Genomic DNA, 140,446 nt, shown 5'->3' with positions numbered 1-140,446 from the left:
GGTGAGAACATCAGTTTCTGCAACGCCACTGTCTTCTGTGAGGAAAATGACCCAGAATAGTTCATTTTGAGTAAAGTGATGCTAAATCCACACCCGGAAGATGCCAGGAGCTAGACCAAGGTTCAGAGGGTTGGGGACCTGCTTGTGCCAGTGTCGGGGACAGCACTGATCCAAGTTAGGGCCAGATCAGTGACTCACAGCCAGGATTGTAATACAAATGAGACTCCTGAAGCAATGGCATGTAGGCCCTTGCTGGAGGACTGGGATGGCGAGGGGCTGCAAGGGGCTCAGGAGAGGAGACACAGCTCCAGGCAGATTGCCCAAAAAAGCAGGACAGGGGTACAGGCAGGGAGTTCGCATGCAGGCAGCCCCATCGTTTCCACACTGGAGCCCTCCAGCCCAGTTAAGCATCCTTTGCCACCCTTGGGAGGACGGTGATACTGGAGCTGCCATCACCCACTGTGACCAGGGACATGCATGTCCCCAGGCATATCCCTGGTGCATGTCCCCAGGCAGAGGCTGGCTCTAGGGCAGGGAGAGGGTCCCCAGCGGGTGCGGGGTGGCACTGGGCCAGGCGAGGTGTTCTGGCTCCCACCTGCCCCTGTCTGGGCTGAACTTCCCCCTCCAGGCTTCTGCTCTGTTTTCAGCTCAGCTAGAAAACAAACCCTTTGGGGTTGTTGTTTTTTTCTTCCTTTCCTAATTTAGATGGTCCCAAGGCCCCACAGGCAGATAAAGGCGAGTTTATTCCTTCCCTGTGTTTATGGTGCTGCTGGAACATGCTGCTCTCACAAATATTACATCAAGCAAGCACGCAGAAGGCTCAGCTTCCCCAGAAGAGCTTAACTCTCACCCACATCTGCCCATCGCCGCACACCAGCTCCTCCTGCGCCCTGGCATCACACCTCAGCCAGGCTGCTGCCGTCTCTGACTTGGCTCGGTGGCTGGTGGCTTTGGCCGTGCCAATCCCTGTGTCACCACTCCTGGGGCAGCCGGTGCCCTCGACTCCTGCTCTGAATTGTGCTGGTGCCTTGGCTCTCCATGAGCCGGGAGAGTCCCAGTGCCCGGTGCCACATGGACCCCACAGCTTCGTTTCAGCCTCAGCCCCTTCTCACGTGCCTGGCGTATCCCCAGGGACAGCAGGGGCAGCACAGAAATGCCCCCGGGGGATCAGCTAATGCCCCGCTGTGTCCCCGACAGCCCTGCTGTGCCGCAGGGGGCCGGGGAGGGGACAGGGCAGAGCGGGCGCAGAGCCGGGCAGGGATGCAGAGACACCGTGGGACCTGGCCGGGCTCAGCATGGGGCTCAGCACGGGCCAGTGGGGCGGGGACAGTTTGGGATGCAGGTCCCTTGCATCCCGGGCTGCGGTGGGAGATCTGGGAGAGCTCAGCCCTCCCTTGCCTGTCTCGCTGGCTGGCCCCAGCCCTGCCAGAAAGCAGCCCCAGGGGGATGCCGGGACGGCTCTTGCACCAGAGGAGCCGCCGCGGCCGGAGCCCTGGCTGCTGCTGGACGCCGGCCCGGGCTGCCCCGGCTGTGAGTGCCGAGGCCGTGCAGGCTGTCGCAACGCAGCACAAGGCTCCGAGCTGTGTTTGCTTGGCTGGGACAGCGTGTCACCGCCAATGGAGTCTGGGTTGCATCACGCCCGTGGAGAGGGGAGAGCGGTGCCCAGCCTCCGTCCGCTCCCCTGGCCGGAGGGAGCCGCCAGCTTGGCAGGACGCAAGGGCAGGGGACAGGCAAGCAAGGGGCGAGGACGGCTGTGGAGGGCTGGGGGGAGACGGCAGTAAAGATGGAGGATTTGTTGCCTGCGGGAAGGAAGCTAGGGGCGAGGAGCACCCCAAGGCACTCGAGGGAAGGGCTCAGGGCTGAGGGCTGGAGGTTTTAGTGACTGTTCATTAATACAGCCCAACTTACCACATGGCACTGATGGGAGAGGGATGCCGGTGAGACCCTCCCAGCCACAAAAGCCCAGAGGAAATGGCATCAGCGGTGTCAATGTCTCGCAGGGCAGAGGTGCGAGGAGCCCCTCGCTCCCAGGCTGCCCCGGGATGCCGCCAGGTTCTGGCAGAAAAGTGATCTAAAAAATGCCCTTCGCGGGATGGCCAGACAGCCGGCGGTCTCCAGCCGGAGGCGGTTGACGGGGACAGTTCACACTGTGGCGTGAAGCCAGTGGGGCCGGTTCCCCTGTGGTGGCCGGCACCTGGCGCCCACCCCGCTGCTCACCACCAAGATTTGACTGAAGTGCAAACACCGGCTTGCCTGGCCTGGCTTTTCAAAGAGTCCGAAACCCCAGGCCAGTCTCCCCACCTCTTCCTGGGCAAGGGTGAGTCACCGGCCCGGCGCTGCCTTCCCCAAGCTGGCGGTGGTGCTGGGCAGAGCACTGACCCCCGGCCCCACGCGTGGCCATGGAGGTGTCCACGGGCAGGGTACCAGGCAGCGCCTGGGATGAATTTGGGGTTGTCCAACACCACCAGCAGGACAGGGAACTCTGTCCCCCCGCAGCGCTCCAGCTCCATGCGAAGGGACGTCACCATACTCCAAAATCAGCCCGGAGGCTGGGGAACGAGCCGGTCCCCAGGCAGCAGTGGGGTCAGGGATACCTGGAGAGGAACTGGGCCTTGGGGAGGTGTAGCGTGAGGATAGCGAAGGAAATCAGAGATAGGAGGCAGGAAATAACAAATGTGAGTCAGCTGAGACGCATGTGGGCAAGGCCAGCTTCGGAGAGCTAATCTGCAGAAGATAACGCTGCCGGGATGGAGGAGCCCCAGAGGCAAGCTCACGGGAAGGGAGAATCAGGGCATGGAGGTGTCTGAAACTCCAGCGGCCTACACGGTCCTTTGCATCAGGCTTGGCTACATCACCCTTGGGTGCCGGGGGGGAGCGTGGGGCTGGGCACCCAGCCTTGGGTGCTCCGGACAGCATGCACACTTTGGGATGCGTTTGGTAGCCTCCAAAGCTTTCCCTGAAATGCTGCACTGGGTGTTGATCCCCCGGCAGACAGCACTGGCTGCGGTGCAGCCTGTCTGCTTTTAGTCTGGTGGAGATTAAGCTCTCCAGGGCCTAATGGCAATTCTTTTGGCAAGCGTTCAGCAGGCCTTAATCCATCTTATCTCCGCTCTGAGAGGATGAATTAGGCGCCTCTCCAAGTGCTCCGTGGGGAGCAGGAGCAGCAGGAGCTCTGGCGAAGCGCAAGCTGCTGCGGGCACCCCGGGGATGCCCTACATACGGCGAAGGCGCCGCAGAGCCGCTGGCTGGCTGGCGGGCAGGAGCCGGAGCGATCTGTGGGCTGGGGAAGGGGCAGCATGGCAGGCCGGCTGGCATGCTTTCCTCCGCACAGCAGGACCCTCTCACCTTTCCTCCCCTGAACATCCAGATGTTGGGATCACCAGGAGTCTTGGCCCGAATATCAAAGGTCCCGATTCCCTCGGGATTTGCCTGCGTATGAGCCAAGGGCAGCTACTTGGCTCATTGGGGAAGACTGGAGACAATGTGGTGCTGCTCATCCCCACGCAAAGGCTCCCATGCCAGCACCAGTGCCTGTCCAGCCTGTCCAACCTATTTGGCACCCAGGGATGTCCCTGGTCCCACCGTCCAGGTGCCGTCAGGCCTCCTCTGAGTGACACAGAGGACATCCCAGTCCTGCGGGATGGTCCCACCGTCCCACTCGCTGCCCTGTCAGGCACAGGGACTCTGAACTTGCCTTTTGCAAACCTGTCCTGACATGGCTAATAATAACTGTGTTAATTAGAGATATCTCCCAGCCCTGCATGATTTGTTTGGTCAGTTATGGGGGATATTGTCAGGGTAATGTAAATGATGGGTGGCACTCACATCCCCAGCAGCCGTCTGGAGTGCTGGAGCTGTGTCTGAGACCCGAGGCACTTGCTGCACGTCAGGGCGACCTGGTCGGTACAGGCACTACAGGCAAGGACGCCGCTCAGCTCAGCCCCATGTAGACATTTGGCCTGAGGAATCACGGCTCAGACACCCGCTGAGCACAACGGCTGCTCGCACCCGTCTCCACCACAGGCACCCAAAGGCGAAGGGCTGCGTCCCAGCCAGGCTGTCTACCCTGAGCCCGCCAGCTGTCACTGGCTTTTTGATGACTGCCTGTCACCGTGGCATCTTGCATTCTCCAAGCCCCTTCCACATGAAATCAGAGAGGGCAGTGAAACCTTCATGGACTTTTCAAAGCCTGAAATTTCCCACTTTTCTGCATCAAAGCCCTGCTGGCATGGGCGGCTGGGGGCTTAATTTCTTTTTGGCTGTCGTATCCCTCAGGTGACAGATGGCCTAGTGGCTCGCCAGCTCGCACACTCGCCCGGCCGGGGTCGGGGCCATGGTGTGGCACTGGGACAGGGTCTCTCTGCATCTGCCAGAGGGGACGGGATTGCCCTGAGGTCAGTCAGAGCCAGTCTGCAGGATGGCGGCAGAGCCCCTGCGGCACCACCCAGCCCCGTCCCAGGGTGCAAACACCCCTCAGCTGGGAAATGGCTTTAGGGGGAAGATTTCCTTCTTTGCTGCAACTTGGCAAAGGTGGTGATGGGCTCACTGTGGGGCTTCTGCGGGCCGGCACCCATGGGTGCTGCTGAGGGGCCTGTCACCACTAGATTGCACTCCTGGGGGAGGCGAGGGGCGGCTGGTGCCATGACTCAGCATCGCTGCCCGCTGCCATCCTTGCTCCTGACCTCAGGCCACTTTGCTCTGTGTCGAGCTATGCCGCCCGTGTGTCTGAGGTGGGTCAGAAAGGCCGTGGAAGCTCTCTGGGTGCTGCTGGGGTGCCGGCCTGACCAACCTGTCCTGCCGCAGCCTGCATCTGCGCTGCGTCACGGCGGGTCTGCGGGGACTCCAGACGTCCCTCCTTAGCTGGTGGGGCTTGGGGGTCTCTGCTGGAAGATTAAAGCTGTGTCTTGTTTCTCTCCTTGGCCCCCAAAGCTCCTTTTTTCCTCTGGAAGAGGAAAAGAATTAACTGAGCAAGAACTAATTGAGAAGCAGAAAACATAGCTGCCAATTTTCAAATGAGTTGTTGAGTACTTCAGGACCTGCCCATTGCTTTCTGCTCTAAGCATGTACTTTGGTTCCAACCCAGTCTCATCCCCGCTCCGGCCACCGGCCACCAGCGCGTCTGTTCCTGGCCTGAAGAGCCCCGCGCCGGCAGAACCCCCATCTGGGTGTTGCATCACCAGTTGAACTCTGGCGCATGCCGTATCCAAGAAACAAGCGGCTAAAATTGGTAGAAAGTTTGATCTGAGCCTGAGCCAAGCTTAATTTTTAATTGCTTCTAATTTCATTCTCTGGGCTGGGTTTGCCAAGCCGGGCAGAAAGGTCATGGCGGCAGGTGCAGGCGCGGTTACCCGCGGGCAGCGCTCCGGCCCTTCCCGGGTTGGAACCTGGCGGGGCCCGGCAGCGCCCGGCCGCCGGCAGCAGCTCTCCGCAGGGGCTCGGTGTCCCCGCCGCGGCCAGGGGTCCCGGCTCAGCCAGCCGCCTCGTTCCCAGCTCTCCGGGCCCCCGGCCAGGCTCTTGGCTCCCCTGGGAGCCCCGTCTGTCGCCCTGTGGCAGAAGAGATTGAGCACCTTCCTCGAGCCCCTGAAGGCAGGGGGGCAATTTTTCAGCTTTTCCTCTTGTGGGTTTAAAAGGCCAGCATGGTGTGAGGATTTGCCTTTAAATTCCAAACAGCTTGTGGCATTCCCGAGTCCATTCCCACCCCTGCAGCCTCCCCCACCCCATCCCATCCCATCCCTGCAGCGTACCCCTTGCCTTCCCCTCCCTTCCTTTCCCTTCCACCTTCGCCTTCACATCCCACAGTCAGGCAACCAGACAGGGGAGCGTTTCTGGCATGCAGACGCACAGGGAAGCTGAGGGTCTCCACTCGCACTTCCTGGAAGGCATCTCCTCTCCTCTGCACCGGGATCAGGAGCCTGCATTCCTGGTGTGGTTCGTGGCTGCTGCCAGAGCGCGAAAATTGTCTGGTCCTGGCCCAGAGCCGCTGGAACCTTCCACAAAATCCCCAAACACACTGCGCTTGCGCTGACGAAGCAAACGGTTATTCAAATGACAAAGGTCACCTCTCCCCTTTTTGACAGCTATTTTTGCACCACGTACTGAAGTCCAAGGGTAAAAGAGCTGCAGAGCCAGGCACAACTCCATCCCTTGCACCAGCTCAGGGTATTAGAGGGATTTGGGAGTGAGGAAGGAACCATCCTGGGGCAGAGCCAGGAGCACAGGGTCCCTCCCACCTGGTTTCCCACTGCCGTCCCCCAGAATCCCCCGACAAGCTCCAAGCGGGGGCTGCAAACAGTGACAGGACGCAGTCGCTGAGGGGTTACGCGAATGAGCAGCACCGGGCTCCCTGCGAGGTGGCGGCACAGCCCCGCTGGCTGCGCGGCCGGGTTTCACCAAAGCCCTGAGGCTGCGGTGATGGTCTCCCCCATGAAGTGTGGGGAGCACCTCAGCGAGACGCAGCATCATCTGGAAAGCAGCGGGTCAGTGCCAGCGGCTCCCAGCCCCGCACCGCTGCCGCGTGTCACCAGTGGCTGCAAACACCCACATGCTGCACCCAGGTGTGGCTGGGGACTTGCCAGGACACTGAAAGAGGTGGAAGAAACCGTCGTGAGGCCTGAGCCCGGTGTTGGTGGTGCTGCAGCTGCCTGGCACAACCCATAAGCTGCCCCAACACAAGGGCAAACCCTCTTCCTTAGCACAGTTGTGCTTGGGGCATCCCCGAGGCCCAGGAAGGTGTCTGGCCCCACTACAAGACCACGTTCCTGATGATATTCAGATTTTCTGCAGAGTCCTGGGTGAGGCTCGTGACAGAGTGTCCCTGGGGAGCCATGCTCCAGGAGGAGGAATACGCACCAGGAACTGCCGGTGGGCTTTCTTTTGTTGGTCCAGAGAAACTCCTGATGAGAGCAGAGCTCCGCAGCAATGAGGTCTCCCTGCCCTGCCCGTCTGTGCCACTTACCACTCCTTCTTGCAGCGTTAAACAGAAATCCCCCCAAATATGTCACACGTTGCTGTTACATACGTGTAAGGCTGGCCACTGGCCCGGGGCCAGCCCCATCCCTGTCCTTGCCCGGGGTGCGGGTGCTGTGCAAGGCTGGGACACCCCCCGCCGCTCCCCTCTGCACCCTGACCTTGCCTTCCCCGGAGGGGTTCTCCCAAAGAAAGGTATTGCCTGACCAAGGGTATAGATTTGGGTGATTTTGGAAATGGCCAGGTAGCAGAAAGGAACCCCAAACCTGCAGTTTTAAAGTGACACTTGCCAACACAAACTCTAGTTTTCGGCTGAAATGGAGGAGTTGCGGTGCTCCATGGTCTTGGGGGGTCATCTCCAGCCGCAATGATTATGGCCTCAGCCACTGTGTTTGATGGGAAACATCCCATTTTGGATTCCTTTTTTTGGGGTGGGGGAATTTTCTTGGGCCGTGCACAGGATTTACCTTTTCTCTGCACTTTGCAGTGAGGAAGCAATTTCCAGGTGCCCCTGAGCCACATAGGCAGGTTCTTGGGGTCAGGATTTTTTCCTCAAGGAATCTAGTAACTCTTGCAGTGAGAGGATCACCAGATCCCAAACCCGGGCTCCAAGGGCACAGGCTCAGTGCCGGGCAGGTGAGGTGGTCCGACACGAGCATCTGAGCTCAAAGCTCAGACACAGACTTGGACCCACTTCAGCTTTGTTACTGTCTGCCGAGCAAAGTCCTGCAAATTGAAACATCCATCTGCGCCAGGTAAAAACCCCACAACATTTGTTTTTCTAAGAAATTCAAACTCTACAGAGGTTGCTCTGTCCCAGCCCTGCGCCAGCAGAACCACTTCACGCCCTTCTCTGAGCTGTGCGAGAGGACATAAGGCAAAGCCGGGTGCAGGATGCCCCAGACGAGATGCCTGTCGATGCCGTGTGCTGGGTTCTGGGTGCGGGGTGACCCAGGCAAGGTACCTTGTGGGTGCTGTGTGCTGGCAGCTCCCACTGGGGAAAGCAAGCCCCGCAGCAGGGATGGGGCTGCTGTGCTCTGGGGACAGCTCAGATCTGCCCTGCAGGCAGCGAAATGCTCCTTGTACGGCTAAGGAAACTGAGAAGCAGCCGAGGTCGCTGTCACAGCACAGGAGAGTGTCACGGCTAGAAATCGGGCCAGCTCCCACCTCCTAGCCCCCCGGGGATCTGGAGTCCCCCCCACAGCCCACTGCACTCCCAGCCGCTGCTGCCATTTCACCTGCGAGGTGGCTGGGAAAGGGGCTGCTGGAGCTTTTGGGGCTTTGGGGTATTTTCATCCGTTTCTTTTCAGGTTTTCATCACTGTAAACAGAAAGCAGTGGGGTTTTTTTATCACCTAGTGCCTGCATGCCCTGTGGGGTGTGAAAATCTGGAAAAAAACAGCATCTGAGCGTGACAATACAGAAAATCCCTAGCTAAAGATTAATATATAGCATATATATACCATATTGGAAAACACTCATAACAGAGAAAACCTTTTATTCATCACTTCTTTTCAGATCCCACCCCAGCAGAGCCTGTGCCACCTCTTCCCTTCCCCGTACCTTCTCGATGTAACCTTCTGCAGCAGTAGGAAATATTGCGACTTCCCAGATGCATCCTGAGGCTGCTATTCCCAGACACCCTGTTAATGTAGCTGAGTACACAGCTGAGGACAGTTTGGATTCAGCTGGCTGCGTGGGCTGAGAAGGGTCACCGCTACCTCCCCTGGTCCCTTGAGGCATGGCCATGCCACTGCTGTGCTTCGGCCACCGGAGCCGGACGGGAAGCCTGAGCATCACCACTGCCTTAGTAATGAACCGAGCAGGAAGGCTCTGGGGAGAGGTTTGATCCTCAGCTGGGGTTTTCAGGACGGTGCCCAAAAGCCTTTGTGCTTTTCCCCTGCATTGGCTGGATGAGGAGTGTCTCCCCCAGCATTCCCCCTTCTAAAACTCCAGCCCTCTCCTATGGACGTTGGGAGCCAGCAGGTCCCTTCCTGGGGGGAAAAGCAGCCGTGGCCCCGTGGGGATGCAGGCACAGGCAGGGACCCAGCAGAGCCCTCAACAGACGTGGCTGTTACTGGACGTGGGTGCAGCACAGCCGGACCTGGCGGCCGCATCGCCCTGGCCCTGGGGCCAGCCCTGCGCTGCCAGCCCTGCTCCGAGCAGCTCATGCTGTCCTGCGCTGCGGGAGTATCCTGGTGGGATGGGGACCTGCCCGGTGCCAGGGGACAAGGGGACAGTAGGAAACAACCTCCTGAGCAAAGCGAGAGATGAACGTAGCATGCGGGCGAGCTCAGGAGGCCAAGCAGCACTTACTCAGCACTCACCCAGCAAGGTGTTGGACAGGATTGCAAGTCCCTGAGGGCCAGTGCGGCCACCTGTCCTGCCTGTCCTGGGCTGGCTAAAAACCTTCGTGGGCAGCAGAAGTGACCCTGAGGTTTATCACACGGCGCAGCCAAAAAAGCCATTTGTGCTTCGTCAGGAGATCCAGCCCGCGAGGGGTTGTGCCAGCAGGATGGAGGTCACGGCCACTGGCAGATGCCGATTGTTAAGTCCAAGCGCTACCGGAACAGCCTCCATCCCCATCGCTGAGGGGGAGGCAGCCGGGAGTGATGAAGGGACTGCAGATGCACTCACTGTGGGCTCCGTTCATGCTCGGTGCAGTGGCTCTCTCCTTCCAGAGGCTCTGGGCATCTCCTTCCAGAAACAGTGAAGGAAATGAAAGGATGTTCAGAAAACATCTGGAGAAATCCCCTGTCACCTCCATGCCCATTAAAGGCTCTTTCAAAGCCACTGTCTCTGTCACTAGCCACAGGTTGCTAACAAAAGGGAAGCCACTGTTGTCTCATTGGGAAAGCAGAGCCCAGCCCTGGTTTTGGTGGTCCGGCCCTTCTCGCACAGGCTCGGGAGCAAACCGAACGTGCCAAGGGGCAGCCTCATCCCCTGGGGACCTGCAGCTCCCTGTGCTGATGAGCTGCGAGCCCACGCAGAGAGAGCCCCTAATTCAAAACTCATGTTGTTTGAATCGAGAGGTGACTGTAAAAATAAGGGTCAGATTTCTCCGGCTGCCAAGCCTCCCACGTTAACCCAAGCCCTCTGGTTTCCTGCCTTCTGGCATGTGTGACCTTCCGCACAGTAACCCTGGACTCCCTGAGGAGCGCTGGGATGCCAGGAAGAATAAAGGGTAGCGAAGACTTGCATAACTTTCATCGAGCTCCGCCAGGAAAATAAAGAGGCTGCTTGGACCGAGAGTCTCGTGGGCCTTTTATGTTGGCTTTTCAAGTGTGAAAATGGGCTTCCGTGCTCTGGGCTAACAGTGCCTGGGGTCTTCCCCGGGTCAGAGGAACTCCAGGGTGGCTGCGACCCTCACCCCATCCTCTGGAGCCCATAGGGGACATTGCAGCCCGGGTACCAATGTCTTTTCCCCTCACTTGGGCTGCCAGCAGTTTACCCAGGGCTGCCCTGCACTGGCAGGGAAAGCCAGAGGAGAGAGGATGGGAATGGAGCCTGGGCAACATGGCTGAGCTCCTCAGGCAGCTGGTCCTTGTCAGGGGTGGACGGCTGCAACCAATTTTCCATGTTTCTGACTCATCCTGCTTGGAAGCGTCTCTGCTCAAGAAGCAGCACCACCAAGAGCAGAAGCTTTTGCGAACTCGCTGATGGGGATGGGGGTGTCCTCGGCCCTGAGGAAGGACGAGGCTGGTGCTCGGGCAGCTGGTGCCACTCCGCTGTCACCCGTCCCCTCGGGGCAGTGAAGGTCGGTACGACCAACCTGGCTGTCAGGCAGGTCTGGGCAGGTGGCAGGAGCCAGGCTGGTCCCTCGCTGCCGTGTGCCGAGGCCAGGAGCCGCACGGCCCCCTTCAGGGCAGGAAGTGATGGGGTTTCTCGTCAGGCAAAGCTTGTGCTGGAATAAGTGACCTCAGCATGTGGCGGTTTTAGCAGGCAGAACTGTTTTGCTAGCAGGGCCAGGACCAGGTTTGAGCGAAGACCAAGGCGGATGGAGTGCCTGCTCCGGCTGGGAATGCTGCCAGTGCCTGACTGGGTGAGACGTGCTGCTGCACTCAGCCAGGGGCTGGTAGGAAATCCTTGTTGGATGTCTCCCGACCTCCGCTGAATCAGAATAACCGTTCCTCTTGGAAAACCTAAATTTATCCCTGAAGCGGTGACAGCGTAATTCACATATGCCCTATTCCCCTCTCATTGGAGTCTCCCTTATGTTTGTCATTTCCAACAATAAAACAAAGCTGTGAGCAACCTTTCTGTAAATCGGCATCTCTCCCATCCCTCCCGGTGACGTGAGCCCGGGGCTGAGCAGCTGCAGGAACTCATACGAGTTCAAACCGGGCTGAACTTTCACACAGTGACCCGCTGGGTCAGCCCGGGAAGGAGTGAGGAGGAGAAGGCAGAGAACAAAGACACCCATTGCAGCCTGCTGTGCATGGGACAGCGGGATGGGGATGGGGACGGGGATGGGGACAGGGACAGGGATGGGGATGGGGACAGGGACAGGGATGGGGATGGGGACAGGGATGGGGACGGGGATGGGGACAGGGACAGGGATGGGGATGGGGATGGGGACGGGGATGGGGACGGGGATGGGGACGGGGACAGGGACGGGGACGGAGACGGGGATGGGGATGGGGAGGGGGATGGGGACAGGGATGGGGACAGGGACAGGGATGGGGATGGGGAGGGGGATGGGGACAGGGACAGGGACGGGGACAGGGATGGCAATGGGGATGGGGTCAGGGACAGGGACAGGGATGGGGATGGGGATGGTGATGGGGACGGGGACGGGGAGGGGGATGGGGATGACGATGGGGATGCGGTTGGTGATGGCGATGGGGACGGGGATGGGGATGGTGATGGGGACGGGGACGGGGAGGGGGATGGGGATGACGATGGGGATGCGGTTGGTGATGGCGATGGGGACGGGGTTGGGGATGGGGACAGATTGCCGGATGCATGGGGACTGTTTGGAGGAGCTACCTGCGGTGCGTGCTGGGGATACTGCCTTTTGTGGCCGGCTGGGCTGGGGGAATTGCATGGAAGAGGGGATGGGCATGGGGTTGGCGATGGGGATGGCAATGGGAATGGGTGTAGTGATTGGGATAAGGACAGGGATGGGGATGGGAGTGACCCCTGTTCCCGCAGAGAGACCCCTATAAAAAAGAACTTCCTCTGGAGTCCACTGTTCCCTCAGCAGGGGTGACCCCAGCCGGGGGGACCCTGATGAAGTATGCAGAGACCCGGGGGCCACTATGTCCTGCTGCTCCCTGGGCTGCTCCAGTCTCCCAAGGGCCGCAGGGTCTGCTGGGCTGGGGCAGGGTCCTTGTGGGGTTCCTCTTGGGGGTGCACTCTCCTGTGCAGAATAAAAGGTCCTTCATCCCCCCAGGAGCAAACCCTGACCCTTCCCCAGCCCCAAACTGAGCTGGGTGGTCGGGACCCTACAGGGATTTTGACCGCAGCCCTTTTCCACGGAGGGCAGACCAGGGCTCCCTCTTGGCACAGAGAAATGCCCTGAGAGATCAGTCCCTGCTGGCCAGGCCATTTTAAGCTCTATTTAAACTCGAGTGCAGCCGGCTCTGCGGACAGCACTTTCCCATTGACCCATAGTCATTCACAGCCCGGGGTAGCTCAGGTCCTCAGGGGACTTTTCATTTGTGTACGTTAAGAATTCATATTTCTCAGGGCAAATTGGAGATGTCCCAATAGGAAAACACAGCCAAAGGAAAATGCATAAATCATGTGGCTTCTCAACAGGCCTTGGCTTCTTACATTACCTCTCTCCTGCCTCAGCACAAACACTGCAAATGCAGAAAATAACCAGTGGGAACACGTCTGCTTCGGCGCTCGGCATAACCCCATCATTTCCCAGGACAAGCTCCAGTGTTGGGTAATGGCAGGGCAGGGAGTGGAGCTGCACACAGGATTCATTTTGCCTGATGTTGTTAACCTGGAGCAATAGTCAACACATGAAAATGTGTTTCCCTATTTGTCCCAGTGACTCAGGGCAGGGGTTGGTGTTTCCCGGTTCGGAGGGCTCTCGAAATGCTGGGTGCTCCAACCTCGGGCTCCATGTGCAGAGTTTCTGCCAGCTCGCTCCCTCCTGGGATGCCAAAACCTGGCAAGACCAAGATGAAAAGAAGAATTTTCATGTTTTCTTGTGGGAGACAACGTCATCTGGGAATTTTTGGTAGAGCTGAGGCTGCCCCTCCAGCACTCAGGGGTGGTAGTGGGTACAGCAGCAGATCTGTCCCTTGTGGGGGGCAGATGTACAACATCTGGCATGACCTGGGGGTGCAGGGGGCACGGGCCAGCCAGGTGCACCCCAAGGTGCCATGCAGAGACCCTAGGCCCCACAGAGAAGCCTGATGCTCTCGCCCTGCTGGGGAGTGACCTCCCCCCCCATTATCACCCCTCCTGCCCAACATGTCCCCAGGTCCCCCTCCAGCAACCACAGCAGGGTGAGCACAGAGGGGCCCTCAAACCTCAAAGGTTTGGAAAAAGCAATGACCACATTTTTTGGTGTTTCTTTTTCCCCTGCAGCATTTCCTATCTGTTGGGTTTTTTCCTTCTTTTCCTTTTTCCTCATTCAAAAAATTCCTTCTGACCATGAAATAAATGAGGAAGCACCTGCTGGTGGAGGAGGCTGGGGGCTCCCTGGACTCTGTGCCTGCTGAAATTTCCCAAATTCCTCCTTCCCCAGCTCCTACCTCTGTGGCTCCTCCCTGTGCTGTCACTGCTGGGTGCTTGCCCTGAGGCCTCTCACTCACCCTTTCCCGAGCTGCAGCCTGGGAAATGCTTGGAGATGGCTCAGGGCCGAAGAAGAAGAAACTGGCGGCTGATATTTATTCCTGCAGGAGCCTCCTACGCTTTTGCACAAAAACACACCTACACCGAAGAGATGCCTCACACCCGACAACCGGGAGTTTTTCCCGTCAAAGGAGAAAGATGGGAAGCCCTGAATATTAGTTGCCTACTTGGGCACAGGAAAGTAAGTTTGGCTGCTGGAAGTATTGGGTGTGCACGTCATCACTTCAGCAAGGCTGAGTGCCACAGGAGAGGCTGCGCTCTGCAAAATCAGCTCTGCAAAACTGCAGTTGAATAGAGTGGCAGATCTCAAATGCAGACTCTTGGCAGAAAATCCTCAGAGAGCTGTGCAGGGTGGGAAAGCTGCTCCCAATGGCCACTGGCCTTGGGAGGCTCCTGTGTCACCACCCTGCCTGCACCCCCAGATGACACAGGGACTCCTGGAAGGGTAAATCCTGCTGCCAGGCGTTTTCAGACAAGGTGAAAACGTTTCTCCCCCGGGGCAGGCGGGACATGCCCACCGCAGGGCTGGGAGTGGCAACAGTGGGATGAGTCAGAACTTCTGTGAGCTTCTGTGGGGCTGAGCAGAGGTGAGCTCAGCGCAAGCCGCCGCTGCAGCCCTGGTCCCACGGGGGCTCACCGTCAGCCAGGCATGCAGGCAGGGCCCAGCAAGTGGTGCGAAGCGGGGATTTAGCCCGTAAGAACAGTGCAGATGGGAACGCAGCACCCTGCTCCAGGATGCGCTTTGTAGAGGAGGGACTGAGCGCTGGGGTGGCAGGAGGAAACACCCAGTGGAGAGGGAGCAGAAGGGCTCCATCTTCCCTGATCTGAAAAGAGCCGAGAGTGGCTCCATCACGGTGTGTGAATTCCTTCATTGGGGAGAAAAAACAGAGACTGAAAATCCCTTTAAGTCGGTGGAAAAAGGCAGGACAAGAGGGAAGAGCTGGTAATTGGAGTCCAAGACACTTGCAAATGAAATGAGATGCACATTTTTCACAGGGGGGGATGACTGAAGCCTTTGAGGGGGGAGCAATTCATCCTTGGCACTCTCGGAGACAGGAAGCGTTTAGAGAAGTGAACGTCCTGCTCCCCCCAGGTGCATAGAGGAGCTGACCCCAAGTATGCACCTTCCCCAGGGCTGGCAGCACCCTGCGGGACATCTCCCGGGAGCCCTGCGGCCGCAGCGTGCAAGCGTGCCAGGGCCGGGGCCACCCACCACGGCGGGCACCCACTCCAGGGCCCCCAGCACCCGTTAGGGCATGGCCTGGGAGTCCTGCGCCTGCGGCGTACACCCACCCCAAGGCCAGCGTCTCCCCGCGGGGCGCGGCCTGGGGAGACGACACGGGTGCAGGTGTGTGGTGGGGCAGCAACCATGGCTGGGGGCTCCACGGGCGGGACCAAGCGGCAGGGCTTGGCGGGGATGAGGGTCCCCAGAGAAGGGTGAGGGGCGGGGCGGTCAGCGGGGACGGGACGGGACAGGGTGCGGGGACGGGCGCGGGCAGCGCTCAGCGGCGGGGGACCGCGGCGGCCCCGGGCGGGGGCGGCCGGGGCTCGGAACCGGGGCGGCGGGGGCGGCGGGCGCGGGGCGGCCGAGCCCGGGGCCGGCGGGGGAGGGCGAACAAAGCGGCGGGGCCGGGCAGGCGGGGAGGGGCCGGTCCCGGGGCCCTCCCCGCTCGGTGCGCGGGCGGCGATAAAAGCCGGGGCGCGGCAGTGGGGTGCGCACTGGGGGCGGCCGGTCAGCCATGCAGCTCGCCGGGGCAGCGCTGCTGCTGTGCGCCGCCGCCGCCGCCGCGGCGGGACCGGCTCCGGGGCCCGCGGCGGGGCGGCCTGGGGCCGAGCGGCGGGCGGCGGCCGGCAAGGAGCGGCGAGCGCAGTTCGCCTCCTGGGACGAGGTGAACGTGATCGCCCACGGGCTGCTGCAGCTCGGCCACGGCCTGAAGGAGCACGTGGACCGCACCAAGGGGCAGATGCGGGAGCTCGGCAGCCGCCTCAGCGCCCACAACAGCTCCATGGGGCGGCTGCTGCGCCAGGCGCGGGAGGCGCAGGAGCGGGGCGACCGGCTGCGGGCCAGCGTGCGGGAGCTGGAGGGCCGCGGCCGGCAGCTCCTCAACCTCTCCGAGGCTCTGCGGCAGCGCCTGGAGGAGGTGTCGGCCGACAAAGCCGAGATCCAGGGACGGCTGGAGCAGCTGGAGGGCCGGGTGCGGCAGGCGCTGCAGGCGCGGCCGGCCGATAACCAGAGCGGCAAGGACCTGGGAGCGCTGCAGGTGAGCGGCGACCGGGGGCAGCCGCCCCGCCCCGGGGCACCGGTGGCGGCTGGAAGAAGGGGCAGCTGTGGGGTGCAGCCCTCCCGGGACACGCGGGACCGCCCGGACGGGGGGGAACCCGACCCTCCCGGGGCACGGGGAGCAGCGGGTGGGGATCGGCCTCAGCAGAGCGGGGGCGGGGGGCCCGGGGAAGGGCCCGGGGAGCAACCGTGGAGACCAGGCCCGCCGGGGGACTGGCCCACCTCGCTACGTGCGGCACAGCCGGATCTCCCTGGAGCTGCGAGGTTCACCTGCCTCTTCCCCCCACAGTCCCTGATGGATGCGCAGAACTTGCGAATCGAGGAACTCTTGCAGAAGATCAAGCAGCAGCAGTACAAGCTGGACAAGCAGAATCTGCAGATCAAAAGCCTGCAGAGCAAGGTGAGCTCCTGTGGCTGGGGGACTGCAGCCTGGTCCACGCTGCGGGGACCCCAGCATGAACTGCCCTGGCAGCTTGGCTGGCACAGTGTTCTGGTGACAGGAGAACCAGCTGTGCTGCTGCTCCCCAGCTTTGGGCACCCCACAAAGGCCATGGCCCTGGTCCTGGTGCTGCAGCGTTGGCGCAAAAATAGCAAACTGCAAGCTTCCCGAGTATTTGCACAGAGCAATAGGAGGAATAGGTGTGTGGGAGCAGAGCCTCTCTGGGTTTTTCCTTTCAGTTTATCTGCAGAATAAACTTGTTGGCACGGGTGTGAAAAACCACAATCATATGTGGCTTGGGTATCTCCCATTCCTTGAGGTTTCTGGGCAAGTTCAGCGCCATCTCTGGTCATGGGGAAGCAGCTGGCGCCTTGGCTGATCAGCTTCCCCGAGTACCAGTGTTGAAAATGAGCCGAGAGAAAATCGTTCTGACTTGTGCCTTTTCTAGGTCAATCTACTGATCCCCTTACACCTGAAGGACAACAAAACACAGTCTCCAAAGTGGAAGATAAACCTGAAGAAGAGCCTCAGTCTCACCAACCAGAGCCAGAACGCTAGTGGGGAACCTGTGCTGATGCAGAGTGAGTACCTGCCTGTGCCACCACACTCCTCTGGCCAGAGCAAACCTGCAGCAGTTGCAACTGTTTGGAAACAAAAGGTTCAGTTGTTCTGAGTCAGGATGTGAGATTTGCTTGCAAAACCAGAGCTTGGGAGTTTAGCCAGACTGGGGGGATCTGGAGCACGGGCAGGATCCTAGCCTCTTGGTCCAGCAGGAATTTAACTATTTAGAAGAGGAATTTTTCTGCCTGATACCAAGAATGCAGTGGGGAGTGGAGAAATGCTGCTAGGAGGTATTTGTCAAAGAGGATTGGCAGGTGGGGGGGTCAGTGCAGGTAGAGAGGAGGATCTCTGCTACTTGGAGTTAACTCTTGTTCACCCGCTCTCACTTTCCTGGGCAGGGTCTGCTGCTCAGTCTGTCTGGCAGAGGGGAGGGTTAGGGAGCCCTGGACCATGAGAGGAGAGCTAGATCCTTGTGTGTTGGTCTCCCTTAGCTCATATTTAGGGCTCATACATGAAAGGCAAGTTCCTCAGCTTGCACTATCCTTAGTGGAAGGTGCTGAGCTGCAGCAAATGCCCGGGCAGTGAAGGCACCGGATGCTCCTGGGAAATGCGCACCAGAGCAGGAGAGTGGATGCTGCATCTGGAGCTCCTGGCTCTGCCTGGAGCATCCTCTCTGCCAGCAAGGGGGCTGGAGGAGCTCCCACAGAGCAAGAGCAGTAGAGTGGGTGTCCCTGGTTGCGCTGTGTCCTGCAGCCTCCCTCCCAGGCAGGAACTGGTGTCCCCGCAGGGTTTGCTGGCTGGGAGCAGCTGCTCTCATGTCAGCTAAATCATGGTGCTGGCTCAGTCTGTGCAGCTGTCTGGGGATGTCCAGTGTGAGCCAAACAAGCCAGGCAGGGTGAAGATGCATGGGGGAACCCTGCCCAGAGCTGAGCGCAGGGATAGCTGTGGGAAAACACGTGGTAATTTGTATGTGGAGCCTGGAGCTGTCACTGGTGCACCTGAAAGCTGGGTGGGCAGAACAAAGAGCTGCAGAATTGACGCGGACAAGGAAGGAGATGGGGGGTGTGGCTCCAAACTCCGGGTGCTTGGCTCAGTGGGGCTGCCCAGTCTGCAGCAGGGCTACATGAGGTGTCCCTTGGTCAGAGCAGTGCTAGTGAGCCAGAAAACTTTCAAAACCTCTTTCCCTCCCATTTTTTCCCAGCTCTGCTTTGTGACTTGCCTTCAGTCGTGAACCCTACAATCCTAGAATCCTAGAAGTGTGTTTGGGTTGGAAGGGACCTTTAAAGGTAATGCAGTCCAACCAACTAGTCCACCTCTCCGCTCCACTCTGAGGTTATGCTGAAAATGGGGTGCAGGGAGATGCGTTCAGGTCTTTGGTACTTGCTGGTGGCAGATGTAGGATGTGCTGTCAGCTCTGCACTAGCTGATGGGTGCTGGGTGCAGCAACCCATGTGAAGTATGGTGGGAGACAGCAAGGGCCCCCAGCCCTTGGGGATGCTGTGAAGGTGGGGTGTGTGAGAGCTTAGCACCTTCTTGTGCTGCACTGTCTGTGATGGGGAGACCCTGAGCATCCCCTGTGCCCTGGGCATCCTGATTCCCTCCCACCTGGCCAAGCTGTGAGCTCCCCCTTCTCTCGCCTAATCCCCGATGCTGATATTGCTGACAGAAAACAAATTGGCTTCCTCTCATTAGCAAGTTGAGTGAGTTTTCTGGCAAATCTTAAAGCACGCTGGCAGGCCAGCCCCATGCCCTCTGCCTGGGGAGGCTTGTGGCTGCTTTTAGAGCAGGCAAGTGCCGGGAAGGCTTGTGCCGGCGGCTCCCTGCCTATTGTCAGGCAGAGCCGCAGTGCCGGCATGGCCCTGGGGAGCAGTGATGAACTCCTCCAGGAGCCCTTTCAGAAAGACGCTTTTATTTGCATCCAGTGAACACAAGTTTTTTCAGGCCAGAGATGGCACGGGGCCAAGCGTGTGAAAGTTGAAGGCTTGAGGCAGCCTGGAGAGTGAAAGGTTTAATTGCTTGCAGAAAGAGGATCACGTCTTTAGGCAGAGCTTGTGCTCTCTGGCAGCCGGCCGAGTAGGGGAGAGGTAGAGCTCTCTCCCTGTGGCGTTGGGACTCCAAAATAACTGGGTTGAGGAGGGTGAGGGGGAGGCGATGCAGACAGCTCCAGGCATGCCCTGCTATTGGCAAGAAAGTATGTTTATGCCAGGTTGGTGACCTCCTGTCATGCCTGGAGATCCTGTTGGGTAAATAGGGTGCCATGCCTGGGGCAGCTCCAACCAGCCTTGTTGATTCTTTCATCTTGTTTGGCTAAATAAAGGGGGAGGGAAAGAAAAACATCCAGAGCAGCCAGGAGGTCTCGTTGTTCTGCTGGTGCCATACGGATGTGCAACATGAACTGGAACTAACAAGCGTGTTCCTCAAACAAAAAGATTGAGCTGAGGAACAGCAGCTGCATCTCATTCAGCTGCTTGAAAGTCCCTGTTGCACCAGGAAAACAGAAGAGATCTGGGTGCAGCAAGTGTGGCCAGGACTCAAAAAAACAAAAACAAAACAGGGATGGGGTTGACTTCTGCACACTGGGGCCACTGAGCATCTGCCTCGGCACTGTTCTGCCAGTGCTGGGAGTTACGGTGGAGAGGAGGCGAGGAGCTCTGCGAGGCCGGGCGAGCCCAGCAGCCTCCCTGCTGCTGTGCTTGTGAGCCGGGGTCGCTGCAGCTGTGGGTGTGAGGTCAGGCTGTGGGTTTCCCTTCCCCTAAGCTCATTTGTCCCGTGGGTGCACTGATGGGCTTGGTGGCACCAGTCCTGTGCTGGCATCGGCCAGGGGGTGTGAGGGATGCTAATGGCAGTGTGAGTCCAGCCGTGCTGGCTGCGGGGCTGTCCTGCTGCGGGTGGTGGGAGAGCCGTTGCCCGTGCCAAGGAGGGGAGAGTTAACTGGGGGGGAAATGGGTGAGAGGTGGTGGCAAGGGTCACATTGCAGTCCCCTGGGTCTCCCCCACACTGACCTTTCCTCCATTTGTGGCTTCAGTCTTCGCCCTGATGCAGCACTGGGGTTCCCCAGGCACACAGGGACGGGGGTCAGTGCCCCGCGGGGGGCTGCACTTGCCCTCAGCAGCTCAAAGGCCCCATTTTCCCCCCTTCTGCCCCACACGAAGCCCTGTGGCTGTGGGGGAGGCCCCTGTCCATGCTGCTGCTCCAGAGCACGGGGCCAGCCCCCCCCAGGGGCAGCTAAGGCCAGGGCAGCCCCAGGGGGAGGCTGTGAGGGCGGCCAGCGGCTTGTCTTCAGGTTTCTTTACCCCTCTGTCTTGGGGTCGTGCTGGCAGCAGCTGTGAGCCACCAAAAATCCATCCCACCCTCGTGCGGGGAGAACAGACCCCCTTTGTCTGGGGGTGACGGGGGCACCTGTCCTGGCTGACAAAGAGCCCCTTGACTGTGCCGACACCCTGGGGACTGAAGTCCCTGCACATCCTCCTGTGGCCTTTTGACTTGGGTTTTGTAACAGGTTTCCCCCCAACCCTCTCACCGCGTGCTGCGGGTGGTGGTTCCTGGGTGGACTTTTATCAGCACTGTTGAAATGGTGCTTTGCTGGCAGCTCTGGGCAAAGTCCCCGCAGGGGCGGAAGGAGAGGTGGGAGCCGGGGCGGCACGGGGATGCAGAGGGGCAAGCTGGGGGGTGGCCTCACCTCGGGCAATCCACTCGTGCAATGAGCTGGGGCTGCCTGGGGTCCACCCACCCCTTCCCTGCCCGGGTTGGTGTGTCTTGGGCAAAAGGGTGACCCCACCCTGGCCCCATGCCTGCTGGTGGCCGGCTGCCCAGCAGGATGTCTGGCTGGGGCCACCACAGTTGCCGGGAGCCAGAGGTCGTGTGCTGGATGCTCGGGCGCCTTCCTGACGTCAGGACTTGGGGTTTCTTTCTGCCCCCGAGGCCCTTTGACACTGCTTCAGCCTTGGGATGGGGTGGGCATGCTTGGCCCTGGTGTTACCCCAGCCCAAATGGGCTGCTCCTGCCTGCTGCAGGCACAGAGGGATCTGGGAAGCTCTTTGGGTCTCTTGTCACTGCGGAGCCATGCTCTCCAGCCTAGGTCACCCCAGCTTGGCCTGATGCCTGGCTTCTGCCTTGGATGGAAGCCCAAGGAGCTGTGTTTGGATAAATGGGAAGATATGCGGTCACAGTGTTTAAAGATGCTGGAGTCAGGGGCTGTCATCTCTAGCACGTGTCCAGAGCCTCGGCCACCACTGTGCACAGCTGGCCAGGCTTTTGGCCAAGGCTGCAAGTGCCGGGGCTGTGATGGGAGCAACCTGCTGAGAAAGTGGGACTCTGGGCCATCGTCTCAGTCACTGTTTCCTTCCCCTGCAGAGCTCCCAGAGGATTGCCACCAGCTCTTCCTGGCTGGGCAGCAAAGCAGCGGCATTTTCCAGGTGCATCCTGCAGGGTCTCAGCCCTTCAAAGTCTACTGTGACATGACCACAGGTAAAGTGGTGGAGATGTCCTGCAGCACTTTGCAAGGTGGTCTTGCAGCTGGTACCCCAAACTGACAGTGTTTTCCCTCCCTGCAGAAGGTGGCTGGACAGTGATCCAGAGGCGCACAGATGGCTCTGTGGATTTTGACCGGCTTTGGGATGCCTACAAGAATGGTTTTGGAGACCTTCATGGTAGGTGGATGATGGTGTCTATCATACCATAGGATAAGTGATATCTTAGCACAAGCTATTCTCTGTTGCTGGCCCCTGGAGATCTCTGTGTGCCAGAGCACAGTGTTGTGCTGAGGAGGGGGAGGACACTGCTTGCAGAGCAAGAGTCCTTGGTCTTTCTGACTTGTCCTGCACATGCCAGATGGTGGCAATTCAAATGCTGCAGTGCCCTGTGTTGTCCCTGTTTGTCTCTGGAGCCTGTTCACGTCTGCTTTGCACAGCATGTTTGTGTCCCAGCAGCCAATGCAATGTGTCTTGTTTCAGGTGACTTCTGGCTAGGCCTGGAGAAGATACATCACCTTGTCCAAGAGGGAAGATACAGTCTTCTGATTGAGCTGGAAGACTGGGAGGGAAATTCCCAGGTGGTTCAGTTTGTCTTCAGCCTTGGTGGCGAGAGCACAGCCTACATGCTCAACCTGCTGGGACCTCTGTCTGGAGAGCTGGAAAACGCCATCGGGGACTTCAGGCAGCTGCCCTTCTCCACTCGAGACCGTGACCATGATCTCAAAGCTGACACAAACTGTGCCAAACACCTCTCAGGTTGGTATGAGCTCTTCCTTTCCTCCTTTGCAGTGGTGTGTGCCTTCCCTTCAGCCTTCTGTTGTCTGGTGATGGCTGTGAGTGGGACAGTGACCTGGCAAGATTAGAGCCCTTTGGTGTTGAGGCCGGTTTGTCCCCTGCTTCCTCAGGAAAGCTGCATCCTTGGGAGGAGCAGTGCAGGGAATGGGGAGAGAAGCTGAAACCAGGAGGGGTTCATGATTTGGGTCTTGACCCAAGCATCTGTCTTCCTTAATGGCTTTGCTGGCTGCCACCTTGCTTGGAAACCCTTCAACCGAAGCAGAGGCCAGTCCCCAGGCCTGAGATGCAGCTGCTGAAGGGGCCTGGGGGGATTTACATGCCAGAAAGAGCAGCAGGGATTTGCAGATGCATCCTGAAGCCATAGTGTCTGTGCAGAGGCTTCCCAGTACATGGGACTCCTCAGGTGTATACAAGGTGGTCTAGTAAGGTCCAAAAGCCCTGGAAAAGTGGGGAGAATAGGCGCAGTGGCTGCCTTGAACCTGGGTTTGAGAAGTGCTGTGGGTTACACCTGCCTCTGTGTTGCCTTGGTAGGTGGCTGGTGGTTCAGCACCTGTGGCCATGCCAACCTCAATGGGAAGTACTTCCGCTCCATCCCCCGCCAGAGGCATGAGCGCAAGCAGGGCATCTTCTGGAAGACATGGAAAGGGAGGTATTACCCGCTGAAGTCAACCACCATGAAAATCCAACCCGCAGCACTGGAATCGGAGCCCTAAAGCTGCCACTTGAGACTTGACCTTCTCTGCAGAGCACAGACATGAGCTTTGTCACTTGGTGTTTACAGAAAACAAAACCACCCTCCCCGGGAAGTCCCCCGAGGAGTGTTTCTCTTGGTTAGCAGCCCTTTAGTGGCCTGACACAGCTCCTAGCTATAAGTAAAACAGCTCCATGTTGCTGAAACCCCTGGATGGGAGCTCCTAAACTAGAAGAGGAGCCACCAGCAGGGAGATCCACCTCCAGAGCATGCACAAAGGTCTTCCAGCTTGCCATGTGCTTCTCTGGCAAGTTCAAGTTGTCTGGTGCTTTCTGTCCTGTCTGAACACTTCCGTGCTGGTTTTGATGAACTGAGGGGGAAGGGGAGCATGTGTAGTGTTTTGCTACCCTGGACCCAAGTGTTGGGTATGGAGCACCACTGTGTCCTGTCTCACTGTTCTCAAATGATGTCCTCTATACCCTCCTGTGAAAGGCCCTGGAACTTCCTTCCCCTGCTGGTGCTGTGGGGCCGTGAGCCTTGGGCAGCTCCATCTGCGCAGCCCCTGCTCCGGTGATTTCAGCCTGCTGAGAATATGGGTTTTGGTGGGAAGGCTGAAGGACACCCTGTACAGAAGGGGACCTCAGGCTCACTTGGCTTCCCTGGTCCCCACATCTTTGAAGCCCCGTACTTACTAGCTGTGCTGGCATTTGCTGGGAGCTGGGGAAACTGCTTCCAGCTCTAGGAGATGATGGGTGGGATCCTCCAGCCGGTTGCACAAGGGCTGGATCCTGGTGGGCCGAGTCTTAAGCTCTGCCTGGAGCCTACCAGTGTTGCTGGGGGTGGTTAGGACAAGCAGTAGGACAGCAGGTTCAGAGCAGTCATGGTCCCTGGGCAGGACCAACCCTGCTGTCAGCTGTAAATCCCTCTGAAGCCTGGAGGGCTGACTTCTCCTGACAGACCCCCTGTACTTTGCAAGACTGAATAGCACTGTCCTGCATGCATGCCCCAAAACTTGCTCTAAAAGGCCAGGGGACAACAGGGTTTCTTTGCAAGAGCCTCACAGCCTTGTTAGGTGTGTATCCTGACATACAGCATTGCCTCTGCCTTTGCGTTGGGTGTTGGAGGGAGGTGGGCAAAACAGGTCCCCAAAAACTGTTACGAGCCAAGCTGCCGTCTTGGGACTTCCCAAGCATCCTGCCCTATTGAAGTCATATTGACTACTGTGCTAGAGCTCCTAGCTGCTAAATATTGTAAATAGTCATTTGTAGGATGTTGGATCTTGTTGATGAATTTCCTGTTTTAATTTGTTTCTGTATTTAAATGCAGTGTTAATAACAATGTGGTGTAATTTATAAATGTTGATGCTGGGGGGAAAAAAGCAACTGTAGTTTGTGTATTTTAAGCTTTTTTTTGTACTAAAATCTTTTCTGAAGATGTCTTTTAATAAAAACAAGCCTGTAACTGTCCTGCCTGGATTATTTGCCTAATGGTTTACTGATAGCAAATGTGTGGGAGCTATGTGAGGACTCTGGATTCTGAAACTGCACTTGCTTCCTTCTGGCCTCAATTTTCAGCTGTAGCCTTATGGACCTCAGAGAAATCCCTGCTGTAGCCCCCAGCAGTAGTTTTTAGTCTCTTTGAAGTTTATGGGCTTCAAAATATCTTTTCCCTCTAGAAATTGGGCCCTGGGGCAGCAAGTTTACAAGTGATGATGAACTGGCTTTTCTTATTCCCTGACATTTGCACCAGGGAGATATTCCTTGTAGCTGGCTGGAAAACCCTGTGCCAACTCCTTGAACAAGAGCAGAGCCTGTGGTCTGAATTATCTGGATGGATTAAAGTCAGAGCTGTTCAGGACAAACCCCAACAAATAGTGGCCTTTTACTTGCTCATAGCATACATGCGTCTCCAAAAGCATTTATTGCAACTTTTGGGGAACGATTACATATGTAGGAGTGAAATGAGCTGGGGATGGAGCAGGAGCCTTAAAGGTGGTGGAGGTAAACTCCAGCTGTGCTCATGATCCCAGGTGTGTGGCTTGGTACTGGAGCTGAAGAAAATAGTGAGTGCTGCTTTAGCTGGTCAAGGAAGTGGGACAAAAATTGCTAATTGCAGAAGGAAGAGGCAAGAGTAAACATGGCAGTGCCCTGGAACAGCTGTGTGAATACCTGATGTACCTAAATGTGTCCCCAGCTCCTGTGTCTGTCCTCCTTCCCTGGGGAAAAACCTGGGATTAATGATAGCCCCAAGCACAATTACACAAACAGCCCGTTATATCTGGCTCTGTGCTACCTATCTGCTCCCTTTCGCATTCAGAAATCCATTTTTAATGTTCCATTTGCTTAATTCAAAGCTTGTTTAGTCCCTGGGTGCATCAGCAGATACTGGAGCGCTGTGTTTTAGTCTGGATGCTAAAGTGATTACAGTAAGGTGTTTTTTATGCATCAAATAGAAACTGGTGAATGAGCTATGCCCCATGCCACATGTGTTCATTGCTGGGGCTCTTTTTTTGGCAGATCTGGGGCTTGCCCCCCGGTGGTGCATTTGGTCTTCAGCACAGGAGGTGCCCGGGGGGACACCACCAGCCAGTACCAGTGTGAGCCGGTACCAAACACCAGCCAAGGGAAGGGTAAATGCCCCAAACCTTGCCTAGCTCAGGAACTACAGCTGCTGCTTTCTCCTGCGTTTTAGTCTTGCCCTGTTCTGCTGTCCAAGTCTCCAGGTCCCATCGATGTCAATGTTACGCCGTGCCCCCAGGCCACAGGTCCCACGCTGGACCCCGGGGTCCTTCCAAGTCCCTCAGCAGAAGAAGCCAGTTCTGGGTCTCTGTTTTCGTCTGAAATCCCTCTTCAATCCTCCAGCTCCTTCATTTCTACCAACCAACCGAGCTGCGGCCTGCCCTGAGGCCGGGCGGGCCGGTGGAGGGTGGGGCAGCTCCCTCCAGCGACAGCCGGAGCGGCGGCACCGCGCGCTGCCGAAAGCGCCCTTCGGGTGGCGGAATGACGCTGCTCCCAGAAACAGGCCCCTGCTCCCGTACGGGCCGTGACGTGCTGTGCCAGCCCGTGGCCCCACAGCAGGTCCTGCCAGGATGGTCCACCCCGGGCTTCGAGTCCTCCCAGCAAAACCTCACGGAGCAGCTGGAAGGACGGGCTGCGGCTGGTTTCGCATCTTTGAGGAGCTGTGCCGGCGGCCATACGGGGGTCCGAGCTCAGCACGTGTCAGGCAGATAAAGGCTGCGGGGTCTGGACGTGGTGGCACGAGGCTTTTCAGGGCCTGAAGTGCTGTGGGGCTGGTGGTCCAGCGGGGTGACACAGTGCTGGCACATACCTCAGTGCGGAGCTCGGACTCATCAGCAGAAGCGGGTTGAACCGCAGCTGCTTTGGACCCGGGGTTCCCTCAAAGCATCGTTAGATCAAGAAGATAGTGCACATCAGGTACCAACATCCGAATCCAGACATGTTTGGTGGCCCCAGAAAGCAAGGAGAGCCCCAACCCGCTGTACAGAGGCCCCTCCAAATCCAGCCTGCATCTGAATGGCAGAAGCAACTGTTGGGAGATCCGACAGTGGGACCTCGGGCCCTTTTTTGTATGACAGCGAGTCCAAATTACTCTTTGCAAAGATTGGAGAAAAGGGAGGGTATTTGTGCATACTCAGAGCTGCACCAGCTTGGGTGGACAGGCTGAGGCCCCTGCACTGGTGGCACCAAGATGCTGGAGGGGGGAAGCCAGAGGCATCATCCCAAGCCCCCCGCTGCCAGCACGGCTGTTGCAGAGCACCACAACAAAACACAAAAAGTAAATCCCCAACTGAATCTGAAACCTGGTGCGAAGCCAAGAAAACAGCAAATTAATAGCAAGAGATGAGTTCTCTGTGGCTCTTCACCCACCAACACTCCTCAGGCACCCCCCAGCCTGACCCCCAGCCCCTGGCCTCACCAGCACCAGCAAGAGTCACACTTTCAAATGCTCCAAATGCCTCAGGGTGCCTGGCAGACACACTGGGCCATCAGGACTCTCCAGTCCTCCCAGTAACTTCAGCTCTTCTGCTGGAGCTCAGCAGCATCAAGCACAAATCAAGTTTCCCATGGACGTGTCTGTCACAGCTTTGCAAGCACCTGCACACCCTTACCAGGGACAGGTCCCAAGCAGAGCATTTTAGGGTGGCTCCCTAAAGGGAGCCAGACACCCAGAGGACCAGACCCCAGTAAGAAGGTGGAAAAGGGATCTCCTGGCTTAAGCATTCCAGACAGGCAGCTATGCCCTGGGGCACCACAGGGGCTGAGGCACCCAGGACAAGAGGCAGCATCTTGAGTTATCATTTCGAGCAAATTTTTATCATGTAAAAAAAGAAGCAGATGTCATAGGCCTGTCTGCTTTTAAGGGTGTGTGACCCAGCATAGTTTAAGAAAATATTTGGGTCTTGTAGGACTGCGGCTCCCTGCAGCTTGATGGCCTGCGACCAATTCGAGGACACTTGTGGGATTTCCAGAAAGGATCTGCAAATGCGGTGCCTCATCAGCAACATGTGGCTGGTTTTCGCGACATGACGCTGATTCTCCAATGCAAAATATACCACGAGCCTGGGGGACTCCTGAGGGTGAAGAATGCGGGGACTCTGGGCTCACGCTTCACTCCATGTCGCCCTGGGGCAGCAGCCCCTCCTCTAACACCACGTCACCATCTTCACTCCCTGCAGCCCTCCTTAAAACTCTGCCCCAGGGGATTTCGGAGCTGGACGAACTGACGAGGATAGCTCCATTGTATATCACTCTTTAAAACTTATGGCAACAATTCCCAGACCTTGGAAGAAGAAAGCGATTTCCATCCAAACCAATAAAAAATAGCTTTGGGTTTTTTTTTTTACTCCCTCCATGCACAACCAATATTTAGTTCAGAGCCAATTAAGCTAGTTGTGATAACAAAAATAAGATGTTTTACCTCTGCTGTGCCCATTTTGACCAAAACAAAGCGAGGGAAGTTAAGGCCTCATTTGCAAGACCAGCAAGGAGCCACCCTTCTCTCCCTCCTTTCAGCCATCCACTCACTGGATGCAGCATTACCAAGCGTGGGAAACTCCCCTTCCCAGAGGAGTGGGGTAATTCCCCTTCCCAGGAGATTCTGCATCCAACATGTTCCAGCTTTGCTCCTCCTGATGCTACTCATCGGTTGAATGCTCAGCACCCCTGGGTATGCTCTAGCCTTTACTCAACAGAGCCGTTTTCTGTGGTCCTGCAGGAATATGAACAGCATCAGCGGGAGAAAGTGATAATGCCCTCCCATAGATTCTGGTTGCTAAATCGTCCTTCAGCATGGGAAGAGTTAAAAGCCCAATGCCCCATGCTGTATGTGAGCACGAAAACTGCAAAGAAAAGGTGAAAATAAAGATTTCCTTCCCCACTTCTTCAGCAATCCCTGTCTGCCAGAGAGGAGCAACTGGCCTGACCCATTGCTGGTTGGAGTTAGCATCTTCCCTAAACCCTGGTTCTATGAATTTTTGGCTTTCCTTCCCAGCTGCTTCCATTGCCTGCAATGGGGATGCCTAGATGGCTTCCCAGCAGGGCAGTGAGATTGCAATGTGTTTGCAGCACGCTCTGTTTCTCACCCCATTTTCAGAGGCTGGTTCATAAAAAGGATGATTTTCACTGAGCAGGAGCTGGATACCCCCGCTGATAAATAGCTGTTAGTTTGCGTGCTGCCTCTTTCCATACTCCCACACATTTATTTGCACTTATATTTGGGAAATGGGACCCCTTAGGAACCACGTTCCTGCCTGCCCAGGGTGTTCAGGTGTCTGGGGGAAGTCAAAGGCAGATCAGCACTCAGACCTGGAGGGTCTGACCTGCCAACCCCCCCTTCCCAGACCCCATTCATGCATTGAGTATCTTGCAAGGCTCGCAGAGGTAAGTCCAAAGCCATCGTTTTCCTCCCCACTGTCTCAGCCTTGCTGCATATGATACTGGAGACCCACTAATCCTTTAGCTGGCTAAAGACTCCTCCGGGGAAAGTAGGGCAGATGAGCCGTGATGAACACAGCCCAGGAAAGCGAGAAATCCATTTAATGAGCAGAGCGCGTTTCCCTGCACATGGCAGAGAGAAGAGAGGGAGCCATCCTCTTCCCCATGAGGGTTTGTTGCAACCACAAATCAAACACATTAAACCAGCAGATGCAACGCCAGTGTGCATATGATGCGTGGGGGCACGTTGTGTAGGGCGAACACTTGAAGGGAGGTCACCAAGGCAGCGGGGACATCCCTGGGCTTTCCGAACAGCTCTTTGAGGCTGGCCCTGCCACTTGGGCTGTGCTCGTAGGGTGAATGGCCACAGCTCTGCCATTGGGAAGGCGAAGAGTGTCCTGCTCCAAGCCAACGCAGTGGCCAGCGCTCCCCAAGTGGCGAAACGGCCTTTTACTGTTATCACTGATTCGTTCAGGAAATTGCCTCAAGCCATGCCAGAAAAAAAGAAGGGGAAATGTTTTCCTAGAACAATTTGTGTCACCGTGCGGGGCTTTTTTACTGGAACAGCTTTTTCAGTTGGTATTTAGTGTAGGAAGGTGAGATCCTGAGCACTGTGTGGGGCAGGATCTGTCCCAGCCCGGGGAACAGCCTGAAGAGAAAAGCAAAGCACAGGCGTGCAGGGCACCGTGGCTTTGAACTGCCGCCGAGCATCGCTTGGGGGTGCTTTTAAGGGACACACGCAACCCCCTCTATGCCTTCTACCCCTTGGCTTCCGTGCTGCGCTGACGCCCGGGCCAGCCGGGTCCCGGCCATCGGGGGCGACCGTCCCCACGTCCCGGCGGTGCTCGGCGCTGCGCAACCCCGCCAAGACCCCGCCCACAAACACCGCCCCCCCGACCCCAGGCCCCGCCCCAACCCGAGCCCCGGCACCGCCTCAACTCGCAGGGTCCCTGCTCGGGCACCCAAGCACCGCCCCTCCCCAGCTGCCCTCCTTCGACTGGACAGCGCCGTCCGCCAGTCAGAGGCGCGCCCGTCATTTACTGGGCACCGTTGATGGGTCTGGCGCGCCGCCCGCCTCCTGCGGGCTCTGGCGGCCGCTGATAGGTCGCGGCAGGAGCAGCTCCCTCCTCCCCTCCCCCCCCCCCGGCTGGGCCGCGGTCGGTGCCTGGCAGGCAGAGGGTCGGCGCCGCCATCGCCATGGGCACCCGCGACGACGAGTACGACTACCTCTTCAAAGGTATCGCTGCCGCCCGCGGGCCGCACCGCGCCGCGGCGGCCGCGCCCCTCGGCGGGCCCGCGGCGGCGCTTGGCCCGGCCCTCCCCGCCAGGCCGCGCTGCGTTGGGCCCGGGGCGGCCGCCGCGGCCTTTGTGCGTGGGGCGGCCTTGCGGGCAGCGTCCGCCGCCCCCGGCCGTGGCGGGGCCGGGCCTGGTGTCGGGCTCGCTGCCGGGCTGCGGCGGGGGAGCAGCGGCGCGGGGAGAGCGGGGGAGCGCCGCGGGCCTGCCCCGCACCGCCGCGACGGGGGCTGCGCGCTGGCAGTCGGGCGGCTGTGATCCCCCGTGGCCGTGCTGGGAGTGCGGCCCAGGGCGGGCTGGGGTGGGGGAGAGGTTCAAGGCTTGAGTCGCGGGCTGGAGGAGAGAGGGGCTCCGAGCAGAGGGTTGCGCCCGACGGCATGGGCCGTTCGTATGGGCCGCCCGAGGAATCTTCCCCCGGCGTCGAGCCGGAGCTGAGAAAACTTCGGTGGCGGGCTACTGACTGAACGCGGAGACGTGAAGCTAGGAAGCGTCATGGTTAATTTGGCTTTGCCTGGGCTTATTTTAATCGTTCCCCATACTTGTGCGGGCAGTGGTTGTGTGAGAAAGTAGATAACTGCTGGGTGGATTTAGTGCTGCTGTTCTTGTGCTGGCTCAGGTGGCTTTTGTTGTCGTTGATGTTCTGTGTAAATGTTGCTGCAGGTGGTGTCCCGCATGTGTAAAGATGCTCAGGCTGACCTTTTCCCCGGGACGTCCCACCGCTCTGCCTTTGAGGCCTAAGGAATAATGTGCGCTGGTGTGAAATGTCCAGCCTCGTGTTTCCCAGCCTGTTTTATGTGTGGTCTTCTGTGGTAGCATGGCTGCAATCCGTAGATTCATCCAAGGAGTTTGCCCTTACAAAAGGCAAGGCTATCGTTGCGGTCTGTGGGCAGGGTGGTCTGGCAGGGGTGTGGGTGTGTGCTTGCTGCCATGAAAATCCCCCAGGAGTTGGATGTCAGGGCATGCTGTACATGCCTGGCCTCTAACAAGGGCAGCAGCAGTTCCACACTTGCTTGTTGATGAAAAGAAAGGGCAATTACTCATCTGTTGGAAATAATTTATGGATGTATTTGCCTGTCTGGTGTATTGTCTTCAAGGTAGTGGCGGGGGGGAAAGCTCTTATTTCTTCTCTGCCTATAAAGCAGAAGACTATGCTCCAAAAATATGTGAAACTGTCTGGGTCTAAACTACTTTCCTTCTGAAGTCGTTCCACTGTCTATTTCCCAAGTGGTTTAATAGCCAGGAACTTGAAAGCCTAAAAATTTTATTTCCTTTTTTCTTTCTGTGAACAATTTGGTAGGCAAAACTGCATTCATCTTTAAAAATACTTATGTTGCTTTGAAATGCATTTTTAATTTTATCTGGAGTGAAACTTAACCTAAAGCTATTTGGTCAGGAACCATGCTGTTGTGTTGATACTGCAAAGTAACTTGGCATACTTTGTAGCACTTAATGAAAACTGGGGGCGAGAATTGTCCATTTCTGTGTATCCTTTTGGGTAGGGGTAGTTGTGTGAATGGTTTTTAAAAAACAAACCAACCAACCCACAAAAACCTCCTTCCCTTTCTTCTAAGCGTTTTGGGACTAGGCAAGAAATAATGAATATAAATGGGACCAAGTGGGATGAGGTCTCTGCTTGTAGGACCAACTCCCCTTCCTTTCCCATCTGCCCCCTACGATAATGGGGGGAACTGACATAATGAAAGAAATAATGTCCAGGGTTTGATTTCGTGTTTCGCCCCTTCTTAGCTACACAAACTGCTTTTGAACTCACTTCTGTAAGGCATGTGTAGTGGTCAGAGGTAGAAATAATGGTGGAGGAGGGTTGCAATCTGTGAAGGATTATTTTTATTAAATTTAAGGTTTGACCATTTCCCCTACCATGTATTTCCAAAGGAAATTTGGTTGGACACTGATTTCAGCTTTTACAGTTGGCGCTTGCTTAAGAAATCTCCATCCTTGCATTGTAATATCATTTAGGATGACTCCAGTTGAATGCAGTGCTGCTTTAAAGTCACAATATTTACTTTTTTATATAGTGGAAGATCTGGAACTGCTTGTATAGGAACTTCTGTCACTTAGCATAGATTATATTAACCAGCTTTATGAAAAAGTTAAAAGGCAAAGAGCCCCATTTAGTCTCTTTTGTGTGAAATACTGCTTATAAAACAGTTGTTCAGGGGTGAAAATGGCCAAGGAGCAACGGTTTCTGTGTGTAGCTGGCTCGCTGTTCTTGGTGTTCCCTCGTGAATGACTGCTCATGTCGGCCATCAGCTTGTGCTTTAGGACCGGCCATTTCAATAGGGCTGCAGGAGAGATGAACATTATATTGGGTTATCAGGTCTAGCACTCAGTAGGCAAAAAGTAATTTAAGGTTTGGCGACACTCTGGGGATGTGAGTGTGGTTATAGTCAAAGCTGCTCTGCTAGACTAGCGCCTCTTTATCTTTATTCCCAATTTCCCTTTCTTCTATGTGCATCCCAGCAGTCAGAACTGCTTATTTTATTGATCACAACAAAATGTTGTTAACAAAATGACTGAGCCAACCTTTGGGAGAACAAGCTGAATTCTGTATGCAGAGCTGTACAAAATAATGACGCTGTGAGGATCTTCTTGTAGATGCGTTGCAGTGATGTAACCCAAGCAAAGCCAGTGGTTCAGGGCTCTGTTTCCAATTAGTTTTGTAGCTGGGATGGTTAAAAAGCAGGAACTTTTCATGATGAGTTTTGAATGGGTTGGATATGGAACTGAATTAATGACCTTTTAATAGTTGTTAAAATATTGGAAGCCTTGTACCTATTAAAATGTGATCTGCACATTAATTTTCCTCTCAAGAAGATCAGCTATTATCAGTGTTTATTTTAAAAATTAATTTTGAGGTTGTGCAGATGTGTGCTGGCTCATGAAAAAGGACGGAAAAAAAGAACTTTCTGTTACCTTTGTGGGAATTTAGGCCACTCTAGTCAGAACTTAAGCCTAACAAAGGCTGTGCATATTAAAAACAAATGTGTGTCATGTTAGTCATTAATGTCTGTCAACCTTATGTACTTAATATTTAAAATGAACTCTGCTTATGTGGTCTCTCTCTGAGAGAGTTTTAATCTTCATTGTTTAAAACAATGTATTCTTTTTGTCAGATTAATAAACTGGTGTATTTAAAATTCTATAATAAATTTGATCTTTTTTTTCTTACCAACAATGTATTGCCCTGTATTTTTAATTCTGTCTTTCACTTGCTTTGTACCAGGATCCCACAGCATGAAGCAGGTGTCCAGGTGGTGGGATTGTGCTCTCCTCACTGTAGGGCTGTTTGTTGTGAGGCGTAACAAGACAAGGGAAGGAGGGTGATGATGATGACTGAGATCTGAATGCTTTGCCTCTGACAGATAGCTAACACGGTGAAAGGTAACCCTCAGGCTGGCACAGTGTGATGGAGGAGAGAGAAAATCAGGAAAGACTGGAGGAGCAGTACCACAATTCAGGATTTAAACAGAGCACTAAGCGTGGCTTGCTTGTGTACTTAGAGCTGTCTGATGATGATTGGTGCTGGTTATTGGTTCAAGTCACTTCCAAGTTAAAACCAGTGCATCTTTCCTTTACCAGTGTGGCCCTAAAGGCTGTTTAGGGAGTGTGACTTCATTGATTCTGGTGAGATGTGTTTAGGGAGTATTCAGGCTCTTAAATCTGACTTTGAACTTTCTGTTCTACTCTGTCGAGACTTTTGCATTTGAACAGGCAATGCTGCCTGGTGGCCTGTTCCCGAATTTAGGAACTTTCTCAAGATCTAAGAATCTTGAATGTATCTTGCTCAATTTCCATAGAAAACAAAAGTTTGTGGGTTCTGCCTGCATGTGGGCCTCCAGTCTTTGCGTCTTTCTTCTGAAAGTGAAGATGCTTGTTTAATGCTCAAGACTGAGTATTAACAAGAAGCACTGGAGACTGTAAGGTAGAGGGAATATTACTTACTCAGTTGGAATCTTGTTGCCTTCCTCTGTTATTTCTGCATCCAGTAACTTCTTAAAAATGCTCTCTTAAAAGCTCTGCTAGAATGTGGAGCAGCCCGGTAAAGGGGAGTCTGGTGCTTTGCTGCCCGATTGCAGCAGAGGCGAGTAACCAGCTAAAGTAGCGCAGGATCCCTGAATTTTCTTCCTGTGACAGATGTAGTTAATGACCTGAAATCCATTTGCATGGTTTATGCACAAAGCTGATAATTTAAAAATGTTAGAGGATAGGAGGTATCTAGAACCTGGAGACACAGCTGTGCTTTCTCGAGCTGCAGATTCACGAGAAGGTAACTTCCTTTGGAAATAGTTGGAAGCCTCAGGGTTTTTCCAAGCTGGTCTAGCTTGTGTGGTTGATGTTCTTACCTCCTTCTCGTTATGGTCAGGGCTTTGCTGTATGGTACAGCCCACTCCAGGCCAGCAGATCACTGTGCAAGGTGGGTGACCTTTGGCCCATTCTTGGAACACCCTGTTGAATTAGTGATGAAAAACTGTTTGTCTGGAAAATAAAGCTAACAAAATCCTAGAGTTAGAACTCATAATAAAATCTTTTTTATATATCTGTTTTCATACCCTAAAAAAATGGTTTAGGCTGTTTGCCAGTGAAGGCAGAGCACTGTGAGGAGCTGATTTGAGCTATCCCGGGTGGGGAGTTGTGGCGCCTTGCCACGATTCACTGGCTGCCTGTTCGTGCCTCTGTTGTATTTTGACTGTTCAGCTGTGCTAGCACAATTGTCTGTCTATCTGTGCTGTCAGCTGGATGAAATGCTGGGGGGGGGCGGGGGCTAGTCCGGAGCATTTCAGCAATCTCCCCATGCAGTTTGGGAGCTGTTGCAGCAGAGCAGCAGAGGGCTACAGCAGAAGTTTGGGAATGTGCTGGCAGGGGTGGGGAGGTGCATGAACTAGAGCAGTGTGCTGCCAGAGCTGTATCCTGAAACAATAGCCTAAGCAGAAAAAAATCTGTAGTAGCTCTAAAGATGCGTATGATCCTTGGCCCTGGGAGAATGCTGGTGAGCTCATTCTGGAAGTGTGGAATGAGAAGAGTCGTCTGTAATTTGTTGCGGAGGGATCAGGAATGTTTTCTGCCCATGTCTGCTTTTCTATAGGAAAAACAGATCATATGAATGAGTAAGATCAACAGTGTACTTTGAACTGAAGTAAGAAATATTCCCAAAGTTGAAGAAACCTCACTGAGACTGCCTTTCTTCCTTCTGCTCAAGCCAGGATACTGTTAGCTTGAATACCAAAGTTATATGTGATACAGTATTTGCTGAGACTAAGGGAGGATGGCTTAATTGCTTTTAGTCTCGTTTCCCTTTAGTTATTTCTTGCTCTAGTCAGTAATACAGGGATTTAAGAAAATGTGTATAGTTGCATTGGCTGCATAATAAAGAACCTAGTAGGACAAATCTTGCCTTTGGAGTTGTTGATGAGAAGGTCTCATGGAGAGCCTGATCTAGTGTGGCTGGATATGAAGCAGCAGCCTGAGAGAGTTTCAGCCCCAAAGTAGTGGGAAGCTCCTACTACAAAATGTACCTTTTATTTTCATAATACCTTTTGGTAAAGCTGGGGTTTGTGTGCTAAAGATCTCTCTGCACTAACATTTTTCTGTTAACATGGCAACACCTTGCATGGAGGCAGAGATTTTTAGCTCATCTTTTACTTCACATGCAATCTACTAGAACTTGTTTTGCTGGATGAAGTTCTGCTTTGTTTTGTACCTTGTTTGTAGTATGAAATATCTCTTCCCCTTTTTGTGGTGAACATATTTATGAATTAAATTACTTAAATAAAACACCTTATATGGCCCCAACAGGGACTGCAAATAATTGTTTACTTACTGTGATTTTTTGTTTTCGTTTTTTTTAATAAAAATAGACTAGGCTTATAATGTACCCAGGATTTTGACAGGTAGCTCATTGCCATGTTCTTGACTGGAGTGGTTCTTAAAGTGGGTTGCAGCCTTTCTCTGCAAAAGGTCAAGTATGCAAGGGACATCCAGTTACCTCTAATTTCTGGTGGTGGCTTGGGGCCTCCAAAGCAGTGTTTAGCAGTTGACAGTTGCTGTAGCAGTTTCTCATTTCCATCTCTGAGGAACTGAGCAGCTAGCAACAAAAAGGCTTGGGGCTGTTTTTGGGGCTGGGGAAGCAAGCTATGAGTTGTAAAGCCTGAGGTGGTGTCAGCGTAGCTTTCTCCTGTGTTTATCTGGCTGCACAACTCCTGGGTCCTGCCTCGTAAGGCAATATAGCGGCCAGGTAGCACCATTGCACTATGTAAATGTTGGTATGAAGAATTAATTTCAAAAATAATGTCTTTTCTTTCAGTTGTGTTGATTGGAGACTCTGGAGTTGGGAAGAGTAATCTTCTGTCACGTTTCACACGTAATGAGTTCAATCTGGAGAGTAAGAGCACCATTGGGGTGGAATTTGCCACCAGGAGCATCCAGGTGGATGGGAAGACAATAAAAGCACAGATCTGGGATACTGCAGGACAGGAAAGATACCGTGCCATTACCTCAGCGTGAGTACTATGTCTTTGCTCAGGCTAACAGCAGAATTCTAGCAGAGAAGGTACAGATAAACTTATGAGTAGAGAATTAATGAAACGTATTTGGGATACATGACAAAATTGTTATGACCGACTTCAGTGTACATCCAAGTCATAAGATAACAAATATTTTTGTGTTCCTTGATTAATATAATGAAAGTAACTTTTAGATTCTAATGATACTGTTATAGAAAAAAATGACAGCTTAAATGAAGTGTGGGAAATTTTGTTCTAAGTCTTGTGATTTGGGGTTTTTTACCTGCCCTGGGTATGCTATCTTCATTATGTGGAATGAGTGTCATTTCTGATGGAAGCTGAGTACTATTTGGCATCACGTTTTGGTCTAGGCACGGTGTCTTACTGTAACACCAGTGACTTCTGGTCTTCATTGTCCCCTCAATCTTGAGATTGAGGGTATTTTTAGGACAGTCTTCAGCCGCAAGCTCCCTGGAAATGTCAAGGATTTTAAATTAGTCACAGCCCTGAAAATTGGGTCCAAGAGTGCATGCTGAATAACCAGTAAGTAGGAAGGCAACTGTGATAGTGCTGACTCTGCAGTATTGGGCACATCCCTATTTAGAACAATGGTGTTAAGAAGCTTTCATGTATGGCACCTTGTTAATCCACACAGTGCCTTAAGATGTAACCTCTGGGTGTATCTGCTTCTATGCAGGTAGTAGGCAAAAGTATCTTTTAGAGGAAAAAAGAAAAACCCTGTTGGCAGGCTTAGTTATCCAGGGCATATTCTGATTAGAGAGTTGAAAATTGTTAGTGTTACAGATATATATCTATTTTTAAAGCTATAAACTTGTTTCTCAATCATGCACAGCTTGAGCCATTTGTATTAAACTCAATGTAAGGGGAACTTTTTTCATTGAGGTGAAATAGGGTAATGCAGAATAGGTGGGGGAAAAATAGAAGAGTGTGGAGCCCAAAGGGAATAATCTATAGGGAAGGAATGCAAAAACAAAGTAATGCAGAAGCAGGTGTAAGTGGTGATTTGAAATTGCATCTTTTCCATAATTGTTGGTGTGTTTTTTCAGAAATTTTTTTGTGACCCTTAAATTGTTCTTACTGCTGTAAAAGCTTAGCAGAAAAACTGCTGGCTGAGTCTGGTTCAACAACAGGCTTGGCCAATGACAATTGGTGCATCTGTAGTCCTGTGATCTTGCCTCTCCTTTGTGCTGGCACAAGCTCTTGCTTGACACATCACTAGGCCAGTTCAGCTTGCTAAGCCAGCAGAATGCCAACCAGCAGTAAAAAGTGAATGTTTTCTGCTGACTTGGTGCCTTGAATTGGTTCAGCAACATGTTGGACAGGTGCTGGTGGAGCTGAGGAGAAATGGTAAGATTATGTGGAAGAGAGATATCGACATTATAGAACTGATGATTGGTTTGTGATGTCCTGAGCCTTTGGCTGGAGTTGAAATGGGCTCAAACCTGCACTGAGGGAGCAAACTCTATTCTTGGCTTATGGGCACGTGGATAAGTGTCAATATAGCCCAGAGTCCCTTAAGAGGGACAGGAAGCATTTGAAAGATCAGCAAAAAATACTGACGTTTTACTAAGGACTATTTTCCTAGTAGGAAGATAAGTTATAACTTCACAAAAACCTTCTATCAGTACTGATTCTGAAATGCATTGTGAGTTTTCTTGCACACTGTTTTAGCAGACTAAAAATGTCATGGCTTCCACAGTCTTTTCAGCATTTTGTTACATACGTTGGAATTTTTTAGGAATGCCATTAAAAAAATTCCAGCATTTGGAACTTGGTTTTAGGTTTAAAAAAACCCCCACAACAGTACAGCTTTTTCCAAAGTGGGGGGCATGTTTTTAACTTTTTAGTAGTAACCAGTATAGAAGAGCCAGATACTGGGTTTGTTGGTGTAACTCAGACAGAGCTCTCTGTAAAGGAATGTGCCTTATGGTTTCAGATATTACCGTGGTGCTGTTGGGGCTCTTCTTGTCTATGACATTGCCAAACATCTCACCTATGAGAATGTGGAGCGCTGGCTAAAGGAGCTTAGAGATCACGCAGACAACAATATTGTCATCATGCTGGTGGGTAACAAGAGTGACCTCCGCCATCTGAGAGCCGTGCCTACTGATGAGGCCCGGGCTTTTGCAGGTCTGTAGACAGTGTGTTCTGGGTTGGTGCTTTCTGAACTTGATGTTGGTGCAAGCTGTAATCGTGTTATTGTTGTTCAGGACTGAACTTTCACCTCCAGTTTTATTTTTGACCCTAAAAAAAGGCATTTAAGATAGCGTGTGTGGTTGAGTGGGGTTTTTTTGTTGTTGTTTTTAAATCTAGTGGTAGTACATGTTTTTGAAACATTGTCCTTGAGCTGCCTGATAGCTGAAGATTAAATACTTCCTCTAGCAATGCTAGAAACAGTAAGCAACGTTTAGAAGAGAAAATGTCACAACATAAATATAAAATATCACAACACAAAATGTCTTTCCTTCCTTCCTAGAGGCCTGGTTCTCCTGAATACATATCAACGTAGACAGCTGCAAATGAATACTGAACCTTCTCTTAGATGGTGTAGTTTCTGCTCCAGAGCACTGATGCGTATAGTAGCATTATAGAATCTTTGGGTTGGAAGGGACCTTTTAAGGTCATTTAGTCCAACCCCCCTGCAAGGAGCAGGGACATCTTCAAGTAGATCACATTGGTCAGAGCCCTGTCCAACCTGATCTTGAATGTTTCCAGGAATGGGGCATCTACCACCTCTCTGGGCAACCTGGGTCAGGGTTTCACCAGCCTCATTGTCAAAAATTTCTTCCTTATATCAAGTCTAAATCTACCCTCTTTTAGTTTAAAACCATTACCTCCTGTCCTATCGCAACAGGCCCTGCTAAAAAGTCTGTCTCCATCTTTCTTATAAGCCTCCTTTAAGTACTGGAAGACTGCAACAAGGTTTCTCCAGAGCATTCTCCTCTCTGGGCTGAACAACTGCAACTCTCTCAGCCTGTTCTGAGAGGAGAGGTGCTCCATCCCTGTGATCATTTTTGTTGCCGCCTCTGGATCTGCTCCGACAGGTCCATGTCTTTCCTGTGCTGAGGGCTGGATGCAGCACTGCAGGGGTGGGTCTCACCAGAATGGAGTAGATGGGCAGAATCCCCTCCCTTGACCTGCTGGCCATATTACTTTGGGGGCAGCCCAGGATACGGTTGGCCGCCTTGTCTGCAAGCGTACGTTGCCGGCTCATGTCCAGCTTTTCATCCACCAGGACCCCCAAGTCCTTCTTGGCAGGGCTGCTCTTCATCCCCCAGCCTGTACTGATACCGGGGGTTGCCTCGAGCCAGGTGCAGGACCCTGTGCTTGGCCTTCTTGAACCTCATGAGGTTCATGTGGGCCCATTCCTTGAGCTTGTCCAGGTCCCTCTGGATGGCATCCCGTCCCTCAGGTGTGTGTCAACCACAGCTTGTTGTCATCTGCGAACTTGCTGAGGGTGCACTCGATCCCACTGTCTGTGTCACTGATGAAGATATTAAAGGTCCCAGTACAGACCCCTGAGGGACACCACTCGTCACCAATCTCCATGTGGACATTGAGCCATTGACCACTACCCTCTGGGTGTGACCATCCAACCAATTCCTCATTCACCCAACAGTCCACCCATCAAATCCGTATCTCTCCAATGCAGAGAGAAGGATGTTGTGGCGGAGTGTGTCAAAAGCCTTAGAGAAGTCCAGATAGACAACATTAGTAGCTCTTACCTTGTCCACTGACGTGGTCACTCTATCACAGAAGGCCACTAGGTTGGTCAGGCAGGACTTGCCCTTGGTGAAGCCATGCTGGCTGTCTCAAATCACCTCCCTGCCCTCCATGTGCCTTAGCATAGCTTCTAGGAGGATCTGTTCCATGATCTCCCTGGGCATAGAGGTGAGGCTGACGGGTCAGAAGTTCCCAGGGTCCTTCTTCCTACCCTTTTTACAAATGGGTGCAATATTTCCCTTTTTCCAGTCTCCCGGGACTTCACCTGACTGTCGGGACTTTTCAAATATCATGGAGAGTGGCTTGACAGCTACATCAGCCAGTTCCCTCAGGACTCTGGGATCATCATCTAGTTTAAATACAGTGATCATCAGGCTTGGAGATTATCAATTGTTGGGAGAAAACAAGTGGGTTTTCATGTTTCTCAACATGTGAGCTGCTGCCACTGCATTACTTCTCTCTCTTCCTTATATTGCAGAGCACTGGTCAAATATTCTTTTTGCCCATATAGGACTAGGGGCATTCAGCTTACTTTTATGTGGCTATCAAGCTTGGAGGTTGAATTTAAATGTATAGCCTTTAAAATCCTTCTGGGAATATTACTAGCACTTGCTTAAACATGTTTTCTGAAATTTGCTAGTATGCATGTACCCTGTGGTTAGTAAAACCACTTTAAATTCTCAGACAAATGAGGAGTGAAGGTTATATAAGAGAAGTAAAATGAGTTAGTAGGTACTCTAGATAGTGCACTACTGTGGTCAGTTGGTTCAAGGTCTTATTTTTTGCCCCTGACTTCCTACTAAGGCTGTTTTAAATAGCTAGTAATAGAACAGGTGTTGCTGTTTAAGGTCTATGACTGAAATTTGCCTATTTCTGGGCAGGTGGTACAGTACCATTCTAGGTGTGATGTTTGGGTGTTAATCATAATCTTTTAATTAAAAGATCTTTTGCATTGTATGAGGAAAGAAGAAAATAGACTGTATTACTAGAGGTTTTATTGTGATTTGGAGGTGGGGCCTGATTGTGTAGGTCTGTTTTATCTTTTTTGGGTTGCAGAGGAGAATTGTGATTCCTGTTGCAGCAACATGCCTGTGCTCTTGCTGAAGGTACTTCTAGGAGTGATATGTAGCCAGATGAGAATAATATTGTATTGCTTGACTGAACAAGGGCTGCAGTGAGGAAAATGTCCTCATGCTATGGCAAGGCAGTGGTCAAAGGTGACGCTGCTGAAATGCCAGCTGCTAAAGGAATGATCTGCCAAGTTGTTCTGAGTGTAAGAGGAAATAAAAATTAAAAAAGACTGTGCCCCCGCTGATTTGGCCTAAAAATAAAGGTGAAAACCTCAAAGTAAAGGTGAAATAAAGTGCTATTAAAGTTCTTAACCAAACCACTTGTTATTTATTACAGAAAAAAATAACTTATCTTTTATTGAAACTTCCGCTCTGGATTCAACAAATGTAGAAGAAGCCTTCAAGAACATCCTTACAGGTATGGTTCAGAGAACCTCCTGAGGTAGTTGATCTTCTTCATGGGCATGTTTTGCAGTTATCTAGAATGTTTTGGAAATTAATGGGAACAATGGTTAGTTTGCAAGCTTTTTAATCTTACCTTTGTGTTCTGCCTCCCACCAACACATGCCTCTCTGCCCAAGAATCTGGCGGCTTCTAGTCCTCTGATGTTCCATAAATTTAACCTATTCCAATAGCACTGTTGTAGAGGTACTAATAGTTCTGTGCCTGCACGAAATCTAAGCAGTGAAGCCACAGCCATGTTAGGAAGTTAAATGTTCCAGTGTGTCTTCTTGCACCAAAGCAGACTGATATATAATATTTTTATCCAGACTACTGAACTCTTATCAGCTGATGGCAAGGGTTATAGGTGATTGCACCAACAGCTCATAGCTACCTGCAGACTGCCTGCTGGGAATGTCCCTGAAGAGTCCCAGGAATTGTCTAAGAATGTCATAATGGTTACAGGCCAAAATGAGGTCAGGTCTTATGATTTCCACTGCCCAAGAATGTTCCTCAGTATGTATCACTGCTGTAGATGTGGCTACTGAGTGCAAAGTGTTCAGTTGCAGCTTCAGACTTGCTGTATGTGTGGGAATGCTGTGTGGCTCATGCAGTAGGTCCAATGCATCAGAGGTATTCCAGGTACTAGTACTCTACTGCTTGCTTTTATCCTCTTTCAGACTGGGGCTTATAATTTCCATTCCTTAAGATGGAGCTGTTGCCTGCATGTATTTTCTTGGCCCTGGAGCACCCTATTGCACATGAGGCCTAGGATTTGCCAGTAAAGCTTTGTTACTGTAGGTACACCAGCAAGTCTTTGCTGTGCTAAGCCGTTGTCAAAGCACTTCTGTGCTCACAGGGATTTCCAGATAGTGTTTTGCAAATTTGAGCTGAGTGTTATTTGGCCTCTGGAAGAGTGTAGCTCTGCTCTAGGCTAAATGCTGCACATGGGGAACTTACTGATTTCCTTCAAAGTGAGGTTGACCAAGAAGTGAGAGTTGTATGGTCATGAGGTGGGAGGAGGGACAGGGTTGAAGTGGTGAGGATATGTGCTGGAAGATACGTAGCCTACAGCCAGTAGAAGTGTGAAGCACACAGAGCAAGATCAATGCTTAGAATAAGCACTGCTCATCTCTGCTGTTCGTTTGGTTGGGGTGGGTAACTTTTCCCAAACTTGCCTAATTTTACTCTAATTTTAGTTAGACTTTAGTTTTTATGAGTATGTCAGCACTGTATGCTTTAGCACTTTGTGTTACAGAGGATGTATTATTCTGGCACTAGTCTGAGGTGACTCTGCATTGGGTAGCTCTGTGCCTGAGCTAATCATCTGAGGCAGAGTCCTGGGAAGCACGGTGCTGTCGCACCCAAGGGTGTCTGAAGGACAGCATGGGCCTGCAGGACAGATGAATTGGAGCTAACAAACCTTGATAAACTTGAGCATCTCTGCTTTCAGAATCTGTCTTCCACTCAGTGTTCTGCAGTAGTCATATCTCAAAATACTGTTTGAGGTAACAGGGAGGTTGGTGTTTCAAAGCATGGTCAGTTCTCAATAGCATGAGTGTAGTTCAGCAGTTGCCATCCATCCTGTCTTCCCTTGCAGTGTTCTGAGATAGGCCATCTTCTCTACGCAGGATCAAAGGTTGCTCTAGGAGACAGCCCCAGTATAGTCTGCTTGTAACAGATAAGATACTTAGGGAGCAAGAACTTGAGCTGAGGTCAGGCCTGGACAAACTGAACTCAAAACACTATCTCACAGCAGCATTCTGGGCTCCCAAAAGTGTTGAGATTGTCCAGTTCAGGTACAGTGGGGATGTGGCTAGTAAGACTGAGCAGTCCTAAAAAGGCATCCTGTTTCGTATTTCTAGATTATATTGCCCATTTTTTTAAATGAAACTTCTAAAGTGATTACCTGGGGGGAGAATCATCCTTCTAAGGGAGAAGAAGAAACCTGGGAAAATGTGCTGTGTAGAGCAAGTGAGTTGGGAGAAACTGTGGGGGACTTGGAGGAGGGAAGAGGGTGGGAGCAGGAGGACAGGAGTTTCTTTACTGGCCACCAGTTTGAACAAACAAAACAACCCAACAGATGCTACCCCAAAGAAAAGAGGGCTTGGCAATGACTCTGAACAGCTAGTTCACTGGATGCCACTGAGCACAAGAGAAGGGGGATGTGGAAATCCCTGTACAGCTCTCCTCATCCCTTTCAGCAAAAAGAGCTGAATGTAGCCAATAGCAGCAAGATCAGTCTTGGGTTAAAGGCTTCCATTTTAAACAATGTAAATATGTGCAGCTTCTTTTAAACAAACCAACCAACCCCAAAAAAACAACCAATGTAAACAAAACCCACATAGTCCCCCCATGATTTTTAAACCTTACTAAAGACTTGGGTGTTACTGTTTTGAGGCTGTAGCTATGTGAATGTGACCATAATATTTACCGCAGACTTCCAGGAAGGTACTTGCCCTTTTCCTGTCTCACAATGGAGGGAAGTTAGAACAAGGGCTTACAGTCAGTGAAAGAAGTAATTCAAAACCTTTCAACTTAAATTATTTCTAGTAACTATGCGGTTGAAATGGTTTGTTTCTGAAAGCTTTTAACCTGGCAGTCTCTCTTCAGCAGTTACAGCTTTGTGGATCTGTGTGCTTTCAGGCATAAATTAACTGGAGTCAGATAAATTAATTCTCTCAGGACAGGCATTTATAGTTCCATGAAGCCCCATATTGATCCAGGTGGCTATTTACTGTCATAGGTGGGAAAACTGGTTTGTTGCAGAGAGGAGCAGGCATTTCTGTCATTTGGTAGTAGCGGCTTGCCAGAAGCTAAAGTGTGAAGTAGATAAGTCATTGCTGCTGCATAATGGCGTTTTGGAAGCATCCTGTTGATTGGTGTTTCTAGATTATATTGGCCGTTTTTTTAATAAAAAATAAGATGATTCCCTATTGTAGAAATGAGCATTCCTGCTCTTTCCTAGTTTAAAAAACCTTTTAATAATACCCATGTTCATGGAGTCATTGAAAAAGAACATGGTAGGAAGTGCTGTTGTGGAAGACAGTAAGGAATCTTGTCTTAACTTTTTCCAGACAGGGCTGGTGTATCCATTACAGAGCTGGAAAGCCAGCCAGATGCTACATGCCACAGCTGGTCAGACTAGATTCCCTTTCACAGCTCTGAAGTTAAAATCTCATTCTTGGGTTCTAGCATCTTCTTTGACAGCTTACTCTGACATGTGCATGTGCTCCGTTGCAGGCAGTGTCTTTCTGGACACTAACAAGTCTCTTGTCATTTCAGAAATCTACCGCATTGTTTCCCAGAAGCAGATTGCAGATCGATCTGCACATGATGAATCTCCTGGCAACAATGTCGTTGACATCAGTGTCCCACCAACCACCGATGGACAGAAATCCAACAAACTCCAGTGCTGTCAGAACCTGTGACCTCCTGTAGATGACTCTTGTGCCCTTCACTTTGTCTGTGCTTCATTTAGAAACTTGTGTGCACTTACCTCCTGTGATTCAGTGACTCCCTCTTCCCTCCTTTACCCCTTTCCCAAGTCCCTTCCTTTCATCTTAGAGCTTTAATTGTAGGGCTACCATTCCCCTGCCTCTGAAATCCCCTTCAATGTGGTGACTTTTGGGCTTGAAATGTAGGCACTGATCTGATAGACATGTTTGTGTTGGAATGTCTGCTGCTGGATATTATCCCATGAAACACTCTTGTCAAATGGTTTTGATTTGTTTGTTGCTTTGAAACCATGTGGACTTGACTATAACAGTTGAAGAAATAACTGCATTTAGGTGACAAGGTTTTTTCCTCCTATAGATTCCCCCCACCTTGTGCTTCTGTAAACATGGAGGGGAAATTAAAAGAAAATAGCTGTCCTACCCAATGCTCTGTTTTCTGTCCTGATAAAGTCTCACAGTGAGGTTTTTAGTGGCTGCACACACATAAGAAAGCTGTTGAAAGTAACATTACTTATTACGTACTTACCCCTAATACAGTTAGTCTGGCTGTGTAGTTTACCATTTCCTGCTTGGGAAATCTTTTTCTAGTCTTGTTTTATTTGGGAACAATGAAGTATGTCTGCATTGCTTTCTCTGCCACCATGAATGCCTGTGCTGCTTGTGCAGGCTTTATGAAGTGGCTAAATATTTATTCATGGCTTATGTTAATCAGTTAACATTATTGTACAGTAAGTGCCAGCATATTGATTTCATAAACTTTTTGCAACCTGTACAAGTAGGCTTATTTTGTACTGTAGATCAGTGTCTGAAAGCAGGATCTTCTGTAGTTCCAGGATTTTTTTGCATGCTGCTTTTTCTCTAGATCTCTCCTCTCCCTGTTTGAGTGAGTAAAGCAATATTTTCATGTCATGTATATATCTGCACTTGTAAGGTTTTTGGTTGTTGTAGAGAAACACAATACTTTATACATTTTGTAAAACCTGTGCAGAACCATAGCATCTTGAACTTTCTCTTCATGATCTTTGACTACTGACCTTGTGCATAATCTTCTTGACCTCTACTAAAATGCATAATATTAAGATTGCACATAATAACTACTAACCTGTTGTTTTCCTCTTTTTCTGTTTTACTGAATTGCAGACTGTAATTCTCAAATGATTGTAGTTCACGTGATGTAACAGACTTGTCATCAGCAGGGCTAAATACTATAATACTTTTGTTTTGCTGAATGGGAAGAATGTTATCACAACTTCGTGTAGTCGGTCTCTTGCTAGTTTGTGAAAATCTTCTGTGGTGGCTTTTCATCATTCACTAGCTCTTATGCACTTGCATCTCCTCTGGTTATATGCTGAATGTTATTATGAGGCAAATAATGGGTGAAATGATCTAAAGGTAGAGTTGGAGACTATCTGCTGCTCTCTGAAGGCTAGTGAAACAATTTGCAGTGAATTTTTGCTCTGTATTCTGAGACTGTACCTCACTTGATGAATCCTACCTGCATATTAGTGAGCTGATTTTTCTTTTCTGATACAAAGCAAATATGAAACTGTGAATTCTGCTTGAAGGGGAAATCTGACATTCCAGTCTCAACTGTTTTGTCTGGTTATTTAATAAAATTAAGGGCAGTTAACTGTGATGGCTTTTCTTTTATAAGATCTACAGACCAATGCCTTTAATTTTGTACTGCATGCACCTAGAGGGCTATAGTTCACAGCAAAGGGTGCATGTCGTGCCTAGCACTTCCACTTTTCAACTTTGTTTAGAGGATACATTAAAGGTGAAGGGGTGCAGCCTAATCCCATTGAATGGGGATGCAAATTCCTCTTTAGGCATCACAGTGCTCTGTCCTAAGAGTGTCCCAGTTCGGGAAGCACTTTCAACACTTGGTATTTACTTTAATAGCATCCTTTTGAGGGAAGGTGCAGTTAGTGGGAACTGGAGACTTCTCCTTTTTGGTGGTCCTAGACCAGAATGTGATGTGCAGTCAGTATTTAGAAGGCTGGCAGATGAGCACACCATCAGAGAATGGAAAATTCAGAGATATTGAAAATATTTCATTCAAGAACAGGTGGACACTAGTGGAGCTGGGCTCCTTTTATTTTTGAACAAAACTTTTTATAAAGAAATTAGTTGAATAGCATGAGGAAGAATCATGCTGTTAAGAAGACTTAGTTTCCAGGTGATGTATTAATGTGTTCAGTCTGCAAATCCTGTTCTAAACACGAAGTTTCTAGAATCAATCTGGCCTGGTACAAGAAGCTGAGAAGCAGTTTAGTCACTTCCTTGTCTCCTAAGAGATTTTTCTTTAGTCTTTGACTTTGTGGAAGGCTCTAAACTTTGCCTCAGAGTCCCAACAAAAGATTCATGTCCAGGGCTGTTAAATTGAAGTTGAAGAGACCTTGTACAACTTCATTGTGCATTGACCAAAGCCCCTCAGAGCAGGTGGATCTTGGACCCATACTGTTCATGCCAGGGGGCTTGGGTGGTTTTTGAGATCTGTTATGTGATGTGGAAAGGCCTGCTGCCTTTTGCTGCAGGACTGTTTGGTATGCTGGAGATGTGGGAAGCATGTGTGTGCATGCACATATGCGAGCAGCGTAAACTAAGCAGTGGTTTTATCTGCTGTGGTCACTCAAGTTGTTAGACCAGGTATTGACTGCTTCCCAGCTTGCTGTGCTGCTCTCCAGGCAGTTAGAGATGCACCCATTCTGTGGGTTTGAAAAGCTCTTGCCTAGACTAAGCCAGGGCTGTTAGTGCTGGTAGAAAAAGGACAGCAGACCAGTTATGCTTGGTAAAACCATCTTCCAGTGCATAGACAGGGGAAGATGCTTTTGATCTCGAGTATGCTGATGTCCTGCTGAAAGCATTGTGCACCCCTTAGAAACTATAGCTACAACCCAACCCACTGTTGGTGATGGCTAGTGAAGCTGCAGAAGGGAAGTCTTGGAGGAAGAAGGAGGAAGCTTGAACTGTTGAAGAGCTGAGGAAGCTTGAACTGTTGAAGAGCTGTCTGACATTCAGAGAAGCTCTCCAGTAGGCCAGACGCCTTAACCATGCTTTCCTGATGGGAAAACAGTTAAGTGTAACCTCACGTGGACTGCTTCATACTGCAACTTTGCTGGCTCTGTGTCTCTCAGTATTACTGTCAGGAAAATAGAAAAGGTTCCAGCTCTCTTCCATCTTCCATATGAGGTTTGAGGGCAGAAATTGCCTTATGTAAAACTCCTGATGATGGGAAAGCTGCCTGTGAGAGAAGGAACATGTGCTATGCTTGCTTTACTTGGATGTTGAGGATGACTTTCATTTAACTCTCGAAAAACAACACTAAAAAGCACTGGGTGCTTACCACCCAGTGTCAGTGATATAAACCTCTGTTGGAGGCTCCTGCTGATATTTAGAACAGGTCCTCCAATGCAGAATGAGACAGGAATCTTTTCTGCTAACTACCCTATTAATTATGGGGAGAGTAAAGGCCAAAATTCACACATAAAAGTGGTTTGGTGGTGAGCACACAAACAGGTAATTGGTAAAATAAATTTATTGGATAGACCACCTCAGTCTAACTTCTTTTCTTCCTCTCAAGTCAGATGCTTACAGACTAGGTGAGTTAAGGTCTGGCATCTCCATCAAGAGTTTGTAGTCTGCACAGGACAAGAAAGTTTGGTTTGTAGGAAAATTTTAAACCTCTATACTTGTATAAATGTAAAAATCCAGTTGAGTGAGTGCTTGCCACTTTGTTAAAACGATTTTTTGTGTGCGCTGTGGAGACCATCAAAATCTCTAGTAGGAAAAGATGCTGTGATCCCTTCTTCCCACTCTGGCTGCTTCTCAGCACTTCTAGCAGGTTAGAAGCAGTAGAAAGACTGCTGCATCCTAGAGATCCCCCCCATTTGGGTGCTTTTCTGTTAGAGCACTTGTAATGACCCCACAGTATATGCAAAGGCTGGTAACGAGGTATTCTTGTGTGAACAGGAGAGAGTGCTCTCAGCTGGACATGCCAGGATGGTAAGGATTGGTCTGTGCCTTTTATTCGAGTAGGTCACTTAGAAAAAGCTGTTTGGAAAAATGTACAGTAGGTATTTTCACTTCCTGATGCTTTGATTCCTGCATGCTGTACTGTTACAGAAGTTGTGGATGTGATCTATTTGTGGGCTGTTCATGGTTGAGTCTTACCTGTGCTTGGTGATCGTTTATCTTCCAAGCATGAAGGAAGAACTTGCTTAGAGGTTCTTGACTGTGTAGAAGAAAGACCCTAATGAAGTGACTCAGTCACTTAGGGAGGCCTTTTTCCTTCATAAAAAAAACCCTAGGAAAATCAGGGGCTTGAATTTCAAATAAGATAAAAAAAATCAAGCAACTGGAGGTGGAGACTAACTGTCCTTCAAGTAAAATACCATGAGTCAGGGCTGAGGTTGGATTCTCTTGACTTGCAGACTCTTAATAGATAATACAGTTTGAATGGTGATTAATGGAATGTTTCCATGAAATTAGTATCTCCAGGGCTGCACTGTTTCAATAAATAACAGTAATTCTTACTTTAAAATGGTCGGATAATGCACGGTAGTGTTGTCTATCAGGCTTTGTAGGCTATAAATAGCATTGGACCTTTATGCAACCCAGAAGAGAGGTTCCTTTCATTTACTTTTTTTCCTGGCTCCTGTGTTAAGTGCAATTCACTTTGTAAATATACACATCACTTGATTTTTGTGCATGGTTATGATGTATTGTGGATATAAAGATTGCCAAATCATACCGTGTGTGTAAAGTTCTGTTCCAAACACAGTTGTAGAATAAGGTGGGAACATTGCCAGTTCCAAAGCCCCAGTGCTGCGGTTGACAAGTGTCAGTACCCCTGCTGTGGCCAAGGGTGTGCATGGTCGGGCCTGTGCCCCCGTGGGGAGCAGCATTCCAGCACCAGCAGTGAATTGCCCTCGGGGTACCCAGTACAGCCGGGAGCAGATGTTCTTGAGGGCTCTTCCCATCGCCTTAGGACACTGCGTTAGTCTTTGGAGGGGTTCCTGGTGCCCTCTTGCACCTGGCCTGGCAGGGGGCCATCACTGACAGTGCTTGTCGCTGCTCCTGGGGAGCCAGCACATGGCCCCCCGTGCCCTGGTGGCCCTCTACAGAGGGACGGAGGAGTCTGCTCTGGACATTCGGTTGTCTGCTGCTCCAGAAACAACCACTCCGCGTAAGGCGGCTGTGAAGCCAGCCGAGACTTGAGCCGCAGGGCGGCGGCAGGAGAGGGAGGCCTGAGGCCGCGCCGGACACTGCCTGGTGGGGCCCTTCTAGCTGCGGCCCGAGGGGAGGAGGCACCGCCAGGTTGCCTCGCCGCTCGCTTCCCCCCCGGCCCCCGAAGCCTCGGCTGCGGGCGAGGGTGTGCAGCTACCCCTGACGGGGCCGCTCGTACAGCCGGAGCCTGAAGCGACGGGGGCGGGGCTGGACCGGCGGCTGGTGTGGGGCGGGGCGCGCGTGCCCTTGGAAGGGGGGCGGGGCGCGGCCGCTCTCCTGTGGGGGCTATTGGCCAGCGGCTGTTGCCAGCGGGGTCGCGTTGCGACGCCGGTCGGGTTCCGCGCAGCCCATTGGGTAGGCCGGCGCTGGCGTCAGAGAAGTGCGGCGCAGGGATTGGCCAGCTGCGGCGGCGCCGCTGTGAGGGTGGGTGGTGCCCTGCGGCCACAGGAGCCGGCGATGGGGCGGCGCGCGCCGCGCTGAGGGGCCGCGGGTACCGGGACCGCAGGTACCGGGCGGGGTGGGGCGGCACCTGCGGGCGCCGGCGGCAGCGGGCGCCACCGGCCCGGCCCGGCGCCCTACTCCTGCCCAGGGGGCCGTAGCCTGCACGCCGCCGCCACTGCCGCCGGGGCCGGGGCCGGGTCGGGCCTCCCTCCGACTCGGGGCTGCGGCGGCGGGAACAGCGTCCCGGGCGGGCCGAGGCGGCCGGGCAGCGGTCTGGCCGTCCCGGGGGTGGGGGCCCGAGAGCCCTGACAGTCCTCCTGAGCCCCCAGCTCAGTTTGGGGGGGTGGTCCCTGCCGCGGGGGTGTCCTTAGAGCCCCGGTGTCTGGCAGCGTCCCGCCGCCTGTGCTCGGGTGCCGGAGCCGCGCCCTGGGGTGCGCTGCGCCGCGGCGTCTCGGGGAGGATGGCAGACCTAGCCGGGGTCTCAGCAGCCGCCTTCCCCGGAGCACCGCGGCCTCTCCCGCAGGAGCAGCTGCCACCGGCCCCTCTGCCCGCTCCTGCGGCCCCGGGCAGCCCGGCGGGCCAGCTGCCCCCAGACTACCGGGCTTTGTTCCCGAGTGCTCGCCGCCCGGGCCGTGTCCCGAGCGAGGCCGTGCGCTGGCCTGGCCGTGCCTGCACCGCCTGCTGCAGGCTGAGCCCCGGCCCCTTCCTGCCGGCCTGCGGCTCTTCCCGGTGGAGGAGGAGCAGGCTGACATACATCCCCTGCGTGGAAAAGCTGGAGTGCTGTGCAGAAACTTAACGTGGGAGAAAAGTGTTGTAGGCCTGGAGCTTTGGAGCAGCAATTTTTTATATCTGTTGGTCAGACTTTATTTCCATGGATATAAGTAGTTATTAGGAAAACAGGTCTTTGCAAATGGACTCTTATGCCTGTTTTTTCTTTTGGGGCTTTACTGGCTCTTGTTCTAATGCATATCTTTGACCTAATGAGCACTGTGCGCATGAGAGGCAATGCACTGTCTTGTAGAGCTTGTTACAGAGATTTCCCAAGAGAATGAGTTCAGTGTCACAGCAAAACCAAAGAACTTGCTACAGTTGTGTGCTGGGAGCACCAGCTGCTTTCCTGTGTGGTATAAGCTTAGAGGTTGTGATTGACTTTTCTTAAATTGGGACCTATAAATCTGTTTTGTTTAAACCAGTTTTCTTGAAACAACTTAACTGCTAGTGACAGAGGCCAAAACTGCTTGTTTGTGGGATTTGTCCAAGGACGAGCCAGAGGCTTGTGTACAGGAAGATGATTGTGACATTGGAGGTACTTTTCTCACGGTCTCAAACATTTGCCCTTGGCATATGAGCATGTTCTCTATCTGATGGGGAGACCAAGATTAAAAACTGAAAAGCTGTGCAATGGCCTTTGACTAGACTTCTCTTATCTGCACAATTGCCTGCGCTGTTAGTACCAAGAGAAATGGTGCTCACCTAAACGTGGGGTAACGTGTCTGCGCTCTACGATGCTACTGCCCCAATGACAGTTCAGGCTGTTGTGTGACTCGTCCTCTCAGAGGAAGCTGTGCAGAGCTCAGATTTTACAAGTAGACAGGTGAGGTGTCTCTCAAATCAGTGTTGATTATGACTAACTGGAAATGCTAGGGTTAGCCAGAGCGGCTCTGGCTTCTCATCAGGCCTGTTTGTATTCAATGCATCATCTCCACAGTGTCTGGAGACAAGGCTGTCGTGCCCTGATGCGTGTGTGATGAAGATCTGTCAGTGGGGATGTGCTTCTCATCCCACCCTGTGTTCTTTATTTGTTCATGTTCAAGGGGCTGTTTGTATCCCTCTCTCAACCCTTCCTGAGCAGCCCTTATTTTTCTTGGGACTCTCATTCTCTTGTTCCACTCTCCTTCCAGCAAGCATTTGTCTCTGTGTCTTTCCCTTCTGATACAGTTTCTAGCATTTTTTCAACCTTTTTCCAGGTTCTTGTCAAGAATGCCTGTGATGCTGCTGCAGTAGGTCAGCTCCGATGGCCACGGCCAGTCTACTTTATCCACCCTGCTCATGTGGACAATACAACCCTGCTCAGTTGTCAAGCTCGCACGTGCACGGAATAATCTGTTTGTAACAGCTGGATGTTAGCCTTGTCTTTCCAAGGCTTAAGTGTTTGAATACTTTTTTGCATCTCGAAAAGATTATGGAGACAGCTGCCGGGGAGAGTGTTTGGAGGGCTAGAAGAGCCCTGGTTTTCCAGGTGCATTTGAATCTGTGATGGTATGTCACCCTTCGGAAACAGAGGCTTGAAGGGAAAGGAGCTGGGACACTGGAAAATCCCTTTGTCTCATGCACTGTAACAGTGAATTTAATAACACTGTTTGAGGACGCAAGGTCTAGATACCCCCAAGCATGCGCAGTAGAGCATTACAGGTGGCCTCCATCAGTGAAGAAGTCTTAACTTTGCCAGGAGTGGACCAGGTGTCACAGGAGACTGCCATGTGTGAACTTAATGTGTATACCATGGGCATTAAATACCAGCTGTAAAACCTGGGTTGTCTGTGTATGGTTAGCTAATTAATACCACTGGCAGTCTTTAAGTGGAAACATTAAAAAAAAAAAAAAGCATTGGAACTAATTTTTTTTGTTTTTGATGTGTTTGTGGGGTTTTTTTGCTATGGAATTGCACTGATGCTGCAGTGTGAGGTCACCCCATGCTGGACACCAAGGAGACCATGCAGATGAGCAGTATTACAAATGTACTAATTGTAAACAACTTCTGACAGAGTTCTTGCCTTACTAGATGCTAGAAGAGGGGCTTTCCCATTCTAGGTTATTGAAGCTGACCTGGATCAAGCAAGTGCAGGACAGGATGTTTCCCTGGGAGGAAGTTAGTATAAATTCCTTGAAACAGCATAACCAAAATCAACCCAAAATGCATCCAGGACAAGCTGGGCAAATTGAGGCTGGATATGGGCTCTAAGACCCTGTTAGTCCTGAGGAATCCCTGCAGGTCCTCAGGATATGACTTCATAGCAGTTCTGCAGGCAGAGATACAAAGTAAAATATGCATTTAGTGGCTTTTTTCACTATTGTTTAAAATACCTTTTTAAACTAAAAACCACAGAACCTTTTCTTAGAAGATGAAGCGAGGAATTGGGCATCCTGAACTATAAACTACAGGATGAGTTTATTTTTCCCCCACTTGATTTTGACTCAGCTTTGGGTATTTGGAGATTTCAGAGTTTCTGTTTTCTAAACTGTTTTTTTTCCCCTCCAGATTGAAGTTCATAACTGGTGTGTCTTTTTCTGTCCCTCAGTCTTATTCCCCAGCCCCAGATTGGGTGGGGCTCTGAGCAACCTGATCGAGTTGAAGATGTCCCTGCTCATTGCAGGTGGGGTTGGACTAGATGGCCTCAAATGGTCCCTTCCAACCCAAAGATTCTATGACTTACTCTGGTTAACATATGCTTTTGTGTGCTTTTAGCTCAAAACCTTCCCATGGGAGAGAAATTCTCTCTGTTTACTTTTGTGTGTCCCCTTGAAAACACACAAACCACTTAGCAAGAAATGGGCACACAGTCTCTGTGATGTAAAAGACAAGCTGTATGAAAAATAAAGCCGTGGGTCACTTTTATGTGAAGGAAATGAGCACAGCACCAAATGAATGTGAATGGTAAGCAAGCAGTTTCCATGAAGTTTGTGTAAAATAGCTTCTGCTGGTGCTAAAACAATGGATTAATCTGTGCTAAGGCACAGTTCGTGGCTTATCGATATAGTTAGTCATGCACGTGAATAGCCGGTTCTCCACCTCTCGAAGTCTAGTCTCATTCTCTTCCCAGCTCTGACTGCAGCAGTGCCGTTCCCTGGGGAGGATGCTGTCACGCTCGTTCTGTCGTCTTTATGCTGTGTTTGCTGTAGTTGGACTAGGTCGGCTCTAGCTCATCAGCATCGCAGCAACAAATGCAGCCCTGCTGGGAGAGGTGGCTACCCACTTGCTGAGCCTTTGGGAGAGCACACAGTTTTTTACCCTGCTGTATAAAACCGGGCAAGTTGGTGCTGGGCTTGTTACAGTTTTGGCCACCTTTCCTTGTGGTGGAATATGTCTCTTTATAGCTGTGATGGTTACAGGTTGTGAGAGCTCTCAGCACTGATGGTAGAATGCAGAATGGCAAAATCCTGAAGGCATGAACTGACAAAGTGTCTCAGGGCAGGGACTGAACCTTTTGTATCCTCTAGTAAAGTGAATAGCCTGACAGGAGCTGTACTGACCTGTCAGTACAGCTCTTCCTACCTGTCAGCTGTGCAAATGCATTCCTTGCCCCAGACCTCACTAGGATGAATAGGGTTACAATTTGGAATCTGTGATTTGTCCCCATTTTCAATCAAAATGGGTATCTGCAAGTTTTCTTCCAGATTTTACGTAGCAATTCTAACTAGACTTTTCAATTCCTGATATAACACAAGATGATTATGTGTGGTTGACCTCAAGGGCAGGCGTGCTGTAACTGCCCTTGCAGTTTTAATCAGTTGTCATGAAGTCAGTGATAGACTGAAGGAAACGTTCTCCTGCTGCTCCCAAAAAGAGGGAACAAGGGACAAGAGGCAGCACTGGTTTGGAAAATATAAGTACAAACCAATCAAACTTAGTTTCTAAAGCACTTCTCTGCAAATAGGGGAATGCACCAAGCTCTTGCAATCTTGGCACCTATTTCTTTGTTTGAAGCTTTTGGCTGTTTGGGTTTAGATTTGAGAGTGGTGGGAAGGAAAATGTAAACTACAATTCTGTACTGTTCTTGACTTTTATTTCCTCCCAGTTTTTCTTGTACTTCCCTGTAGACAAATCAGTTGAGCCCTATCTCTCCAGAACTAGAAATGCAGCCTAAGCAAAACATTGCAGACTTAATCGGGAGAGACTGGGATTTTGTGGCACTGATATCAATTGTGAAGTTTCATCTCAGAATTGAGGGGGGAATTGGTAGTGGTAAGGAGTGGGCAGAAGGGAGACACTGGTGAAATCAGCTAGGATCAGCTAATTCTATTCTTTGGCTGACCATGGAGAAAGAGGATGATCTCAGGTTGGTGCTCGCTTTGGAGCATTTCAGATACAGATGGGTAGTGGGGTCGATGGCTGTAGTGCTTTGAAAACTGAGTATGCTGAAGAGGTTTGTACAGTGAAATAGCTAGGTTGAAAAATATAAATAGGCAAGTTAAATTCTAGATCAAACATCTGTTCAAAGATCAGTGTGCTGCCTGGTTTTGAGCAGTGGTTGCATGCTGGCTATGCACCGCTATGAGCAGTTGGAGCAGGCAGGGCTGCTGTGTCTTGGCGGGCGGTTTGTTCCAGCTCGTTTGTCTCCAAGCAGAGCGTTTTTATTTGTATAACAGTGTAAAGTGCTTTATAAATCAAGGAGGAAAACACTGAGGAGAATGCAAGTTCTTCCTGGCATGGGATTCCTGATCCTGAAATAATGTATTGCATCCTTTTGAGTAATGCCCTTTGAGGGTCTGACCGGTCCAACGTTGTGTGGGTGCTTCTGTGTTGATCTAGTGCGTGTGTTACTGCTACACTAAAATTGTTTTTTTTCTGCTGTATTACCCAGAGCTGGCAAATCCACTTTTTCTGAATAAACTGAAACTGCCTGGCAAGTGACTGCATAGGACTGCGGAGCCCTTGAACTTTGGCAGTGCTGCAGATTCTGCCTCTCTTTAAAGTGGAGCTCCCTGAAGTGATAGGGCTAGGAAGCAGAAGTATTATTGCATTGTTATTACTGTTATTCTTGGTAGAGGACATGGGTGCAAAGAGGAATGAGAGGCCGCATGGCTCTGGTGCCTTTGGGAGGCAGCACTGCTAGGTGGGAGCAGGGCAGGGATGTGCTTGCCAGGGGCGAGACCGTTGTTTTCCCCACTGATGGGTCGCACTTCTGCAAGCATTGCTGTGTGGGCATTATAACCAGTGCTTTTCACCCTAGTTCATGATTTCGATAAAACTTTTGAGTCTTACTAATGCAGCGCTCTTTCCCTGCAGAAAGAGTAATAAAATGCAGAGGGACATGGGCACAGGGTCTGTGTAGTTGCATTATGTAGTGAATTGTGCTGCTGTTCACCTCTAAAAGATGATGTCTTTTGAATACTCAGAGAAGCAGCAGGTGTTTCTCATGTCCCAGCTGGCTTTCAGTTGTTTCTTTATGAAACTTTTTATTAAAATGGATGATTTTTGGTTGGAGATACCTTCTGCAAAGAATTTTCTCCTAACGTTGCAATTCCTTTTTCCAGATGTTGGTAATTAAAGTGCAGTAAACTCTCCTTTCATATGGTCTTGTGGCAGATAACAATTCTTAGAAGATCTGAGATAACTTTGTTCATTTTGGCACACCAGCTGTGACACGTGGCCTGATCTTTCCCAAGTACAGCTTATAGCAAGAAAAAAGTCATCCTTTAGGCTTCTCATTTTTATACTGATCTTTTTCTCAACATGTAAACCTGAACCTTTTGCTTCTTTTTGAATACTAAGATATTGTTATATATTAGGCAATGCTCTTCTAAAATAATGTTTGATTGAAAAACAGGGGGGTGGACAACATGATAGGTCCCCCAAAATCGTGGGTAATGGGAGTCCTGCTGTGTTCACACAAGGCCTGTCTTGATGGCCTTGTTTGAAAGTGGCCCGGTGGGAGGCCACTGAGAACCGCAGGGTATGTGCCACATGGGTTTCATCTTTGCCACTCGCTAGTTTGCCAGTGCTGCAAGACATGCCGATGAAGTGCAGCTACTGCAGAGGTTATCAAATGTGCTGAAAGTTTTGGAGAGGAGGGATGTGTGTGGATGCAGGGGAAAGCAACAGTATATTGATCATGAAGGCTCACTGCAATTTTTTTTTACCAATGGGGAGTAGAAATCAGGTCCTGGCAATCTGTTTGTTTGGAAAAAAAAATGAATACATCACATTCTGTGGAAGACTGTCTCCTAATCTGTGTCTGGAAAACAAACTCATTTGCCATCAAACCATAGTCTAAATAGCCAAGACTTCAGTGAGCTTCTAGAATATGCCTAAATAGTGGCTTGGTGTAGAGAAGTTTTGATAATTTGCCCCCAGCAGCAGCCTGGTAAGTGAAGGTTTGCGTTACTGTTTCACTGCTGCTGAGTTGTGTTACTGGAATAGTTGAGAGGCAGCTGAGTCGAGTCCCTGGCAGTGGTGGATAATGTACAAATATGACAAAAACAGGAGTCCAAAAAGGCTGCTTCCTAACATGCTCCCGGGTGTTACATGGTTAAACTTGAAGTATCTTACCAACGTTTGAAATTCAGCCCTAGCGATGAGGCAGGTAAGCCTCTGTGGGCCACAGTGGTGTTTGAGGGTATCTCAGCCTGTATGTTTTGCTGTTAGTGGTGTAGGAGGAGGTTCCTGATGTGAAGCTTTATTAGAAGGTTCACAAGCTCCCAGGATGTTGTCCCTTGGTTTCCGCCCCCGGTCCCCCCCCCCCCCCCCCCCCCCCTTGCTTTTTGGGGTTTGTTTTGAGCGTAGGGTCAGGTCTGTCCCATGACTGTCTGGTTCACGGCATTGCTCTGCTGGCATTGTCTGAAGAGCAAGTTAATGCTGCAGTTTTTACAGCACCTCCTTTAACTGTGACTGTCAACCAAATGTTGCAGGCACGGCTTGAAATTGAGAAGCTGCCTGGAGAGTGGAATGCTTTCCTGTGTGTTATCTACCAAATTTTAAAATGCTTTAAAAGCTGTTGTGTGGCATCGGATCTTGTTTTGAGTGTTGGGGTATACGTAATAAAATGCTGTGTCACTTTTCTCACTAGACAGAGCTCGTTGCACCCTGACTTGTAGGACCATTACATTCAGATGACTTCTGAGCATATTAACTCACAAGCTTTCTTCCCAAGTCCTGGGTGATGTGAGAGCTGTGGTGAATTCTCATAGCAGAACTCCCTCCTCTGTGCCTGAGGGCACATCTTGTGAAGCTTTAGAGCTATCTTCAGCTGATGGATCAAGTGTGGGCAGATCTGTTGCTGGTTTTTCTGGTACTTTTAGGGTGTTATGCAGCAGACCTGCAGGGTAACTTTTGGGAGTCAGATAGCTGATGCACAAAATCATGTAGATTTTTTAAAGAACAAAATAATGCTGTGGTTTTCAACCCTTAGCAGAGAATATGTTTAAACAGACAAAACTGAAAAACAGTCCCTGCAGCAGTTTGGGACCGGTTCTTGGTTTTGGTTTTTTGTTTGTTTTTGTTTTTTCTTTTGATTAAACCACTTATGCAGCCTTTTAACAGTAGCAGGGAGCACTTCAGGCCACTCATCACATCCCACCCATGCATATCTTTGGTGGCAGTATCTCAGGGTGTGTAATCACTGTGGGTGTGAGGGTCTGGAGGCCAGAGATTGTCCTCCATTGATGGATAGGATGGGGTACCCTGCCAGTCGCCCAGAGCCACAGGTATACTGGTTAGGCACTGCAGTCACCTGCAGTAGGCAGCCTGAGTGCTGAATGACAGGTTGCAGGCCTGGGATCAGACTTGGCCCGTGGAAGGATGTGCGTTATAACGCTCGATGAGGCAGGGTGTGTGGGCTAAGCGCTTAGATGTGGTGAAGGAAGCAATTCTTTGTACTTGTCTCCCTCAAGAAGTTTGTGTTCAGATGATCTTAGGGCCCTAGGATTTGGGAAATCCAGTTTTCGTGGTGAAAAGGAAAGCACTGATGTTTGGAAATGCCCTTTAGCAACTCAAAACCTTCAGTTCACTGATGACATTTGCAGGATCATATGATTAGGAAACTCAGTGTCTGCATACCTAAGTTAGCTAAAATGGATTTGGCAAGCAGGCTGGGGGTTAAACCTCAGTTTGCATGAGCGGCAGTTGGAGATTTGGTGATCTGCATTGAGGGGGTTACTAACTAAATGAAAAAAAAAGAGGTGTGCAGATCGGTGGGTTATGTTGGCGACACAACTTGGTTATCTCCTGGCAGCACTGTAGTGAGGTGCCAGGTCTTGGTTATGGTGATCAGGGAAACAGGTTGCTCAGTGAGAGGAACAGACTTAACCGCTGGCAGCGTTGCCAGGAGGTGTTTTTTTTTCTTCTTGGTGATGTTCCAGGGGAGCTAATCTGTACAGAAGCTGGTGCATATGAGCTGCACCCAAAGAAGGTGGAGCTGGTTGTAGTTCCAATTTGCTCTGGATCCTATCAAAGCCTCAGAGTTGCTCCAAGGGTTTACACTGGTTGAGATACTGATCATGTAGACAGGCTATGAGCAGCCCAGAGGAGCCATGACCTGCACCTTACAATTCCCCTTTACTGTAATCTGTTGGCCTTAGTCTTTCCTGTTGTTGTCTTTGTCATCTTGACTCTGGTTTTTCTCTTTGTGGCTTTGATCAAGGTATTCATCTGGCCTCCTATGGTTTCCCTGTCTGGGAGAAATAACTGTCTTATCCAGCTGCAAACTCTAAATACGCAGAACAGAGCTGGGGGACCCTTTAACTCCTTGTCTTCTGCTTGTTCCTGCTGGGCATGTCTTCTGGATAGAGAGCAGTAGTCCAGCCTGTTCACTGCAGTCTTGAGCTGTTCAGTCATTTGAGGGAGTTTTGAAACCCCTGTTGCCCTTTGGATGATATAAAAATGGTTCACATATCTCATTGCAATGCCTGAAGTCTGACAAGGGGGATATTTTGCTGATGTGTTTTGCATAAGCCACATAGCAGGCAGGATCCTTCACCAGCACTGTGGTCTCTGTCTTGGAGCAGTGAAGAAGCACTAGCTGCTCTTTGAGGAACTGGCTCATCTCGCTGCACATGTTTGAGTTTTGGAGTCCTAGTGCATAACTCACTCTTCTGAGCCAACTTTCCACAAACAGGTTTTGTTTTTCTTTTTTTGAGTAATCTCTACAAACTCAGCTCTTTGTATCCTGGATCTGCTTAGAAGCTGAGGGTACAAAAAGTTGCTGAGAAGAGCCTTCTGATTTATTTGCTCACGTCTAACTGTGGCAGCAGAGGGGGTATTGATAATAAACCTAATGTCTCAGAGACTTTTTTTTTTAAATGAGAACAAGAAATGTATCCCCAAGGAATGGGCTCAGATATCACAGCTGCTCAGAAAAAAAACCAGTATGTGGTTCAAAACAGCTGTTTAGGTCTCGACTCTGGGTTTTTGGTGTTTCTGCTGTAACATTGGGTTTGGGTTCGATGAGCTGTTGACAGTTGTGAGAGAAGGCTGTGTGTTGATCAGCTGAGCCTTTAGGGAGCCAGGAAAAGGACTGGCTTGGCTGTACACTGTGGTTCCTGTTCATCTGGGTATGAAATTGGAACTAGAGTGCACTGCAGATGTTATCTTTGGATTTCAGTTACTTCCTCGCTAACTGTATCCATGAAAATGTTGGTGCTTTTCCTTTGTATTTGCTGAATGGCATGAGTCAGATATTAAAGCAGTGACTTCAGGTTCCACCCTGGGATGGACCCCGACAAGAAAACGCCAAATAACTTGTAAGAGAAAACCGCGTGTTTCCTGATGGACGGCAGGGTGGCGATTCCCTTTCAGCCCTGAATAGGGCTGCCAGGGCAAGGACACGGTGCTGCCTGTATCTGTCAGATGTGGAGCACAAAGAGCCTCAGTATAAATACTCCCAGGACTCAGAGAGTGAGGGCAGTTTTATTCCAATATGCAAAATGGACCTTTTTCCTCTGGACTTAAAAATAAACAACATTTTGGCTGAACAAATGGAACTGACATTTTTATTAAAAGCATATATCTTCTCATGCCTCATTCAGTAAGAGGCTTTTAAGATTGAAAGAACTCCTTAACTTGCAAAACGGCTGACCTAAGTCATTCCAATAGCATTTATAATCTTACTTTTTGCTCCTTAAAGTTGGAGAGCTTGTAGGCTTTATTTTTTTAAACAGGAGAGCAATAAGAAAAGTGGTTCTAACCCTGTGTGCTCATTGCACAGGTGGAGAGAGAGGCTGAGTCAAGGCAATGCTGAGTCTAAGTTCATTTTTAAGATGATGGAAAGATTCCCATTTGTTTCGATGGGGATTGACCTGCCTACAAGCTCAAGCCTATTCCTGTTCAGATGAAGAGGAAGGATTACACATAGTTATCAAGAGCAGCTTTAGTAAAGAGATTAGAAACTTTTCTACTAGAAATTAGAAAATACTCGGTAACTTGAGGGGTTGCTACCAAAGTTGGTGTGTAGTGATGAGACATCAGTGAAGTGCTCTCTCCCTCTTGAACATGTTCACCACAAAGGGAGCCAGCCTGACAGATGAAACCCTTAGTTGTGTAAGAGTTGCTTAATTTCCAAGACATGAAAGAACACTTGTTCTTACCCAAATTGGTGTTTTCAGGGCTTCAACGATCACATTCTCGTACTGGCTTTTTGTGTTCTTCCTTTGTAGTCTGGCCAAGCCTCCAACCAGGAGCAAGCCCTTATTTTCTTTAGCGATTTTAGTTTGATTTAGGCTTAGCTGAACCTGACGTAACTGCAGTTTCCTGGGAATGTTTGACTCTTGTTGTGCAGAGAGATCTCAAAACAAAAAAAACCATTTCCTTGGATGGGATGGCAAAGGTTTGTTTGCCTGCTTCTACCTCCAGGAGACAGAGATTGAAGATTCCCCCCTGCATCCTCTAAATTAAACAAACCTAGTTCTTTTCATATTTCTTCTTTGGTAAGTTTTGGGGTTGGGGTTATTTTTATTTGGTGTTCCCCCCTTCCCCTTTTATCCCTTTCATTGCTTTCATTTGAACTTTTTTTATGGGTTTGTTTCTCTCTTGAAATCCAGCCATCAGGATGAGACACCATTCCAGCTATGATCCCAGCAGGACTGGTGCACAGGGATTACTGTGCATGCCTTGCATAAGGCAGTCCTGTTTACAGACACAAGGATTTTGGTCTTTACCAGCAGTACAATGTTGTTGGCTTGTGTTCAGCTTGTGACTAATTGTAACCCCAGCTCTTTATTTCTGCACAGCTGTCTCTTAGGGACCAGGCTAAAGGAGATTGGAGAAAATGGGATTTTTCTGAATCTGCAAAGCATGCCTGTCTTTGGGATTGAGATAACCCCTTCCAGGGAGGAACGCAGCTGTTGCTGGTAGCTAGGGCGAGCTGCTGCTTTCCCTCAAAGGCAGAGAGCTCTCCAATCTGCACAGGGCTTGTCTGAGCCAGCTCCTGATTTGTCATGTTGGGCTTTTTCTCTGCATCTTCTCCCTGATTCTTGCATTTGCTGCTTGTTCCTTAGGCTCTCTTTGCTGGGTAAATCTCAGAGGTGCTGAAAACATGATGGTGTGCTTTGCTGTTTGCATGTAGCTGTTATAAAAATCATGAGCGGTCTGAACTGTTGAAAGGGAAAGGAGGAAAACTGGCCTGTTGCCCTGTCTGTGGAGCTCTGGGAGGGTTTACAGTGCTTTGGGTGGTTAATACCTGCACGTTCACTGTTGGGACATACCACATGGGATGTGGAAGTGAAAGCGTGTGCATTTCTGTAAAGAAATTAAAAAATGGAAAATCAAAGATGGGGCGGGGGAGGAGCCTTTTGAGTGTGGTGGACAGGCTTTAAAGGGCTCCAAAAGCTCCTGAAGACAGCTGAGAGGAGGGCCTCCCTGAATTGAACCATGCGAAGTGGCTTAAGTGCCGTGTTCAGGTGAAACTGCAACTTTTACAGAGGGTATGAACATTAGTTTTCAGGACTGTGATAGCCAGAATGACACAGGCCCGTGGGGGGTTGCCTTGCCCATCTCTGCATTGACACATTCAGTTTGAAAGGCTTCATCAAGTTAAAGGGTGTGCACCAGGAATTCTCTCTGGGAAAGGTAAATTTGCAATTCTGACACTAAATTATGTAACTAGGACACTTGGAGCCTTAATTTTATGGTAAGGCAGCCTCACAAAGCCTATTAAAGGGGACAGAAGACTAGGAAAGGCCATGGTTGTTGGGGCCCAGGGTGCTGCCAGTCCCCGCAGGGCTGGAGGAGGGTGGCGAGGGGGTCCCGTCCCTGGCTGTGCAGTACCGGGCTCTCACCGCAGTGCTGTTCCCGCAGGTCTTCGTGCCACCGGTGCCGGTCCCTGGGGCAGAGGGGTACGGAGCAGCCATGACAACAGGTGACTGCTGCCACCTCCCCGGCTCCCTGTGCGATTGTCCAGGAAGTGCTGCCCTCTCCAAGTCAGTGGAGGACTCCGACATCGGTCGCCCGCAGTACGTCACGCAGGTCACCGCCAAGGATGGACGGCTCCTTTCGACAGTGATCAAGGCGCTGGGCACGCAAAGGTAGGGCTGCTTCAGGGAAGGGGCTCGGGATGACTGCATCTGGGCTTTTTTTCCCCTTTTTTTGTGTCTCTGGGGTAGAGGGAGACAACAGTCTTGTTTGTGAAGGAGTTTGCTGGGGCACTAGTATTGAGTGCAAATCCTTGTTAGCCAGATGCTTCCCAGGGCTGCGCTCTCTTTGCGGGAGCTCCCACTGGTTGCATGTGCTGGTAGATTGGGACTCACGTGTTCATCAGAACTCCCCAGGCCTTCAGCTGCTCCAGCGTGAGACGGCACAGGCAGCCTCTTGCCGTGTGCCTCTGCCAAGTCCTTACTGAGCAGCAGCAAAGGTGAGACACCATGCTAGCAAGGGCAGCGTGCTGTTCATGGAGATGATTTAAGGGCTGAAAATGGAGCACAGCCCCTGTTCCAAGATGGTCATGGAGTAAAGGTGTGGTGTCGCTTTGCAGCCTCAGGGTGAGGAAGGTGTTTGTGTTGCAGGAAGTGCCGTGTCCAGGTGTTGCTAGAGGGAACATGTGGCAGCTTCACTTGCTCAGGCTCTTCCTCATGTGACTTCTCATCATGTATTTTGAGCACCATCCAGAGCAGAGGACATTTGACAGCATTGTTCGGTCCAGCCAGTGAAACCGCTCACATTTTGTTTCAAATCCTGTCTGAACAACTTATTCTTTTCAATGAATTTGGCCAAACATTGATGAGGTGTGAAAGCAGTAACTGCAAATGTGGGGGAGGAAAGCAGGAAAGCTAGATTAGAACTGAGGCAAGTAGAGTTTCTATATCTAGCAAACCTGGAGCAGGTCAACAAAAATATGAGGGGAACTGAGCTTGCTCTCTGACAACAGATAGGCTGGGTGACAAGTTGTACAACCCCTTAAAACTTTTGGAGGTGTAAAAATTGTTTGGGAAACCGCCTTTGATTACAGGTTAAAAAAACTCAACAGGATTCCTCATGTGAGTGTCTTCATGGGACACCAGTTTGTTCATTCTGGTGGTGGAGGGTTTCAGTCTCTTCCTTGTCACCAGCACGTAGCAAAGTGAAGCCAGGAGCAGTGTGACTTTACTGGAAGGTTGAATTAGTGATATGGTCTCTGCAACCTGCTGTGAAACTGTGTTTGAGAGTGTATCGTGTGAGAGTGTGACCAGGCCCCCTCCCCCTCCAGATAGGAAGGAAGGAAAATGGAGTCTGATAAGAATTTTTTTTTTCTCACACTGTCAGCAAATTTTTTCCTTCTGGATTGTTTATTGGTAGCCAAGGTTATATTAATGCGCTGGAAATACGAAACTTCTCAAACAGAAACAGAATGGATGAAATATCTTACAGATGCTTTTCTTAGGAAATAACAGATGCATGAGAGCACTGGAGGCTTGAGGTTTTTTTGGTCTCTCCCTGTCACCACAGCTATGTGAGCGGGCTGTTATTTTGTCATTCTGATAGAGCACTGAGCCTTATGGCAATAAAGGCTACCGAATCATCAAATAATTGAGATTGGAAGGGAATTCCGGAGGACAGCTGGTCCAGCCTCCTTTCAGAGCAAGGCCAACTTCAAAGTTGGATCAGAGTGCTCAGAGCCTTGTCTGATGTAATTTTCAGTATCTCTGAGGACAGAGTTTCTACCACCTCTCCAGACTCCTGTTGCAGGGACATTTAAAAGGCATGTGAAAATGAAGAGAGAACAAGGGTCAGTGGTTCGCCAGTGATGTTTGGCAGAGAGAAGGGGACGGTGCAGTGGGTATACATTGCTTCACAGACCTAAATAAGATTAAAAAGTCCAATTGGGATGAAACCTGCTAAACGTTGCGTTGAAAGTGGTAGAGTGGTACACCATGGTACACGAGGAGTGGAGTCTTGCTTCTCCTCTAGTGAGCTGATGTGCATTTTCTTGCTGGCTGTTCTCATCCCTTCATGTCTCACCAACGTTCTCCCCCAGTACGCTACTTTTCCTTGCACTGTGTTTCCATGTCTTGCTCTTGCTCTCTGTCTGGTTGTGCAAGCTAATGGAAGTAGTGCTACTGCTTTTGAAGATTGCAAATTGCTTGTTCTGACTGTTGTATCCTCATTGCATCCCACAAACCTCTTTTGCAGTCAGGTGTTGTTTTTTTAAAAGTCAGAATAGCAGTGGAGTATGAACTGTGAGATGGGATCAGTGTGGCTTTTGTACTGTCAGCCATATGTGGAAAAAGGCTGATATAGCTCACCTGGATTTCAAGAGGGCATGCAATAGGGTCTTTGAAACAAAAGATGTTCCTTTTATCACTGTCCCTCCCACCCCTAAATCTCTGCGACTGTGGCTGTAAGAGAATAGTGGTTGTGTGAAAGAAATGACTGGTTGGAGGATGGGGAGGAAGTGAGATACTAGTGAGTGCCTCATTTTCATGGTCCAGGGAGGATAGCCCCGCACTGGGCCTCTGCTGTCCAGCATCTTATTCCTAAATGATCTTGATGAATGGCAAACACTAAAGAGATGTATTTAATTGCTGAGAATAGCCAACTAAGGTGTCTAGTGCCATTTGAGGTTTCCCAGGGAGCCCAAGACATCCTCATTATGGGGCTGGCAGATGTTGCACAGGGCTTCTAGGAAACCTGTGCCTTCAGATGCCAGCTGGGATGCCCTTGGACCTAAAATAGCACTAGACGCCTGAGTTTAGGGAACTGAACATTACTGGAAATTACTGTAGGCTAAAATAATGGTTGCAGTTCAGTGTGCAGTGATGCAGATGAAGAATAGTCCGGGATTTACCTATGTGTTCATGGGTTTGGAGGAAGGAGATCTTGAGCATGTGGCAGTTACATGCAGCAGTGACCAAAAGGCAAATAAGATACTAAGATTTAGAAAAGCAATGAAAAACAGAACATGGTCACTGCAAAAATCTCTGGTGTGCTCGCATCTTGAAAACTGTAGCTCTGGTCCCTGAAGCTCTTAAAGGATGTTTTAGAAATGCAAGACATAGAGAGAAGGGTAGTGAAGGTGACCAGAAAGGTGGATGTGTTTCTGTCTAAGGCATGACTAAATAGGCTAGGACCCTTCTGCTCATGAAAGAGGTGGCTGAGCAGGCTATGATGGAGGTCTGTAAATCTGGGGATGTGGAAAACACTGTCTTTTACAGGACAAGAATTAGGGGTTAGTAGAGAAAACAAGCAAATGAGAGATTTCAAGTGAAAAGGACTTGGTTTTCTGTGCCGCTGGAGAAGGCCCTTGCTACAGGAGGACACTGGATGCTGTGAGTTTTCATAGGCACAAAACAAATTACTTTAGTCTATGATGGAAATTTGTCGCATGAACGTCATCTGATACACCTGAGCTAATGGTTGCTGGATGCTGGAGCAGCAGCACTAGTAGTCCACAGTCAGCAGCACCAGTTAGAGATGTGAGAGAACATCTTGGGAGCAAATGAGTGGTTCGGGTGCTATTAGCAATGCAGGCTGCCTGTGGGGAAGGTTGCAAGTGTCTCTGAAAGTGTTTGATACTTCCCTCAATAAGCATCTCTGGTTCTGTGGGGTTCCAAAAGAGAAGATCTTGAGCATGATCAAAGAGATTTGATTCTGCAGTTGAAACTTCTAGCCGAGGAGGGAGTGAGAAGTGGTTGTTGAGGCACCAAGGCCTTTCTGCCACCAGTTAAAAGCTCAAACACTGCAGAACGGTTCTCTGCATGGCGGTGTACAGATAGATGCGGTAACTGCCCTGGGATGGGCAGAGGGTTTGCATGCTGAGAACTTAATCTGGGTGACTGGTTGCCGTGAAATAGTTGTGTCCTCGGAAAGCTGAGCTTCTAGGGTCAATGTAGTTGTGTCTTTAGGTATTGCTGTTCCTTATGCAGTTACTGCTAAACTCAAGGATGCAGAGCAGAGGTGGGCTGAGAGTGGGTAGGTGATCTGATAAACGTGGCTATGATTGCAAACCTCTTGAGTGACTTCAGGTGGCTGGGGGTACGCTGTGACTAGTATGGATCATCCAGCTTCGCTTTGGGCTTCTGGATTTGCATCAGTGCTTCAGGTTTGGTTTTGGGTCCGATGTCAGCCTCTCTGCCCGCTGTGAGCAGAACTGGAGACTGTGGCACATGTGCGCTGCAGTCCCTTCTGTGGCCAGCTGAGCTGGCCAGGCTGATGTACCAGCTTCTCTTGAGCGTTGTGCTCATCAACACGTCTTCCAGAATTTACTGATCTAAGATGTCCCAGGGACCTCCATGCTCTTCTGAGGCTGGTTTCTTGCTGCAGCAGGCTGCTTTGGAGAGTCGTGGTATGCCTGGCTCGCTCTGCCTCGCACTGCCTGCTGTGTGTGCGCTCTTCTGGGGCTTGGTGGGATCGGACACCGTTCTCTGATGTGGCTGTATCGTTCTGCCTGCTCTGACCGTGATATCATTCTGTTTGTCTGCCTCTTTAGTGATGGTCCCATCTGTCGAATTTGTCATGAAGGTGGAAATGGGGAGGGACTGCTTTCCCCATGTGACTGCACAGGAACACTGGGCACCGTGCACAAGAGCTGCCTGGAAAAATGGTTATCATCCTCCAACACAAGTTACTGTGAGCTCTGCCACACAGAATTTGTTGTAGAGAGAAGACCAAGACCTTTGACAGAGGTACTGCTTTCTTCCTGCTTCACTTTTATTTCCTTACCATTTGAGAGAAAATGACTGATTTACCCTACTGTCCTTGTGGTTCTTGCTGTCTCCTCTTCCTCACAATACCTTAGCACTCAACAGTTTGTTTAGAGAGTTCAAGTCCCTCATGAGACCAAGTGACATAGTTGCAAAAAAGCAATAGCGATGTTTGGGGCAACTCTTACATGTGAACCTCCTACATGCTACCTGCCAGTGGCAGGCTGTAGGACTATGGACAACATTGTGCTTAATAGGTATCCTTTAACGCCTGAGCATCGAAACTCAGAGGTCACCACATGACCAACTGACATATGAAGGTCTCAAATACTGTTTTTTCCCGTTAGTTTTAATCTTATCTCACAGTGTTGCATTAGTGCAGCTCACTTGCATGTGACTTCCTTGTCATGTTCTGCTCTGAGAAGTGAGATGTGGTGATTGCTGATACTGTTCGTAAAAGACCCATCCTCCCTTGACTAATATTGATGCATGCTTCAAAGCCTTTGGGTCTTGCTGCTTCCTGCTGAGCTGTGGTGCCCTGCTGCTGCCTTGTGTTCCCCGCAGTTGAAGGAGAAAGCAGGATATGGCTCAGCTAGTCCTTACGTTCCTCTTTGCATTGACCATAGGGGGACCATGTCCCTGATGAGTCCATCAGTCTGCCTGAGTTGGAAGGTACAATCCAGGCTCTGGTTGGTGGGTTGGTTTTGTTTTGTTTGGTTTTATCACGAGGCTCTCTTCATTCCCTTGTTTAGGTGTCCGCTGTGCTCGCATTTCAGACTTCCTTTGGGCCCTGAAGTTTATAGCAGCTGCTTGTAATGAAGCCCTTTACACATGGGGAACAAGGGCAGCTTGGACCAGGCCATCTTCTGACCTCAGAATTCAAGTGTATAGCTCCAAAAAGGAATAAGTAAATCAGTGAGTTACAGTACAAAACGCTGTAATGGTTGGTTTTAGAAGATGGTTTAATCTGCCTCAGTATCTGTGAGTCATGCTGGCAGGTGAGCAGGTGATGTTGACATGGCTACCATTCCTGATGCTGCTTGCTGGCACACCTGAGGAAGGTCAAAGCAAGGTCCTGCAGCCCTCGCTGCCCGCACCCCATTCAGATCCCATTCACTGCCTGTGGAACTGCAGGCAGGCTCTTCCCTGTCAGCTTGCTGCTAGGTTAGGCTTGGGCGTTCATCCAACACAATGGGCAATTGCAGAGAAGCATCAGTCTGCAGGTGGGGACTTACAGCTAACAACTTGGGAGCCCCCCAGTCCTGCAGCTGTCAGTAATGAGAGAGATGGGAAAGCGTCATCTGGAGCCACCATTGCAAATGCTCCACTTGTTTGCATGCACCCTGTCCCCACAGGGTTTTTCATCACAGGCCTCCCTGGCTGTGCAAATTTGGACTATGGAACATAGGTCTGTGTTTTTGTTTCAAAAGTTACTTTTCCTGTTGATAGCATTTCAAACCAATGCAAAGCAGTGCTGCTGCTGCTGCACTGTTGTCAGGCTGCAGAAGGAGGTCTGTGAGCTGATTCTTAACAACAGACTCCTGTTACCTGCCAGCTATCAGAGGTTTGTCGGTGCTTGCCACCAGAAGTGTATGTGTGGCGAGGTGGAGGCTAATTCCGGTTTCTAACTGTGACTGCTCTTGTCTGCTCTCTCCTTCCCCTTGCTCCATCAGTTAGATTAAATCCAAGTCATAATTGGAATTCTAAGTTGCTTTTCCTATCTCTGTTTCCATTCCCATCAATTCTAGAAGTTATTTCCTTTCCCTTCCCACCTCCCTACAGAAATTATACCTGCCCCCTCCTCCTTCCTGCAGTGCCCAGCTCTCCTTCCCACACTCCCATCTCCTCTGGGTGCTCAGCAAGCCTTGGAGGGGAAAATAGCCCTCCAACTGGGGAAGCATTCAAGCTTCAGTTTGCAAAATTGGTACTCAGTTTTAATGATTGTTTAATTTACAACTGACTGTCATTGACTTGACAGCCCCAGACAGGAGAACGCTTTAGACTACAATGCTAAACCAAACCATGTATTTAGAAAAGCAATTTGTAAAAGAGCATTACATGAGTCGTTAGTGCTGTCTGAGTCTTACTGCTTTTCTCTCAGCTGCTAAAACATATAAAATGGCTCTTTGACCAAAAGCTCTCAAATGATTGTTTCAGAGGCTGAAAACCACTGCTTTAAAACATTTGGGAAGGGCTGTATTTTGGCTTTGAGGACACACTGCAGGCAAGCCCGGTAACAGTGAGCTTGCTACAGCTTATGTGGGCGAAAATTTTGAGTGCAAGTTTGAGATGTTTTAGCTTAAGAGTTAGTAAAGTATTCATGCCCAGAAACAAACATGTGGAAGTGTGTTTAGCCATGGTTCACAGATGCTATAGCACCTCGTAACAAGTAAAGGCTTAGAAAATGGCATACTTGAATAAAAGCTCAAAGACCAGTGTATGTTGGAGGAGTTTCTCCTCTGACACTGACATCTGTGTCTCCAGCGAGCAAGAGGAGCTTGCTGGGACAGTGCGACAGGAAGGTCATGGATCCTCTGAGCACCGCCTTGTCTGTACTCCAGGGTGGATGAGGGAGCAGCCTGGGACAATCAAATTTTAATTCCTGTTGAAATCTGTGAAGAGCCCCTCTGAACTGGAGCCTTTTAAGGGTATGATGACCAACAAGCAATCTGTGAGCATTGAGAGGTGATGGGTGGGTAGCACTTACTGAGCCTCAAACGCAAGAGAAATGCCACTGTGAGACGAATAGACTCCTCAAGATGTTACTGATAGGTGTCAAAGGCTTTCAGATGTGAATTATTTTTACTTCTTGTGTTCGGGGACTGCCTGTGAGCACAGTGAAGGGGATGATCTGCCCTGTTCTGATGCCTCCTGTGTCTGCTAGGGGAACAACTTGCATGAAGTGTTGTTGGCACCCTGTGAGTTTGGAGGCTGGTAAGCACTTGATGAAAAGTTGCCAGTTAGCTGGTGAGAGTGATCCCTGCTGTAGAGCAGACTCTAATGTGCAGCTCGCCATGCTCATACAGCCCTAGAGTAATTCCCTTGCCTGCAGTTCATTGGCAGCAAGCTTTCTCCCTGGCTTGAGGAGCAGCCTGTAGCCTGGTCTAATAAATCCCATGGTACCAGCCTGCTTTTGCTCTTTCCTAGGGGCCAGCAGTGCTTTCCCACCACACAGTGGAGTGCTGCGAGTCCAGTACAAGCTGCATGGAGCACATGTGCTGTGGCTGAGGCACGTGGGTGTGCCAGGTCTCTGTAAAGCGTGGTTCAGCTGATCGGCACGTGTGCTGTGTACCTGGCATGTCACAAGTGGAGGACTCCTGCTAGAGCAAAATGGCCCACCTGCCTGGAGGGACCACCTGGTTTTGTTGTACTACTTCCACCACGCTGTAAAACACTCTGATCCCTGCCTGGAGCCTGGGGAAACGTCCTGGAGTTCAGTTTCTCATTTTCCTTGGGAATTGTTACAACTGCTCTGAGCTTCTGCACCAGCAAAACCTGTGCTTGTCAGAAGTAGTGACAATGAGTGTGCTCATTGTGATAGTTGCTTGGGCTTTTTGTTCACTTAGAGGCCAGCTTACAGAACTTGTCTGCTTTCACCTGCTGTTAGCAGAGGCTCTGCCCTTAGTGCACAGCCCTTCTGAAAGACCTGATAACTGCTTCGCCAGCTTGCTGGCACTTTCCATTAATATGCTCTGTCTGCAGTCTGATTGTAATCTCATCCCCACACCAAACTGCGCCGAAACTCTTCACCAGATACTTCTGGGAAGTGTCATCCCCAAGTTCTTCGTCTGTTACTGAGGGCTAGGGAAAGAGGCTGCTTAGTCATTTGAAAATTACATGGTTCCCTCAGCCTTCTTATCTGAGAAACTCTCTGCTCCTTTGTTGCCGGGTGGGGTGGGGAGGATTTTGAAACTTTCGGGGAAGTGACGGTCATGTGTGAGTGTGCTGTTTAGTAGCTCTGATGAAAATCTGTTGTTCACCAAATAAAACTGGGAAGTTGAAATTAGTGAGCAGAGGAGGATAAATAGGATGGAGACTAGGACTGGCAATGATGTGGTAGCATGCTTTATGGCAGTGGTGTTACGAAAGGGTCTGTCCTAGGTATGCAAGGCTATCCAGGCATCCTAGCTCTCTTCTGCTGTCACGTGGCCACTGGGAAACCCACAAGAGAATTAGGTGATGCGCTACCTGCTGATCTTGGTCTTCACAGGAGAAAGCAGCTACCTCTTGCTGTTTGCTCTGCTGTGTCATACCTTTCCAGCCTGGGGAGACTTAGGCTGCTTGTAGTGGCTGCGGTGGTCACTGGTCAGCACAGCTGATCCCCATGGGAATGGGCCATCAGCCCTATGACAAACTAGCTCTGTCTACATGTGTTTGAAGAGCTTTCAGAAGAAGAGAGGCTGAGAGCTGACTGTGGACTGGAGGAGGCGTTTTGGCAAGCAGTGTGAGGAAGCTACATGGTCAAGTTGAAATGCTTCTGCGGAAGCTGCAGAAAGTTCTTGGAAGTCAGGAAATGCCACAACCAGAATTGCCTTAGTTTTTACTTCAGTCTTCTTGTATAGTTGCATTCCAGTGTGGTCTCTACATTGTCACAGATGGCATTTTCCAGGATCAGTGCATGGCTGAAAGATGCCCACTAGCTAACTTTGTTTAACCCGCTGAGTTTTATGGCTGTGTGCCCTTGTATCCCTGCTCACGAGACAAAATTATTCATTTCACCATGGGCTTCTCTGGAGTACTTACTGCTGTGGTATCTGAGCAGTTCACAACCAGCAATTTAATTTTGCAGCCTCCTTTAGAGAGGGAGGACAACAACCTCGTTCATCTTAAAGAGAATTTTTTAATAGAATAGCATTTTTATTTTCTTTAACCAGCCATTTATTTATGTTGTGGTCTGTTCAATGTAAAAATAGTAACAGTGTTTGCTGCCAGTGTGCCTGATCTCTGAACCCAGGAGTAGGGGACTTGTCTGACCCCGGAGCCAGCTCTGGCAGCCACGAGCTGGCCCACGGGTACAGGGAGGATATCTCCTGCAGTTCAGCGTGGTTCAGTTATTTTTTAACTAAGAAACTGGTTGAAAGCTGAAAAAAATACAATAGGCTTTTATTAACTGTTAGGCTGTGAGATTGATAGGCTGAGCATTTTTGGGGGGGCATGTTTTGAACCATTGCAGGTGAAGATGGAGACTTGAACTGCAGTCCCAGGTGCCTGGGGAGTGTCTGTAGCCAGAGGTGCAGGATGGTGCCACACCAGTGCCTGTGCTGTGAAAGGACAGAGTGGCTTCTGCTTGGCTCTCTGAAATGGTATACAGCACAAGAGCATTGTGGACTGGGGCTCACTAGTGCGGAGCATGTCCCCAGCAGAGAATGAGATGGTCAAGACTTGGAGAGGGATGGTTTTCCAGTACTTGACTTCCCTACATCAGTTAGTGAAATGTGCATCCGTATGTTTACAGGAAAGTGATCTGAATCCAAGAGACTCTAGCCAGCATGGCTGGCATAGTCAAAAAGTGCAAAATATGTTTCTGTGTTACCTGGAAGACTTCAGCAGTAGATATTTGGTACTGTATTGGATGCGGCATGTATTTCTAGAAAGTGTTATCAAGGGTGATGCTGTGGCTTTGTTTCTACAGCCACAGGCAAGTGCAGCCCTTTTGCAGGGCTCCTGATCTTCTCCCTTGGCTGCAGTCCACTGCCCACAAAGTGAGGTGGGAGCACGAGTTGGTCCATGTTTTCTGTACCTGAGCCGACTCCTGCGCATTTGCCCTCTTTGCTTTCCCAGGTTACCAGCAAAAGTATTTCCTTTCCGTGCCTTGTTTTGTGTATTTTGCTGTGGCAGTGACCCTCTCATTTCTCTTTTCAATTCATTAACCGCTTTAAAGTGTTTTAACTTTAACCTATTGTTAATTTTGTCCCCTCTGTTTCTAAATGGGTTTAAGAGAAACACCACCTCTGCCCCGAAGAGACTCCTGTTTCAGGCCACCTGCCTGTGCTGCGAGTCAGCTTTGGTTTCCCATCTCCTTTGGCACGCACTGCCCGTCGGACCGGCGCTGCTTGCTCGGCCCGGTGCAACCCTGGTGTTGGGCAATCGGTGCTGTGGGTCCGTGCCAAGCAGCCGAGGTCTCTGCGCGGAAATGTCCCTGGCTGGCAGCTCAGGCACGCGTCAGAGCAGCAGCTGTTTAATCCCAGCAAAATGTCAGTCCATGTTAAAGAGGAAGTATGTATTTTTGTCTACACATCGTGTAAATCCTAGGGAGAGGAACCTAGGGGTTACGAGACTTAGCTCTCAGGGTGGGCATGAATTTCTGGTGCTGAGGCCAAGGCTCTGGCTTTGCTAAATTTACCAGGATGCCAAAAGCCAACATATCCTGGTGGTAAAAGCTAATGAGTGTTATGCATGACTTGTTTGTAATGCTTCTCTAAGCGTTTAATACCTTTGCTAAAGCAAAACTCATTTGAGACAGCTCACTAATTCCAAAAAAGATTTCTCTGGTTAATCAGTCAACAGTGGAGCAGTTTAGCCACACCCTTTGTTCCCATATTTCTGTCCTTGCAAGCAGGTCTCATGATAAAGCCCCAAGAAAATTTTGCTTCCATGTCTTCAGTGCTGGTGCTTTCCTGCAAATATGTGTGTTAACATGCTTTATTTTAAAATGGCATCTTTAGTAATATCGTGCGTGTCCCAATTTTTGCCTCTGCAAAACAGCTCCTTCCAAGGGTATTATGCAGTACAGGAGATTGTGAGTTTTTTGTTCCTACTGTTTTTCTTTGTGTTTTATTATGCAATTTTGATTAAAAGATGCTTATTTTTCACTGACTGCTAATACTTTTGGTTCACTTAAGCTGGATATTTTATATAGGTCAGTGTTGTGTTTTTCTTTGTCTCATAAGGAAAGTATGACTTCCAAACATAACTGTTGCCTGCAACAAAGAATGTTTGAAATTCTCAGAGATGTTTGCTTGGCTGTTTGGGTCACACTGGAGTATGGGCCTCCCGTGGATCTGCCATGTGCGGTCTTTCTGCTCCATCTTGCTCTTCTCCTGTACCTCCATAGCTGTGGGAGATGCTGCTGGGATGTCTCCGGTACAAGCGAAGTGAGGTTTGCAGGGAGCGATAGTATAGTGTTATTCTTATTACTCCTTCTTATGTTATTAGGAAAAGAAATTTTGCCTCTGGGCACGGCGCCCGGTGCAGTGATCACTATCCCCCCTCCAGTTCAGAGAACTGAGATGTGACGTAAACTCTACCCTACCCTTCCTCCAGCCTTATCTTCCTCACAGACAGACTTTTTTCTTTGCTTTCCTTGAACTGTTCTGCTGAACTTACTGCACTGTTCTTTGTCTCATCTGTGCTCCTCTACCCTTTCCCCAGCTTGTGTCTCTCCTTTCTCAGTGCGAGCCTATGTTAGACTCCTGTATTTAGTGAAAAACAAATGACTCTTGGCTCCAGCTGAGTGCCATTCCTCTCTCATTTCCTTTCTCTCTTTGCTTGCATTTTCTGTCTGGAGATACTCTTCTAAGATCCCACCCTAGATCCTCCTGGTATTTCTCTGTGCAGTCCCTGGAAACCTGGAAGGGCCTCTTGGGGGCCAAAACTGGAAATACTTCATCCCTGCGCTCTTGGTACTTACCAGTGCTAGTCTCTCCCTTACATGTCCATCTTCGCCACTTTGTCTAGCCATGTCTGTGCCCTGAGGGTCTAGAGGACCTGCTACCCGTGGGGTTTCTCTGGGGTGCAGCTGCTGGTGGTGCCGTGATCTCATATTTGCACATCATGGTGCAGCACTTCCCATGGTGACATCAACCACAGAAGCACCTGCTGCTGTGTAGGAAAGTGCCCTGTGCTTTCCACTGGCTGGAGCCAGGCTGAGTGCATTGGGAGGGCTCTCAAGCCTCTACAATGAGAGATTCAGCTTGCTGAGGTTTGTGGAACATTGACGGTGGTTGTGCAGTGGGGAAAGGAGGATGAGGAGGGACAACTTTGCTCTGCAGCATTTAACTGCTCTGCTTGCAGGGCTGGAGGCCTTTTTGGGCTTTGGCTTCCTGAACTCTGGGTACTCCATCAGAAAACATCCCTCCCCATCTTGGTAAAGGAAACAGGACTGTCCTGCTGGGGCTGCCCATGGAGCTGGTGGCCTACAAGAAGGTTCTGGTGGATGCCCAGAGAAGGAATGTGATAGTCCCTCTTCTGAAGCTGCATTTTTTGATTAAACACGTTTCTCAGGGCAGGGACAGGGCTAATCGTGCTGCTGTGAATTAAGATCTTGTTCTTTCTGCCTTACACAGCCAGGCACCAGGTCAGCAGTGTGAGGAAAATCAACAGGCACCTGAGCAGCCACAGGCTAACTATTTGGTGGACAGAAAGGACATGGGATGTTTTGTAACACAGCTGGCTTTACACAGCTAAATTCTCCTGTAGTTGCTGTACCTTCCATTATACCATAGCTGTGAAGCACGCGGGGAACATTGTGGCAGGGTCAGCTGGTGAGATTGTCAGGTCATGCTGGTCCTGAACAGTGCTCACCAGAGCGGGTGGTCCAGCTGGGAGAGACCTGAGCACATGCTGGTCCCACTGGTGCTGGTACTGCACTGTGCTCGTCTCACTTGGCATGGGACTACCATTGACTGGCATGTGAATGCTGCATGTAATATGTTTTATGAAATGGGCTAATAGCTCACAGCCATGTACATTTTGAAACACAAGGTAAGTCAGCTGTAAAAATCAATGAAAGCTTATTTTAAACACCCTTTTATACCCCCCAAGAAAGACTGCAAGGTGCTGAGCACTGCTGGGACAGTCCTTCATCAGTCCATTCCCCTTGGTCCCAAGTGGCAGAGTACAGCCCAGCTCTGAGACATGTGGAGCAGCAGGTGCTGGAATGGGCTGTCTGGGAGACTGCTCTGTTACACTTTGAGCTCTGCTCTTGGCTTCCAGAGGAGCTGATGATGAGTGCTGGTGCCTTTTTCTGCATGCCCTCCTCCTGCCTTCCATCACCTGGGGCTCACCCTAGTTTCATGGGCACTGCAGCACCCAAAGATCAGATATGCATCATCCCACAGCCCTGCCGTGGGTCCAAGAAATTGGTTCCCTTCCACAACCCTGCTGATACCAGTAAAAGAACATCTGGGAAAGCCTCAGGATTGTGCTGGAAGACAAAGAAATATGGTTGTACCCAGAATAACTTCTTGTTGCACAAGCAGAGAGAGGTTGTTTCCAGCAGGATGGTCTGGGACCCAGCTTATAGCCAAAGTGGGCAGCAAGCAGCCAGCTCTACCTCTTTCCCTTTAGTCTCACACGTGATTGCAGCACGGAAGCAATTGTTTTTGGCCTGGAAGAAGACCAAGTTGTGCTTCTGTTGCTTCTCTATGTTTACTTGATAGTTTTCCCTACAAAAATTGTTTAATCTGAGTGACCACTTTTTGGATTGTTTGCAAGGTTTATTTTAAGTCCTATATGCATTAATGTGTTGCTGTGCCAGAAACCCTGCGCCCTTAGGGTGGCTTATTGTATTTTTTTTTTTTTTTTACTGTGTCAGTGCATATAGACAAAATAAATCAACTACTTCAAAAGGAAATTAATTTGCTTCCTGCCTTTACATGTTTCACTCCCGTCTTCAGGAGGAAGGAGTTTCAAAGGTCACAAGGAATACAAATAGAATAAGATACACCTACCTGCCTTCAGTCCCTGAGATTCTTATTGTACAAGGGTCAAAAGTGACCCAAGATGTCCTCTTATGGGGGACACGGTGCTCTGGGATTGCTGCTAGAGAGATGTTGGTCCAGTCGGGGTAATTCAGCATTAACCCGAGTGCTGTGTAGCCAGGGCAGCCCTGTGCTGGTTGGAGTGGGGAAAGCCAGACACATGGCCAGGGGTTTGAATGATGGGACTGCCAATGCGCTGTTAGTTGGAGCATTTTTACTGTGTAGATGAGCTGCTGTCCACCCTTGCTTCCTCTTAGGGTTGATCAGGACTGCGTGTGTGGTCCTTATCTTCCCCATGCAGCTCATCACAACTAATCTCCTATGCAGAGCCACACAAGGGGTGACTTGCAGGTCTGCCTTCCTTCGCCCAGCTCCTCCTGTCCAAACCACAGTTGTGGTTGCTCTGAAATTTCCTTCTGGCTGGCTGGCCGGCCATCAAGTCATGCTCAGAATGGCTTTAAAAATACTCCTAACTTGTTCTCTGTTATTGCAGGAGCGTTGGCTCGGTCCCCAGATCTGTCTGCACTCTTCAGCTCCCAGCTTGCTCTTTAGCTTCACTTGTTCTTGATCTGTTGGGGTCTCTCAGATGCTTCAGCTCATGTCTAAAATACGTTTCTTATCGGCCCTCTCAGCTGAAATTCCTCGCCAGGCTCTTATCTGTTGCTGTAGCATCCTCTCCTCTGTTCTTGGCCAACTCTGTGTCGCACCGCAGGTGTCTGTAGGGCATGCTGCTACCATGGCTCTGACCACTCCAGCCATGTTGCTGTTCTTTGCCTGGATTTGACATCTGCTCCTTCTCTGTCCCATTTCAACAAAAGTTGTCTGCACTTCTTATCCTGTCCTCACCCGTTTGCTGTGTCTCACTGTACATCCCTCGCATTAAGACTCTCTCCGTAGTTAAATTTGCACTAACTGGTATGCACCCTTCTTCCATGCTCCCTGTCTGGGCCAACACTTTCTGCTTGTCTTCTGGCCAGCTATGTCTAATCTGAGGACCTGTGCTCTGTTTTGACCATTGGGGTCTCATTAATTTCTTGCATACCTGCCACCACCCCTTCTGTATTGCTGTTTAAATTGTGGTTTCCCCTTGTAGGGAAGGAGCTTTGTGTACGTAGTTCTCAGACGGGTCCCTTTTCATGCTGCCTGTTCAAAAGTGGGCACCCTATTCCAAGTCTGGCTAGTAGGACGTGCCTGCCTGGCCCTGGCTGCCTTGAGGATATTCCCTTCCCTGCTCTGACTGTGCCTTTTCTATCATGTACTTCAATTTTATTTTGGTTTGAGGGGAAAAAAAAAATCTTAAATGAGACCAGTTGTCCTTGTGCAGGAAAGAAGGAAGAATCCAGCAGCCCAATATACAGAACTCACAGTGAAAATGTGCTGTAACAACTCTGGATACTGGTAGGAACCACAACTGCTTGCTATTCTAAAAAAGAAAAGGCTGAAAATAGCATAATCCCAGGAAAACTAGAACAATTGCTGTTGTCGAACTCAGGTATCTGAAAGGAACCCACGCTGGAAGCATGGAACTGGTCTCCTAAAAGTAGTGAACATTTAGAGATTGCCTGTTGAGGGAATCCTGCCTGCAACAGAGCTGCATTCATTCTGCAACCTGCTGATTCTTGAGAGCTGCAAGAGAGAAGCGCTTGCAAAGCATCTTGGTACCACAGAGCAAAGTGCAGTAACCTCCACTGTGATGGATCACTTACTGCCTGGCAGGCAAGAAAGCATCCTGAAAATGGGAAGGAATACACCAGAATCAGCTCTGTCCTGGGTCTGGCACGTCTCTTCTGCCTGTAATGTGGTGGCCAGTGGATGGCGGCCAGCAGTGGAAATGTCTTTGTGATTTTGCAGTCATGAAGGTGGAGTTTTCAGGAGCTGTGTCTGTATGATCATGCCTCATCGCTTTATGGTCACTTGTGGTCCACTGAGATCTGGGAGAAGGCAACGAGGGATCTTCCCACAGCCAGCTGAGCTCTGTGTTCCTCCTCATCTGATGTCACGCTGCTTTCTCTTTAGAAATGGTCAAAGGCTTCCTCTATGAGAAAGATGCAGATTTGGGTACAGATTGTTCTGTAAAAGAAAATGGGTTTGTGTTACCTTCCTCAGCCAGGGCCAGCCCAACACCATGGCTGCTTGGCTGCTGCCCTGCTTTGTCTGCTCAGATGCAAAGCTTTTTGCTAGTGACTCACTTTCCTTTTGCCTTTTTTTTTTTTTTCCCCCCAGTCTTGGTTTCTTAGTTGCTGAAGTGATCTGCTTTTTTCCTCTCTGTCATCATCTCAGTGAAAATACTGGGTGCGTGGGTGTTTGCATTCCCCAGTGATGGCCCTGGTTGCGTGCTGGGCTCCCTGGTGAGCAGCACTACCGCGACTTGCTCAAGCCCCGAGAACAGTGCCGTACCCTTGAGAGCACTCCTTCTGCAGACCTGTCTTGCACAGTCTCTCAGGTGGACCTGGGCATTTCAGATTTGATTTAAATCAGGAGTGAAACTCTAAAATGCCACGATTCTTGAAAAGGAACCAGAGAGCTGGATTTGGGACTGCTTGGCCTGGCCACAAACCCCAGTGCCCCAGTTTCCCATAGCCCCTACACCGGTTGCAGAGTCCTCGATATGTTCCTTTTGAAGCTCAATGCAAGACCTGTCAGATCTTTACTAAGTCTGTCTTTACCGAACTGACGTCCCTCTGTCTGCTAGCTGCTGCCTGCTCCTCCAGTGAAGAGCCCAGGCAGCTCCTGTATTTACTATTGCCTTCCTCGACACATATTCTTGTCTATTCCTTTTCCCTTATTGGTTGTTAAAAATATACTTGATGTTCTCTAGCTCTGTGTTCGTGAAGGTTTATGTGAGTTAAGTGTGTGCACCAGGTACATACAGACTACAGAGAGCATGTGAGAGCTTCCCGGCATAGCAGTCCTGTTTTGCTAGCAGACTGCGTGCTCTGTGTGCCGCTGACTGATGCCCTTTCTCCCCTCCTGCAGTGGCTGAAAGATCCTGGTCCCCGCAATGAGAAGAGGACCCTTTTCTGCGACATGGTGTGTTTCTTATTCATTACTCCCCTGGCGGCGATCTCTGGGTGGCTGTGTCTGCGTGGAGCCCAGGATCATTTGCAGTTCAACAGCCGACTGGAGGCCATCGGACTCATAGCACTAACTATAGCACTTTTCACAATCTACGTCCTTTGGACACTGGTAAGTGTCTGCTGCCCAGGGTCTTGTTTCTGTTCAAAAGTGAGATTGAAGTACTGGTTCACACAGCATTGGTGCAGCCAGCTGTTTCTGACTCCCCTTGCAAGAAAACCTTGGGCTCTTTCTCTTGAACATCCATTTAATTATCTTCAAATGGGAGCTGCTAAAGTTGTTCATGAGAATGAAAAACCACTTCCTGATCATCTGCTTTCCAGATTGATATGGGAGCTGTGTTCCCCAGGGTGTCATGTATCTGGGTGCAGACATGCCCGTGTGGCTTGGGCTGGGTGGGAAGGTCTGGTGTTGCGGGCAGGCAGTGGCCCAGCTGTTGTGCCTGTTCTGTTTTCGAGAAGAAACATAAACTTGGTACCTCGGTGGTTTAGGGGAAAAATAAAATCTGGAAAATGTTTGACCCCTAAATAATCTGCCATTATGTCCTTCCATGCTTTGTGCTGCCCAGCACAGGTTGGCCGTGCCTAAAGAAGGTGCAGACTGGCTGTTGGGGGTCTCTGTGGCCCACAACTACGCAAATTCCCACACAATATTTTTAAGGTGTCAGTAGCACAGAAGGGTGTGTGCAAGGAACACTCTGGCCCTGGGGACACGTCTGACTTCTCTCTCATACTGGGACTCCAGTGCTGAGCCAAGGCAGGGTAGCCAGCCTGCCCTGGCCCACTGCTGCAGCGTTACAGCTGTGCTGTTGGGGTTGGAGGCACTGGGGATTAGTGGGAACCTGCACTTGACACTGTCTGGGTGTTGAACTGATCTGTGCTGGGAAAGATCTTCCCGCAGATCTCACTGTGTATCTTTTTGGTCATGCTGAATTAGGCAGCCAGGAGCTTGCAGCTTAGGGTGCGTCTGGAAGAGCAGGAAAACAAATGTGAATTTGCTGTGTACCACATCTGTGACTGCTCCCAGCTGAGAGCCTGGAGGAGCAGCTGGGCTGCGGAGCAGCTCCCTGCCCTGCCACTCCCCGACACCTCCGGGCTCCCCTGGCCCTGCTCTCTCTGGGGGCTCCCAGGCCAGGGATTTCCCTCTGTTTCCCATTCAGTTCTTTAGTGTTCTGTTGCTAGGTGGGTTTCTGGGTTTAGACCTTCATTGGGCTCTCCTATTCAAAGCCCTGTGTGTGCTCATGCCCTGTTGATACGCTTTTCCAGCTGCTTGCTGGTAAGCACCATTTTGAGAAGGGAAGAAGTGGGACCCCCCAAAACCTGGCAGTTCTGTGGGCAGTAGAAATGCCACAGCCCTTTTCCCTGCTATCTGAGTAACAGTTTTGCGGGCGGTTAGGGCATTCCTTGCCACTCTCCCACACAGACTCAAGTGCCAGGGGAGGGCCAGTTGGTGCCGCAGCCTTTGCGCTGGGGGGCTGCCTTCAGCGAGAGTGCATGATAGGTGCTGCTGTCAAAGCATGCAGCAACTGCAGTGCACAGGGAGCTGTGAGGGAAGTCTCCGCTGCTGCATGTACGTGCTGCATAAGGTTCATTTCTGTAGAAAGCCAAGCTAAAATTGGAAACCTAAAGAGGAAGTGCTTCCATCTTCTCTGTCCCAGGACTGGTCTGGAGGAGCTGGAAATCTGGAGGAAACGGAAGAATGTTTGTTTTGGGTTTGTTTTGTGAAATAACAAGTCCTGACTAAAATGGCTCTAGTTCTGCTGTGCTTCATGTTTCCCTGAACAGAGAAGGACATTAAGTGAAGCCCCCTTTATTCACATTTACCATATTCAGCTGCAATTCTTCTGTGCCATTATGGGCTGTACAGCACAAAGGGCGGTCGCATGGGTGGTCATGGCTGTAATCAGTGTGAGGATTGCGAGAGAGACCATGGCCAAGGTTGCAGATCCTTCCTGTGGAGCAGGAGGTTTCCCTCAGGTTTGCACCATTAGCTCCCCATTCACACGCTGTCTCTGAAGACTTCAAGATACATTTGCTTCTTGTTTATCAGCAAACAGCCCTCTTCCCAAAGTTGTCCCTCTACAACAGGAAAAGGGGGAGTGCACAGATCAATAAGCCAAATTACCTCAATGCTGTGACACAGCTCTGTTACTCATAGCAGATGTCTGAGACCTATCCAAAAGTAATAGGAATACTGACTTTTCCTTGTCAGATGTACTTCATAATACTTCCTACTTGCCAGCTAAATGTTTCCTGTACTTCTACAAAGTACGAAAGCTTGGGTTTGATGAGTGGCTGACTTGGATTCAGTATTTAATCAGTAGGAGCTGTGAGAAAATCTGTAGTGGTGGTAATGATTGCAAAAGGACACAGCAAGGAGTCCAGGCGGCTGGGGAAGCACAGCTCGGAGCTCCCCCTTGCAGGGCTGCTCTGAAACTGCAGGGCCAGCTCACGCTTCTGGGGCAGGCTGATTCAAGTCCCCTCCAGCCTTTGCATCCTTTCCTGTCTCCCTCTGGGTGGACAGGTCTCCCAGGCCACAGCATTCTGTGAACTCTCAGAAAAAATGAGTTCAACCAGTGTCCTATTGTTGCAGACCAAGGAGTGAAGCCTTTTGCAAAGGGCAGAGAAGATCCACCAGGATCTGTGAGATGGGAGTAGGCTGGTTGGATTCAACCACTTGAGGCTGGTCCTGTTGAGAACCCCTCGTTTTGGCTGGACAAGGTGCTTGCATCAGCCCATGGCTAGGGTGAAGGGGTGAGTTGTGGTTCCTCCCCACCATATCTTGCTGGCCTGGTACCCAAATCCAGCTGAACAAACTCAGTCCCTCTGTCCTGGTGCTGCCCAGAAAGCCCCTTTGGCTGTCCCATGCTCAGCCTGGTGTTACCAGGAATTAATTGATTCCTCATCAAAGGCTTGGGCCATGAAGTGCCCCAAACCATTTCAGGGTCAGTGCTGTCTCCCTTGGCTGGGGGGTCTGGTGGATTGACAAGGAATATGCAGAGAGCATGCAGAGGGTGGATGGGTGACTGCGTCTCACGGGCCCTCTACAGTCTCCAGCACTTGTGACCCGGGGTTTGGTAACCAGACTGATGCATTATTGCCTGCCAGGTTTCGTTCCGCTACCACTGCCAACTGTACTCGGAGTGGAGAAGGACCAACCAGAAAGTCCGCTTGATGATCCCAGCCTCACGGAGCCCTCACCCTGTGCCCCACTCCCTCCTCTCTGCCAAGCTCATGAAGAAGACTGCGGATGAAACCACCGTCTGAGGCGTCCCTCAGCCGCTGTGCCATGTGGCTGCTGGGGCGAGGGCAGCCCTTTGGGGCTGGCAGAAGCAAAGGGGGTCGAGTGTCCCCGTGTGTGCAGGAAACACAGCAACTGTGGAGGCACTAGAAAGCAATCATCCCACCCGAAGGGACTTTGCGGTCAGCACATACTTTATACTATGGCAAACAGACAGATAATCAATGTCTGTCACGTGAAACGGCCCAAAAGAGCCAGATGGCAGAATATGCCTGTCTGCAGGGACACTTTCCTATAACTAAATACCATACATGGAAAATATCTCCCTTTCTCTCTCTCTCTATATATATATCTATATATAACATTATTTTTTAATGGCCGTGCATATTGTGTTTCAGTCCTTTTGTGTTGATGTTCTAAGCTTCAGTATAGAAGCTGGCAGCCTGATCTCATTCAGAGGTTAAATCTATGCCTTTTCTCCAAATGAGCATATAAAGAAGAATTTTCATTGACCGTTCTTGAAAGTCCTCTTCTCCTTTGCACTAAATTGGTTTTGATAATCCTGCAGCAGCCTTCCCTGTTACTCTTTGGTCTCTTTCGTGGTGTTCCTGTCCTTTCTAGAAAGTTGTGTGTTTTTAATAATTATTATAATCCCAGAAGGAGTAAAATGATGTAATACTGAATGGAGACATTTTGTATTGTAAAGTACTGTAATTTTGAGAATTTCAAAATAAGTTTCAATATGAGAAAATCTTCTCCTGTGCAGACGTGATCTCACAAAATGCTTTCCTTGCAGATCCTGGCTCATCCCCAGGACTCAGATGCACTCAGCTCTCGGTATGTCTGGCAGAGGTAGATGGAGGATCTGAGGGTGGGAAGTTGTACTAGCTTGTACTAGCTAAACCCACCTTTGCTTTTAAAAGATATAGAAAGGAGCTTTTCTGACCACAAAAGGTGAGAGTTGGAGTCTCTCCTGGTGTCCTTTCACCATCTTGAGGCTGGACCTCTTGTAGTATTGGTTACACACATACCTTACGGGACAGGCCGTGCTCTGCAGCCTCTTGGCAGGATGCAGGTGGTCTCGGCTGTCTCCGTGCGCTTTATTTGCACATTCCACAGCAGCAGCCAGAGGAGCTGCTGTGATTTGGTTCATCCCTGAAAGCGCTTCCTGCTTGTTACATGTCCTTTAGTGAAATGCCCCAAGTTCACTGGTTCCCAAAGAACAGGGTCTGGGTCCCTCCTCCTGCAGGGCTGGCGTTCCCCCTCCTCCTTCATCCACTTGCGTTTCCAGCACATTCATCTAACGAACACCTCTGTCTTGGAATGCCCAATTTGCCAAGGGTCTCCCTGAGTTTGCCTCTAGTCCTTGCCTCTCTACTGCCTCCTCACCCTGCCAGACAATGCCTGTGCTTGGTGCTGTCCTCTCCTGAGCCCCATGAGTGGAGTGGGCCATAAGGACACCGGCGTTGGCGCTGCCCTGCTGAGTGCTCCAGAGGTGTGTGCAACTGCTTGGCATGAGCCTTGGCTCTCGCTCCCATGACTGTGAGGGTAGAGAGCAGGAAGGAGACAGGTTCCAAGGTGCCCATGTCCTTACAGTGGGTGGTGGTAGTCACACGCTATGTCCTTCTGCTCCTTTGCTGAACCCAAGTGGATCAGTCTGCTGCCCTGCTAGATCGAGACCTGTAATTTCTTGAATTTAAAGCACCACATGCCATTCCTCCTTCTCCCTAGCTGCAAAGCAGGATGCTTTTCCTTACGTGTCCCCTGTTTCCTGACCTTGGGCTGGAAGTCGCTGGTGGCACAAGCAGCAGGTGCCAGTGCCCGGTCTCTCCCAGTAGGATTGCTCCAGCCCTGGGGCCTGGTCTGTGTCTGCTCTCCTCCTTCATCTCCTGTCCCAGGGTTCTCATGCAACTCAGTGATACCCCAGCACATCTTGCAGCAGCCTCTCTCTGCACAGCTGTGGGCCCCTGTGGGCTGGTCGGAGCTGGTCTTTGTTCTGAGCATGAGGGTCTTGTTTGACCAGGGGGTGAATGTCTTCTGCCACAGCCAGGCTGTGCATCTCAGCTTCCCCTCTCTCTGCCAGCCTCCCTGCCTGTCTCTTCCCTTCTGCCACGTGCACCTTCCCTTTTCCCTGTTGCGCAGGGATGACTCGGCCCCCGGTGCTCGTGGAGGCCTGTAGCGCAGAGCGGGGCCTTCAGCCCAGCTGCAGTTACGGTCCCTGCACAACAGTAGCATTGTGCTTCAAATCAGCTTGCGCGGTGGAGCTCCCACACAAGTGCTGCCTCCCTCCACACACCCCTTCCCTTGGCAGCAAGTGCTGCACCACTGCTCTGTGCCTTGCCCTGGGTACCCCTTCCTTCAGTTGCGCCTCCAACAAACGCCGTGTCACCAGGACATTCCCAGTGAAGAAAAATTTGGGGGTTTAGTTTAACCTTCCTAGCCCTGGCTGTCTCCTAGGAGCCTGGTCTTGCGATGCATCCAGTTCTGGCAGGTAATGAAGGATGTGCACTCCCACACCACGTTCCCTTAGTAAGGACTTAGTGGAGCCAGTGAAACCCACTGTTGATCCAAATATGCAACTGTGAAAGCCAGAAGTCCCTGGCTGGGGGCAGCTGGCGCCTGGCCCTGTGCTGCTGTGCGGCCGTGGCTTCACTCTCAGTTTTGTTGTCTTTATCGTATTTGCCAATAATTGGAGTTGTTGCATGTGCCCCTGCAAAACCCAGTAGCGACTCATTGAGTCTTCTCCTCCTTCCCAGAGGAGATGTTCAGCTTGTGGATGTGGGAAATCAGTGTCTCTAACCCACCACGTTCCAGTGTCATGGGGAAATGGGCTGTGCAATTATGTAAATAAAAGTGAGAAAAACTTTGGGCTGTTGTGTTGTTACTGGGGCAGACAGGAGGGCCTGAAGAGCCCAGGCTGTCTCCCTGATAGTGAGCCCTGTGTGCTGGCTTGCCGGGGTGCTGTGGGCAGCTTTCTTGAGCTGGCTCCAGGATTGCTGGCAGAAGGTTTCATATTTGAGCCGAAGATGGACAAAACCCAGGGTGTTTTGTCATTCATGGGCAGGTTGCTCTTGGCTGCACACAGAAACCTCCCTGGTATGGGCCAAGAAAGGAAGTGATATTTGGGTTTTTTTGGCCTCTCCAGAGGGTGGGTGTGGGGCTGCATGGAGCAATCCTAGTGCTCCCAGTAATGCAGCCCTGCAGATGCTCCCACCGCTGTCTGCTGGTGCTGCCGGCCAGTCCAGCCCAGCCCTTCGCTCCAGGGTGCTGGGAGATGCCAGACCTGCCTGCCAGGCCGTGCTCTCGCCATCAGCCTGTGTGCTCGTCAGAGCCCTGGCATGGCCTCAGGGTACTGTGCCCGAGGCTGCAGCATGCGAGAGCTGCCGGCGGCTGCAGGGTAGAAGAGGCTGATCCACGCTCCTGGGGCGCACTGTGCAGCTGGCTCCGAGAGCCATCCAGCATCATGGCAGGGGCTGCAGGGTGGCAAGGGGCAGGACGCCTGCCCAGGGCTGGATCTGACACCTTGCGGCAATGACCCAGGCACCCACTGGTCCCTTTTCCATGGCGTGATGAGGACCCCCAGACACCTCCTGCAGTCCCAGCCCTGCCCTTAGCCGCTGGCCATGGGGTGGGCATTGAACCTGTAGTGCAAAGCCTGGTTAGAAAGGCTGCACTGCTTTTGAAGAGGCGAAACAGAAATTGTTAAACTGCATATTAAAAATGCCACTGAAGACACTGCAAAAACAATGTTCAAACATGTTTCCAAGGCCCTGGACAAGGCCATAGCCTTGGACAAGACCTGTATTTCCTGGACAAGCTGGCAAATCAAGAGGGCTCTGGGCTCCTTTATATGAAAAAAGTTTTAAAAGAGGGAGCGCCATGTTCCTGGGGAGAAGGCTCACCCCAGTCCTTTAAAAGAAAACTGCTGCAACACAGCAATCTGCCTAGGACGAGAAGAAAAAGCAGCAGCAGCAGCCAGAACAGCATAGAAGAAACAGAAAACCCAGAGAAAGAGGGCTCACTGTTAGAAAAGGAGATGCATTTTAACAGGGATGGCTTTCATTCACAGATGCTCAGAAGAACGTACCAAATCTGAGCGGGATTTGTTTGAAGCATCTCTGACACAGACCAGTGTTGAGAAAAAACTGTTTATTGAGGTGCCTCCACTGCCCATCACTGCAGCCTTTTCCTCCAGGAACAGGGAGGATCATGTAGGTCTGATCAACACCCTGCTGTACCTTTGCTGCCAGGACAGGCTCCACCTTGGTGCTGATGGGACCGCAGGCTTCATGAGTTACCTGCTGGCCTCCATGTCCAGCCACCGACTGAAGAACCTGTTAAACCTTTTCTCACCCTCCAAAACACAAAATTCTGGCGAAGAGGATCCAGGGCACCAATCTGTTGAGAAACCCAGCTCTCCTCTGGTCGCACCCTGCCTGCATCACGCTGACTAAGCTGGCTCTCAGAAAGCAATTTTCTTTTCTTGGTTGAGGTAGGTGTTCCTCACCACACAGGATAAGTCCTTTGGGGTCTTTCCCATGACAAGGAGGGTGCTCTGTGCTTCAAAGAGGCCCCTTGTGTTTCAGGATTGGTTTCGGGACTCTGCAGGTATGTGCTGATAGCTGGGATCTCTCCACAGGGCCTGGGGCTCCGGGCACCAGCCAGCTGGTCGGCACACAATTCAGACATCTCCTTGGCTATTCTCCACAGAGATGTGAGGACCAGACCCCATGGCTAGGATGGCATTAAAAGAAAAACTGGGCTAAAAGTTATGCATGTTTTCAACATCTGAGATTTCCTCTCAGATTCCAGAAACCACAGCACTGAGGAATTGCAAGTATTTTGCACAGGGCAAACAAGAAGAATAAGCTTTTCCATCTTACCCAAGCCAGTATCAAACTAAGAGATAGTCTTTATATTTTAGGATCACATGTGCTTCTTGGTTTCTTGTCTTAAACAGAGAAGGACAACAGGTGAGAGGGGGAAAAAAATCCTTGAAATAGGGCACAATCTCCAGCTGCAATGTTAGCTACCACCTCCATATAATCCTATGGAAAGAGAAGCCCAAGTATGCTCTTTTCTGGGGTGCTTCTGCCCTGGATCCGCTTGGGTAAAAAAACCAAAGCAAACAAGCAGAGGTGTCCTGCCTGGCACCAAACAGACTCTCCTTCCTAAATGTTGCAAGCAGTTTCACTGGCAGGAGTGGCCTCTGCCATCTAACGTGTTGATACTTCATTTTTAAGAGCTTTCTCTCCTGAAGTAGGCAGCCACAGACTATGAACTTGTCACGTTCAGTTCCAGCTGGGCATCTTCGTTTCCGATTCGTTTCAAACCAAGCAGGTGAAATCCCTTATCGGAGGGTCAGATGTCAGAAGGTCTCGAATCCGCACAGCCCTGGTGGATCCAGCGCCTCAGCAGCTCCATCCTGCCTCAGCACCCTGGTGTCTGCTCCCCATCCTTCCCCTTGTGGTAGCCACACACAAGTGACAAGAGTAGCATCAAGAGCCAGGTCACCTCCAAGAGCCAAGCACTCATCGCTGGGGAAAGGCAGCAGGGCAACCCCCCTCTGTCAGTGAGGACCGGGGCATCAGATCCCAGCACTGCAAACCCAGCTGGGGAACAGGACTGGAGGGGACCAAGAAGAAAAGAGAGAAATGTTTAAATAGAAGCAAACGTCCAAAGTGGTTAGGGGCAGGTGCACGCAATTTCTTTTCGCAGATGCAAACCATGACCTACAAGGAGGAAAAGGAGGAGATGTTAGAGAGTGCAGGGCTGGACCTAGACCCTAAGCAAGGAGGCACTGGCCGCTATGGATTCAAGAGGGGCCTGCAGTGAAGTCCCTCACTGACAGAGCCTGTGCCACCTCCTGCGGCACCTCAGCAGGGTTTTGTTCCTTTGCTCTAGCCTCCACTCTCTGACACGGAAAATAGTTGTTTGGGGTGACACTGGGAGAGTTTTGCTTATGTGCCTGCCCTGCTTTTAATGGTGAGGCGATAAACCCTTTCAGTGAAAGGCTTTTGGCTTGGTAATTCACTCGCCTGCCTAGTGTGCTGGGACACCCATGTGTACAGACAAGTGGTCCCTGCATCTGGGTGGCAGGGGAAGGAGCAGATTAAAGAGGCAAGGAAATCTGTTTAACTATCTTTAAATGCCCTACAAAACGGCTATAAATGACATACATGCTGATTCATGCAAATACCCACAGCACTACTGATATTTAAAGGCATGCAACCACCTGCCTGAGCTCAAAATAAATGGGGGTGGAGGGGTTAATCTGGCCTGAGAGCAATCACTCCCTAGGACTGTGGATCAGTGCAAGTGGAAACGTTGCTGGAAGATACAGCTGATCCCATGGAGACACGAGCTGCCTCTGGCTCATGGAGCATGATGAGGTACATAATGAAGGAACAGAAAGATGAAAGAACTTCATCTTTGCAACTGTATGACCCGCAAAGGCGGTAAAGGCAAGGAGGGGGAAAAAACAGACCGCTGAGTAATGCGGATGTAGGAGGAACAGGAAAAAGGGGAGCTGGTCTGTAGAACGCGAGTTTGAGGAGTGGTAGCTGGGGGACCGATGGAGGAAAATCCTGCCAAGGACAGCAGGGCTCCTGCTGGGTTAAAGTCAACCAGATCCAAACACCAGACCCCCCCTAATCTAAATGAGCGCGGGCTGGAAGGAGAGTTGGGGTTGTGGTCCCTTTTCCTCTGGCCCCGCTGCGCCACCCGCGGTCGGTCCCGCAGCGGCGGGGTCCCAGAGCCGCCCGCGGGCCGTGCAGCTGCCTGGGGGTCGGGGGTCCCCAGGCCCCCCCGGGCCGCCGCCGCCTGGGGCTCGTCCCGGCAGCCGCGCGCGCTCCGTTCCCGATACCGAAGGCGGAACAGCCCGAGCGCCTCTGCCCAGCGCCCGCCGCCCCGCCCCGGCCATGGCGGCAGCCGAGGAGGTCCGGGAGGAGGCGATTTGCTCCGTTTGCCTGGACTTGTTCTGCGCTCCGGTGATGCTGGACTGCGGGCACAACTTCTGCCGAGCCTGCATCGCCCTGTGCTGGGCCCAGGCCGCCGCCCCCGCCTGCCCCCCGGTGCCGGGAGACCTTCCCCGGCCGCAGCCTCCGGCCCAGCCGGCCGCTGGGTAACGTCGCCGAGAGGCTGAGGCGGCCGCGCCGCCCGGGGGGGCAGTGAGGCTGCCGGGGCTGCCGTTCCGGGCGAGCGGCCTCCTATCATGGCGGGCGGGGGCTGGGCCGCAGGCCGCCCGCAGCCCCGGCGCGGCGTAGCTCTTTGCGGCTGCCTGCTCGCAGCTGTCTGAGGCGTTCTTCGCAAATGCGATGGTTTTACACCGCTGTCGGAAAGCTTTCCAGTCTGTGGTTTGCAAAAGCCTGTGCTCCCTGCAAGGAGGCACCGCTGTAACTGCACCCTTGACTGTGCCGTTGTTGTTGTTTTTTTTAACCAATGTCTTCCTGTTGCTGCAGTTTCCCTTTTCCATGCTTTGTGGCTCGCCATAATATTCATCAACTTTTCATAAGGGTAATTGGGAGTCTGTCCTCAGTACTGTGTTGTGCAGTTTGTATATATGACACTAATTTCCTGCCCTGCTGGGCCCTCCAGTGTTCCTTGGCGTGTTGCTGCCCTCCAGACCAGAGCGGTATGGCGACTGTAATCTGCCTCTAATATAATTTTGTCTTTTGGCATCTGACTCCATGGAGATTCTATCCAGGCAGGTGGGTTGTGGTTCAGCTCCAGCTGCCAGTGCTGAGCGCCTCACTTGCACCAGTCCCCCCAGTAGCTGGTTTTGGGGACGCACACCCTCCCAGACCCAGTGGCTGGCATTGAGGACCCCCACCTGCTCCAGCAGCTGCAGTGAGACCACACTGACTCCAGGAGCTGAGACCACAGGTGCCTGCAACCCGCATCTGACTGCAGTAGCTGCCACCAAATCCACTCGTGCTGCTCCCCCGAGTAACTGACACTTCACCCTTGCAACAACCTCTGGAAAGGGGTGTTGTGAAAAAGCATCTGTGAAAGTCATTGCTTGCTCAAGGGTGAAGCCCACCCCTTCTTCCTCTTTGGCCAGAAGTGCATGGTGACCGTGCTGGGTTTGGCTGTGGTGCTGCTGCAGGGCTTGATTCTAGCTCTTCCCAGACACATACCCAGTTGCCTTCATGCTCTGGCTGTGGGATCTTGCCTTCCTCCTAGTGTGCTCATGGAAATGCAGAGCCATGGCCCCAGCAGGGTTAAGCTTTCCCTCTTCCTGCACAGGCACAACGTCAGCATTGGCACCAGGAGCTGAGGATGTGCTGGCGCCGAGGTGTGGGCAGCCACCTGGAGACCTTATCCATTCCTGCTGGGATTTGCCCCTCTTCTGTGCTCTGTCAGGAGCATGAGTTTTGAGATTGGCTCCTTGGGTGGTCCCCTGGGTTACTTTGCTGGATTGCTGGTCCCACAGATGTGCAGAGTACAATAGGATGTCATCTGTCCCCATACAGTTCCAGAGAAATTGGTGAGCCCATGCCCTAATACCAGATCAGGATATCTGTGCCTGACCTGGTGCTGCAACTCTTTCCAGCTACTGGAATAGATCAAGGAGACCAATGCTTTTGCCCATGCCCAGCTGCCACCACAACGGTGACAACTGAATTGGCACTAAGAGGGTCCAACCAGCAATGTGGCTGGAGAAGATGAAATCTAGACTGGACCCAGGTGATGTTCCCTTTTGCCTACATTCACATTTTCCTCTCCTAAGAGCAGGAGTTAGCAGGAGAGGACAAAGCAAGGTCCCTGGGAGTGGGGACCCCCCACACCTTTTCCAGGTTTAGCATGTCCTTTGAACGTTATTTCCCAAAAATACCAGTTCTCTGGAGCAGATCTACAGCTGGGAGGCATGTCCTCTGAGAAGCGGCTGATCACTCTGGTTTTGTCTTTTTTGGAGAAAAGGATGCTGAGGGGTGACCTCGTTGCTCTCTGCAGCTTCCTGAGGAGGGGATGTGGAGAGGGAGGCGCGGCTCTCTCCTCCCTGGGATCCAGGGACAGGATGCCTGGGAATGGTTCAAAGCTGCGCCAGAGGAGGTTGTGCCGGTTTTGGATGGGGAAGAGTTAATTTTCTTCATAGTAGCTAGTATGGGGCTACGTTTTGGATTTGTGCCGGAGGCAGTGTTGGTAATACAGGGCTGTTTTTGTGACTGCTGAGCCGTGCTGACGCAGAGCCAAGGCCTTTTCTGCTTCTCACCCCACCCCACCAGCAAGTAGGCTGGGGGTGTGCAAAAAGCTGGGAGGAAACAGCCAAGACAGCTGACCCCAACTGACCACAGGGATGTTCCATACAATATGACATCATGCTCAGCATATAAAGCTGGGGGGAGAAGGAGGAATGGGGGACATTTGGAGTGATGGCGTTTCTCTTCCCAAGTAACCGACGTGTGACGTTACGTTCAGCCCTGCTTCCCCGGAGATGGCTGAACCCCTGCCTGCCGGTGGGAAGTGGTGAATGGATTCCTTGTTTTGCTTTGCTCGTGTGTGTGGCTTTTGCTTTACTTATTAAACTGTCTTTATCTCAACCCATGATTTTCTCACTTCTTCTGGTTCTCTCCCCCATCCCACTGTGGGGGAGTGAGCGAGTGGCTGCGTGGGGCTTAGTTGCCGGTTGGGGTTAAACCATGACAGAGGTTCAGACTAGACAGTAGGAAGAACTCCTTTACCGAGAGGATGTTCAAACACTGGAACTGGCTTCCTCGAGAGGTGGTCAATGCCCCAAGCCTGTCAGTGTTTGAGAGGCATTTGGACAATGCCCTTAATAACGAGCTTTAACTTTTGGTCAGCCCTGAAGTGGTCAGGCAGCTGGACTAGATGATTGTTGTAGGTCCCTTCCACCTGAACTAGTCTAGTCTATGTGAGGAAAAGGAGACCTTGACGGAGGGAGATCAGGGAATGGCAGATCTGTGGGAACTGGCTTGTCCCTGGATTTCAGACACTTCTCAATTTCTTGCTTACCTTCCTTGGCTGTCGCTATAGCTTTTACTAGTGCTCTGCTGTAAGAAATGTGCTTAATGCACATGTCAGTGAGAACTGGAAATAAGGCAAGGAGAGGCTTTAAAATGTACGGAGAAGATAAGTGTTATCATGAGCTCCAGCATCTAGCTATGTTTTTGCGGCTTGTTTTTTTTAACTTAATGATTAAGCTTAATTGAAAAAAATCCAGGGACGCTACTCCAGCACCTTTTAAAGAGTTTGAACCTGCTATATTTTTCATGGCCTTATACAGCTCTGCAGTGCCCCAGCACTTGATGCCACTTCTCTGCCCTAGGGCCATCTGGCACCAAGCTCTTCCATGCACCGAACCTCGGTGCTCCCCATTGTCTCTGCAGTCCCAGCTGTGGGGTGGAGGGGATGAAGGAGACTCACTGCTGGTGTCCATATCCAGGACCTGCCGGTCCTCCCACTTGGTGATGAGAGGAGCCATGTGAGGAGAAACCAGCAAGATGTAGGACTCCCCCCCCCGCAGTTCCTGGCACCGAGACCCAAGATGATGGTGTTCGTCTTTCTAGTCTCCCCTCTGCCACCTACGCACCCTCCATGTCAGGAGCACAGCTTGAGCCACGAGTCCATTCCCACCCAGAGCCATGGGCGTAGCATCTCCCCGGGACATGAAGCCAGGCAGAAAGCAAAGATTGGGGCTTCGTTTTCAGCATCAGCAAATGCCACCTGCCTGTCTGTAAAGTCCAGGCAGATCTGGATGGCCTTGGGGAGGCAGGCAAGGCGCAGGGGCGTCCAGTCAGGGTCGGTAAAAGCATGGTATTGTCCAAACCACTGCCCCACAGCCCAGATCCCCTCCTGGGGGGTAAAATTGAGGACCCCCTTCCTCCTGACAGACTCTTGGGCCACACCCGCAGCCCACCAGGCCCCCCCCCCGGCCACCTCCACCACCCAGCACTGCCTCCCTGTGGCGAAGCCCTGGCTGCCCAGCACGCATGGCTCTGTGTCGAACCGCTCAGGATTGTTGGGCAGCGAGATCCACGCGTCTCCCCGTCTCACGCCTCTCTGGTCACCAGCCAGGATGAGGAAGGGGTTGGCAGTGTCTGGGTCCAGGGTCACATCGGCTGGGGACAGAAGAGGAGAAGCTGCTCAGGACAGGCAGCCCCAAGGGTGCATCAGGGCTACACACATCCCAGCAAGAGAAGGGACAAGGTGATTTCCTTTCCCCTGCCCAGAGATGTCCAGCATGGGGTGGGAAGTCCCCTTGTGCTGGGCTGTCCCAACGTCAGTGCTGCCCTGATCCTGCCCCTGCTCCTGATCCAGGAGCTTCCATGCAATCCATAGCCAAGGAGACCCCAATTTCCCAGAGGAGGATGCACCTGAGTGGATGGGTGCACATCTGCTGTGCAGACACCTGGACCTGAACCTGGGTGTCTCTAGTGCTGCAAGAGTGAAACAGGCACATCTAGGTACAAACCAGTGCAACAGACATTACCCCGGGACCCCAAATTCCTGTTTCATTCTGTGAGTGATGGAGGGAGCCAAGGATGGCAGCTCAGGTGTCTTTCGTGTTGGTAGTGGATCTACAGCACGAGGAAGTCATCTGGGGACGTTGCAGCCACCAGGTCTCAACCCCATGACAAGCCTAGGCTGGGGCAAGCCCCAGGTTCTTTGACCCTAAATAGCTCTTCCACAGCAGAAGCAGGGTGCATTTTTCTCCTCAACAGAGGACAGTTCCCCCTCCTTTTCCCTTCTAAAAACTCACCTCTTCCACTCATCTCTTCCACCTGATTGGCCAGGGTCTTCCTCCCTTCTCTCTCTGTCCTGGATGCCAGCATGTCTGCAGAAAATCAACAGGAGGGGAGGCGGGGTTCCCTGTTGAAAGTGGAAATTGCAAGACTCAGACACCACCTAAAGATTATAAAAAAGCAGAAGGAATGATGGAAAAGTCACAGCGTTCAGGCACTTTTTAGACAGCCAGCACTCACCTTCAGGCTGACTCCAGGAAGGGAGGTTTTGGATGGGTCTGAAGGTCTTCAGCCTGCTCTCTACTCCCTCGTCACCTCATGGCTGGCCTGGGTTTGCACAGCATTTCCAGGTTGTTTGAACAGATCAAAGTCCAGAGGGCTGGTTGGCCTGAAGAGCACAGCTGGGAGTCCGGCACCTTCGCCTCTCTGTGGGAGACCACACCACTGGGGCTTTCACCTCCCCGCCTCTTGGCAACCACCTCCCATGCCCTGAAACTGCTGGCAGGCCTGTGACCTCATCTAACACTTGAACTTGGGAGTTCGCTGCTCCCATTCCTGCAGTGCCCCTGTCCTGTTTGCATCACAGGATCTGCCACATCTTCCCTCCCTTTGGCCAGCTGTGGGTGGGTGATAAGAGGCTGCTGCACCACTGGAGGAGGCTGTTATCTTCCTGTGGCAGGATGCTCAGAGACCTCCTGGGTCAGCGGCACCATGTGCAGCTCCAGCCCAGTGGGGTGTGACGTGGGAACACCAGCCACAGACCGGTGGCTATGCTCTGGGTGTCCAGGCTGCGTACCGTGGTGAGGGGAGAGGTCTAGCTCCTTACAGGCACTGCTTGCCCAGACTTGTCATGCTGCCCATGGGTTTCAGAGTGGAGATGTTTGCAGGGCATGTGTTGCTTCGTTTGCTCAACTGATAAATGGGGGACAGCGGGTGCTGGGCTTTGCATCCCACCTCTCTGTTCTCCAGGCAGCTTTTCCTGTGCGCAGGGGCGATGGCCTCACCCCTGCTCGTAGGGAACTTGGGAGGTGGCACCCACTCTGCTTTGCCACACCACTCTGAAAGCCACCAGCTGTGCACAAAATAAAGCAGAGTACAAGGGGACCTGCTGCCAGATGGCTCTGCTGCCCGGCTCTGGGACAGGGGCGCAGGAAGGCAGGACTGGGGTGGAGCAGCTCGGTAGGGACTATCCAGCCAGGGACTGCTGTCACGTGGCGGCATGGGCATGGGACGGGGTGGGCCGCTGCTGACCCTCCATCTGCAGGGTCAACCAGCAATGAAGTTAAACGTGTGGACCCGCTGCTTGCCTGACCCCCCCTCCAGACTCCGACTCACCAGCCAGCCAGGCGCACTGACTGGCTCTGTTTTACCCATGACCGGGCCCTTTTATACCCCTTTCTGCCTGTCCTCCACCTTGTCCTCCCTGATTCCCTTCTGCTGCACATGCCTGTAGCTGTTCACATACTTCCGCTGACACCCCCCGGTGGCTGGGACCCCCAGCTTTGCATCCTTACAGTCAGAAGAGCCAGGCTGGCCCTGCCTGAAATGATGCCTGCAGATTTGTGATAGCCCAGCAATTAGCACCAGTGATGAGGTTGGTTTATTATACTTATCTCCGCTATCATTTTTTGGCCAGGTCTGTGTCTCTGTATGCTTCATTTATTGCCTCCCTCTTTTCCTTGTCATCCCTTTTGGCAAGGTCTCTGATCAGGTCCCTTTACCCAGGCAGATGCTCTCAGCTCCCGTGTGCTCCTGGCTGGGGATGGGAGGGTGCCGGCCGCGCCTGGGCTGAGCACCCGTGGGGGCTGTCTTCGTGACACATCCCAGGGCAGCAGCTTTCCCCGAACATCCTCGATGGACTCGCCTCTTGGCTGGGGGAGGGGGAATTGCTTTTAAGCAATTTTTAAGCTAGTACTGGGCTTTCCTCCCAACCGTGCGCTGCCTCTGGGTGTGAATCCTGGCTCCGTCACCTCCCTCCATCCCACTGCTGCCTCCGGGCTCTTCCCGGGGGACGTGCAAACCACTGCCGCTATCCATCCCCTCCCCAGTCCGGGGACGGCCGCGGGAGAAGGGTGCAATACGCAGCTGTGGAGAGTCCCTGCAGGGACGTGCCTGTAGATGTTGCCAGAAGAGCATTTCCGGAGCAAAAGCATTGCAAAAAAAACCCCAAATCACTCAGTGACTTTCATTTTTGAGCAGAGGCAGTGCAGGAGGAAATGGGTGGTAGGCTGGGACGCAGAGTGACGTTTTTGTTTGGTTTTTGGACACGGAAACGCTTAGCTCAGATGTGCCGGGTGACAGCCGAGCAGCTCCTGCCCCGGGCCCACGAAAGAGCTCGGGGCCTCCAGGTACGTGGCGTCTCTCGGAAAGCTGCAGATTGAAATGGCTTTCTGCCATCTGCCAAAACTGGCCACAGTTTTTACCTCTTCTTAACAAAGCTGGGACTAAGCCTGCGAGTGATAAGAGGGTTCAGGGGGGTTCAGAGCAGGGCCGGGTCCCATCTTGGCTGGGTTTTGAATGAGTGTTTTCATTATTTTGCTTTCCCTGGTCTGAGACCGCTTCCTGCCCCCAGTGTGGTGGCAGGGGATGTGCTGCAACTCAGTCCCAAATTTGTCCCAGAGGAGGAACATGCAGCCCCAGTTCTACATGCATTCCATCTGGGTTTCTCCTCCTCATCCTGCGCCTTTCCATCTCTTTCTTAGGGCAGGATAAGAAAAGCAAGGGCTCCATATTAAAACAGCTGCCACTTTTTAGTGGAATTGGAGATGTTGCACGTTGTCCTTTTTTTCCCTGTGGGAAATTCCTATAACTTTTTTATACCAGTTAGGTATTTTGTATGAAAAGCACCAGGCAAAGTCAGGCTGATGGTGGAAAATCGATTTCAACCTTCGGCATCTGAGGCTCTTCCCTAGACGTTATAAAAAGGGGCTGCATCAGCAATAAACCCCTTTAAATGTGAATTCTGCCTTTTATTTTGTATTCCCTTGTTTCTCCTCCCTTTTGCCCTTTCCCTTTTCTTCCCCATCTCCAGGTTGTGCAGCAGCGAAGAGGATGCTCTCCAGTTTCCATCCCCGCTGCTCTCTGCCGGCTTTTATCATTTTTGGTTTAGTTTTCCAAGCTCACGAGCTGAAGTCAGGTAGGGATCCCCCCGGCCCTTGCTGATCCCTGTGGCATTGCTTCCAGCCTGAGTATCTTCCCGGCTGCCAGTGCAGCTACTCCCCATGAATGGCAGAGCACAGAGCAGGGTCAGGCCCTTTGCCGTAAACCTTGTCCACTTCTGAAAGCACCAGCATCCCTCTGCATCCTGGGTTATCCCTCTGCATCCTGGGTTATCCCTCTGCATCCGGGGTTATCCCTCTGGCCACGTCAGCGCAGGCAATTCGCACAACCTTGCTGAACTCAGGTGGAGATTAGACGATGCTGATGAGTTGATTATAGTTTGCTGCCGTTTCCCTCCCTGCTTTCCCTGTTCCCAGCATGTTCCCAGCATGTTCCCAGCACATTCCCAGTACATTCCCAACATGTCATCGCTTCAATGGACCCTTTGCAGAACCAATTCAATAAAGGGGAAAAAGAAAAAAATCTTTTAAAAAATATTCTGGGCTTTTTTTCTGTTAGATTGCTGACCTGAAGCAACTTCTTCAAGGCAGACCTGGTAAAAGGATGCAGCACAACAGTTGACTTGAAAGTTACCTTGCCAAAAAAAAAGTTAATTTCCTTTTGTTTTCCTTCAACCAGAAATCACTTTCTCTGTAACTTGAGTGACCAGCTTATTAATAAGCTTTTTTAAAAAATTTCCAAAGATGTCTAGAGCACCTGAGACATTTTTATTTTCTCTTGTAATAGGTATGAATAGCTGAGGATATTTGAGTTTTGTTTGTACCCAAGTTGCCTGCTTTCTCCAGCCAACCACCCAGAAACCTTCCAGCCATTTCCTTCCTTCTCTATTCTGCTTTGTCCCCTCCCTGAGCAGCATGGGCAGCACTTGTCCCCATGAGAACAAATAATCTTTTAGGAATCTGAAGAACTTTCACAGCAGCGCAGGACAGGGAAGCAGAGGGACAGGCGGTGGCCTCACCCCATCCCACTTACCGTGCTGCATGGCAGAGGTCCCTCTCCCAACCCTCCCCTCAATGCCGCGTCCCCCCAGCGCGGTTACACTCCCAACGCAATGGCACAGCGCGACAGCACACGAACCATGCGAAGCAGCATCTGCTGGTTTTCCAAGTTCAGTCAACACAGCAAACTCATGGTTATTTCTTCTTCCTCTGGGCGTTTCTCCCAGCTCCGCTCAATGTGACGGGACCCCCTGGCCCCATCACCGTGGCTGTGGGGAAGGACGTGGTGTTGCCCTGCTGCTTCTCCCCAGAGCAGAGAGTTGGGGACACGGAGGTGATCTGGTTTCGGGAACACTTCTCACCCTTTGTGCATCGCTACAAGGGGGGCCAGGACCAGTACGGGGAGCAGATGCTCCAATACCAAGGGCGTACCGAGCTGCTGAAGGACGGCCTCGCCAAGGGCAGCGTGGACTTGAAAATTTTCCATGTCCAGCTATCTGACAGAGGGAATTACACCTGCTTTGTTCGCCGTGACTCGGATTATGATGAGGCTGTGGTGGAGCTGAAGGTGACAGGTCTGTAGGCCGTGTCCCCAGTACCTCTGATTTACTTGCTCGTAACCAGCGCTCTTCTTCCCTGCCCTTCTTCCCAGAAGCAATTTTAGGTGGCTGCTTTAGAAAGAGGGTTTTATTAAGTCCTCGTGTTGAAAATACCAAGAACTTCTCAGAGAGGTAAAATTGCTTACCAAGCAGCCGTAAGGAGCTTGTGAGATACTCTATACCTACCTCAGAAATGTTCTTGATATTGTTTTCTTCATATAAGTGGGTGTAAGAAAAAAATTGGCATTGGGTAATATAGTAAGAATGTCTTGGTTTGTGTCTTGGATACTTTAATATCCAGGCCTGCAGATTATTTTGCTGCAGTAGTAGCCTCCAGAGCAGACCTTTGAGTTAAATGAAAAAGACTGCAAGAAATGTCATGACTCCAGATGACACTTGTCTTGAAAAAACCCTGGGATTTGTCTGCGTCAAAGTTCATCCCTTTTTGTCAGGGAGAGGAACAGCCAGGGCACCTTATTCCCCCAATATCTGGCACCCCGCAGGATCACCCTGGGGTCTCTCTTTTCCCACAGCCAGCGGCTCTGCCCCGCTCGTCGCGCTGGAGCACTACCAGGACGGGGGGATCCGGGTGGCCTGTCGCTCGGCTGGCTGGTACCCGCAGCCCCAGGTGCTGTGGGAGGATCCCCACGGGCAGCATCTCCCATCCCTTTTGGAAAGCGTTACCCAGGATGAGAGCAGCCTCTTTGCAGTGGAAAGCAGCATAATCATCACCAAGGGTGCAAACCAGAAATTCTCCTGCTTGGTCCGACATGCCCCGCACAGCCAGGAACAGGGATCAGCTTTTTATATAGCAGGTGAGCAGAGGATGAGGGCATCGCCCTGCTGATGTTCCCGATGGAGCTGTGCTCGGAAAGTGCCACAGTGGAAAATCTCAGGTGCCTTTTGCAGGCTGTGTGCTCAGTGCAGCGAGTGTATTTTATTTTGCATGCTGCGTGTGCAAACAGCTGCGGCTTTCGGCAGCGTTTGTGCAGGCGTGCTGCCAAAATTCACCAGTTCTGTCTTGAAGTGGGGGTTTAGGGGAGGAAAAAGACACCCCTCATTGTAGTAGAGTTTCTACAGACACCTGGGCTAAATACAAACATTCGTAACACTGGAACAAAACGAAAAGGAGAAACCAACCCATGCTCTTAGTCTCTCCTGCTGTGAAATCCTGTTCTCCTGGTTTGGTATGAGGAATAAATCATCGTGTCTTGTTTTAGCATCTGCATATATTGCATATATTTTCATTTTTTCCTTGTCACACAGAAAAGCTCCTTTTTACTGGAAGACTGATTTGAGGCAGGGAATACATCAGAACGGAGATGCAATGGTGAACTGGATTAGCCATACACCAAACCGCACCGCAGTGTCACGTGCTTTTCAGCTGCGTCCTTTTCCTTCTGGGAATGAACCATTTTGGGAGACTTTTATTTCCCTGGAGGCCCATACCTTTCTCCTGGTGGTACTGCTCTGCACTGGAGTGTTGCTGTTGGTGCATATGTTACCCTGTTTCTGGTCCTATGTTGCCTAACGAAATTTAAGGTTTTTTTTTCCAAAGAGGAAGAAAGCATGATTTAACTAGAAATTATTTGGTTAGACATCCGTTTTCCCTTCAAAAATCCCCACCAATGTATGCAGCCAAAACATCATCAGCCTCAGACAAGTGCTAAATTGCCCAAATGAATTTTTTTTTAAATATTATTTTTTGTCAGTTTGAGGAGTACAGTCAGGAGCTGATTTTCACCCTTGATGGGATTCAGACCTCTTTGGATAAGCTTGTATGAAATGGAAATAATCTACTTCCTGTTGCTGCTTCCAGACTTGCCTAACCCCTTTGGGGATTTTATTTTTCAGATCCCTTTTTCCAAAACGCCCATCCTTGGATGACCGCCCTGGGCGTGGTCGTGGTTGCTGTGGTTGCTCTCATTATTATTGCTGTTTATCTATTTAAAATTAAAGGTATCATCCTGGGGTTTGGGAAGGGGCTGGGCAGCTGCCCTATATAGCCACCTCTGGTTTTGTCAGACGAGTGGGTTTGAGAAATGCCAGGATGGTCCTGGAGTCTTGTCTCGGTGTCTTGGACACACGTACGGTGCCAGGGAACTTAAAGGCCCAGGGATTTAATTTCTGGTAAGAAAAGAAAGGTTGTTTCTCCAACAAAAAGGCTAGCAAAGAAGGAAGCAGGTATTAGAGCAGCATGAGCCAGCTGTTCCTTTGCGCCCGCCGAGGGTGGATTCTGCCTGCAAAAATGGAGCAATAATTTGCCTGGCCCTGCAAAAAAAAACCCTGGCACTCTTGGGGGCTGGCAGGGCTTCATTTCCTTCTGAAAGACCCCCCTGCGATTAAATAATACACGGGAATAAAGGAAACTGAAATCCTCAGTTTCTTACCAAAAGGAGATGGAGCCAGTGGGTCGTGCAGGCGCTGCACGCACGACCAGATCCCATGGCCTTCCTGCCTTGCAAATGGCTGTAATTCCTACTATGGTTTAATCGGTGCTCTTTGGAAGCAATGACTTTTTAAATTATTTACATTTCTTTCTTTCGTTCACAGGAAAGCATGAGAGAAAAATAGGTAAGCTTTACTTTCCATTTCCCAGAAACTGGAGAATTCCCTCAAGTGGAAGAATTCATGGGGCACGTTTTGGGGGATATGGGGGAAGGAAGTGGTTTGGCTAGAGACTATAGAAAACTGTGAAATTAAGTTATGAAATGATGAAATGATGTTGTAATTGTAAGGAAACTCTTTGCAGAACCAAAGAAATCATGAACAGATGTTGTATCAACAGTGAACTTTGCTTTTCAAAGAGCTCTCAAGGTTCTTCCCAAAGGTGGAGGAAACTTTGGAGTAGCACATTTCATTTTGCAGGGGTCTCAGCTTTGTGTCGGCACTAAAGAATCACAGGGGCAGGATGGTTAGGTAGCACTGAAGGTGAAATTTAACCCCATGCTCCTCCTTGTCGATGCAAACCTGCCCCTTCACCGCTGCTCTGGAGCTGGAGCCCTTGCTCAGGTCTCCAGCAGCGCAGCACTGGCCTCTGCCCAAGGTGGGTTCAGGGAGGGTGGGCAAGATCTCCGAAAGTCTTGAGAAGAAAGGTCTTGAGGAGCTCCTGGGCTGAAGCTTTTGCATCATAAGCAATTTCAGCCTCCTCTCTGCACCAACAAGTGTACTGGGGAAAAAGGAATCGGCTCTGGCAGTGATGCTCTCTTCTGGTTTGCTTTTCAGCGATGCAAGAGGCAACACTGCGTAAGTCTCACCTCCTGTCCTCCCGGTGAAATCCTCTGTGAAAACTCTCAGACTTTTTTATTCATCCTCTCATTCTGTCTGAATGTTCTTTCCAGGCAGATACTATAATTCCTCCTTCCCTGACCCCTAATAATATGAAAATTCACTCTGAAATCTCATTAGGATTTTTTCCCTGAGTGGCTGTCAGTGCTTTCTTAACACTCTCATTTAGTAATGAAGTAGTACTGAAAAGTTACTAGTTTTTAGGAGGAGATTATAGAAGCCTAAGCTGCTGAATATTTTCTTATAAAAACATTGATTGATTACCAAGAAATTAAAACAAAAACAAAAAACAAAACCTACTTAAAGAGCATATATTTTTGTTTGCTTGCGGCTCATAGAATTGCCAAGAAATAGTCCTTTTGCTATTAAAAATAAGCTCTTGCTAAATTGGTGCTAATGCGGGGGGAATAAATGATGGGGAAAATAGATACAGGTCAGCTCACTCAGGAATCGTGAGCATCCTTGCAATCAGAGTATAAATCAGTGCATCTGCCCCCTTCATCACAGCCTCTTCTCACCTGTGTGATGCTGTAGCTGGGGTCCCAGGGAAGGGATTGTGTCAAATAGTAACTCGTGTGTGTTTCTTTCTTGTTTAGGGGACCGTGATGCAGAAATTGGTGAGTCTCCTCTTCCTTACAAAGGATTTTTTACAGAGTCTGTATGGGGTGGTGCTTTTTTTTAAATTTCATTTTAACTTTTAAAGTGTCAAGTGAACCAAAAAGTGGTTGGGGGATAAGGCAGAAAGGAGAGAGTAAATTTAAGAATCAAAAAATTAAAGATCATTGAAGATGGTGTCTCGGGTTGGGGATGGATGACTGCAGCACTGGCACAGGCAGGTGAGAGTGCCCTGCTACAGGTCCCCTTGTAGGTGAGGGACCTCCCAGAGACCTCTTTCTGCCCCAGATTTGAGCAGGACCTGCACCATCACCTGCAGAACTCCAGGCTGGGGGAGGGAGAGAGCTTTGCATTGCCAGACATTGGCAGAAACCTTCCCTCCTGCATGTGCAGGTGGTGATGGGAAAGGCTATATCCAAATCAATGCCCTGCAACCCATTTTGTGCTGACTTACCTTCTTTTTCAGAGAAACAAGCTGAAGAACTTGGTGAGTCTTGTTCTTGTTCCTATGTGGGAGACTTTTCATTTGGGCCATTTTCCCATTTGGGTTTTGCATGTATGCCCTGGTTTTGGTTTTCCTTTGGGGAAAGGAAGAGGTAGAAGATACAGAACTCATTTCAGAAATGTTATTTTCCTTTGTTCTCTGTGTTTTTAAGCTATTCCCTGTAATCTTTCTATACTAAAAAGAAAATTCTTTTCAGTTTTCAAAGAAAGTACAAACAGACCATAAATACATGTCTGAATCAGCATGATTATATTTGTAGTAAATGGATGGAGCCCTTTTGAGTAGCTAGACATTGAAGTTCTGAAGCTACATGCTGTGAGACAACTTTTTCACAAATATAGCAACAATTCAGAAAATGTGCAGCTACGCTGGCATATCATTATCCTGAGCTAATCCAGTACAACTGTGTTCAGATTATCTCTCAGCTGTGTGTTGTTGTTTGTTTTGTTTTGTTTATAGCATGGAGAAGATATACAGTGCCAATAGAAGAAGGTAATTAAAGTTTGGTCTTTCAGGGTGCCGAATCATCACCGCTTTAATCTCCCTTCCTGGCAGTTCCCCTCCCGCAGTGATGCTAGTGGGACCAGGGACGCCTCTGCCAGCACCCACCTCACAAGAGGAGGTGTGACACCCAGACCTCTTGTTCAGTTGGTGCATGCCACAGTTTCAGGCAGATCTGGAGAGTCCTGATCCTAAGTGAGCAGTGCTGGCCATGTTTTAGAGACATGGGGACTTCTACAGCCCAGAGGTCTGCTGGCAATCCTCGTCCCTCCCTGCCTGATGTCGTCTCTCAGCTTCGTTTTCTGTTCCTTGCACTAATATTGTTACCTTGTGCAGCTTCCCATGCCGCAGTCTGCCAGCTATTGCTTTCACTCTCCTCCTTCCTTATGCAGTCCCAGCAAAGATCTCTCCTGGCGTGAGCTCTGCCCTGATGTATTGACTCCATCTTTCCTGCAGTGAACGTGGTTCTGGATCCAGACACAGCCCACTGTGACCTCGTCCTGTCTGACGACTGCAAAAGCGTGAAACGAGAAGACACGCGGCAGGACATCCCTGACATCCCCGAGAGATTTAAACCGTGGCGCTGTGTCCTGGGCTGTGAAGGCTTCACCTCGGGGAGATACTACTGGGAGGTGGAGGTGGTGGATGGAGGAGGATGGACTGTGGGAGTCTCTAGAAAAGATGTGAAAAGGAAGGGTGAGATTGAGTTTAAACCAGAGGAGGGCATCTGGGCAGTGGGGCAGTGGGCAGGGCATTTCCAAGCTCTCACATCCCCTGATCGCACTCTCCTTCCTGAAATCCAGACTCCCAAGCGGATCCGAGTCTCTCTGGATTATGAACAGGGGCGAGTGGCATTTTTTAGTGTCGACGAGGAGATTCCCATCTTCACATTTCCACAGGCATCATTTGAGGGGATAAGTGTCCACCCTTGGGTCTGGCTGGGTCCTGGGACGTGGCTCAAAATGTGTCCCTGATGAAGGGGAGGAAGTAAAAGAAGCCTCTTTTAGGGGACCTCAGGAGTTCAGACTCACAGAAAGATTTAGGTTGGAAGGAACTTGTGGAGGTTTCTGTTGCAGCCACCTGCTCACAGCAGGGCTAACCTCAAAGCTGCCCTAGGTGTCTTTGGACCTTGTTCAGCTGAATTGTGTAGCATCTCCAAAGATGGAGATCTTGTTACCTCTCTGGACCTCTGTCCCGGTGCTGCACCTCTCTCAAGGGGAAGAATTAACCCTTTATGTTTGGTCAGAGTTTCCCCAGTTGCAATTTGTGAGTGTAGTCTTTCAGCCTCACTTTCTTACCTGTTGAACGACACTTCCACTGAAAAAATACTCCCGCAGCAAGGATCACTTTTTAGATCTATGGAATAAAGTTCCTTCAGTGGGATTTGTCTGCATGTGTGTCAGCACCAAATGTCTGTGTCTGAGATGTTGTCTCCATCTCCTTTTAGCCTGTGAGGAGTTGCAGGCACTTTTGAGAAAAGGTGCATCCTGCAGAAGACAATGAAGACATGTCAGGGGGATCAGTCCATGGCTGTGCTTGTCCCCATGCCTGCAGCACAAGCCCAGGTGACAAGCTCACCTATGGCTTGGAGACATCTAACACTTTGGTCGCTCGTTCTGGGGGAGGAAAAGCTGCTTTTGCTTACAGTGCTGAGGAGCCTGGAACAGGCTCAGAATGTCCCATGTGGGCTGAAATGAAGCTGGAGGAAACCAAAAATTCATATGAAGGGCATCTTGTATTAAGACATGTTTTCAGGCAACTCCAGATTATTTTGCTGTAGTGGAAACTGCCACCTACAAGGAGAGGATAAAAGTACGTGTGTCCTCTGAGGCCAGATATGCTTTTCACAGAATCACTAAGGTTGGAAAGGACCTTCAAGATCATCAAGTCCAACCATTAACCCAACACCACCATGCCCACTAAACCATGTCCTGAAGCACCGTGTCCACACGTTTTTTGAACACTTCCAGAGACGGCGACTCCACCACCTCCCTGGGCAGCCCGTGCCAATGCTTGACCACTCTCTCGGTGAAGGAATTTTATATATAAATACCCAATCTAAACCTCCCCTGGCACAACTTGAGGCCATTTCCTCTTGTCCTATCACTAGTTAGTTGGGAGAAGAAACCAACACCCACCTCACCACAATCCCCTTTCATGTAGTTGTAGAGAGCGATGAGGTCTCCCCTCAGGCTCCTCTTCTCCAGACTAAACAATCCCAGTTCCCTCAGCCGCTCCTCATCACACTTGTGCTCCAGCCCCCTCATCAGCTTTGTTGCCCTTCTCTGGACATGCTCCAGCACCTCAACGTCCTTCTTGTAGTGAGGGGCCCAAAACTGAACACAGGATTCAAGGTGTGGCCTCACCAGTGCTGAGTACAGGGGCATGATCACTTCCCTACTCCTGCTGGCCACACTATTTCTGATACAAACCAGGATGCTGTTGGCCTTCTTGGCCATCTGGGCACACTGCTGGCTCATATTCAGCCGGTTGCCAAGCAGCATCCCCAGATCCTTCTCGGCCAGACAGCTCTCCAGCCACTCCTCTCCAAGCCTGTAGTGTTGCATGGGGTTGTTGTGACCAAAATGCAGGACCTGGCACTTGGCCTTGTTAAACTTCATACAGTTGACCTCAGCCCATTGATCTGGCCTGTCCAGGTTCCTCCTACCCTCCAGCAGATCAACACTCCCACCAACTTGGTGTCATCTGCAAACTTACTGAGGGAGTACCCAATCCCCTCATCCAGATCATCTATAAAGATATTAAACAAGACCGGCCCCAGAACCGAGCCCTGGGGAACACCGCTTGTGACCGGCCGCCAGCTGGATTTAACGCCACTCACCACAACTCTCTGGGCTTGGCCATCCAGCCAGTTCTTTACCCAGCAAAGAGTAAACCTGTCTAAGCCACGAGCCGCCAGTTTCTCCAGGAGAATGCTGTGGGAGACGCTGCCAAAGGCTTTACTAAAGTCCAGGCAGACAACATCCACAGCCTTTCCCTCATCCACTAGGCGGGTCACCTGGTCATAGAAGGAGATCAGGTTGGTCAAGCAGGACCTGCCTTTCATGAACCCATGCTGGCCGGGCCTGACCCCTTGGTTGTCCTTCATATGCCTCGTGAGCACTCTTAAGATGAACCACTCCCTGATCTTCCCCAGTATGAAGGTCAGGCTGACAGGCCTGTAGTTCCCGAGATCCTCCTTCCGGCCTTTCTTGTAGATGGGTGTCACATTGGGAAGCCTCCAGTCGTCTGGGACCTCCTCTGTTAACCAGGACTGCTGATAAATGATGGAGAGTGGCTTGGCAAGCTCCTCCACCAGTTCTCTCAGTTCTCTTGGGTGGATCCCATCAGGTCCCATAGACTTGTGGGTGTCCAGGTGGTTTAACATGTCCTTAACTACTTCCTCCTGAATTATGGGCGGGTTATTGTGCTCTCCATCTCCGTCTTCCAGCTCAGGGAGCTGAATACCCTGAGGATAGCTGGTCTGGCTATTAAAGACTGAGGCAAAGAAGGCATTAAGTACCTCAACCTTGTCCTCATCCTTGGAGACAATGTTCATCACCATATCCAGTAAGGGATGGAGATTCTCCTTGCCTCTCTTTTTGTTAATATATTTGTAGAAGCATTTTTTGTTATCCTTTACAACTGTGGCCAGACTGAGCTCTAGCTGGGCTTTTGCCTTTCTAATTTTGTCCCTGCTTGACTTAACGAGATCCTTGTACTCTTCTTGAGTTGCCTTCCCCTTCTTCCAGAGGTGATAAACTCTCGTCTTTTCCCTGAGTCCCAGCAAAATCTCCCTGTTCAGCCAGGCGGGTTGCCTTCCCTCCAGCTCTTCTTACGGCACATGGGGACCGCCTGCTCCTGTGCCTTTAAGATCTCCTTCTTGAAGACTGTCCAGCCTTCCTGGACCCCTTTGTCCTTCAGGACTGTCTCCCAAGGGACTCTCTCAACCAGTGACCTGAACAGGCCCAAGTCTGCCCTCCGGAAGTCCGTGGTAGGAGTTTTGCTGACCCCTCTCCTTACTTCACTCACAGCTGAGAATTCTATCATGTCGTGGTTGCTAAGCCCAAGGTGGCCTCCGACCACCACATCTCTCACCAGTCCTTCTCTGTTTGTAAACAGCAGGTCCAGCCAGGCACCTCCCCTGGTGGGCTCACTCACCAGCTGTGTCAGGAAGTTATCTTCCACACACTCCAGGAACCTCCTAGACTGTTTCCTCTCTGCTGTGTTATACTTCCAGCAGATGTCCGGTAGATTGAAGTCCCCTACAAGAACAAGGTCTAGCGATTGTGAGACTTCGCTTATAGAATGTTTCATCCTGGTTGGGTGGTCTATAACAGACTCCCAGCAGGATATCTGCCTCGTTGGCCTTCCCCCTCATCCTTACCCATAAGCACTCGACCTGGTCATCACAATCGTTCATTTCTATACAATCAAAACTCCCTAATATGCAGAGCCACTCCACCACCTCTCCTACCTTGCCTATCCCTTCGGAAGAGCTTATAGCCATCCATGGCAGCACTCCAGTCATGAGAAGCATCCCACCATGTTTCTGTGATGGCAACTACATCATAGCTGTCCCGCTGCACTACGGCTTCCAGCTCCTCCTTTTTGGTGCCCATCCTGCATGCATTGGTGTAGATGCACTTGAGCTGGGCTACCGATTTCACCCCCAACTCCAGCATGCCACCCCTAGGCTCATCTCTAGTGAGCCTGGTTTTATCCCCTTCCCCCTTCAAATCTAGTTTAAAGCCCTCTTGATGAGGCCTGCCAGCTCGTAAGCAAGAATCCTTTTCGCCCTTGGAGACAGTTGCACTCCATCTGCTGCGAGGAGGCCCGGTGTCGTGTAAACCGGCCCATGGCCAAAAAACCCCAAATTCTGACGACGGCACCAGCCCCTGAGCCATGTGTTGATCAAGTGTGCTTTCCTATTCCTTCCAGCGTTCTTCCCTGTCACTGAAGGGATTGACGAAAACACTACGTGTGCTCCCGCTCCCATCGATCAGTCGTCCCAGTGCTCTGATGTCCTTTTTAATTGCCTTTGGGCTTCTTAGTGCAACCTCATCGTTACCAACCTATAGGACCAACAGGGGGTAGTAATCAGTGGGCCAAACCAGACCAGGGAGATTCCTGGTGACATCCTCACCCAGGCCCCAGGGTTGGGTCTGGTCGACATATTGGGCCCTCTGTACCCCTCAGAAGGGAGGTACAGAAGGGAGGAGATCTTTTGCACCAGATCCTTCATCCAGCTGATGTGCAGCAAGCATGGACCTTCCCAAGGGAAGTGTTCACCATTACTGCTGAATACATGGGCTTCTCAGAAATGAAAAAGGATGCACTTGCGTGTGCACCCGGGGTAGGTCTGTTCATGCTCCAGCCCAGGGCAGCTCCATCCTCCTACCATGGAGGGGCCCAAAGGGAACAGCTCAGAGATGCTGTTAGGTCTTTCACCTTTCTCTGCAGGCCTGCCCAGCCCCCAGGAGTAATGCTGCCCAGAGGTTGGTGGTCATGTCTCAGCTTTGCTCCTTGCCGTGCACAAGCCCACACAAGGCAGTGGATGCCAAATCAGCTGTGAGGCCTGCAGTAGCTGAGGGGCTTGCCGAAGGACCCGGTGACAGCGCTCCAAAGCCCCTGTGAACAGTGTCACCAGACTACAGGGACAGGCATCATGAGGATGACCCTTGCTGCCAGGGCTCTGAAGAATGGTTAGACAATTGTGTCTCTAAAGAAGGCTGGTGGGAAGGTGAAGATACAGGCCCTGCTTCCTGCACTGGGGAAGGAGCACTGTGTTCCTCAAGCCAGGGGCAATGCAGTTGTATATTTCTATGACCTTCAGGCACTGTCACCTCCTGATAGTCTTCTTATTTTGCAGAGTCACATGCAGTGTTGGTGAGGTGCTAAAGGAAGTGGGAAACAGCCTGGATCACCTTGTTCCCTCCAAAGACCCACTTGAAACAGCCTGCGGGTGAAATCAAGGTTGGGGCAACAACCTCATGGGAGATCGACCCCTGGGGTGTGCAAACAGGCTGTGGAACAGGGGAAGAAGCTGATGGGCTGGACTAAAAGGTGAACCTAGGACAAATGAAAGAGTGGACTGCAGGTGTGGGGCAAAAACATCATCACTAGCAGGATGGCTGATGTAACCCTCATGTCCTCTTGCCTTCACATGAGGGAAGCAGGTTCAGCAAGGAGACACTGTCCCTGCTCCTTTGCTCTCCCCACCTGGATGTCAGGACTCCAGGATCATTCCTGGCCTCCTTCTTGCTGCTCGTAACCAGCCATGGGAAGAGTGTGCCTGCCGATGACTCCTGACCTGTGCACCCCCTTCCTCCGGTACAGCATGCCCCTTCCCCTTCAGCAAGGCTTGTCACAGTGGACTGCTTGGGTCTTCTGCTCCTTCTCCTTCAGGGAGTGAAGCAGGTGGGGTTAAAGATCTTTTGAAGGTTCAAGGTGTCCTAGTGCATTCATCCACTTAGAAAAGGAAGACAGAGAAGCAGAAGCAATGATTAGGGCTGTGCGTTGGGAATGTGGGGTTGTGTCATATGAGAACACCTGGTGGTGTCATGGGGGATGCTGTAGGTCCAGGGTGAGGGTAGGACTAGTGCTGAGGAGGAGAAACCACATGCAGGTTTAATACCTGGGGTCCTATGAGAAGGACAGGGTTACATTTGCTCTCTCCCTTCCTATCCCCTGATTTCTGTTTGGAAATTGCTGATGCAGAGACAAAAAACAGCCCTCTAAGTTCTGCCTCTGCTGCTGCCTCCAGCCCTCTTACTACAAGCTGAACTAAAATGCCCCTGCAGCAAGTGGGCTGGGGTGAGCGAGAGGCTGGGAGAGGACATGGGAGGGACAGCTGACCCCAGTGGACCAGAGGGATATTCCATACCATGTAGCATCATGCGCAGCAATGAAACTGGGGGGGAGTTTTTCCAAGGTACTGTTGCTTGAGGACTGGCTGGGCATGGATCTGCTGGTGGGAGGTGGTGAGTGAATGCTTTTGCATCCTTTTTTTCCCCTCTCTCTCTCTTTCCTTCACTCATTAAACTGTCTTTATCTTGACCCACAAAGGTTTCTCACAAAAGTGAGAAAAATTCTCACTTTTGCTTTTCCAGTTCTCTCCCCATCCCACTATGGAGGTAGTGGGCAAGCGGCTGGTGGGTGCCTAGCTGCTGGCTGGAGTTGGCCCACCACAATCCACAGAATGGAAAATCAATACAAAACCCATATCTCCCCTCCTCTATAGCATCTCCCCTTGCAGCTTTTGGGTGACCCTCCAGCCCTGCCATCCAAGATGCTCTGCAGTGGCCTATGGGCCAGGGAAGTCGAGACAGCTTGGCTGAAGGAACAGACAGCAGGAGGAATTGCAAAACCGAGCTACTTCCTCTGCCTCTAATCTCCTTGCCTGGTCTGCGCTGCGGCTTCTCCCACAAACGTTAAAGCTGCCTCTCAGCTCTTCAGAAGAGCCATTCCCGTTTTTCCTCGCAAGCCAGAAGGAAAGGATCCCTTGTCTACAGCACAAACAAGTAGCTGAGGTAACGTGCAGAGCTGTTTCTCACTGGTATGCCCACTAGGCTGCGGTCCCCAGGTTGAGGTGCCGCAAGGATCGAAGCCCAGAGCGTGCTGAGAAAGAGCTGCCTCGAAGCAGAGGCAGGGGCAGAGGTTTGTGCAAGGGACCCTTTTCCCAGGATGTAAAAAGATGTGGCTTGGGGGGCAGGGAGCCATGCAAGGGCTCCTCCTGGGTGCGACCCTTCCTCCTTTACTCTGCAGAAGCAAGAAATTGTGGAGCTGGTTGAGGCTCTCCCAAGGAGACGGTGGTGTGGCAGCGCAGTTAGAGCAAGGGCCGTGCTGAAGGACAGCAGAAGGGTTTGGCTGCTCAGGAAGCCGCAGGTCCCTTCCCGCAGCTGCGCGTGCTGATAGAGGGCCCGGACAGCCCTGTCACCCGCGCCGCCACCAGAGCAGCGCCCGGTCCCCGGGCAGGAGGGAGGCAAAGCAGCCAGAGAGCAAACACCGGAGGGTCCATGGGTGAGTCCCAGGGAAGGGGTGTCCATCGGCGGGCCGGGCACTCGGGGTAGCCACGTCTGTGCACGGGAAGGTCTTTTCACATGATTCATGCTCCTACCTTGTGAACCCAAGCAGAGGGCTCAGCTGGCGTTGGGTAAGAGCATATTCAGGAAGCCTCCTCCAGCACACGGCTTTGCGGGGTGGTGGGTATGCAGGGACCTAAACCCTGCGGAGCCACTGACTTTGCAGTGGTCAGGGCAGCGGTGCCACCCTGGCAGAGGAGGCACTGCTGTGAGGAGGCACGTGAACCAGGTTCTCCTTCCCACGGAGGAGCATGGAGTGAGCAAAAGGGCAGATGGGGTCTCCTTGCTGAGCCCTCTAAGGACAGATGGCAGAGTGGGTGCTGGCAGTAGGTGTGGGACTCATCTCTCCCTTCCATCATTCCAGGGAGGAGCTGCAGGGCTCGGAGGGCTCCCAGGGGGTCTGGCGGGGGATGCCAGCTTCCTGAGCAGTGCTTGCACTGGAAGAAAGGTGACGGTGTAGGTGCGTGCCTGCCTGTGCCCACGCCTCGCGGCTGTCCCCTCCAGGCCATGTGGGTCCCTGCCCTGCTCCTACTCATCCTCCCAGCCCTGCTGCCCCCAGCCGGTGCTAGTGACACAGGCCAGCCGTGCCTGTTGGAGATGAACAAGATCAAGGACCTCCTGGAGGTGAACTGCACGGGGCAGGCTCTCAGCACAGTGCCCCCAGGCCTGCCCGCAGACACAGGCATCCTCCTGCTCAACACCAACCACCTGGTGTCCGTCTCCACGGCTGCCTTCCTGCCCCTCACCCAGCTGCAAGACCTCGACCTGGCCAACAATGGGCTGGCGGTTCTGCACACTGGGCCTCCGCTGCCGTCCCTGCGGGAGCTGATCCTCTCCCGTAACGCGCTGGGCGCCCTGCCCGCCCTGCAGGGCCTGCCCGCACTCACCCACCTGGCCGTGGCCCACAACAGCCTGGCGACACTGGCCCCGCAGGCTTTCCGCTCTGTGCCACGGCTGCAGGACCTGGACCTGCGAGGGAACCGCCTGCGGACGCTGCCCCAGGAGGCCTTTGCAGGGCTGAGGGAACTCAAGTACTTGGATCTCTCGGACAACCTACTGGAGGAGCTCCCCAAGGAGCTACTGCAGGATCTGCAAAACCTGGAGACCCTCTGGCTCTCAGGGAACCACCTGAGGACCCTGCCCACCGACTTCTTCCCCGAGGGCCACTTCTTTGCTTATGTCTTCCTCACTGAGAACCCCTGGCATTGCGACTGCGACCTGCGCTACCTGCGGGCCTGGATCTATCAGAATGAGGACAGTGTCTATCAGCCGGAGCGGGGCCTGGAGAAGACAAAGGTGGAGGTTGCCCCTGAGAAGGTGCTGTGCCACAGCCCCCCTGAGCATTGGCGGAAGCCCATCATCCACTTCAAGCCCAACTGTGGTAACGTGGGGGATGCAGATGAGGAGGAAGAGGATGAAGAAACAATGGAGAAAGCTACCATGATCACCTTCTTCCCAACACATCCACCCATCCCCAAAGAGCACACTACCATACCCCATGCTGTTACCTGGCCTCCCCTCACTACCACAAGATGTCCGCTCAGCACCCCTTGTAACTCCACCCTTGGCCCAAGCACTTCGCTTGCGATGCCTGTGAGCACCAGAGCTCCCAGCACCACCACTCCTGCGCCAGCCAGTCCCACCATCACACCCACACAGATCCCCAGCACTGCCACCGTTCTCAACAATGCTCCTGCCAGCACCCCACACAGAATTGCCACCCTTGTCTCCACCACCTCACTGCCAACGACCGTGAGCACCAGATCTCCCAGCACTAGCAGCCATCCCCAAACCAGCCTCGCTGCTGGCACTACCAACACCTATGCCACTCTCATGGTGTCCACTGGTGTGTTTTCCACCACCTCCACAGCAGTGCCTTCTACTGCCATGCTAAAGACCTCGTCTATAGTCAGATCTTCATCTCCTCCTCTGACATCAACCACACTGGTGGTCTCCACCACCATGCTTTCCACCCATGCCCCCGTGCCGCCAGATCCCTTGGACACCCCCTGCTTCACCCATCCTGCGCCTTCCCCTCCACCTGCACCTTTCCCCCTCTGCCCGTGCTCCACCCCAGGACTGGCTGTACCCGTGGTGCGCTTGCAGGCAGGTGGGGAGGGTCCGCAGTGGGGGCAGTGGGTGCTGAGGCATTGCTGCCTATTGCACTGGGTGCTCTACCTGGCCTCCTTGGCTCTGCTGGTCCTGACCATGCTGGCTCTAGCAGGCTGGCTGGCGTGGATGTGTCTGGTGGGACGGCCATCCTGGCACAAGTCCCTGCAGACCCAAGAGGTGCAGTATCCGCTGCTGAAGTGGAGGGAGGCAACAGGAAACCCTGTGATGCATCTCAGCAGCTTCAAAAGACCCCTCCAGCACCCCACATTCTGTACCATCAAGGAAGTAGAGTTGTGCCCTGAAGTCACTTACTGCACAATTAAAGACCTGGGGATACAGCGCAGTCCTCATGCAGGTTCCTCCTTCTGCACTACAAAGGAGCTGTGGGTCCATCACAGTCCTCTGAATGCCTCATTTAAGTCTTTCTCCAGAAAGCTGATGGTCACAAACCTTGGATCCCTGAAAACCCCTTCTGCTTACAGCCTGGACAAGGGTGTCAAGGCCATCGGTGATGTCAGAGTGAAGTATGCTGGCAACACCTTGTAAATGCTTCTCTACATTCAGAAAGAGATGGAGGGTCATGGATCTGCTTCATGTATGCTTGTTTTACAAGGGAAAGATCTGCTTACCCAGGGGGAAGCCAGCTAGCTCCTTCCTCTAGTATTACTCTCACACACTCTGAGGTTTCTAGATCTGAAATAATTACTTGTATACTTGGCAGGGGAAGAGGATGTCCTCAACTGGTCAGTTATAGTTTGGGGCTGACACTGCCTGGTTTTGGGGTGAGTGTGGAAAGTACAGCTTACTTTGTGTCCCAACTTCTTCTGTTCGAATGATGCACATAAAGATGTGCTATGCTTTCAGCTCAGTGCTAGGTTGTTAACCACAGAATAAATACTCTTTTTGCCTGAATTTCAAATGGGTGCTAGTTTCATTTCATTGGACTTCCCATAGTCCTGTCAGGGTACAGTGAATGGCAAAATTGCCTTCAGTACTTGGAATAGTGGAGATGAAAGAGAGGAAATGTTCACTTATTTCCAGCTTCCTGACTTTTGCCCGAAATGTATGATCCTTCACTGTAGGATTGAATTACGTGGGAAAAGCATCCCACTGCATGTCCCACTGTCATGTAATAAGTTCCGGAGACGGTAGGTGTCGATGCCTCTGCATGACCCATCATGGGATGGCTGGAAATGGGGAAGGAAGGTGGGAGGCTGCGGAGGCCGATAGATGTGACTCGTAAGGGGTCACACTAGGACAAAATGTCCTGGGGCTGGCCCAACTTTGCGACCACTTGTGCAGAAGTCACACAAACGTTTTGGGAGGTGTGAGAAGGAGACAGAGGTTGTCATTGGCAGGCCCCAGCACTGGTTCACAAATGCAGTGACTAGATCATATGAATCACTCTTGCAGTCTCAAACGCTGTTCCAGTTCTAACTGTCCCAAAAGTATTGTCCAGATACTGTGGGTCAACAGGCCTTCTGCCAGATTAATTAATTGGTCCACAGAAGGGTATGTGTGCCTGTGCTTGGCTAGCTGGGGCGAGCATCCTTCTACGCAAGTGTGTCTGTTAATCACAAGCACGTGTGCTAGTGCGACTGTGGCACACAAGCTCTGCATGTGTAAGCAAGCGTTTGTCTGTGTATTGGTGCTGTCCTCTGACCTCACCATACTCTCTCCCTCTTTCCTGGGACAACAGAAACAGCCCCAGAGACCACAAAATTGGCTCAGAATCCCTCTAAACAACTCTAGAGATGACTGGAACAGCCCAAGAGACCTTGGATACCACTAGAGCATCCAAGGGACACATGCATGGACAGCCTTAGGGAGACTGCAGTGACCCTAGAGAGCCCTATTACATCACTTCGAACTCTTCCTTTACTTTGATTTTTTTCCTTTATCAGATACTTTTACTACATCTTGGGACATTTTTTCAGCCCCTTCTGGTCTTATATAGCAATGCTGGTCATTAATGATGCCTTTTTTAGTTTTATAACAGTGCTTTTTCTCACATTCTTGTGCTTAGGCTCTGTGGTGGGGCAGCATGCATCAGCTCTCACCTCTCCGGGAGCTTTGACTTCTTTTTGACAATTCTCCCACAATGTCATGGCATCCAAGTTAGGCCATCAAGCCCTGAGTGGCTGGAGAATTGGACAGGTAAAAAGTGATGTGAAGGTCAGGACCAATGGCTAATGAATAATGGATCATACTTCGCTTGGATGCTGATAACGTGAAGTACCGGACAGGGTTGTGCTGGAAACTCTTCTCTTTAACATCTTTATCAATGACATGGAGGAGGTGACTGAGTGTGCTTTTATCATCTTGGCAGGTGATACGAGGTTGGGAGGGATAAGTTTGTATGCTTCCAACAGGATTACCATTCAGGGAGCACCATTCACCCTGGAGAAATGGGTTGACAGAAACCTGATGAAAGTCAACAAGGACAAATGCAGAGTCCTGTACTTTGGAAGGAAGACCACAACAGTGCCGGTGTGGGACAGACTGACTGGGGAGCAGAGCTATGGAAAAGGACCTGTGTGCCTTGGTCAACAGAAAGGTGAACAAGATCCAGCAGAGCACCCTGGCAGCAATGAGGGAGCAACAGAAGCCTGAGTTGGGTTAACAGGAGCATAGCCAGTAGACCAAGGGAAGGGATTATCCCCGCTCTGCTCAGTGCTCATTAGACCACATCTAAAATACTGTTTTGGCCATGAGAACCTGCAACCCTCCTGTCGTGGTTTAGCCCCAGCTGGCAACTAAGCACCACGCAGCCGCTTGCTCACTCCCCCTCCTGCAGTGGGACGGGGGAGAGAATTGGGAAAAAACTCGTGGGTTGAGATAAACACGGTTTAATAGGACAGAAAGAAAGAAGGAAACAACAATGATAATACCAACAAAGGAATGTACAAGAACGAGTGATGCCCAATACAGCGATTGCTCACCACCCAGTGATCGACAGCCCGTCCCCGAGCAGCCATTTCCGCCCCCAGCCAACTCCAGTTTATGTACTGGGCATGGTGTCGTATGGTAGGGACTATCTCTTTGGCCAGTCTGGGTCAGCTGTCCCGGCTGTGTCCCCTCCCAGCTTCCTGTGCACCCCCAGCCTGCTCGCTGGCAGCCCAGCACAAGAAGCTGGACTGTCCTTGACTGCTCAGCAACAACTCAAAACATCAGCATATTATCAACAGTTTCTCATCCCAAATCCAAAACACAGTCTCACACTGGCTTCTATGAAGAAAACCAGCTCTATCCTGGCTGAAACCAGGACAGTATCCACCCCTTATTCCATACCATTTACGTCATGCCCAGGTCCTATACTTTTCAATACATTCCAATTATTCATTATTATATACACACAGATATCACTTTCTTAGTCCAAGGGCCATCACTTTAAAATGTCTGTGGAGTTCAGTCAGTCCATGACTCCGGACTTCATCCATCATAGCAGTCTCTCAGGGCAGGGGAGATGGTATGTGGTGTTGGATTGTCATCTGGCATGGTCCATGTCCATGATCTGCAGGTTGAAGATGTCGGTCTCAAGGGATTTGTTGGGCGCAAGCTGCTGAAGCCAGTTCTGGTCCCATCACTGCTGCACATTGCTTGGTTTCAGTGAAGCTCATTCTTCATCAGTCTGGGTGATTCTTACTGTAATACCATTGATATGGTAGATAGCAGCCATAGTAGTAATGTCATACTGAACAATTAACATACAACTCAAATCATTGACTGTTTTCACCCGAAATCAAGTCTCCTTGAGGTACACATCGGACTTCCCCATCCTTCCGCATTACCCACCAAGTGCACCCAGGTCCCTGGGCAAAGGCAATCCCACGAATGGGTTTGCCTTTGCCTGAGGCAGGAGTAACCCAGACTGTCTTCCCCAGCATATTTCTCACATGCACCACAGGGACTTTATCCCCTTCTACAGTACGTAAAAATTTTGATTGGGCAGGGCCGGCTCTATTAGTAGATCCCCTAGTGTTGACTAACCAGGTGGCTTTGGCTAAATGTTTATCCCAGTGTTTGAATGTCCCGTCACCCATTGCTCTCAGTGTAGTCTTTAACAGTCCGTTGTATTGTTCAATTTTTCCGGAAGCTGGTGCATGATAGGGGATGTGATACACCCACTCAATGCCGTGCTCTTTGGCCCAGGTGTCTATGAGGTTGTTTCGGAAATGAGTCCCACTGTCTGACTCAATTCTTTCGGGGGTGCCATGTCGCCATAAGACTTGCTTTTCAAGGCCCAGGATAGTGTTCCGGGCGGTGGCATGGGGCACAGGGTATGTTTCCAGCCATCCGGTGGTTGCTTCCACCATGGTAAGCACATAGCGTTTGCCTTGGCGAGATTGTGGAAGTGTGAGATAGTCAATCTGCCAGGCCTCCCCATATTTATATTTCAACTATCGTCCTTCATACCAGATGGGCTTTAACCGCTTGGCTTGTTTGATCGCAGCACACGTCTCACATTCATGGATAACCTGTGCAATAGCGTCCATGGTCAGGTCCACCCCTCGATCCCGAGCCCATCTATATGTTGCATCTCTTCCCTGATGGCCTGAGGTGTCATGGGCCCACCGAGCTATAAATAATTCACCCTTATGTTGCCAGTCCAGATCCACCTAAGCCACTTCAATCTTAGCAGCCTGATCCACCTGATGGTTGTTTTGATGTTCTTCGGTGGCCCAACCCTTGGGTACTTGAGCATCTACATGGCGTACTTTTATGACTAGATTCTCTAGTTGGGCAGCAATATCTTGCCACAATTCAACAGCCCAGATGGGCTTGCCTCTGTGTTGCCAGTTGCTCTGCTTCCATTGCTGTAGCCACCCCCATAGAGCATTTGCCACCATCCATGAGTCAGTATAAAGATAGAGTATTGGCCATTTTTCTCGTTCAGCAATATCTAAAGCCAGCTGGATGGCTTTCACCTCCGCAAACTGATTTGATTCACCTTGTCCTTCAGCCACTTCTGCAACTCGTCATATAGGGCTCCATACAGCAGCTTTCCACCTTCGATGTTTGCCTACAATACGACAGGACCCATCAGTAAACAGGGCATATTGCCTTTCATTCTCTGGCAGTTCATTATATGGTGGAGCCTCTTCAGCACGCGCCACCTCCTCTTCTGGTGATATTCCAAAATCTTTGCCTTCTGGCCAGTCCATGATCACTTCCAAGATTCCCGGCCGATTAAGGTTTCCTATTCGAGTCCGCTGTGTAATAAGCGTGACCCACTTACTCCACGTAGCATCAGTCGCATGATGTGTAGAGGGGACCCTCCCTTTGAACATCCAACCCAGCACCGGCAGTCGGGGTGCCAGGAGGAGCTGTGCTTCAGTACCAACCACTTCTGAGGCAGCTCGAACTCCTTCATATGCCGCCAATATCTCCTTTTCAGTTGGAGTATAGCGAGACTCAGATCCCCTATATCCTCGACTCCAAAACCCTAGAGGTCGACCTCGAGTCTCTCCTGGTGCCTTCTGCCAGAGACTCCAGGTAGGGCCATTCTCCCCGGCTGCCGTGTAGAGCACATTTTTAACATCTTGTCCTGCCCGGACTGGCCCGAGGGCTACGGCATGAACTATCTCCTGTTTGATTTGTTCAAAGGCTTGTCATTGCTCAGGGCCTCATTTAAAATCGTTCTTCTTCCGGGTCACTTGATAAAGAGGGCTTACAATCAGACTGTAATTTGGAATATGCATTCTCCAGAAACCCACAACGCCCAAAAATGCTTGTGTTTCTTTTTTGCTAGTTGGTGGAGACATAGCTGTTATTTTGTTGATCACATCCGTTGGGATCTGTCGACGTCCATCTTGCCATTTTATTCCTAAAAACTGGATCTCTTGTGCAGGTCCTTTGACCTTACTTTGTTTTATAGCAAAACCAGCTTTCAGAAGGACTTGAATTATTTTCTTCCCTTTCTCGAAAACTTCTTCTGCTGTGTTGCCCCATACGATGATGTCATCAATGTATTGCAGATGCTCTGGTGCTTCACCCTGTTCCAGTGCAGTTTGTATCAGCCCATGGCAAATGGTAGGGCTGTGTTTCCACCCCTGGGGAAGTCGATTCCAGGTGTATTGGACACCCCTCCAAGTGAAAGCAAACTGTGGCCTGCACTCTGCTGCCAAAGGGATTGAGAAAAACGCGTTAGCAATATCAACGGTGGCGTACCCCTTGGCTGCCTTTGACTCCAGTTCATATTGAAGTTCTAGCATGTCTGGCACGGCAGCGCTCAGTGGCGGCGTGACTTCATTCAGGCCACGATAGTCTACTGTCAGTCTCCACTCTCCATTAGACTTTCGCACTGGCCATATGGGGCTGTTAAAGGGTGAGCGAGTCTTGCTGATCACTCCTTGGCTCTCCAGCCGATGAATCAGCTCATGGATGGGGATCAGGGAGTCTCTGTTGGTGCGATATTGCCGCCGGTGCACTGTTGTGGTAGCGATCGGCACCTGCTGTTCTTTGACCCTGAGCAACCCCACAACAGAAGGGTCCTCTGAGAGACCAGGCAAGGTGGACAGCTGTTTAATTCTTCCGTCTCCAAGGCAGCTATACCAAAAGCCCACCGGTACCCTTTTGGGTCCTTGAAATACTCTCTCCTGAGGTAGTCTATGCCCAGGATGCACGGAGCCTTTGGGCCAGTCACAATGGGGTGCTTCTGCCACTCATTCCCAGTTAGGCTCACTTCGGCCTCCAGCACAGTCAGCTGTTGGGATCCCCCTGTCACTCCGGAAATACAGATGGGTTCTGCCCCTATATGGCTTGATGGCATCAGAGTACATTGTGCACCGGTGTCCACTAAAGTCTTATATTCCTGTGGGTCTGATGTGCCAGGCCATCTAATCCACACAGTCCAATAAACTCGGTTGTCCCTCTCCTCTGCCTGGCTGGAGGCAGGGCCCCTCTAATCCTGCTCATAGTACTCGTTACCCACTTCTTGTAAATAGGAATCAGAAGTCCCTTCAAGAGGATCAGAGGTGAGATCAGCTTTTCTATTCTTTCTGGGGAACTGCCCACTGGAAAGTGAAGCGACGATTTTTCTGGAGGAACCTGAACCCCCTTTTGTAATTGTTTTCCCTTGCAGCTCGCGTACTCGTGCCTCTAGGGTCAAGGTAGGTTTTCCATCCCACCTCCTCATGTCCTCTCTGTAGTCACGCAATTGAAACCACAGGGTGGCTCGCGGTGTGTATCCTCTATATCTTCTCTCTTGAACAGAAGAGTGCTTACTCCTAATGGCTGAGACACTGGTCCGTACGGGTGGAGGGTAGGGCATATCCTCTTTGAATTGTCGGAACTCCCGGGACAGTTTCTCTACAGCAGAGACGCAGGCCCGTAGGAAGGAAGAGAGACTTTCTTCATATTGTCAGAGTTGGCCAGCCAATTCATCCACCGTTGGTCTCTCTCCGTCTTTCCAGGCCATTACTGCTAATGAGTTGGCATATGATGAGGGTGCACTCCGTACAAACTTCCGCCACATAGGTCGCGTGCAATTGACTTCATCTGGATCTTTGGATGATTGTCCATTGTCCAAGTCACCATAAATCACTTCCAGCACAGCTAGCTCCCTCAGGTACTGGATACCTTTCTCCATGGTGGTCCACTTGCCTGGGTGACATAGAACATCTTCCTTGAAGGGATACCTTTCCTTCACACCCGACAGGAGTCATCTCCAGAGGCTGAGGGCTCGTGCACCTTTTCCAATTGCTTTGTCAATGCCCCCTTCCCTAGAAAGGGATCCCAGCTGCTTGGCTTCCCTACCCTCTAATTCCAGGTTACTGGCCCCATTATCCCAGCATCGGAGCAGCCAGGTGACAATGTGCTCACCTGGACGATGGCTGAAATCCTTTCGCATATCTCGCAATTCACTCAGGGATAGAGATCGGGTAGTTACCGTCTCTTTTATGAGTTCTTCCTCTTCCTCCTCTTCAAGCGATGACTCGCTCTCTTCCCTCTTCCGTACTTGTGATGGCCCTGCTTCAGAGCACTCTGCCTCCTCACTCTCTTCCTCTGCCTCCTTCTTAGCAGAATCTTCCTCCTCCCTTACTAAATGAGCTGACTTCCGCTTCCAAGATTTCTTCTTTTGTACAGGGGCAACTGATACCGGGATGGGCTGGTTCTCTGGTTCAGCTGCAACAGTCTGAGTAGCTACAGTGCCCGCCGTGGGGGTTGGAGTAGTCACAGTGCCCGTCGCAGGGGTTGGAGTAGCCACAGTGCCTGCCACAGGGGTTGGAGTAGTCACAGTGCCTGCCACATTGCCATCAGACCCAGAGAGCCTCTCTCCCCTTTGCATAGTGTTAAATAGGGTTCGGTGGGCATGGGCCAGGCCCCAGCACATGGCAATGATTTGTGTCTCCTTGGAGCTGCCAGGCTGACAGCATACTTCTTCCAGATATTCTGCTGGTTTATCAGGATTCTGCACTTGTTCGCGAGTGAAGTTCCAAAACACCGGAGGTGCCCACCGCCCCAGGCATTTGCCCATGCTGTTCCACACACCCTGCCATTCATAACTATCCAGCCTTGGGGCAGATCTCCGGGTGATATTCTTAAATTGCTTGCCAACCTTAGACAAAACCGAAACAATGTTCCCCAGAAGTAGCGATAGAGGTATTTTAACTACCCAAGGCTGTTCAAAATACTGAAAAATTATTGTGATGAAGGAGGAAATGTTATGATAGAGGGTAGCAAAGGTACCATTCTGCATTTCCTCCATAAAAAACCTTTCAGAGGCAGAAGTATAATTGCTAATCGTCTCCACAAGACTGTAGCCAAAATACAGTAACGGCTTTAGTACAGAGCTCAGATGATACCACATTAAGCTCAAGGTCAGTGCTCTAAAAACAAAACTCACAGGTGAGACATTACTAATCATTGCAGAGTACAGCAGCCCGCAGAAACCAACACCGATCCTTAACATGTACAGCAAAGATGAGAGCATGATGCAAATCAAATAAACTGATATTGTGACCTGCAACCATTATTATCTCAAGCCTCGTACCCCACGTTGGGCGCCAAAAAGAACTGTCGTGGTTTAGCCCCAGCTGGCAACTAAGCACCACGCAGCCGCTCACTCACTCCCCCTCCTGCAGTGGGACGGGGGAGAGAATTGGGAAAAAACTCGTGGGTTGAGATAAACACGGTTTAATAGGACAGAAAGAAAGAAGGAAACAACAATGGTAATATCAACAAAGGAATGTACAAGAACAAGTGATGCCCAATACAGCGATTGCTCACCACCCAGTGATCGACAGCCCGTCCCCGAGCAGCGATTTCCGCCCCCAGCCAACTCCAGTTTATGTACTGGGCATGATGTCATATGGTAGGGACTATCTCTTTGGCCAGTCTGGGTCAGCTGTCCCGGCTGTGTCCCCTCCCAGCTTCCCGTGCACCCCCAGTCTGCTCGCTGGCAGGCCAGCACAAGAAGCTGGACTGTCCTTGAGTACTTAGCAACAACTCAAAACATCAGCACATTATCAACAGTTTCTCATCCCAAATCCAAAACACAGTCTCACACTGGCTTCTATGAAGAAAACCAGCTCTATCCTGGCTGAAATCAGGACACCTCCCCTACATATTCCAGGACTCTCAATTCCCTCCACAGAGGTACCACTGGTATCCCAATATCTCCCAGAATCCCCATTACCTCTGCATTTCCTTGCAATTCCGCCCTAGGATTCTCCCACCTCTCCACACAACAAGCACTCCAGGTCACTTCTGGATGCCAAGACCTCCCAGAACCACCTAGGAACCCCAAAGGTCCCAGGACCCCCAATGCCCCCATCTACCCTGCCATGTACCCCAAAACCCTGGCACCCCCAGGACTGTCTTACTCCCTCAGGATCCCCCATGCACCCCCAGATGTCTCTCAATCCCAAGACACATGCACACCCTCCCCCATGCCCAATGAATGCAGACACCCAGAGCCCCAGTGCCCTCCACCCACTGCTCCCCAGGGGACCCAGGAATACAGGCAATCCTGGTCCCTACCACCACCCATCCAGGACGCTCAGACTATTTGTTTCCTGCTCTCCTCCTGTTCCTTCTGAGAAGCACCTGATGGCTGGGCTCCCCAGCAGAAACAACAAGACCCACATAGGTAGTTCAGGAGCCACTTTTATTCAGCCCAAGAGTGGGGGGAAATCGGGGGATCCCCAGCTCCCAGTGCAGGGGTCAGGGCAGGGCAATGAGTATTCCTGGAGGCACAGGGTTGCAGTGTGGGGAGTCTTTGTATCCCACGGGGTCCCCACAGTCTAGGGCATATACCCTGGGGTGGGGGGTGCTGGAAGCCACAGGAGGAACCCATTCTTGAGAAGGGTTCTGGGGGTAATTTTGTCCCGTAGAGGTGACCATGGATGCTACCTGGGGATCCCAGTATGGTGCAGAGCTTTTAAGCCCCCTAAGTATTATTGGGGGTGTCAGGTGATCTTGAGGGGTCCTCAAGGCTGTTGGGGCCACGCAAGGCAGGGGGTACAGTGAGGACACAAGCCTGGAGGTCAGTATAGGCATGGGGCAAGGTGCCTCGGGTGATCCAGCGCCGGGTGCCAGGCTGGTAGGCATGGATCAGGTGGGTGTCCCGGTAGGTCTCATGACTGTACCCTCCCAGTACAAGCAGCTCCCCACCCAGCACAGCTGCACCCCCAACTACATGGGCATGGGGCAGAGGACTGAGGAGGACCCAGATGTCCAGCCTGGGGCTGTAGACCTCAAAGACCAGCTGGTCCCTGTAGCCAGCCTGCCCATCCTGCTGGCACAGTCCCCCGGCCACATAGAGCTGCCCACCTGCCTCCTCCATGACGTGCCCAGCTCGCTGGCCATTCATGGGGGCCAGGAGTGTGGCAGGCGCATCCGGGATGTAGCGCAGCATGGCCGCCTGGCACTGGCATGCCTCATCACACCCCCCTGACACGTAGAGGGTACCATCCAGGGCACATGCCGCGTGCCCACACAGAGCCATTGGCAGGGGCTGGCACCTCCTGGGCAAACAGAGAGGAAGGGGGTAAAGGGCAAGTTAAACAGGGCTGCCCCATGGTGACTGCCTGCCCAGGAGTTCCCCAGTGAGCCATGGCTCCATTGACCGCTCAGCGGTCAACACCTAGAGTGGTGTACCTCAGTGGGCAGCGTCAGGTAACACATAATGGATGCTCAAGGGCCATCACTGTTCAACACTTTGTAGACCCCAAAAGATGCCATTGGTCAACCCACAGTGGACTCCCTAATGGACAATATTGGCAAACACCCAACAGAGCAGCCAATGAACATAGCTGGAAGTTGTTTAAATGATTTGTCTCTTTGGCAGATGGCCAACAGATGCTCAGTGAATACTATTGGACCAAAAATTCATTCACCACCCAAGAAGCATCACTGGCCAACACCCAATGACCTCCAAGGGACACGGTTGCTCAACACCCAGTAGACCTCTCCCAAAGGCCACTGCAGGCCCATTCTCCATTGAAGGCTCAGTGACCCAAAGACCACTCAATGAGCACCACTGTCCAATGCAAGGGGATGCTAGGGCAGAGGAAAGCAGCTGTTCATGTGGAGCCGTCTCACCTCCAGGTGTCGTTGGTCAGGTCATAGCACTCCACAGTGTCTGTGCAGTAGAGCTCCCCCGAGCTGCCCCCCAGGGCATAGATGAAATCCCCAAGTGCCACAGCAGCAAAGTAGCTCCGCCCACAGGTCATGCTGGCCAGGCGCTCCCAGGAATTGTCCATAGGCTGATACCTGAGTTTGAGAGGTAAAGGAGCAAGAGATTACCTGTTACTACAATGCCATGGAGTGATGTTGGCACTACTGAGGGCAACAACCCACACACAACCAGCCAATCCCATAATGCCTTGGGGACACATGGTCCCCTTGCATGGGACCATCACCTCCTTCTGGGCAATGCCAAACCCATAATGCCCTGAGGCATCTCCACATAGGGCCTCCCTGCCCTACCCCCAAAAAGCCTGTAACATCCCAGGGTGGAAAGGCACCTCCCAGTCCTACACCCAGCCAATCCCTTGGAGCCACTTGACCAACTGCAGTGCCACAATGCCTTGGGTCCATGGGGCAGCTCTAGCTCCACCAACACCTCCTCTGATCCCAAAATGTCTTGGTGCTACATGGCACCTGTAGGTCCTCTGTAGCCCTCACCTGTAGACACTGGCCAGGGTGTCATGGACCCCATAGTAGTGTTTTCCACCCAGGATGTAGAGGATGTTGCCCACCACAGCTACAGCATGGCGAAAGCGAGGGCCGTCAGGAAAGTGCCCCAGTGCCCGCCACTCCACCCGCTTCACCAGCCCCACAGCACTGAGGTAGCGGTGGGCAAACCAGAGATGTCTGCTGGGCTTCCGGGCAGCCAGGTTGGCTGTCAGTCTGTCTCCACCACAAACCACCAGCACCTCTTGCAAGGAACGCACCCGGCATGGCAGCTGGGCCATGGGGGCTAGGCTTGCTACCACGAGCTCGTGGAGGACCTTTGGGTCAGCTATCCCTGCAGTCACTGATGGGACTTTTTTCAGCTCCCGGCCGGACATGAGGGCAAAGCGAACAGATGACAGGACTTCCTTGGCTAGATCCTCCTGGCCATCTCCATTGGCCATAAGCCACCGGGATGCTGCTTCCAAAGCCTCCAGTTCATGGAGGACGTTGAGACCGTCAGAGCGGAGGAGGCGGATGAGAAGATGTGCAGGAAGATCCAGGAAGGCTGGTGTGGCCACCACGCTGGGGAAGGTGGCCAAGATGTAGTCTTCTGCTACGCGGCCCACCTGGGCCAGCCCGTAAGCCGCAGCAAAGGCCAGAACGTCCAGGCCAGTTTCTGGGGTCAGGCCACGGGTGAAAACATCCAGGCAGAGGGTGAGGAGCCCCCAGGCCTGGTAGCGCAGGGAGGTCTCAGCTGCCTCCAGGACTGTAGGCCACGGCCCTGCCACAGTCCCTGTGTAGGCGAAGGAGAGGAGGAGGCGCAGCTCAGCTGGGGACAGCCCTGTGGCCAGCGGGGTGCTGGGGTCGTGGGTCGCCTCCCGCATGGGGCAAGTGAAGAGGGCCCGGAAGAAGTCACAGGAGCAGCTCAGGGCCAGGCGCTGAACTAGGGGGAAAGAGGAAGAACGGTGGGAGCAGCGGGGGACGCTTTGCATCACGCAGCCCTCTGGGAAGCCAGGTGTCCTGGCCGGGGGGGCCCAAACCCCCAGCTCTCCCGAGAGGACCATCCCTGCAGGCACCTTTACCGCCTCATCCCCACCTGGAGCCTCAGCTCCTGGCACCCTTGCCAGGGCACTTGGCTGTCCCAGCATGTGCTGCCCCCTCCCCAGGCCCTCCCGGGGCACCCCCACCCCCGGCTCACCTGGGATGACCTCGTCCCCTGCCTGGAGCTGGAGGTCGCAGCCCAGGCCACTGGTGTAGAGTTGCTCCATGGCTCTTAGCGTCTCCCACTGCTCCTCCAAGGGCTTGGGACCCTGCTCCTGGGGTTCACTCTGCAGCCGTGGGACACAAGCAGCCACCACCCGGGGGGCCCCCAGGGCCCGGGCAGCCTCCTCTACCTCCTTTTCCTGGCCATGGGGCACAGTTCCTCCATAGGCGAAAGCCAGCACAGCCCGCCAACCCCATAGTGTGGCTCCAGGTGGCAGGGAGAGAGGGGGTGGGGGGCCCTGGTGCACCTCTCTGGTCCTACCCTCCAGGAAATGGAGGAAGAAGGAGCTGATGGAGGCCAGAACCACGGCATGGGCCACGTCACCCTCTGGGCCCACGGCCACGTCCACCAGCTGTCCTGCAGTGCGGAGGTGGTCAGCTGTGGCCAGGAAGTGTCCAGCGTGGGCCCCGTCCCGCAGGCTCCACTGGGCTGGGGCTGGCCCCTCTGCAACCCACATCTTGCCTGTGGGAACACACAGAGTCAGGGGTCAGGGTGCTGTCCCCACAGCCACAGCCTCTGGCCCATGGCAGGAGTCCTGGCTGGGGACACAGGGTCCTGCCACTGGCACCCCCATAGTGAAAGCCACTGGATCCATCACCAAAGTCTCTATCCCATAGTTGAGGCCACCAGGAACTACTACTGTGCCATGGCTGAATTCAGTGCCCCTTGGCAAAACTGCTGCCCCATAGGTGAGACCAACAGTCCTGTCACTGTCCCATAGCTGAGGTTGATCGTCTGCTTCATTGCTGAACCTTCAGGATGAAGGTACAGACCCACAGCCAATGCTACTGCCCCAACTGAAAGCCACAGCCCCATAGCTCAGTCCACTGTCTCCCATCAAACCCTCCACCCTGTAGCAGAACACACCGAGCCCTTCCCCAACCATTGCCCCATAGTCAAGACCATTGGTGCTCCAACAGTGGCAAAGCTGCTGGTCCCCAGAACAGCTCCCGGTGAAGCCGCCTGTCCCACCTGTTCGGTGCGCAGCAGCAACTGCTGTGTGCTGCCTGTTGCGTGTTGTGATGCATTGCACTGCCAGTTGTGCGTGATGCTGCAGGTCGCACACCCTCTTGCACTGCTTACTGTCGGGGCGTGCTGACCCTGGCGTGGTGCGCTGTGCCACACCGCGGTGCGCTGCATGCTGTCACGCCCCCCGCCCCGTCTCGAGTGGTGCCTCACGTGCCACTCGCTGTGTTTGCACAGTGCTGCGTGCCCTCGCTCAGGCCACGTTTTGCAGCTCGGTGTGGTGCGAGCCGTATGCTGTGTCCTGCATTGCCGTGCCACGCACTCGTCCCCCCTTACCGCCTGCCGCCGCTCGGGAAGCTCCTGTGACCCCCCAGGAATGTGCTCGGGTAATTATAGCCCAGACAGGACACGTGGCCGCGACTGGGAGCTGGGAGAGGCCCAGGCGGAGGGAGGTTCGAGGCCCTGGAGCCCTGGGGTGGGGTGGCAGGGACACCAGGGTTCCTTGAGGACAGGCAGTGGGGCAGGTGGAAGCTGTCATTTTTTCCCCTCTCAGGCAGTAGGAAGGTGCAGGCAGGGCTGTAAACCCTGGGTTACCCTGGGCAGGTCCTGCTGGGGATCTCTGGCCCATCAGTCCCCCCAAACCTTGCTCACCTCCAGATCCCAGGGTGAAGCAGGGCTTCCCTCAAAAGCCCTTGGGTGGGAGAGAAACAGTCCCCCCTGTTCTCCCAGTCCCGTGGGGCATGACCCCCCACCCGTTGTGCTCCTGAACTGCAGCCCAGCCCCACTGTCCCCTGCACTGGAGAGCCAGGGGTCCCCCAGCCCCAGTGCCAGGAAGCACGAGGCACTGGTGCCTTGACCCAGCCCCAAGCGCCTGCAGGACCGTCCTGCACATGCCCAGGACCCCCACCTGCTCACAGAGCACACACACCAGGGAGCGGCACAGCCTGCCATGGCTGTGACCATCTGTCCCCCGGTGTCTCTCTGTCCCCTCCTCTGCTGCCCTTGGGTCCCCAATCTCCTTGTCCCCGGTTGCCGTATCTCCTGTCCCATCCCCTCACACCTCCCTGTGTTACCCTACCCCCCATCCCTGCTTCCCCTCATGCCCATATTCACTGTCTCTATTAACTCACATCCCCATCCCAAATGTCCTGTCTCTGTACCCTCCTATTCCCATGTACCTGGTTGAATTCTGTGTCTCCAAAGCTGATGATTTCACAGCCTTTCCAAGTCCATTTTCCAGCACTTATCTACCCCAACTGTGAGTTTTTTTCCTATCTAGTTACAATTTCCCTTCCTGCAACTTGTGCTTGTTATTTCTCACCCTTTATTGAGTACTTGATCCTGCCTTTTCTGCAACCATCAAGTTGTGAAAAAAATGGTATTTCATCAGCCTTGACCTTCTTTTCTCCAGGCTGAATGATGCAGTTCTCCACACCTCTCCTCGTGCACCCTGTGCCTTAACACTACACACCTCCTTGGTGGCTTTGCTGGACATGCTTCAGTTTGCACACAGAAAATTCAACTGGACACAGCCCTGAGCAACCTGCTCCAACGCAGAGCAGGAATATCTCCAGGGGTCCCTCCAACCTCAGCTATTTTCCCCAATTCTAACCCTGAAGTTGTGGGCTCTACACTTCCTTAAAGGCTTATGAGAGAAAGTCCCCAGGCTCCTAAACACCTTGTGGGCAATCTATACTTACTTCCCCCAACCCGAATTCCTAATCCTCAACCTAGAGCCAAGCGTCTCTTCAGAAGTTTTGACTCCAAACCCTTCCTGATGGACTCAGTGAGGTGCAATCCCAATTCCTGCCAAAAAATCCTGCAGGACCCACTTGAAATTACAACTCCTAAAAGACCAGACCAAAACCAGTAATTGTACCCCTCAAGCTTGTGTGCGCAATACAGAGACATGAAGGCAAAGTGGCTTGTGCATGAAAAAGAAATAGCAGGAGCAGGTGATCAAAGCTTCCTCTCCAATAGCTTCACCTTTTTTGCTTCTCAGCCCAACACTGCAAACAGCCGGAGGATGTAAAAATTTTGTGACAACCACTGATCTGACAGTATCTTTATTACACAACGTCTTACTACATACAGCCTTCAAAAGACAGCTCGCAGGGAGGAAAGGCGACATTTACAGCTTGGGAGGTCCCGTCAGCCTCCAGCCCTCCTTGTTACCTATCTTCATTAGAGCAGCGGTAATTCCAAACCCCAAACATGCAGTGGTACCGGTCATGTAACTGTGAGCTGGAAAAAACAAATCAAACCATAAAAGATCTATTAGGGCACAAGTACTATGCAGTAGATCTCAACAGATTGCAATTTTTTCATAAGCTACTCAGAGTCCCTTGACCATCAGTAACATTGTTTGCCAAGAGAAATCAGCAAAGCAATAATTTTTCAAATTAAGTTTTGTCATGCTTTTAGCTTGCAGTTTGAAATATCAATTTCTATAATCCACTACCCCTTCTCATTACACAGGCAATCTTAAATTGCTTATTTCAGTGACAAAAATAACAATAACTGCTTCGAACTCTCATCAGCTCAGCAACTAGGAAAAGTAAAGATACATTCTATTTCACCACAATTACAACTTAAATAAATCCCTCACATCTTTAACACTGGGTCTGAAAATGCCTAGTGAAGAGAGCTGTATAAACATCTGCAGGAGCTAGTCTAGCCTGACAAGATGTCATAGGAGCAACAGCAGAAAGATAGAGCTTGTCACTCAGAGCACATGAAGAATTCACAAGGCAGACGTTAGATTATATTTTCCGTGTAAAATAAATCACATTTGTTGCCAAGAAAACATGGATTTCCACAACCTTACAATTTCAAGTTATAACTGGTAGTTATAATTGGCAGTAGTGGGTCTGCTCTCTCTTAGCCTCCTTCTGTAGCAGCATCTATTTTAGCAGACCTGTACAACGGAGCATCAATGAAACTGGTATGAAATGGAATTCACTTACTGAGATGAATCTTTGCCAAATAAGCCTTATATCAAGATTATTTTATATTTCTCCCTAACAGAAAGGTTTATAAAAACAAAGAGGGCTCATTTCATTACAGACATTATCCACATTTACCTCTTGCACCTAAGACAGCTCCTGTTGCACAGCCTCCTATGAAATAGTTCAAGGGATCCTCTGGTTTCTCTCGGATTTCTGCACTGAGGCAGGTAGTTAAGCCAAACACAGCTCCTAGAGTAGCTGTAAACAAGAGATAAAAAAAACCCCCAAACCCTCAAGGAACTGAGAATTACATACATACAAAGCACATCTTTGAGATGCATGGTCCTGTTCAACAGCTCCTCTGGGAGAAAAGAGGAAAATGAGCAAGATCTGCTTTCGATTACCCAGGGCCATCATATCCTAGCTGCTATGATGAGACTCAGCATTATCCAACTCCCATCTGGTTCCTTCTGGCACCTCCTCTGGTCCAGCAATGCAGCCACCTCCATGCCATGCAGGTCCTGCACAAGCAGGTCCAGCTCAGCCATTAGCTGGGTCCCCAGGAAGCCTGCTGTGTGCCAGCACACAAGGCAGCTGCGTTCAAATGGCTTTGGACAAATGCCACCACATCCAGCTTGGTTATTAGCTCAGACTAGTAAGAGCCCCTCCAGATGAGGCAATGGGGCAGCCCCCAAACAGCCAGGGCGTAAGAAAAGAGAGAAGCAGGTTCCTCTGTAGCACATTACCCCAGGGTGTAGAAGATAGCAGAGCTTTGTTTGGGCTCAGTGCTGAAATGCTGCTCAATCCAGCCTCACAGGGATTCAGGTAGAAAAAGGCAGACAGCTCTGCTCTCCCTAAGGTCAGTTTGTTCTGGCATTTTACTCCTCTGCCTGCCTGGGGCTCACAATGATTTCTGAATAGTAGGAAAATGGATTGAGTTTGTACATTATTCCTTTTGTAAACAGATTTTGATTTTTTAAATTGATTTCATAAATTGAATTAAGAAATTGAAAAGTAGCAGTCTACTCCACTGAATTGCATAACTCATCCCATCAGACCCCACATCTATATAACTGCAAAGTTTGGCAAATGGCTGTGTCAAGCAAGTACACTAGTAGGTTTTCTGTTTGTTATACAGGTTCTTGATCATGAAATGTGACCCACAGATCAAGGACTATATTTCAGCTTTCCTGCTTTGGAGCATGGAGTCTGTAAGCAAAACACATGGCTTCAGACCACAAGTTCTGTCCCCTTAACAGCAGGCAGGATAAGCCCTTCCCCACGTGTGAGAACTTGTGAGCGGATTCAGTATGCTGTTTTAGGACAACAGGATTTACTGAAATCATAATTGGCTACATTATCCAGTCCATTAGAATGACCTTTTATGGCTCAACTCATTACAGGAGATTCCAGGTCCTGTTTTAGAGTTGAACAACTCAAAAACGCAGATCTGGACTTCTTGGGAACCAGCTTCCAGTTCAGAGCACTAGTGCACGGGAAGAGACAGAGGTGACATAAGCCATTAAATCAGACTGAAAAACAGGATGAGTTTGGTGAGAAGAAAACTGTGCACTTGCCAAAGGGCTGAGGGAGCATCAGCCTTCTGGATCTGCACTTGCATCTGGAACAGGCCCCTCAGTTCCCTGCTTATCTCTTCAGTAAACATTTTCTCTTGCAAAACACAGACAATTCAAGACAACTAAGTGGTTTTTTCTTGGTTAATGATGGGAAAAAAACCCACATTTATTTTCCTTCTGCCATCAAAAGCATTGTGCTTGCTATTCAGCAAGCGTAATGCCTAAATAGATGAAGCAAATGTTAGCTTCCACTAGACTTTTGTCCAGAAACTAGCTGTTTTGCAAATACTGAAAATATGTAACTTTTTCTCTAGATTGCAAAAAATGCATTACCTAAACTTTAAACAAAGAACATGGCTTTAAAAAAAGAACATGGGAGACAGAGACTGCCTCAGATGCATCTTCAGCCTGAGCTGACATGGCTGTTCTTCTGTCTCAAGCATTAATCCAGGAGCTTCTTTTGCCATCACACATATGATTACCAGTATTACGTTATCCAGCAGAAGATATTGCCCTGATGTGAATAACTTCTATTCCATTCCGATTTGACATATAAACAAGTAGCGTGTTAGAGGAGATGCAGCAAAAGGAAACACAAACTGTAAAGCTTTGCACTTACTTCTTTCAAGTCATTTTAGCATTGGGCTCTTGGCTTCCATCCTTACAATAACTATCTGCCTTCCAGGCTTGCGGAGGAGGAAAACCAGCCAGTGCCAGCACAAAGGCAAAGGCAAGGCCTCACCGGAGGCTGCCCGTGCCGCGGCAGAGCGGGGCGGCCCGCGAGACCGACCGATGCGGAAGCGCCCGCCCGCCGGGCACCGCCGCGGCCGGCTGGGGGGACGGGGGCCCCGGCCCTTACCCATGGTGACGCTGTCCGCGGCTGCCATCTGCAAGGCGGCCAGGGCCGAGCTGGGCTGCAGCAGTATAATGCGGTAGGCCGTCCCGACCAAGCCTGCAACACAGGACGGCGTCAGTCAGCGCAGCCCCGGCTGCCCGTGCCAGGGCTCCCGCCGCCAAGCCCGAGCCGGCCCACCGTCCCCGGCTCCCGTCGTTAACGCTTCGGAACCGCGCGACCCCCCTCAGCCGCGGACCCGCAGATCCTCACCCGCGGCGGCGCCGACACGGGTGGTGAGCCAGGTGCGGCGCGGGCACTCCTCACCCTCGGGGCCGTCCCAGTAGCCCGCCATGGCGCCGCAAGGGCACGGGCACGGGAGCCGGCGAGTTCTCGCGAGAGGACGGCGCGGCACCGCCCCGCCGGATGCGCGCCGGGCGGAGCAGGGGCCGCCGGTACGCGCGGGATGAACGCGGTTCCCCTGCGCTGAGTTGGTGCCGTCAGTACCTCAGCACGGCGCTATCCCCGGGCCAGGAACCTCAGCCCGGGTTTCCTGCTGTCTCTGCCGTGGCTCCCGCCGGCAGGTCAGATGTCCTGCCTCCCGCTGGCACGTGCTGGAGCGCACCCTTGGAGATGTAATTTCGTGTTTTCAGCTCACACCCAGGCCGTAGCTCTTAAGTTGTTTTCAGGTGATGCAGCTCTGTCTCTAAACCTAAACAACATAAACTGCTGATAGCTCCGATCCTTCAATTTTTCCAACACTGGCTGGTTTGTGGCAGTTTGGAGGTTGTTTTTGTGGTGTGGGGTGGTTTTTTTTGTGCAGGGGCTAGTTATATCTAAGTATGAATTTTGAAGGACTTTTAATTCTCTGGCTGTCTCTGTATACAGTTATATTTGTATCTCCATTTTTTCCTTCTGAAATAATGATTTTTTGACACACTTAGGTCACACTGTAGGGTAGGCTGTGCTGTATGTATTTTATTTTTCCACTTGCTGCTCAGTTTGCTCAGTTGTATGCTGCCTACTCCTCCCCAAGTTATCCCAAGGAACAGCTGTTGTTACCAGCGCTTGTAACTCTACCTGCCAGCAAACGCTGCTGGACGCCAGGCAGCCGCTCGGCCTGTGCTCTCCCAGCCTTGGCAGCCGGGAGAGGGGACCGGGCGCTGGAGGATCTGGAGCTCGCTTTGGCATACCAGAGAGGTGCTGCGGTGGTGCATACATGAGGCATGGCAGGGCAGAGAAGTCATCTTCATTCCAGAGCCGTCTCGAGGGTCAGTTTTAGAATGGGCTGGTGGGGGCATTAATGACAGAGGGAGTCACCCTTGTAGCCAAGAGTAGAGGCAGGGCCACTGTACCGCTTCCTCTGTGGCTCTTCTTAAAAATGCAAAACCAAATACAACAATCAAGTACTCCCTTGCAGTTTATTAAAGGAAGCAGTTTATAGAGCAGTTTTATTCCTCTTGCTAAGTCCTTTCTAAGCACATCTAACAAAGGGCTACGTGACCGCTACAGCAGCAAGATGAGAAAACCCATGGCTGCATGATGGCACACGGTGAAAATACTCTTTCCCCAATATAAACAGATGGAAGTCACCAAGTCTTACACAGGGTAAGACTCTACACCATTAAGTAATGAATAACATTCTAGGCTTCAAGCAGCTGTCAAAGGCCATTCTGTCCCAAGTGTGTGTTACAGTGGATTCATACCGCTCCTTCCACAGATGAGGTGGGACCGATTCCCGACTTCTCTCCTCGTTTGCAGCAGGTACAAAGCCTGTAGCTGCAAGACACATCACCTGGTTTTATGCAGATCCTAACTTACGCTACCTGTAGACCACCGTTAACCCTATGGACTACCACATTGCTGCTATCGTTTATTTTTCAGAAGCCTGTCCTCAGGCTACTGAATGCTGTGGGGCACTTCCTGGGCAATTAGTGCTCATTAGAGAACTGTCAAGAGTAAGATGTAACTTATTTTATATAAGCAGGCAAGTTCCAGGGAAAGCAACATAAAAATCAATCTAGGTAAAGTAACATTACTCTTAAAACATCGAACTGGACTCCAAGTATTTTGTGTTTAACTGTGGACTATGGCTACAAAACAATTAGCTAATACAGACATTATTATTAGTTAAGGTAACTGTTTATATGGGGGGGGAGTGACTTGCCACCATACTACAAGCTGCAAATAACTGTTTTCTTCTACCTCTGAAACTCTTTTTTAGAAATGAGGACAGAACCACCCACCAGCAAGTCACATTCAAAACATTTCCCCATCCTCCCCTCTTTTGGGGGGGAGCTTTTTGTAAGGCCTTATTCAATAGACCTCCTACCCACTTCTAAACTCACACTCTGAACTTGCCGGAAGAGGAATTTTATCTTGTTTGCAAAATGGACTACAACTAGTCAGCTACTTTCCAGTGGTCTATATAAACACCATTTCCCACGCGTACAATTAGTACAGACTGACGGCCTGCCATGGAGTGCTCAGATTAACAGTTGCTAGCAGCAAATGTCCTCCAGCTCAGAGCTTGACTGATACCTCCTGGTCTCTTGAACAGGAGGACATTAAATACAATATTACTGCTTTGCTTTTCCTAGGTTTCAGTAGAAGCTAAAGGTAAGCTACCAGAATTTGACCAAGGATGGCTCATTTAAAATATACCTCACCTTAAATTCATACCTCACATCCTCAGAAAAGGCATTTACCGCCCAGCCCCAGCAACAGAATTACCAGTGTTCTTTGATGGCAAATTCAGCTTTCATAACTTTAAGTGCTTGAAGGGAGGTAGTCAAAAGGGAATGCTGAATACTATCTTTAAATGAGAGACTTTTATTTACAGAAATTATCTTTGAGCATTTCTTTGCAAGATACCTGTACCATAACCTAGAAGCTAGGAATGAAGACTGACTTAGAGAGTCTAGTTTAGCAATTCTCTCTTAGCACCTCTGTTGCTCCGTGCTCTGTGCTAATCTTCACTGGGTAGAGAGAATACTCTGGAAAATTAAAATACCTTTATAAACACGCTGTCTGAATTTATCTGCTACCCACATAATGGACTCTAGAGTTCAGTTTAAGCAAGTCAGTGCACAGAAAGACCAAACAACAAGGGGAGAAAAGCACACAGTGAAAAGTCAGTTTAATGAAATCTTGCATGACAAATTATGGCAGTTATCATAACTGGAATTCCTAAAACTAGAGAAGATTATGGGGAAACATGGTAAGTGTTCAAATATGTAACATGTTTCTAGAAAGGAAATAAACCATTTTCTACACTCACTGGGAGAACAAACGGCCAGTCAAACTGCAGAATGGGACGCATTAGGAACAGTCATTTAATGGCAGCAATACCTAAGCAATGGAATTGATACCTCAGTGACTGGGAACGGGGGGGAGAGTCATTACAAACTTGCATTTTTTTATTCCTGCAGGCTTCTAACAATTTTGACATCTGCCCAGTCTGGTTTCAGTGGAGGGCTGCTGAGGACTAGTTTATTCAGATCTTTCCCTGCCCTGTCTTCTCTCAAGTAGTACATCATGCACTGGGAAATGGACTACAGAAAGATTAACTACATGTTTTCTTATCTTAATGTTTGTACTTCCTGTGGATGTAATCTTATTTTTAATTTTGTGGATAAGAGGTTTACTTCTGGTTTTAGTAACAGCACCATTCTTGCAACATTTTTGCCATTGGATGTGCTCAACTTTATTACACTCTTCAGTATTACTTTTTTTTCCTGGAAAATTTGAAAGGCTGTGCCCACAACATCCATGGTAACAAGCGACCCAAGAGCAAAGATGCAGCAGGAGAGTGGTGTGAGAGGAAGAAGGCAAACCTGGTCATCATCAATCTCGCTTCTAACAGCCATTGCCCAGCACAAGAAATATAACACAGGGCTTGGGGTGTTTTGTTTGCTTATTTTCTGATAAAAGTTTTAATGTAGGAACCACATACATTTTGATATGACAGTCTTACATAAATCTTTCAAAACACATGGGCATTATCTGGTTTTACCTGTCACTAGTTTACTAAAGCTTAAAGCATTGTGAAATAGGAGTTTGCTTTGGCCTAACATTTCTTGTTGGGCAGGGCCTGAACTCAATTTATGGCCAATTCACACTAATATTTTCCTTTTCACTATAAATATATATGCAAAAAAGTTGTATCAGTAAATAATTGCCAGATTTTTTTAGAATGCTGTAGGTGATTGTGTATCACCACTAAACCCCAAAGCAAGCATGCTTATTCCATTTTT

At 51.0% G+C, this 140,446-nt stretch overlaps 7 protein-coding genes across 7 annotated transcripts; 5 read left to right on the top strand and 2 right to left on the bottom strand.

Moving 5' to 3' along the window:
* Positions 1-15,520: 15,520 nt before the first annotated feature.
* ANGPTL4 (angiopoietin like 4) lies at positions 15,521-23,042 on the top strand (the record flags this gene model as incomplete). The annotated part of the gene is made up of 7 exons (XM_082010852.1): positions 15,521-16,042; positions 16,352-16,462; positions 16,950-17,082; positions 21,416-21,529; positions 21,616-21,711; positions 22,015-22,290; positions 22,861-23,042. 7 exons carry the CDS (start codon positions 15,521-15,523, stop codon positions 23,040-23,042), a joined length of 1,434 nt encoding a protein of 477 aa, XP_081866978.1.
* A 7,129-nt stretch (positions 23,043-30,171) lies between these two features.
* On the top strand, positions 30,172-45,474 carry RAB11B (RAB11B, member RAS oncogene family; the record flags this gene model as incomplete). The annotated part of the gene is made up of 5 exons (XM_082011088.1): positions 30,172-30,211; positions 36,590-36,785; positions 38,746-38,939; positions 41,940-42,020; positions 45,329-45,474. 5 exons carry the CDS (start codon positions 30,172-30,174, stop codon positions 45,472-45,474), a joined length of 657 nt encoding a protein of 218 aa, XP_081867214.1.
* Positions 45,475-64,231: 18,757 nt separating this feature from the next.
* Positions 64,232-85,039, top strand: MARCHF2 (membrane associated ring-CH-type finger 2; the record flags this gene model as incomplete). Its single annotated transcript, XM_082010940.1, has 4 exons — positions 64,232-64,407; positions 68,784-68,979; positions 81,675-81,884; positions 84,881-85,039. 4 exons carry the CDS (start codon positions 64,232-64,234, stop codon positions 85,037-85,039), a joined length of 741 nt encoding a protein of 246 aa, XP_081867066.1.
* A 14,730-nt stretch (positions 85,040-99,769) lies between these two features.
* Positions 99,770-107,307, top strand: LOC309413764 (butyrophilin subfamily 1 member A1-like; the record flags this gene model as incomplete). Its single annotated transcript, XM_082010964.1, has 10 exons — positions 99,770-99,854; positions 101,004-101,355; positions 101,913-102,190; positions 103,230-103,334; positions 103,929-103,949; positions 104,601-104,621; positions 105,260-105,280; positions 105,745-105,834; positions 106,243-106,275; positions 106,741-107,307. The coding sequence occupies 10 exons, from the start codon at positions 99,770-99,772 to the stop codon at positions 107,256-107,258; spliced, it is 1,524 nt and encodes a 507-aa protein (XP_081867090.1). The 3' UTR covers positions 107,259-107,307.
* A 7,568-nt stretch (positions 107,308-114,875) lies between these two features.
* On the top strand, positions 114,876-117,026 carry GP1BA (glycoprotein Ib platelet subunit alpha; the record flags this gene model as incomplete). Its single annotated transcript, XM_082010833.1, has 1 exon — positions 114,876-117,026. One exon carries the CDS (start codon positions 114,876-114,878, stop codon positions 117,024-117,026), a length of 2,151 nt encoding a protein of 716 aa, XP_081866959.1.
* Positions 117,027-126,873: 9,847 nt separating this feature from the next.
* On the bottom strand, positions 126,874-130,371 carry KLHL33 (kelch like family member 33; the record flags this gene model as incomplete). The annotated part of the gene is made up of 4 exons (XM_082010874.1): positions 129,802-130,371; positions 128,613-129,546; positions 128,028-128,198; positions 126,874-127,450 (listed from the first exon to the last, which is right to left on the bottom strand). The coding sequence occupies exons 1-4, from the start codon at positions 130,322-130,324 to the stop codon at positions 126,874-126,876; spliced, it is 2,205 nt and encodes a 734-aa protein (XP_081867000.1). The 5' UTR covers positions 130,325-130,371.
* Positions 130,372-132,883: 2,512 nt separating this feature from the next.
* Positions 132,884-136,756, bottom strand: NDUFA11 (NADH:ubiquinone oxidoreductase subunit A11). Its single transcript, XM_082011074.1, has 4 exons — positions 136,464-136,756; positions 136,218-136,310; positions 133,917-134,039; positions 132,884-133,077 (listed from the first exon to the last, which is right to left on the bottom strand). The coding sequence occupies exons 1-4, from the start codon at positions 136,543-136,545 to the stop codon at positions 132,965-132,967; spliced, it is 411 nt and encodes a 136-aa protein (XP_081867200.1). The 5' UTR covers positions 136,546-136,756; the 3' UTR covers positions 132,884-132,964.
* Between the last annotated feature and the right edge of the window lie 3,690 nt (positions 136,757-140,446).

The sequence above is a fragment of the Phaethon aethereus genome, assembly GCF_964289735.1.
Source record: "Phaethon aethereus genome assembly, chromosome: 26".
Taxonomy (NCBI): Eukaryota; Metazoa; Chordata; class Aves; order Phaethontiformes; family Phaethontidae; genus Phaethon; species Phaethon aethereus.
The sequence above is the reverse complement of the archived record's forward strand: the minus strand, read 5'-3'. Positions and strand labels throughout refer to the sequence as shown.

Excerpts from the sequence above, each read along its gene's own strand:
- NDUFA11 (XM_082011074.1), bottom strand. The coding sequence starts at position 136,545 with ATGGCGGGCTACTGGGACGGCCCCGAGGGTGAGGAGTGCCCGCGCCGC. Across the intron at positions 134,040-136,217 it reads CGCGGACAGCGTCACCATGG|CTACTCTAGGAGCTGTGTTT; the intron begins GTAAGGGCCGGG and ends TCTTGTTTACAG. Across the intron at positions 133,078-133,916 it reads AGCTGTCTTAGGTGCAAGAG|CTCACAGTTACATGACCGGT; the intron begins GTAAATGTGGAT and ends TGTTTTTTCCAG.